The 144,179-nt window shown below is 46.7% G+C and overlaps 2 protein-coding genes and 2 long non-coding RNA genes across 11 annotated transcripts in view; 2 read left to right on the forward strand and 2 right to left on the reverse strand.

The window, feature by feature from the left end:
* The window catches only part of RUNX1 (RUNX family transcription factor 1), a 256,792-nt gene extending 248,799 nt beyond the window's left edge, over positions 1–7,993 (forward strand). For all 4 annotated transcript variants that reach the window (XM_034655825.1, XM_034655847.1, XM_034655831.1 and 1 more), the window contains one exon: positions 3,430–7,993. In XM_034655825.1, the coding sequence (XP_034511716.1) occupies positions 3,430–3,905 (476 nt within the window). In that variant the 3' untranslated portion in view covers positions 3,906–7,993. The remainder of the gene's footprint in view (positions 1–3,429) is intronic.
* A 55,514-nt stretch (positions 7,994–63,507) lies between these two features.
* LOC117801438 lies at positions 63,508–70,288 on the reverse strand. Its single transcript, XR_004623950.1, has 3 exons — positions 70,157–70,288; positions 66,807–67,023; positions 63,508–64,020 (listed from the first exon to the last, which is right to left on the reverse strand). It is a non-coding gene; the product is annotated as an uncharacterized LOC117801438 (long non-coding RNA).
* A 5,504-nt stretch (positions 70,289–75,792) lies between these two features.
* CLIC6 (chloride intracellular channel 6) lies at positions 75,793–120,379 on the reverse strand. 4 transcript variants are annotated; one of them, XM_034655872.1, is made up of 6 exons: positions 118,954–120,379; positions 84,467–84,576; positions 83,759–83,884; positions 83,019–83,125; positions 82,280–82,461; positions 75,793–76,558 (listed from the first exon to the last, which is right to left on the reverse strand). In XM_034655872.1, exons 1-6 carry the CDS (start codon positions 120,025–120,027, stop codon positions 76,397–76,399), a joined length of 1,761 nt encoding a protein of 586 aa, XP_034511763.1. In that variant the 5' UTR covers positions 120,028–120,379; the 3' UTR covers positions 75,793–76,396. The 4 variants fall into 4 exon arrangements, with proteins under 4 accessions (XP_034511763.1, XP_034511782.1, XP_034511772.1 ...); XM_034655891.1 differs by lacking the exon at positions 118,954–120,379 and adding an exon at positions 95,152–95,377; XM_034655875.1 differs by lacking the exon at positions 75,793–76,558 and adding an exon at positions 78,927–81,126.
* A 21,961-nt stretch (positions 120,380–142,340) lies between these two features.
* LOC117802377 overlaps positions 142,341–144,179 on the forward strand; it is a 4,468-nt gene continuing 2,629 nt past the window's right edge. For both annotated transcript variants that reach the window (XR_004625695.1, XR_004625700.1), the window contains exon 1: positions 142,341–142,509. This is a non-coding gene — a long non-coding RNA (uncharacterized LOC117802377). The remainder of the gene's footprint in view (positions 142,510–144,179) is intronic.

Consider the following 144,179-nt stretch of genomic DNA (forward strand, 5'->3'; position numbering starts at 1 on the left):
TTTAAAAAAAATTAATGTTTAGCTGCCAACCTGGGCGACAGACAGCATGCATTAATCTGAGTCATGCAAAAGATCCTTTTAAGGCGGCCATTATCTGCTCAGGCTGTTTAATCCTTTGGGGGTAGTGGGAGGGGCCGGAGTGGGACAGCTTTCATCCATGTCGAGCTGTAGAACGAACACTTGAGCTGTCATGGCAAATATTTAGCCCCATCGGTGGGGAAACATTTCCAACTAAAATACCTGAACCTCCTAATCCCCAGATTTCCTACCCTTTAAAAGCTCCCTGTGACTATCAAGGGTCCCCACACCCTCCTGCTATGGAATAAGGGGGCACCAGGCCAGCCCAAAGGTCCAATGGGCAACGGACAGGTGGGGTGAATGGTGCGTGACAGTGGGGCTTGGTAGGAAATGTCAGACGGGACATAAAAATGGAAACAAATATTTGAATAGATCATTTGAATCGGAACATATCTAGAGGGCCGAAGCTCTTTTATTATCAAAATGGGCGGGAAAAGCTATTTTGACCAAACGGCTGGTCTTTTGTCCAGTGGCACTGGTGCCATGTAGACAGAAGGAGAATCACGGGCAGTACTGAAGTTCTTTCAGATATTCTGCCTGCAAGTGAAAGAACTATTTTCCCCTGACAGCTGAGACCATAACATCATTCCATTACTTATGTCCGTGACCAGCCGCGGACTCACTCGGGATTACGGTAACTTGGTACCATCACCACATTACCACGTAGTCGTTGGAACAGACTGGCAGAGCGTGTCCAGACATCGCCATGAAACAGGGTGACCTTTCATTTATTTTCCAGTGGATTCACCTTTTTGTCTCAGGGCAAATGAAGCAAGAGGAGTAATGGGCGGAGTCATTAATTTGTGTCCAGAGTCTTGCATCAGATGCCAACAAATTGATTGTATTTGCCTAATGCTCTTCCTCCTACCTCGGCTTCTCCCGAGACTATAGAAATCTAACTGGAAAAATGGAGTCAAGCTTCCTGTCACAGCTCTCTGGGTGAGCAAAAACAAGTGACACAGAGCTTGCTCACAGACAGCCCCAGTAAGCGGGCAGGGATAAACCATGTGGAATGAGGTGCGGCCTGGCTTCAGGACGAGCTAGAGAGTGGCCGTGGAAGGGCAGCCCCAGACCCACTGTCCGTTTACAGTGTTTTCCCTGCCCACATGTCTGACTGGCTTTGAAAAGATTAACAGGAGTGTTTGTTTGAAAGTCAGACTCCTGGTTTCCTCATTAGCAGAGAGATTGGCTGCAGACTTTGGTTGTTTCTATAAACTTTAATTACCTCTCTGATGAGGAGTATATACCTCCTCATCACATTCACCCCAAATTTATAGAGGAGTTCGAAGAGAGGGAAAGAGGAGGAGGGAGGGGGAGAAGGGGGAAAGAGGGAGAGAGAGAGAGGGAGAGAGTGTGGGAGAGAGACGGAGAGAGAGAGACAGGCAGAAAGAGAATGAGAACACTAGCTCTCCCTGCTGGAATAATAGGCTTGAAATATGAGGAAGTTGATCAACCCCGGATGCCTTCCAAAAACAGATTAATCCACCTTGGTAGCTTTCCTTTCAGAGCAAACTCTTGGCTTTGTCAAGTTTCTCTATGGGCCTGAATACAGAAGGACACAGACCACATGCCATCCTGAGCTTGGAGTTATTTTGTATGTTGATTTGAGAACTTCCAGATTTTAAAATATTTAATTCTTGCCTCTGCTATCTTTTGGGTTTGCTGATGTGAAGACTACTACGGTCCTGGCCCAATCATTTGATGAATAATTCTGAGGAACAGTTGCCCCCAGGACACCGTCCTACATCTGCATGGTGGTTCTCAGTTGGGGCGGTTGCTTGCCCTCCCCCCACGGTACCCCAAGAACATTTGTCAGTGTCTGGAGACATTGTTAGTTGTCACAGTGGGGGGTGAGGGGGCACTACGGGCTTCTGGTGGGCAGAGGCCAAGGATGCAGCCAAACATCCTACAATGCATGGGACAGCCCCCCACTGCCCCGACAAATAACTCTCTGGCCCAAAATGTCAATACACTGCTGAGAAACTGAGCTACGGGACACAGGGAACGCTTCCTGGCACCCAAAGCCCCTAGTAGTTCCCAAGGGCAGCCTATGGTGAAGAAAAAGGCAGAAGGACGCAATGAAGGCCGAAGCCAGTTTCTGAACCAGAAATGCGTACTCCTAACAAAGTGAGTTTTACAGACAAAGCTTTGCCATTCCTGGTAAAACTGCAACACGTGCAAAAATGGCATGGATAAATCAAGGCCCTGCGGTCATTTGTGTTAACAAATCAGTGAAGCACATATGAGAGACTACCAGGTGAAACTGAGGCCGTATCCTTCTAAAAATGTGGAAGTAGTCTCAAGGCACGTGTAGGGAAGGAAGAATGGTATTGATACTCACTGACATCCACTCACAGTCACTACTACGCCATGCATTAGGTCAAATCATAAGAAGTTGCCAATTTTGAACTGTTTGAGACCTACAGAAACAGCAGTTTCCTATGATTCAACCTAAATATTATGTATAATGTATTATGTATTATATAATGTATATAATGTATATAATGTATATATATCATATATTAATATAACACAATAGCATATTATATATGATATATTCTATTAATCTATGGATGCATCCATTACATTAGTATTACATAATTTTGTAAGTTACATATTATAATTATATTAATATCACAGACTACATTTATCTTAATACACAGATTACATGTATATCAATATATTGATTATAGAGGGCTGGCAAACTTGTTTCCATAAAGGGCCAGATACTAAATATTTTAGGCTTCCCGGGTCCTACGGTCTGTCTGTGTCTTGATGACTTCGCTCTGCAGGGGTGACTCAACAGCACAATGATAGTAGCAAACAGAATGAGTGAGGTTCATTCCAGTGAAACTTTATGTATGTCCAATGATATGTGAATTTCACATAATTTTCACATCAGGAAACAGTATCCTTCTTTTCACTTTTGTCAACTGTTTAGAAAAGTAACTCATTCTCAGCTTGGGGGCCGTACAAAAATTGGTGGCGGCTAGAAGGTGGGTTTGCCAACCCTGTAATTACATCGATATTATACGTATTATATCTATGTATAGTATGTGTTATGCTACATTGTATTACATTCTATTACATTGTAATGACATTGTAGCCCACCCCACCTTACATTCCATGACGCCGCGAATTACCACCCTCTGTCACTGCGCACTGTCACACCACCTCCCTGCCCACTAGCATGCTGGGTAGGCGGCCCCCTGCGCTCCCGGAGCAGCAGCATTCTGGGTAATCCTCCTGTGGGCGGGCCGTGGGCGGGCCGTGGGCGGGCCGTGGGCGGGAGGGGCGTGGCCTCCCCGGCGCCCGCCTCACACTTTTTTTCTCGCCCGCTCCCCCCCGCAGCGGCCCCCGACCTGACGGCCTTCGGCGACCCGCGCCAGTTCCCCGCGCTGCCCTCCATCTCAGACCCTCGCATGCACTACCCCGGCGCCTTCACCTACTCCCCGACGCCCGTCACGTCGGGCATCGGCATCGGCATGTCGGCCATGAGCTCGGCCACGCGCTACCACACGTACCTGCCGCCGCCCTACCCCGGCTCGTCGCAGGCACAGGGCGGCCCCTTCCAGGCCAGCTCGCCCTCCTACCACCTGTACTACGGCGCCTCGGCCGGCTCCTACCAGTTCTCCATGGTGGGCGGCGAGCGATCGCCTCCGCGTATCCTGCCGCCCTGCACCAACGCCTCCACGGGCTCGGCACTGCTCAACCCCAGCCTCCCGAACCAGAGCGACGTGGTGGAGGCCGAGGGCAGCCACAGCAACTCGCCCACCAACATGGCGCCCGCCGCGCGCCTCGAGGAGGCCGTGTGGCGGCCCTACTGAGGGCCCTGTGGCGGCCGGGCGGGAGGAGCGCCCCGGCCCAGGCCCAGCCTTCGCCCCGGAGAGCCCGCGGGGGTGAGGTCTGCGGCCGGCGCCTTGGGGGTAGGGGGGGCGCCCCTGCGAACTGGGTCCTGGGATCTCGCTCCGTGCCCACCAGGCCCCCGGGGCCGCCTGGGCCCTCGAGGCCGTGCGGAGCGTCCGGAGCGCCGTGGCTGTGGGCCCCGCTCACCTTTTCTGAACCTGACCCAACCTGAGGGTGTCCGCTTCGCCAGCGCGCGGACGCGTCGTAAGGCAAACAGGAAGATTCCCAGAGGGAAACTGTGAATGCTTCTGATTTAGCGATGCTGTGAATAAAAGAAAGATTTTATACCCTTGACTTCACTTTTTAACCAAGTTGTTTATTCCGAAGAGTGGAATTTTGGTTGGGGTGGGGGCGGGGAATGCAACTCCTCTTGTTTGGTATCTAATTCATATTTTTTAATTTTCTTTTCCAGCACCTTATAAATTGCAAAATGCGTATTTGTATTTGGGGTGGTGTGTGTGTGTGTGTGTGTGTGTGTGTGTGTGTGTGTGTGTGTGTGTCTATATATATATATATATATATGTATATATATATATTTGAGCTTGCTTCTTGCTTTAACAATTGAAAGAAATATGATTCCTTTTTCTCTAAGTTTTATTTAACTTTTCTTTTGGACTTTCGTGTAGTTGTTCTTTTGAGAAACAGCTACAGCTTTGGGTCATTTTCAACTACTGTATTCCCACAAGGAATCCCTAGATATTTATGTATCTTGATGTTTAGACACTTACTTATGTGTTGATACTTTTTTTATTATTTAAATGTACTTATATTAAGAAGAAAAATATCAAGTACTACATTTTTGTTTTTGATAGTAGCCAAAGTTAAATGTATCACATTGAAGAAGGCTGGGAAAAAAGGGTGGGCAATGTGATGACTTGGTTATCTAAATATTGTTTACATTAAACTCCCTTTCATGTTAATCAAACGAGTTGGTAGCTAATGCAGCAATGTTTTTAATACGCTTTTTTAGATACTGAGGGTCACTTGAAGGATCTGAAGTATGGAATTTTCTGCCAAGCTCAACAAAGGGTCTCATATCTGACTCCCTCTCTTCAAACAGAGAAAGTCAAATCTGGTTCCAGGAGGTTCAGATAGATGCCAAAGATTGCACCTCTGGAGAGGATTTATTTTCTGCCTAGGGGTTTGTTCCCTCCACGGCTCTTGATAATTTCAGACATGCTTTGTAACCATTGAATCCGAAGTAAGCTATGCAGAAGAGCAGTATCCACATGGAAACTGAATGAATGGATTTATGGGTTCCTTAACTGCTCCCTTCTGGGGTGGTAAGGCGATCATCTGAATCCAGAATTCAGATTTTTTAGCTCCAAAAAAATACTCCTATTTGATACAGTACCTGTTCGTTGAAGCAGATAAAACTTGTGGCTGTCCCCCCAAGGCTGGGAGTGGAAGAAACCAGACCCGGTGCTTTTGATGCCTGAAGGTGTCCAGCTGAATTTTCATAGGGTGAGCTCAGAGGAGACCTGAACAGGACAGTTTTCCTTTGTGTGTCTCGATGGAGTCACATGGGAAAACATTGCCCCTTCCTGTGCCGGACTCCATCCCATGCTGCTGATTCAGCATCTGTCTTTGCATTGCTTTCCCCAGGCTGAGACCCTACCTAACAGGGTGTGTGCACTTCTATCCGTGCATCAGCATGACAGGAAAGTTTCATGTCACTGCTGCCCATGGCTACAATTCAAAAGTATCCAATGTCACTGTAAATTTTATGGCACTATTTTTATTGGAGAATTTGGTCAGAATGCAGTTGTTGTACAACTCATAAATACTAACTGCTGATTTTGACATACGTGTGCTCAAAATGATCTGGTTGTTATTTAATGTACCTCTTAAATTAGTTGAAATGATTTCAGGTCAACTCTGAAGAGTATTTGAAAGCAGGACTTCAGAACAGTGTTTGATTTTTATTTTATAAATTTAAGGATTCAAATTAGAAAGATCTTTGGCTGCAGGCAGCAAAACAGCTGGTCTTATTTAAAACAACTTGTTTTTGAGTTTTCTTATATATATATAGATAGATTATTTGTTTTACACAGATGCAGTAGCACTTTGGTAAGAATTAAAGAGTAAAGCAGTTTGTGTTGTCAGGTCATTCTTATCTAGAAAAGAGCTAAAACAGATCTTGGAGAAACTCAGAATATATTCATTTTCGTTTTCGATGGGATTTTCTGTCCGCGATTCAATTTGATGTTTTATTCTGTATTATATTTTTGCAGCAAAATTCCCCTTAAATGTCACTAAATTGAAAAATTTTATTTTTAAAAAGGACCTTTGGCCCCTTCACCCCAAATCAAACCTAAGTGTTCTTTTCAGCACATGTTGCCGTATCTGACCTGACAAAACATTGGGGGAAAATGAAGGAAAAAAAAATTTATATTTTTCAGTTCATTTCTGGTACCTGAAGATATTCCAACTCAAAACCAGCCTAATGCCCTAGAAGGGGATGGGTGAATCCTCACATTGAATCAATCAAAGGCATGTAGGAGGAGGGCATGTCACTTCGTTGGAGACCCATGGGTTTGCCCAGTCAAGAGTTTCACAGACCCTTAACCAGCATATGTAGTACTTAATCGTTCCAGAAAAAAATTAAATCAAACTTTAATTGTTTTGGAGATAGGCTTCACATCACACTTAATGCTTTTTCACCCCAGAGAAATTGCATTCATTGCCTTCAGGTAAATTAAGGTGGTCCTTTAATCAAGGACACCCTTAAGCCAATAATACAATAACTGGATGTATCTGGGAGCATTGGTCCAAGAGAAGAAAGATTAAGCCATTTCTACTCCTTGTTCATGCCTTTATTTATAATGTCAACATGGACATATATTTTCATTCTTTTTGGTTTTCTCACTATATTCCTTATATGACTTATATTTCTTACATGGCCTATATTTCTTTCTTTCTCTGGCCCCCTAATACCTCCGTTTCTCTTCCCCTCCCTCCGCCAAACCCCTTCTCCCTCCTCCATTCTCTCGCATACACACCCCCAACTTCATACCAAATGTCCAGAACACGAGGAGCTGCAGGTCTCCTCCCTTTACATAAAGGAACATGGTGAGTCAGCCTTTCTCCTGCTCGTCGCGGGTTTCTTCCAGCAGAACAGAGACATTGCCAACCATTTTGGATCTGCTTGCTGTCCAAGTGCAGCAACAGAAGCCTTCCTGGACAAATTACAATCAGCAAGTTAGTAGACGGGCTTTCTGCTGCCTTGCGTTTCTGTGCAGTAAACAGAAATGCTCTGATTGGAAAGGAAATGAATGGTTTCACTCAAATGTCCCGCAATTGAGGATTGCAGGTTTCTGTCTGAAAACCTGCTTCCTTAGGACATTCCGTCCTGGTGATTTTTGTTTTTGGTGGTTTTTGTTTTCTGGGGGTACAACATGTTTGGGGTCTTTTATACATGAAAAATCAGTTAACAATAATCTCAGAAAGCGTTTTTTACATCTGAACAAAATGCCTGTTTGTTTACCTACAGTATACAATCATTTGGGGTTTTTGTTTGTCTGTTTGTTTGGAGTTTTTCCCCTCCCTTTGGCCAGATCAGTATTGATGAAGCTGATCCTTTGGCCTTTTTTTTTCCTTCCAGAAGAGTTGCATCAACAAAGTTAATTGTATTTATGTATGTAAATAGATTTTAAGCTTCATTATAAAATATTGTTAATACCTGTAATAACTTTTTTTTTCAATTTTTTGTGTGTGTTTCTAAGGACTTTTTCTTATGTTTGCTAAATACTGTAGACGAAAAATGCTTCTTTCTACTCTGTTTATTTTAGACTTAAAAATGAGCTACTTTTTATTCACTTTTGTAAAGAGCTAATAGCATGGTTCCAATTTTTTTTTTAAGTTCACTTTTTGTTCTAGGGGAAATGAATGTGCAAAAAAAAAAAAAGAACTGTTGGTTATTTGTGCTATTGTGGATGTATAAAAATCAATGGAAAAAAATAAACTTCCAAATTGAAATGACAGTAAAACATATCTATTGAAAAAGTAACCATGGGAATTGCAGTCCTACTTGGACAGGCCCCACCTAGTATCTATCTGTGTAGCAGTTACTGGATCTGTTCACAAAGCATCCTGGAAATTTGTGTATGCTTTCTTTCTCCCTGGTACTGACATATTGAATACTTCCCCGAAAGGGAACTGTCAATCTCGAGGTTTAAACCGGATATGGTATGAGAGAATACCCTCCCCCCACCAAGCCCCTCTCCAAGGTGTTTCCAGACAGCTCAGGAGAGCAGGCACTCCATGGTGTGTGGTCTACTGCTCAGAGTCAGAGTGGCTGCCCCCCTCCGCCGGGAGCGTTCCCCGTGCCCAGCCTGTGCAGGGCAGCTGGACTGCTCCTGTCCAGGACCCACTGGAGCCTTACTTTCTTTGTATCACAGTTTCTCCTGTAAATCCAATAGTATCACTAGTGAATGGCAAATAAAGAGTTTGGCAAGCACATACACCCTATCACACTGGTGGTCTCTTTTTCTGAGCTGGAGGGGCTGGGAAGCCAAATGAAGCCACTGCAACACACAAGAGAACACCTTCAAGCGAGCTCTTCACGGGCTCACCAGGCTTCATGCTGACATCTGCACCTTCTCCTCCCCGTGCGTCCCACACCCCTTGGCTTCTGAGGCCCGGACGGCCCCGATAAAGCCCAGGGTCCTGGTGCTGCCTCTGTGGGTGTGAAGGAGCAATGAAGCATGCTTTCATGTCTGCATAAAACATAATAATGACAATAATAATTCAAAAGAACGACATGGGATTTGCAAACACAAAGCGGAAAGGGTAGATGTTCAATAGGAGGCCAGTCACCACCCCCAGCCTCTATTTCTTTAAATCATGGGACTTAGCCTTGAGCTGTGATGGGGAGTTTTTTACTTCCCTCACCACCCCCACTGTGCCAAGCATTATTCCTATCTTGGTCTCAAGACTATGTGAGCCAAGTTACTTCCCAGCCAAGAGCCACCAGCTAACCCTCCTTCCCAGTTTTTGTCACTGCCTTATGGTCTCCCATGGTCTGCTGGGTGGCCACAAAATGTCAGGAAACCACGAAAGTGAGATCAAAAGAAATGACTGACACGGGAAGTCATGGTTAATGAGCAGAGGCAGGAAATGGGTGGGAGGATCAGGTTATATGTGTCCAGAAAGGGAGCCTAGTGGAGGCACTGAGTGTGTCCTCAGGGGCCAGACTGCCCGGGTTTGAGTTCCAGTTCTGTCTCACGCTGGGCAACAAATTAAGCCAGTGGCCTCGCTCTTATCACCTATAAAAGAGAGACACTAATGCCATCAGTGAGGAGATCTAAATACTGAATGCACGCGAAACACTGTATACGGTGTTGGCACGTAATACGTGCTCAATAAATGGAAATACACAGAACAATACTCCTCATTATTAACAACATAAACAACATCAAATAAAAAGTTAAAATGCTTTCCACTTCTCCCAATCTATGCCTTGCTGTTGCTGCTAACTGGGCCGTGTTTGCCATTCCAGACTTTTCTCTATACCCATGATATACACCACCTATTTTATCGCGTCCATGCAAAAAGGCATCATACAATACGTATCATTGCTCAGCTTTTGCACTTAATACACAACGCGTGTCCTTCAGCACACTTAGATCTACTTCGTTCTTCTTAATGACTACACTGCAGAAAACTGCATGGGTGGACTCATTCATTTACTCCTTCCTTTACTGAGAGACAGCGAAGGTGCCCCCCGCGTCTTACTACACAACAGTTCTCTGCATATATCTTATGATCTCATGCTTGAATTTTTGTACATTTACAAGGAACTGCTAGTTCAAAATGATTTTGCATTTTGACAGATACCTCCAGAATGCTCTTTCAAAAGGTTTTATCGAATTAGATTTTCAGGGTCAAGGCCATGTGCTAGGAAGCAGAAAACAGCAACTTGCCAGGTAAATGCTTGATGACCACTGTCTGTAGCAGGTTTTTAAACCAGACCTTAGTGCCAGAGAGATTTTGTACCTTCAGGAGTGCTTAAAGCATTCCAGAGGAGGAGTGAATTAAAAATAACAATGCACATTTAAGTGCTTACTACAAGTGGGGCTCTGGTTTAAGCAGTTCACATACACTAGCTTACTCAGTTCTTACAGAGACCCTATACGAGGGGGATATCCCCTTTTTACCCCCGTTTTGCAGAGAAAGATACTGAAGTCCAGTGAGGTGAAGCAATCCGCCCACATCCCATGGCTGCGGGAGGAAGAGTCAGGATTTGAGCCTCGACAGTCTGGTGCATGACTCCTTGCCCTTCACCATTTTCCAGACTGAAGCTCTGAGCAACATTGACATTCACTGATGACAAAAGACTTGAGTAAACCTTCATGGGTGGCCTTTCCCTTCAAACAATGCTAGTCTGAAAAGCAGAAGGGAGAAATGAGTTCATGAGAGTTTCCAGAAAAGGGGGAGCCCAAAGGGCTTCCAAAGAAATTGTTCACCCTTGCTTGCTCAGTGCTCAAAATCATGGAGAGTTCCAAGTGAAAAGCCTCTTTCCTGCATGACAGAGTGTGTCAGGCAGACCCCGTGAGGTCTGAGTGGAAGCCTCGGCCCAGTCTTCCACGCCTTCTCGATTCGGCCGTTCATCTATTTATTTATTTTTAATTAAGAAACTGTGTTTTTTAAAGACCATTTTAGCTTCACAGAGAAGCTGAGCAGATATTAGTGAGAGTTTCCATCTCCCCCACACCCTCTGACAGCCCCTCCACCAGCAGCCAATTTCCCCTATGACTAACATCTTCAACATTGGTAAGGTGCATTTGCAACAACGAATGAGCCAATATGGATACCTGATTGTTCACTGAAGTCCACAGCTTATTCAGATTTCCTTAGTTTTCGCCTAATGTCCTTTCCCTGTTTCAAGATACCAGATTACATTTAGTTGTCATGTTTTCTTAGGCTCCTCTTGGCTGTGACATTTTCTGAGACTTCCCTTGTTTATGTGGATTTTTAAAGAGTACTAGTCGGGCATATTGTAGGATGTCCCTCTATGGGAATTTGTCTGCCTTTTTTTCCTCATGATGCGACTGGGGTTGTGGGTTTTGAGGAAGAACACCACAGAGGTAACATGCTATTTTTATCATGTCTTATCAAAGGTGCATACTGTCAACATGATTTATGACTGTTGGCATTGACTTTGATTAGCCAATGGAAGCATTTGTCAGGTTCTCTTCTGTAAAGTTATCCTTCAATCCCAGACCCCCTTTCCACACTGTGCTCTTTGGAAGGAAGTCACTACACACAGGCCATGTTTAAGAAATGAAGACTTATTCTCTCTTCCTTCAGGAGGCAGTAGTCCTTTCTGAGAGCACTAGGATAGCCCCGGCAGTAGCCAGCGGGCTCTAGGCAGAAACCATTCTCTCTGCTCCCCTCCTGCTAAGTGCAGGAGCACCCAGTCTCTGCCCCCTCCAGCCTAGACAATCCAAAGGTTCAGAGTTCTAGAAGCAGCTCTATGTTGCCCAGCCATTTGGGTCCACGGTCTCTTTTCAAAGCCAAGTTTTCCTTCACCATTTACCGCCAGGTGACGTTAATAAAGTCCTGACCCAAAAGTATCCAAATGTGTCTGAGGATGCCAAAAAGTCAAGTCAAAAGATTGGCCTCCCTTGCTTCTTGAGCGTTCTACTTGACGAGATCGGGCGCGGTCAGGGTGATATGGCCGTAGACTTGAGTGTTTACTTGAGAGCCACACACATGGTTTAATAAGCAAGTAGTATTCCATTTCCCAACAATATTCTGTGAACTAGATCTGACTCTTTGCAAAACTGGAGGGTGGGGTCAGCAGTGGAGGTGGGGGGCTTGAACTCTCCCCCTACCATGTTCTCCCATTCCTCAGGAGGAATCTCCCCTCCACGTGGCCTGATTGCCCATGGGCAGGCAAACCCAGAGCAAGGCCAAACTGTCGCCTTCACCTTCTCCCTACGCTGATCAGCCGGCATCTAAGGATGGAGGAGGATTTCACTAAGGCTGTGTGTGCCTTGATTTTGGTTGTCAGACAGAATGGCCTGCATGTTAAAACCTGCAAAACCAGCAGGATTCATACAGCTGAAATATGTGTACCTTCCTTTCATTAATGAATTTTAGAGAGCCAAAACCTGCCAGTTGCCTACCCCAATATCTGTTTTCCTTAGTAAAGATGCCCTTGGGCACATGACTGCCTGGAAGAAAGACCATACCTCCCAGCCTCCCTTACAGCTTGACATCCCATGTGACAAATTTTTGGCCAATGTGATCTAAATGGAGGCAGCTTCCAGAGAAACTACTTAACGGAGAGCGGGTATGCATCTGTTGCCCTTCTTCTTCATCATTCCCCAGCCTTGCTGCCTAGAATGAGGAGGTGATGGTCATTGGAAGAGAGCTAAAACCCAAGGGGTGGATGGCATTAAGAGCCTGGTCCAGTGTCTTCGTGGAGCCCCCATCCCACCTGAACTGCCTATGTCTGGGGGCATCTACATGAAAGAAAACTAAACATTTACCACTCACTTAAGCCACCTACATGTGGAGTTTTCTGTCACTGAAGACAAACTTAATCTTAAGTGGCATGCACACATAAATGGTCACCTTGGGCAGAAGCACTGACTGGAGGAAGAGGTGCTTTCTCTTCTCCCAAACTCTGATTCTTTCCAGTTTCTTAGGGGCCCTTCTGGGTGTTCAGGGACTGCAAAGTTATGAGGAAGTGAGAGGAGGTAGTGTGGCTGTCCCAGAATCTACTCGGATGAATGGCCCCGTGTGTCCACTGCTAGCTCATTCCTAACTCTGCCCTAACATTTGTAACAACCCCAAAATGCCTAGGTCAGTTTGTCAAAAACCACTTTGCCTGTGATCCATTTGCCTGATAGTCAAATTACCTTAAAATTTAATCCAACTACAGAGTTTTTGCTCTCCTTCCATGTCCCATCCTCGTCTGCCATCTTGTTTTGCTAACTGTTGAATATGTCTGAGGGCATTTCTGACTTTTTTTTAAAAGCCTTTGATAGGCAGTCATCAAATTTACAGTGTTTTGTGGATAATGTGGGTTTTTTAAAATCTGGGTATCCTTTTTCCTCTGTAAATAAATGGGGGACTTTTTAGCCACTTTTTCTAAAGATCCTTTTCTCAGGTTTTAACAAATATTGGTTACTATTTTTTATTTAATTTTATTTAGTTATATTGCTTGTATTTCGTTTCACATGAAGAGCTTCCCAAAAAATGCAAAACCTTCAAAAAAGTGGATTTGAAGAAAACCGGCCATTAGATGACTGGCCATTAAGTTGGTTTTCTATGAATTGGTTTTGAGTGGTAGGATCTCCTCCTTATATATAAGACACTTCCAGAATCTATGCTCCTTAAACCTAATTGAATGACTTGAAATTCCCAAGCCTCAACTTCCACACCTGTGAGGTACAAATAAAAATGTCCATTTCATCTAACTATTAGACATAATAAATATGTTTGACAAAAAATAAAAACAATAGAAAATGTCAGAGAGAATGAGCAACAACTACAACTCTCCTACTTTGCAGGTGGGAGTATAAACTGGCATAACCACTCTGGAAAATAATTTGACATTACCCTCAAAAAACTGAACACATGCTTACCCTTAGTCTCAGCGTGTCCACCACCAAAAAAATATTCAATAGATTCTTCATACGCACCAAGAGATGATTTCAAATGCTTACAGTAGCACAGCATTAATTGTCATAGCAAAAGCCAGAAACAACCCAAATGTCCACAGTAGAAGATGGATAAATAAGTAATAGTATAGTCTTACGATGGAATAGTGTATGAAGATGAAAGTGAATGGACTACAATTGCAGGTAGCAAAATAAACTATGGGGAGAAAAGTCAGAAGAATTTACAGGGCAAAATTCTATTTATATGAAGTTCAAAAGCACGGAAAATATTTTAAGGGATGCATACACAGGTGTTTTGAGAAAATTAAGGGAATGCTTAACACAAAATTCAGGATACTTGGTTACATTGGGTGGGCGAGGGAGAAACGATTAGAGATTCTGGGATATTGCCATATTGTAGTTAGCTCAGGGAGTACATGTAGGCATATTAATTAAAATTATACGTACAACTTGGTTCAAGTAGACTGCGAATGAGGTCAAACTCAATTTTGGATCAGTGGCTCTGGTCCCATGAACCAACCTGTCATATGACAAAAATATACCCGTGGTCATCATGGGAACCAAGAAAAAGAGTAAGGGGCAGTTGTTGGAACCGCAGCTCAGATCCCACATTCCAGTGCCTGTGATTCTTATATATCCAGATCATGTGGTCAGAAGAAGAAAAAATACTAACATGCTAATAGAACTGAGAGTATCCATGGGGGCAACTGGCATATGTATTTGACTTCCTTTGAATGTCTCTTAACAACAAACCATCCTCAAAGCCCTGATGATGTCCCTCAAGTTATTTATGAACCCTCTCTAGTTGCTCCATGAAACAGAGGAAATAGCTATGTTGTCCGTAGATTAACTCTCCACATGTGGTTAATGATTTCAATACTAAGGAAGGGGATATGTGCACGTGGTTTGCCCTGAGAGGCAGGAGATAGTAAAAGTAAAAGAAGGTGGCAATAACCACAAATTTAATTCAGAAACAAAACAGTCCTTCTTTTGGTTTCAATTGTCTTTTTCTTTCTTTACAAATACCTCATGTCTGTGTCATGATTGGTTCAAAACCCACTTAACAAACAAGCCCTTAGCAAGATCCCAGCTCATTGGTTAGCAAGGATGGAAGAAAACCTGCTTTATGCTGTAAAAGGTTTGATGTTATTGCCCTTCTCCCTGGCCTCTTTGTCTAACCACAAACTCCTGCAGTCCTGAGATTCTGCTTGGATTTTCTCCCAATATTTGAATACATAAATATAGGTCTGCAAGTACGCTGCCCCTGTTTATGAGCCTTTTAAAGATCAAAGAGTCATTTTCAGCTTTTGGGCTTGTCACTTTGAAACATACTGTACTTTACCATTTAACGGGTAGTTCTTTCAGAATAGCCTATTAGGCTCTTCCCGTCTTGTCTTAACAATGAGTCCTACAGTTTGTGTAAAGAAATGCCTTCAATGGAGGATTCACCTCTATTTCCAACGTGTTAAAAAGCTCAGTGCCTCCCTTTAATGGAGCTAAGTTTTAAAGGGTGCAGGTCTGAGTTTCCATATGTGTCAATTGGAAGATGCCATAACTGTGATTCGAAATCAGATGGTCACATTGACAAAAGAGAATATCACAAAGTAGGAAAAAAGTAAGAACTCACAGGATACCACTTCTCTAGGTGCTGCCTGAACTTGAAGGGTAAAGAATGGCTCAAAAAAAAAAAAAAAAACCAAACTTGTATCCAAAGTCAAGGACAGCCTGGGGACCAGGTCACATTGCTTAATAGTCATTGTCCCTACATGTTTACCTTGTATTTTCTTGGCAACATCGAGTGTAAGCACTTGACAGCTGGGTTTTATTCTGGGTTTTTTTATTGTAACACAAGTGCCCAACTTAAGTTTTTGATTACCAAGACATCCACTGCAAAGATGGCTACCATGAATAAACAAATTGCCAGTCACAGGACTGGATAAAGAGCCAGCTCTTTCCACCCCTGAAGTTTCTCTCTGTTTTGGAGATGTCTAGTAGACTCAGATAACTGGCCATTTGGTCACTTGTTTTCCCCTTCCTGTACTTCAATTCCCACTTTTATGTTTGAATCACCAATAAAGAGTGAACCTGCAAAACCCTAGCCCCCCATTCTTGACCCCAGTAAAAAACAATCCCAGGGCTGCTTCCCCCACCTGCCCTCTTTCTTCCCATGTCCTCACTGTGTGGCCCCAGGAGTGCCATGTGCCCTCCAAGACCTGTAAGTAATAAATCTTGTCTATTTTCTCAAAGTTTATAAATGGCTATTACTGAGGTCATCTTACAATCATAATAAGCACTACAAAGGCCAGTCTATCAACAACACTGGTTCCAAAAAAAAAAAAAAAGATGTCTGGGAGGAACTTGCCACAGGCCAAGGTGAGTGCCCCCAGGCATTTCTAGCCAATAGCATCACTATCGATAAACTGAGACCCACACAAAACAAACCAGAATAAAAGAATTTATAAGCAATAAATGTCTAACAGAGTAAAAGATTAATAAGAAATAATTACTCCAAATAAAGTATGAAATGTAGCAGCTTAAAGAAAACTTAGCAGCTAAAACAAAATAATATTCCACAGCTTCTGTGGGTCTGGAATTTGGAAGCAGCCTGGCCGGGTGGTGCTCAGAGCCTCTCATGGGGTTTCCATCAAGATGTCAGCCAGAGCTGCCGTCGTAGAAAGGCTTGACTGGGAGTAAAGAACCTACTTTTAAGATGACTCATTTATAAGACTATTGGCAAGAAGTCTCAGTTCTTCACTACATGTGAGTGGATGTTTGAGAATCCCAATAGCATCCTTTTTGTGATCTAGTATTTTAAATAATTCACTGTCACTTCTGCCTATTCTATTTGGTAGAAATGAGTCAGTAAGTAAGAGCCACATTCACAGGAAGGTAAAGCTGTACCTCTTGAAAAATGAAATATCAAAGAATCTGTGGACACATTTTAATGCCATGAAGAATGAAATTAAAGTAATTGTAGAAGGTGAGACAAAGAGAGAACAAAAGACAAAAGGTTGATTTAGACTACATATGTCAGAAACCATTCAGTATAAAAACCAAGTATTCCAATTAAATGGCAGAGACTATCAGACTGGATAAAAAATACGCTGCTTATATGAGGCACATCTTAAATGAGTATACAGAAAATTTTAAAATAAAAGAATAGAAATAGGTATACCCTCATGCAAACACTAACCAAAAGAAAGTGCACATAGCCATATTAATATCAAACAAAGTAGTCTTGCAGGCAAGGAGCGTTACTAGATAAAGAGGAACATATCATAATGATAATGACATTTTGTCATAAAAGGGTTAATCCACCAAGAAAATACACTACAGATATGAAATAGATAAAAGATATTAAGAACAAAATGCCAATTAATGTGAAACCTTAAATGAATGGAAAAATTCCTTTAAAAATACTTCCAAAACTGACACAAGAAGAAATGGAAACTCTAAAGAGATCTCATTTCTATTTAAGTAATTGGATCTATGATTATAGAGGTTATAGAGGTCAGGATAGTGATTACTTCCTCTGGGAAGGAAGAAGGGGATAGTGATTGGGAGTAAGCATAAGAGAGGCTTCTCGGGTATTGATAGTGTTCTAGCTCTGATATGGGTTACATAGAAGTATGTTCATTTTGTAGTAATTAATCAAGCTAATCACTAGTTTCCATTTGTGCTTTGTGTGTATATAAATGGATTTGAATATCAGAACTAAAAACTGAAGTTTAAACACCCGAGACCCAATAAACCAAATTATACCAAATAAAAATTGCATAGCAGTTTACAATTTCAAAAAGTGCATTTATACCCTATCTTTCTTGCTCTTCACTCCAGCCATCAGAGGCAGCATAGGGTGTGTGGGTGGATATTGTTATTAACCCTATAACACAAATGAAGCAACTGAAATATTGACAAGTTCAGTGACTCATCCAAGATGCTATAACTATTATCAAAATGCCAAGTCATCTAATAACAATAGAACATTCTAGGATGATTGAGCCATTGACCATATCATCCCCTTGGAGTCCAATTTAACAAAACTCATTTAAACCACAGTAGTGAAATCCGTGAACACGGCTATTCAGACTACATTTTCCCCATTGCTTTACAAAGCCAGATCACCCTATGCAGAATGGTGGATGGAGATGGATTTTGAAGTAAGATCAAATCTGGGAGGAAAAAAATCCAGACCTTGTCACAAATTAACTGTATAAATTCAGACATGATACTTCATCGCTTTCAGCATTGCTTTCCTCGTCTACAAAGTGAGACAAATAGCGTGCCTTTCAATAAGGTTGTGTGAAGAGTTAAATGACATGGGAAAATTGCCTGGCATGGTGCCTGAAAGCAACTGGTTCCCAGTTATGTTGATTCTACCCCTCCCTCCCAGGCGCAAGTTTCATAAAGGAAGTGAGTTGTCTGCCCTGTGGAGATCAACCCAAAAACCCTTCAAATAATTGTGAGAAAAGCATAGGGAGACACCTGGACTTATTCAGTCCTGCAGAGGTGCTTACAAATGAACTTTGTTTAAGGTCATTCCTTAGGCACAAGCTCGACTTAAAACCTGGGTCCAAAATCCACCTAGGCTCCACAAATGTGGGTAAATCCAATGCCACTACCACTACCAGCCTTTCTTTTCCTCTGGGGAGAGAGACTATTTCTGCTTGCAACCCAGCTGAAGGCAAGAGTGAAACATCCAGCCTTTATCGAAATCCCTTAAGATCAGGCTGTGCAAGTAGAGGGCTAACCCCGGACAGAAGTAATCTCTCCTTCCCCTTTCCTCCCATTACATTTTATATTTTATCTTTCTATAGCATATGTTCACGCTTCATTGTAACACTTTACTAGCTTACCCGTGGTCTTCTCTTGGGAACTCAGAGAGGACAGAGTCTGTGTATCATCTATTTTTACATGCCCAGTGCAAAGAACAAATATATTAAGGCTCAAAAAATCTGTATAGAAGGAAGGGAGAAAGAGAGGACGGGAGGGAGAAAAAAAGGAAATCAAATTAATTTGTGAGCAAAGGAAGCAAGGTTTCTCTTTAAATGCCCCAGCCTCTTTCTCTGTGCCCTTGTCCTCTCCCACTACCTCTCTCACCCCATCCAGGCTTCCAAATTGGTCAGTATTTTCTCCACCTTTCCAAAGTCCTCTTATTTCAGCCTACTCCCAGAAACAAGCCCCTAGGGCAATGATTTACATTGCTAATGTTATTAGGAATCACTATGTTGCTTTTTTTCCAAGTGAAAGATAAATTTCAAGAATCCCCTGGAATTACAGAGGCTTGGCTCCTTGTTAAGGGAAAGCAGGTGAGGAAGCCAAGGAGTTAGAACAGGGAGGCTGCTCAGTAGCCATGAAGCTGACCCTTGCTTCATTCATGAAGAAAAGTGGACCTGAGGCTGGGGACCTGAGGCTGTTCCTTAATCTCAGATTCCTTGGACTTCACTCCCTATTTGTCTTCTCAGACCTTACACCCAATTTCCCACAGAGCCACCTGTTCCTTGGAGACTCTGATCAGATGCCGCAGTCTCTTCCCACAGGTGTCAACATGAGTTGCATTAGCAGCCATGTCACCTGGGTTCTACTGCTAAACATGTCCATGTGGCCCAGCCGTCTCAAATATCACAGTTGAGTGAGTCCGGATGGTATGATGTAATAATTGCTGCTTTGTGTCCTCTCCAGGTTGCTTATGTAGGATTGTCCTCTGCCATAGCGCCTGGGCTTGAATACTTTCCTGTTATCTGGCTACTACTGAGCTTAATGATTACCTCTTCCGTCCCTTTGTGCATGCCTACATCCTTTCCCTTCAGCAAGAGGTGAATGTTTCTAGAGTGTGTCCAGGACCATCGTTCGGCATCCTACTGTTGGGAATAAGACTGGGGGCACCAGATGAGGCACAAAAGCAGCTGAAGTCAAGCTAGCCAAGGAAGGGGACAGCCCACAGACACAGACATAGTTAAGGTAGGAATCAAGGGTTCATTCGCTGTATTGAGAGACTCAGACAGATGCCCTCCAGACATGGGTCTACAAGGGAAGGATAAGAGGGAATTAGATCGCATTTTCCCTTTAAGACTCAAGTCTTCCTTGCCTGGTCCAAACATTCCTGCCACTAACAGCATGTGTGACCATGGGAACATTTTTTTTTAAAGATTTATTTATTTATTTATTCAACAGAGACAGAGACAGCCAGCGAGAGAGGGAACACAAGCAGGGGGAGTGGGAGAGGAAGAAGCAGACTCATAGCGGAAGAGCCTGATGTGGGGCTCGATCCCACAACGCCGGGATCACGCCCTGAGCCGAAGGCAGACGCTTAACCGCTGTGCCACCCAGGCGCCCCTGACCATGGGAACATTATTCGCAACTTTGCCATCAGTGAGAAAGAGGATTATAGTTCCTCACTTCTTAGGTTTTTGTGAAGCTCAACAAGTCAATAGATATGAAGCACTTGGCACAAAGTAAACTCTTCACAATGTTGTTGTAATTATCCTTAACAGCTTTTTATTTTCTGTGAAATTGACTCAAACATTCATATTTTTAGAATATTTAGAGAAACATAGATTAGTTTGGTCAATCTACCTCAAAAACCTATTGGTAAAATATACCTTGCCTTGACACATTCAATGTTAAAACACATGAAATATCATCTTCAACTTTCAAAAAGTTTGTCATAGATGTTTTTCCTTTATCATCACCTGAAATTACATAAAATACAGTCAATCAGTTTTTCTTAATTACTAACCACTAATGAAAAAAATTCCAATTTCCAAAAATAATAGGTGGCTTATAGCTTACCATGTATGTCCCTGTGCTATTTTCTCTGAGTCCTAATTGTTAATGCTAATAACTAACGCTGATGCTGATACATAATCCTAATGCCAATTATTCATCAACCTAAAGTTAAATTTCTTTCTTAAAAATAAACAAAAATAATTTGACAAAAAAAAAAAGACAAAAAAAAAAAAAAAACCCCAACAACTCAAGTCCACTTGGTAGACACTTCCTCCAATGGATGATTTAATTAAAGGAAACCACACACACCCCTTTGGTAAGGGAGATATGCACTCTCCAAAAAAGAGGCAACAAAATTTTTCTGCTAAAAGTGCAAGGACAGGGTCATATTCATCCATCCTACTAATTATGAGACCAAACACAATGATGGAGCTAGTAGCAATCATAATGATAAATAGTAAATGTATTGAGTGCTAACTCTGTGCTTAGCCCTTATGAAGTCTCTACCTGGATTACCTCATTTAATCTTTACAATAACCATATGACAGGCACATTATTATTCTCATATTAGAGATAAAGCACCTGAGTCTTAGAGAAGTTAAGCAACTTGCTCATGGTCACACAGCTAGTAAGTGGCAGAGCCAAGTTTCCAACCCAAGCAATCCTCTCCAGACCCCATGCTTTTGGTCTATGTACTATACTGTTTCCCTACAGATCATGGTATTGTTTATTGAGTGAATTAATGAATGAATAAGTGGGTGAAAGAATATATGGACTGAATGCTTACTACGCAACACAGAGCAAACTGGGGGTACTGCCAATTTTCTAATTTGCACAGCCAGGTAGATGTTGCCATTGGGCCTGGAGGTAAGAAACATGAAAGACTGGACATCTATGCAAAGAAAGGTAGTGGGTTGAGTTCGAGCCGTGTGGAGTTAGGATATCAATTTGGGACATCCTGGGAGGCTCTACATGATGATCTCCCTTCATACCTCCTGTCCCTAAGTTTCCTATCCATGCTGAGAAGGACAAGGGAAATTGCATTTCCCTGACATTGCTCATGTATCAGTCAATCGAGTGTGTCAGGATCTTCCTAATCAGCCTGGTAGCTCTCAGAGAATAGGGAGCTTCCTCATACATTTGCACATCCTATTTCACTACTCAGTGATTGATTCAACATGACTGTTCTCAAATTTGGGCCATAGATGGCTTGGGGGAGCTAAAGTTTCAAGAGTGCATTGAACAAACCTGCTTCCTAGTGACATGGTGATATGTCTTTTGTCCAAGAAGGAAGAATTCTGCTGGCTTTCTATGAGACACTATTGAGAGGTGGTCAAAGTTGAATTATGAGCTTTCAGTTAGTTGTTAATGGGCTTATTTCAGGTACAGCATCCTTCAAGCCTCGGTATAAATCCCATCCTCTCCATGAAGCACTCTCTGAGCATCTCGACCCACAGCAATCTCTCCATCCTCCAGAAAACCACCGAAACTCTTTGGACCACAGTTTGGCACTGGCCATTTATCGCTTTGTTTATACCAACTGTAAGTCCCATAAGAACAGAGACCATGTCTTCTACTTTGAGTAGCAAGACAAGATTTTTAGATATCTGTTAATTCCACAAATCTTTATTGCACATCGACAATATGCCCACCAGGAAGGCAACAGAGACGAAACAGATCAAAACCCCTTCCATAGTAGAGGAACTCTCCCCCATGCTGCCTTGTTCTTGCCACAACTCTCTTCCCCTAGTCCTATAGAAACACACATTCACTAATGTGTACAGAGTACACAGAGTACAGAGATCAGAGTCACATTCTGTGAGGTAATTGGCAAGCCCAGGTCAACCACAATGGGTTAAAAAGAGCACAAATGACAACTAGATGACCCTTTCCCTAGACTGGAGAAGAGCTGCCCAAACAAGGGGATGGAAAAAGTTGTGGGTGTCTAAAGAAGGCCCTTACTGCTCTATCCGAGGGGTGAGCTTGAAACCCACTCATGCTAGCAGCCATTTGTTAAATTTTCATGAATTTTATGAACTGGTTGAGGTTAGCAGCTTGAAACTGGCCATGGAGTAAGTTTTCACACTTTAGAAAAAAAGCAAAGCTACGTATGGGGGCCTTTCTGCACCCCTCCGCCTCCCTAGCCCCAGAAACAGTTGTTAGACATTTACCAGCACTGCTGACCCTGCAGTGTTCTCCCAGCCTCCACCTCAGAAACAGCTGGGTAGAAAAGGCAGAAAGACTAGAAGGGAGGACCTGAGAGAGCATCAGAGAGACTCAGAGAGCCTCAGAAATTTCCTTGCTCCCTGAGAGGGGTGTGCCCAGGGCCTCACAGTCAGAACAAGAAAGAAACAGGGTCACACGCTGATGACTGAACACTTTAGTGGGACACAAAGCATCTCAGAATTATTTTAATCATTATTAGAAATAACTAATGCAATAAAAGTGGGTGATGGTAAGAGTATGGCATAAAACAAGGGTTATGATTAATCCAATTCTGTGCTCCCAAGATCCACAGAAGAGAAAAAAGAAGAGGAGGGGAAAGACGTAGCCATGCACTGGTTGCCTGGAGACAGCCATGATGAGACCGTAGCGGAAGCCATAGACATGCTGTCATGATTGTGTACAGATGCTGGCCTGGAAGAAAAGAGGAGGCAACAACTCTTGAACTCACCAGGCTTGTTCGCAATGCAACTCCCCCACCCCCCCCAAAAAAAACACCAAAATGAGTAAGTTACCCTGAAATAAACATTATTTTTTCTACCCATATTAGTCTGTTCAGGCTGCCATAACAAAATACCATACACTGGGTGTCTTCAACAACAAGTATTTATTTCTTATACTTCCTGAGGCTGGAAGTCCAATCAAGGTCCATCAGGGTTCAGTTTCTGGTGAGGGCTGTCTGCCTGATTTGCGGATGGCCACTTTGTCCTCGCACGACCTCTTCTTGGTGCACATGTGGAAAGAGAGAGCGTGATCTCTCTCTTCCTCTTCTTAAAAGACTACCAGTCCTACCAGGTTGGAGCCCCGAACTTGAGACCTCACTCAACCTTAATTACCTCCTGCAAGTTTTATCTCCAAATGCAGTCACAGTGGGGCTTAGAACCTCAACATTTGAATTTGGGGGGATACAATTCAGTGCATGGCACTATCACTAGGTAGAAAGTGAACTCCCAACAAGGACTGAATTGTCGCTCTGTTGTTGGGTCTGTGGCCGGCAGGCACTGTCTCCAGGGCTGGTGCAAGTCTAAACTGGCACAACCCTGTGGAGAGGAGTTTGGAAATAGTCATTAAATTTACAAAGCATTTGCCCTGTATTCCAGTCACTCCACTTCTGGGAATTTTTCCTATTGACGTACATTCCTTTGTGCAAATTGACATATGCACACAGTTATTCACCATAGTTGAATCACTATATCGTACACCTGAAATGAATATTGCACTGTAAATTAACTGGAATTTAAATAAAAACTTAAAAAAAAAGATTGAAAGCACCCGAGTGTCCATCAATAGGAGATAGGTTAAATTAATAATGGAATATTCTATTACTAAAAAATAATGATAAAACTTTCCACATAATGATATGCAAAGGAAAGGATTACATATTCCATTTAATGTGAAAGGGGAAGAATAAGACTTTATGCTCTCATTTTGTTCTATTTTAAAAGAATTCTCAAGCAATAAAAGGGAAACAAGACAGCTTACGGTATAGCTTTTTAATACTATTTTGTTTTTATGTAATGATTGTGTGATCTATTGAAAAACAAACAAAAAAAGTGAAGTTGCATTCCTGCATACCTGACTTTGAGACTTGTAAAGAATTTCTACCTGCTCTCCCTGTTTCTACCACAATGAGATGTTCAAGGAGCGTTTTCTGATTGACTGCTTCTGATCCTGTTGAGTCATGAGTATGACATTCTTCAATCCAGGAAGAATGTGATGAGAATGGATGTTATGTCTGACCCTGCAAGAAAGAGGGGTTGAGTCTGTTGATCGGCACATGACTTTAGGCAGGTCACCATCCCTCTCATAGCTCCAATTCTTACATCGTAAGGAAAGGAATCAGCTCAGTTCAGCAAATAGTCATTGGGAGCCAACTCCCATCCTGGAGACTCAAAGCTGTATGAGATCCAGGTCCTACCCTCAAGCACTTTGCAGACTGGTTGGAAGAGGCAGTGGAGACAAGGACAAGGGCAACAGAAACGTGGCAGGGACCATGCCAGAGGTGTGTCTCCAGGGAGAGCTGATGCCTGGAAGAGGGCTATCTCTAATCTGTGTGCTCAGGGAGGACTTTCTGCAGGAGAAGGGCGAGGAGGGAAGGTGTCCCGGGCAAAGAGAAGAGCAAGAGCAAAGGCATAACCAGGACACAGGAGAGAAGCCCGAGCAGTGCGGATTATTGAAGCGTCAGCACGGACCAGGAAGGTGCGGCAGATGCCGCTGGACGGGAGCCCTTCCTGAGGTCCAGCCCGCCCTGATGCTTCAGGAGCTGTGCTCTAACTGTGATGCTCTGTGGGAGCCTGTGGAAGGAATCCTCAACCTCTGTGGCCAGAGCATGGGCCACACTGAAAGCAGCGAAAGCAAAAGGGGGCCCCACAGGGACCATAGCCAAAGAAAGGTCCCCTTGTACCTGCTGGAGGCCCAGACTAAGTAGACAAGAACACCTCCTCCAAGCCCCAGTTCTGCCAAGCTCTGTGGGAGCTGCCTCTATTGCTGCTGAGGACTTAGGGACATGGTCCCCAGCACTGGCAGCCCTCCACCCCCAGTACCTTGGTGCCTCTGGGACCTACAGCTTGTCCTGCTCTCAAAGAAATGGGCCCACCCTAGATCTCTCTCCCTCTCCCCACTCCAGGGTCAGTACTGCTTCTAGCTGCTGGCATGTGCAGCTGATCAGTGGCCTTGCAGGGCTGGACTCGAGCCTTGTGTTACATGCCATTATCCTCATTTTATTCGATTCTCACAGCAATCCTGCAGGGCTGTAATCCTATATTCATTGCACATATGGTACACTGAAGTTCAAAGGCGTTCATTGGCCCACGTTCTCAGGGACACTTGGGGTCAGAGCTAGGATTTGATTTCAGGTCCCTCCTTTCCAAGCCAGGAATCTAAGCCTAGAAGGGAAGGCCTGTTTCTTTCCTTGACCAACAGGTTGGCTGTTCCAAGCTTTGTCGCAACCATCTGGGTTGAGCTGCTCCCACGCCCCAGCCCACCCCACTCATCCCCCAAATCCAAGGCCAGGGCTTCCCCCTCCCCTGAGCATGGCTGGATCAGATTAGCAAAAGCAGCCGCGTTCCCAAGATTGCCCTACTTGGCTCCAGCAATTAATTAAGAGCCGTCTGAGAGCCTCCAAAGGGCCTGCAAGCTCCAGCAAGATACAGCACACATAGTTTAATCCAAAATATTTGCTGTGTTTTTCCCTTCACTGGAGAACCAGTCCTTACCTGTTACCTGAACCTGATTAAATTTTTAAGCCTCTCATTCTTGGTGCCAACCATGAGCCAACCTGTTGGTCATTGGAAGGCGGGGAGGTGGCTGGAAACTTGACAATGATAATAATTTATCAATACACACATGGTTGTTTGCTGGCTGGACCATGGAGCATCCAGAATCCACACCAGGCACTGCTTGTCCTGGTCAACAGTGCTGTGTGCCCACAGACACCTGCAGGCTCAGCCAGGGTATGGCAGGAGCCCAAAAGATCCAGCCTAGACTCCTCTGTGGACGGGTCTGCTTTGTGAAAGTGATGGAGGCCTCATGAGCCCAGAGGCTGTCGCCCATTGGCCCCTCACATTCTTAGGAGGGGTCTTAGGGATCAGATGTCTTACCACCCACCAGTCTCATAGTCTCCATTCTACCAGCATTAAACATCAAAGTCTTATTTCCTCTCCCACCAAAATGAATCAGAACCTACCCATCTTATCCACCTGAGTGCCAATAACTAGCCCTGGGGTCACCGAACTTTTTCCGTAAAGAGCCAGATAATACATATTTTAGGTATTGTGGGCAAAGGGGCAAAATCAAGGATATTATGCAGGTACTTATATAACCAAAGAGAAAACATACCCCACACATTTTTATGGATGAAATCGAAAATACAACAATATTAACTCTTGAGTACAATTTTAGATACAGATCAAGTCATGAGAATGGAATTCTCTTGTGGGGGAGTACTATTTCCCTTAATTGAGGTTCAGAGCTAGTGTCCTCTGTCATTGAATCAATTAAGAATGTTCACCAGTCTTACTTCTATAGGCCACACAAAAATAGGTGTCCAGCCAGATTTGGTCCATGAGCTGTAGTTAGAAGATCCCTGCCGTTTGCCAAAATATCTTCAAGGTACTGAAAAAACTTCCCTACAGAACTCTTGCCATGACCCTTGTTCCCAGAAAGTTTGTCCTCCACTTGGCACCAGGCAGACCTTGGTAAAGGTTATATTTGGTCTTTATTCCTCTGATCAAAACCTTCCACTGCCCTCCCATTCCAATGGTGTGGAATGCTGGAGTCCGATTCAGACATAGAGTCTCTTTAGCAAGCTCGCACACAGGGCAGAGGACAGGGAGGAGGACAGCCTCCCCCAGCAGGACTCCCCCTGCCTTCCAGAGGCTCAGATCAGGACTCAGAGGGCTAGGCCTGAGGAAGGCAAACAGGGAAGGGCTGGGAGGTGCAAGCCAGGGATCTCAGGCCCCCTGTGCAAAGGTCAGGGACCCTCTGAGGGCAGGAACCTAATCTGGTGAGCCAAATAAGCTCAAGACATAGCATCTTTAGAGCTTGGTTACGAGTCCAGGGTCAGCATGCTTTCTTGTCATCTGCACAGAGCCAGATCAGGGGATCAGGGTTCTGTTTTCAGCTTTGCCTCTAACCAACTGTGTGACCTTAGCCAAGTCACCAGATCTGGGGGCTTCTATAACGTCATGAATAAAAAGCAAGGGGGGGGATGGATCTGGGGGGCTCAGTCAGTTGGGCATCTGCCTTTGACTCAGGTCATGATACAAGGGTCCGAGGATCCAGTCCTGCATCAGGATCCCTGCTTAGAGGGGAGTCTGCTTCTCCCTCTGACCTCCCCCCCTCGCTCCCACTCTCTCTCTCGCCCAAATAAATAAAATCTAAAAAAAAAAAAAAAGCGAGGGAGTTGTCCCCCAAACTGCTGGTAATAAGAATTAATGTGTAACTTAAAAATAAAACAGATTCCTGGGTCCCACCCCAGAATTTACTAAATCAGAAGATGGGAGACTCTGTGTGTGTATATTATATAAATATAAATATAATATATAGATATATTATCCATATGCATAGACGCATACATATATACAATATACTATACACTTATGTATAGTATATATGTACATTTTATATAAATGTATGTATATGCATATGTGTATATGTATATATAGACATATTTAGATATGTATACATATATACCACATACTATATATTTCTGTATATTGTATAGATTCGCAAATATTCCTACATATTATATTATTGTACATTTATATGTATGTACACATACATACATTGGATATACATACGCACATTTATACATGCAGACACACATAAACCTACATACACACACATACACACACACACACACACACAAATCCCTTGGTGATTTCAAAATCCATTTTATTTCGGCATGAGGAGGGATGATGGCAGAAGAGTAGGGCACCCTCGTTTCACCTAGAATTCAGCTAGGTAACTATCAAATAATTCTAACACCTGTGAATTCAAACTGAGATCTAAGAAAAGAATTGTTCCAATTCTACAAATAGAGAAGCGACCACTTTCTGTAAGGTGGGAGGTGCGGAGAAGTGAATCTAAGACAACACGAGGGAAGCCAGACTGCAGGGGGAGGGAGCCTCCACAAGCCGACGATTGGAAAGTGATACAGAAACGGAGTGCAAAATCGGAACTTTTAGAAAATCTGCTCCAGGGAGGGCCTTCCCTCCCTGAAAGGCGTTCAGGTGGAGAAGCAGGGTGAAATCCTAGGTGGGACAGTGTGCTCTCAGGATCCCTGGGGTCGCAGAAATAACAGGGGCGCCTGGACGGGGCAGAGTTCCCAAGCATTGAAGCGGGGAAGCGGCTGCAATCACCGAGCCCTGGAGCGGCCTCTCAGCCAGGTGCTGCCCTAAACCAGGAACCACGGAGCTGTCACGTGACCACTGTCCCAGCAGAGCCCCCGCAAGCAGCAAAACTGGGGCGAGATCCTGCTCCTTCCCCCGGGGAGGAGCGGTGTGGGGGAGCCCACAATTGGGCAAGCCCTCCAGGAGCAGGAGCCAGCAAGCCCTGGGGCTGTGGTGAGCTCCCCCCCACCCCTGCTCCCCTGGGAGGATGGGTGCCAGTGGGCACCGCTGGAGTTCGCGGGGTTGGCACACACAAAAGGGATCCACTGCTTTTTCTTGAGGACACACTGAAGAGTGGGGGCCCTGATCCCTTAGCTCTGGGACTGGAGATTGGGACACCACCATTGTTTTTTTTCATCATCTAAAGCAGATGAAAAGCCTTCAGGGAACAAAAGCCACATAGAGCAACCTGAAGCAGCTTACACGGAGCCCAGACCCCGGGCAAGGGGTGGTGCAGCTCTGCCCAGGCAAAGACACCTGACAGTCCGCAGAGCACGCCCCTCCCCCGGAAGACCAGCTGGAGCAGCAGGCAAACACCATGTTTACGGAGCACACAGAACTGCAAAACTCCAGTAGTAGGGGGAAAAAGTACATAGAACTGGAGATTTTTTTCTCATGATTCTTTAGTCTTTCAGTTTAAAATTCTTTTTTTTTTAATTTTTTTTTTCCTTTTCAACTAGCTTCTCATTTTATTAAGTCTTTTTTTAATTTTCATTTTTACATTTATATTTTATATTCTTCATTTCTGGCTTCCTTTCAAGGTATTCAACTTCATTTTTGTATATATCTAAGTTTTTCTTTCGTTACGATTTTAGGATCAAGTGTGTTCTAAGAAACAGACCAAAATACACCCAGGACCAAGGGAATAACCCTGTTCTGTCTACCTGTTTCTTATATTCTCTCTTTTCTCCTTTTTTTTTTTTTCTTTTTTGGTTTCTGATCTCTCCTGATTTGCGTAGTGTATATTTTGCTGGGGTCGTGAGTGATATTTTTATTTTTATTTATTTATTTATTGTTCTCTCATTCTTCTTTCTTCTCTGGACAAAATGACCAGAAGGAAAAATTTCCAGAAAAAAAGAACAAGAGGCAGTAATCACTGCCAGGGACGTAATAAATATGGATATTGGTAAAATGTCAGAGCTAGAATTCAGAATAATGATTTTAAAGATACTATCTGGGCTTGAAAAAAGCATAGAAGACACTAGAGAATCCCTTTCTGGAGAAATAAAAGAACTAAGATCTATTCAGGTTGAAATCAAAAAGGGTATTGCTGAGATGCAATCAACAATGGAGGCTCTTACTGCTAGGATAAATGAGGCAGAAGAGAGAATAAGAGATATAGAAGATAAAGTTATGGAGAATAAAGAAACTGAGCAAAAGGGAGATAAACAATTACTGGACCATGAGGGGAGGATTTGAGAGATCAGTGATAACTATAAAGCAAAATAATATTAGAATTATTGGAGCTCCAGAAGAAGAAGAAAGAGAGAGAGGCAGGAGGTATATTTGAGCAAATAATAGCTGAGAACTTCCCTAATTTCCCAAAAGAAATAGGCATTTAAGTCCAGGAGGCACAGAGAACCCCCCTCAAAATCAATAAAACAGATCAACACTCCAACATGTTATAGTGAAGCTTGCAAATTCCAGAGTTAAAAAGAAAATCCTGAAAGCAGCTTGAGACAAGAGGTCCTTAACCTACAAGGGTAGGAACATTAGACTGGCAGGAGACCTATCCACAGAGACCTGGCAGGCGAGAAAGGGCTGGCATGATATATTCAGGGTACTAAATGTGAAAAACAAGCAGCCAAGAATACTTTATCCAGCAAGGCTTCATTCAGCATGGAAGGAGAGATAAAGAGCTTCCAGGACAACCAGAAACTAAAAGAATTTATGATCACTAAACCATCCCTGCAAGAAATATTAAAAGGGATCCTATCAGTGAAGAGAGAGCCCAAAATAACATAGACCAGAAAGGAACAGAGACAATACATAGAAACAGTGATTCTTACAGGTAATACAATGGAACTAAATTCATATCTTTCAATAGTTACTCTGAATGCAAATGGGCTAAATGCTCCAATCAAAAGACACAGGATATCAGATTGGATAAAAAAGCAAGACTCATCAATATGCTATCTACAAGAGACTCATTTTAGACCCAAAGACACTTCAGGACTGAAAATGAGGGGTGAAGAACCATTTATCATGCCAATGGACATCAAAAGAAAGCTGGGGTAGCAATTGTATCAGACAAATTAGATTTTAAACCGAAGACTGTAGCAATGGATGAAGAGGGACACTATATCATACTTAAAGGGTCTATTCAACAAGAAGATCTAACATTTGTAAATATTTATGCTCCTAACTTGGAAGTAACCAATTAAAAAAACAAAATTAGGGGAGCCTGGGTGGCTAAGTTGTTGGGCGTCTGTCTTTGGCTCAGGGCATGATCTCGGGGTCCTGGGATCGAGCCCTGCATCGGGCTCCCTGCTATGCTGGGAGCCTGCTTCTTCCTCTCCCACTCCCCCTGCTTGTGTTCCTTCTTTCACTGGCTGTCTCTCTCTCTGTCAAATAAATAAATAAAATCTTTTTTAAAAAATTAAAGAAACACACTGATAATAATACAATAATAGTAGGGGATTTTAACACCCCACTCACAGCAATGGAGAGATCATCTAAGCAGAAGATCAACAAGGAAACAGGGCTTTGAAAGAAACACTGGACCAGATGGACTTCACAGGTATATGAAAGAGCATTCCATCCTAAAGCAATAGAGCACACATTCTTCTTGAGTGCACATGGGACATTCTCCAGAATAGATCACATACTGGGTCACAAATCAGTTCTCAACCAGTACCAAAGGACTGGGATTATTCCCTGAATACTTTCAGACAATAATGCTTTGAAACCAGGGCTTGATCACAAGTGGAAATTTGGAAGGAACTCAAATACTTGGAGGTTAAAGAGCATCCTACAAAAGAATGAATGGGTCAACCAGGAAATAAAGAAGAATTTTAAAAATTAATGGAAACAAATGAAAATGAAGACACAACTGTTCAAAACCTTTGGGATGTAGCAAAAGGGGTCCTAAGAGGGAAGTACATAACATTACAAGTCTTTCTCAAGAGATTAGAAAAGTCTCAAATACACAAACTAAACTTACACCTAAAGAAGCTGGAGAAAGAACAGCAAATAGAGCCTAAACCAAGCAGGAGATGAGAAATAATGCAGATTAGAGCAGAAATCAATGAAATAGAAACCTGCAGCACCTGGGTGGCATAGTCATTAAGCGTCTGCCTTCGGCTCAGGGCATGATCCTGGAGATCTGGGATCCAGCCCCACGTTAGGCTTCTCTGCTAGGAGCCTGCTTCTTCCTCTCCCACTCCCCCTGCTTGTGTTCCCTCTCTCACTGGCTGGCTGTCTCTCTCTGTCAAATAAATAAATAAAATCTTTAAAAAAAAAAAGAAAGAAAGAAAAGAAACCCAAAAAACAGTAGAACAGATCAACAAAAGTAGAAGCTGGTTCTTTGAAAGAACTAAAAAGATCTATAAACCCCTAGCTAGACTTATCAAAAAGAAAAGAGAAAGAACCCAAATTAATAAAATCATGAATGAAAGAGGAGAGATCAGGACCAACACCAAGGAAATACAAATAATTTTAAGAACATATTATGAGTAACTACATGCCAACAAATTAGGCAGTCTGGAAGAATTGGATGCATTCCTAGAGACCTATGAATTACCAAATCTGAAACGGGAAGGAATAGAAAACCTGAACAGATCCATAACCAGATCTCCCAACAAACAAGAGTCCAGGGAAGGATGGCTTCCCAGGAGAATTCTACCAAACATTTAAAGAAGAACTAATACCTATTATTCTGAAGCTGCTTCAAAAAATAGAAATGGAAGGAAAACTTTCATACTTATTCTATGAGGCTAGCATTACCTTGATCCCAAAACTGGACAAAGACCCCACCAAAAAGAGAATTATAGACCAATATCCCTGATGAACATGGATGCCAAAATTCTCATTAAGATACCAGTCAATAGGATCCAACAGTACATTAAAAGGATTATTCACCATGACCAAGTGGGATTTATTCCTGGGCTGCAAGGGTGGTTCAACATTCCCAAATCAATCAACATGATACATCACATTAATAAAAGAAAGGACAAGAACTATATGATCCTCTCAATTGATGCAGAAAAAGCAGTTGACAAAATACATCAAACTTTCTTGATTAAAACTCTCCACAGTGTCAGGATAGAGGAAACATATCTCAACATCATAAAAGTCATCAACAAAAAGCCCACAGTGAATATTATTCTCAATGGGGAAAAACTGAGAGCTTTTCCCTAAGGTCAGGAATATGACAGGGATGCCCACTCTCACCACTGTTGTTCAACGTAGTACTAGGAGTCCTAGCCTCAGCAATCAGACAACAAAATCAAATAAAAGGCATTCGAATTGGCAAAGAAGAAGTCAAACTCTCACTCTTCATAGATGACATGATATTTTACATGGAAAACCCAAAAGACTCCACCCCAAAATTTCTAGAACTCATACAGGAATTCAGCAACATGGCAGGATATCAAATCTATGCCAGAAATCAGTTGCATTTCTGTACACTAACAATGAGACAGAACAAAGAGAAATTAAGGAATCAATCCATTTACAATTTCACCAAAAACCATAAGATACCTAGGAATAAACCTAACCAAAGAGGCAAAGGATCTGTAGTCTAAAAACTACAGAACACTCATAAAAGAAATTGAGGAAGACACAAAGAAATGGAAAAACGTTCCATGCTCGTAGATTGGAAGAACAAATATTGTTAAAATGTCTATGCTACCTAGAGCAATCTACACATTCAATGCAATCCCTATCAAAATACCACGACATTTTTCACAGAGCTGGAACAAATAATCCTAAAATTTGTACGGAACCAGAAAAGACCCCAGATAGCCAGAGGAATGTTGAAAAAGAAAACCAAAGGTGGTGGCATCACAATGTCAGACTTCACACTCTATTACAAAGCTGTAATCATCAAGACAGTATGGTACTGGCACAAAAACAGACACGTAGATCAATGGAACAGAATTGAGAACCTAGAAATGGACCCTCAACTCTATGGTCAACTAAACTTCGACAAAGCAGAAAAGACTATCCAATGGAAAAAGGACAGTCTCTTTAATAAATGGTGCTGGGAAAATTGGACAGCCACATACAGAAGAATGAAACTGGACCATTCTCTTACACCAACACAAAGATAATCTCAAAATGGATGAAAGACCTAAATGTGAGACAGGAATCCATCAAAATCTTAGAGGAGAACACAGGCAGCAACCTCTGTGACCTTGGCCCAGCAACCTCTTTGATCTCGGTTGCAGCAACTTCTTGCTAGACACGTTTCCAAAGGCAAGGGAAACAAAAGCAAAAATGAACTATGGGACCTCATCAAAATAAAAAGCTTCTGCACAGCAAAGGAAACAGTCAAGAAAACTAAAAGCCAACCTACGAAAGGGGAGAAAATATTTGCAAATGATGGATCAGATAAATTCCTAATAGCCAAGATCTATAAAGAATGTGTTAATCTTAACACCCAAAAAACAAACAATCCAGTCAAGAAATAGGCAGAAGACATGAACAGACATTTCTCCCAAGAAGACGCACAAATGGCCAACAGACACATGAAAAAATGCTCCACATCACGTGACATCAAGGAAATACGAATCAAAACCACAGCGAGATGCCACCTCACACCAGTCAGAATGGCTACAATTAACAAGTCAGGACACAACAGATGTTGGTGAGGATGTGGAGAAAGGGGAACCCTCTTATACTGTTGGTGGGAATGCAAACTGGGGAGCCACTCTGGAAAACAGTATGGAGGTTCCTTAAGATGTTAAAAATAGAGCTACCCTGCGGCCCAGCAATTGCACTATTAGGTAGTTACCCCAAAGATACAAAAGTAGTGATCCAAAGGGGCACCTGCACCCCAATGTTCATAGCAGCCATGTCCATGATATCCAAACTATGGAAAGAGCTGAGATGTCCATTGACAGTTGAATAGATAAAGAAGATGAGGTATATATATATATATATATACACACACACAGTGGAATAGTACTCAGCCATCAGAAAGGATGCATACTTAACATTTTCATCGACATGGATGGAACTGGAGGGTATTATGCTGAGTGAAATTAGTCAATCAGAGAAAGAATATCATATGGTTTTATTCATATGTGGAATATAAGAAACAGCACAGAGGATCATAGGGGTTGGAGAGAAAACTGAATGGGAAGTCATCAGAGAGGGAGACAAACCATGAAAGACTCTTAATTATATGAAACAAACTGAGGGTTGCTGGATGGGAGGTGGGTAGGGGGATGGGGTAATTGGGCGATGGGCATTAAGGAAGGCACGTGACGTGGTGAGCCCTGGGTGTTATATATAACAATGAATTATTGAACCCTACATCTGCAACTAATGATGTGCTCTCTGTTTGCCAATTGAATTTACATAAAAAATAAAAAATAAATAAATACATTTTATTTTATTTTATTAAATACATTTAGACACACTGTCCCCAGATTTTAAATGTCTATGTGATAGAGAAAGGTGGTGCCTATAGATTCTATATTTCATACCATCTAATGATAAACATATTTATAAACAATTGGTAAGCCCAGAATTCGGAGCCTCATGAAAGAATTTCGTGTCTCTTGAGTTTAAGAGAGCACTACTGAACAACTTGATTTAGACTATAAGAAAACTCTAACCAATTACAAAGCACTTCTGGTTGAAGCCTGACATGGGCCTAACTAAGGTAAAATTCAGGTATCAGCAGGGCTATTCCTTTCTAGAAGCTCTACGAGATAAGGAATTTTCTTGCCTTTTCCAGCCTCCAGAGACCACACGCATCCCAAGGCTCATGGCCCCTTCTTCCTCTTCAAATCTAGGACAGGCAGACCGAGTCTTCCTCACAATGACCTCTCCCTGGTTCTGGCTCTTCTGCTTTCCCACTTGAGGACCCCTGTGATGGTACCAGGATCACTGTGTAATCCAGGGTAATCTCTTCATCGTAAAGTCAGCTGATTGGCACCTGTGGTTCCATCTACAACCTTAATCCCCCCTTAATGCATAACATAACATAGTCACAGGGTCCAAAGCCTAGGACCTGGACATCTTTAAGGGCCCATTATGCCCACCTAATGCCCTAGTGAATTAATGACAAACTATTCTAAGGGCATAAATGGTGCTTTAAAACCTGTCTAAGCTGAAGAGGGAACTAAAAGAACTTATCACTAAATGGGGACCTATGTGTCATCCAAATAAATTAAGAGTAGGGACAGCCCACCTGACATCTGACCCACACATTCCTCACCAGCTCAGCTTGGATCAGTAAACAGATGTTTACTCTATTAGGTCAGCAAAGCTCTTTGTCCCACAGAAACACCTACCTGAGCCTTCTCCTTGGTCTACTTTGGTTTAGAGTTAAATATTTGTTTTGCTGTAAAATTTACATGCAAGGAAGTGTACAGTCCTTAAATGTATGTTTGCAAATTTTCAGCGTGTGTGCATGCACCCATGTAACCTAAACTCTTATCAAGATGCAGTCAATCCTTGAGGCACCTGGGTGGCTCAGTTAGTTGAGTGTCGACTCTTGGTTTTGGCTCAGGTCCTGAGCTCAGGGTCGTGATCTCTGGGTTCTGGGATCGAGCCCTGTGTGGGGCTTGCACTCTGCACGGTCTTCTTAAGATTCTTTCCCCTCCTCTCTCTCCCTCCGCCTCTGCTCTTCCCCACTCATGCACGCACGTGCTCTCTCTAAAATAAATAAATAAACTCTTAAAAAACAAAAGAAAAGATATAGTCAATCCCTGCCTCTGGAGCATTTCTCTTATTTATTTGAAATCAGTATTTCTGGTGGATGTCTAGTATGAAGCTTGAATGTATTTTATACTGTAGAAATGTATGGAATAAAATTGAATACATATACCAGATGCAACATTCTAGGCCTCTTTGTTCATTGAGTGGGAGGTCGATCAAATGGGGTCTTTGCTGTTTTGTTGTTGTAATTAAGGTGAAATACACATACCATAAAATTTACCATCTTAACCATTTCTAAATATGCAGGTCAGAGGTGTTAAATGCACCCACAATGTTGGCAAGCATCTCCCTAATCCTTTCATGTTGCAAAATTGCAGCTCTATCCCCCTCGGTCCCTTTCTGTCTAGGATGGGCATTCCAACTCTACATTTCCTCTCCATGTCCTCCCCTAAGTCAGCTTCTCTGCTCTTTTCCACCGGAAAATGGTTCCTGGTCGGATGAGTGGAACTTTTTCTTTTTTCTTTCTCTCTTCTTTTTGTTTTACCTTCCCTTTTCTCTCCTGATTTTCCTGTCCTCACTTTCTTTCTCCACTTTCACTTTCCTCCTGTTTATTCCTCTGTTCCCCCACCCTCTGTCTGTGTTCCTTTCTTCATTTCTGTCCCTTGGGGCTCCTCCATTGGCTTCCTTCTCCTCCCCATCAGTTCCCACTCCCTTCATCAGCTCTCTCTTTGTTCTCTCTGGCCTGTCAAGTACCCCATAAAGTCTTCCAAATGACAGACAGGAGGGACCCGCTCCCTCTGGGTCAAACTGAGATGAGGACAGAGCTGAGGCGGCTGGGTGCCCGGAGCAGGCGGAGTGGGGTGCAGGTAGGGGTATCCCCAACGGGTGGTCACGAAGACAGCTCACCCAGCACAAGACACCATGTCAGCTCTGCAGTAAGTGGAGGGAGGCTGGGGACACAGTGCTCGTGCTCCAAGGCTGGGCACCGAGTTAGGAAGAGGCGCCCACACGGAAGGGCGGCGGGACCGGGCAGTGCAAGAGGTAGGTGCTCAACCACAGGACAGTCAGAGCTCCAAAGTTGTGGTGGGTTGGTGGTTTAAAACTGTACACGATATAATGCATTTTCTGTAAAAATGATACTCTGAGAAGAGGGTAGGTTGTTTGGCTAACTCATAAAAGACAAGGTAACCAGAAATCATGTAAGCAGGGCCCTCCAAACACCTTTCCAGGTGCACCTGCCTATCGAGTGTTGAAACCTCAGCAGGAAAATGGCTTCCCATTCCAACTGGCTACAAGAACATTCCTGTTTCCTCACCACCACCACGGGCAGCCCAAGGGCAGGGGCTTGGGCAGAGGAGGGGCTGGGTATTCAGGGCCCCAGTAACTTGCTGAAGAGCTAGGTGTCCTGCTCCTGGCCAAGCATCTCCCTGATGGTTGGAACTGGGAAACAACCCAGACGCGGTGGGTTGTTCATAAATTAAGCGTTTTGAAAGCAGAGTTCGCCCTCTTGATCTAGACGCCAGATGGGTGGGTAGGAAACGAGAGAGGGGGCTCCCGGTCGGGATGCTTCAGAAAGGAGGCAGGGATTGAACGGGGCCCACGGGACAAGCAGGGTGAGGTAGAGAGAGGCACGAAGCAGGACAGGCAGCAATGAGCATCGAACCTCAGGAACGGCGGACGGTGGGGCACGTTGGGGAAATAAAACCAGGAGTTCCTACACAGAGTCCTGAATAAAAGGCTGAAGGGACAGTGGGGGCAACTGGCAGGGACAGGGAGCCTGGGGGTGGCAGCTTGGCCAGAACCTTGAGAACAAGGCCAAAGATTTCAAACGTCCCCTCTGAATCCGTGTGGCTATAAGCCATTAAGGGGTACAGTAGCATCAATCTTAATGACGTGGGATCAAATCAGATGGAATGGAACGGAATAAAATAGGGTGCAATGAAAGGGACTAGCAAATGTCAGAGAGGGCCCCATACAGGAAAAGTAAACATTATGTTGTGCATCTTGTCTTGTGGGGATGTTTGGGGGGGGGATATGTGTGTATGCATACAAGCATGTACATATACGCACATGCTTACACACACAGTGGGCTGTAGGCCAAAATGCATTTCTTTACTGTGGGCTTTTGAGTAATGACTGTCGACATGTGGTTTTTCAGGTGAATCTAGGAGGGATTTGGGAGATTGGTTTCAGGGGAGAGGACTCGGCAGGGAGGGGCAGTTAGAATAGTTGAGGGGCCAGTGTGGAAGCCTCAGATCAGGGTGGAACCAGGAGGAATGGGACAAGGGGCCACCAGCCCCTGAGGGGAAGAGAAGCCGAGGCACAGGGTCTGGAGAATGAGAGACAAGGGCTCTCTAACTGCCATGGATTCAGGGGTAATGCCCAGGCTGGGCAGGTCCTCACCTGCCAGGGTCAGGAGTCACCTGCAGGCTGCTCTGGTTCCCAGGATGGGCACACGTGTGTGTGTGTGTATGTGTGTGTGTGTGTGTGTGTTTTGCCAAAAGACCTTATTTTTTCCAAACTCCCATTGTTCTGTATTTCATCTTAATTCCTTTTTCCAGATGTTTGAACTTTCAGTTCAAAAATGCTTAAATTTTAAATCTATACTTCAATCATTAATGTTGTGGGTGCCGGAGTGGCTCAGTTGGTGAAGCGTCTACCTTCAGCTCAGGTCGTGATCTGGGTCCTGGGATCGAGTCCCGCATCAGGCTCTCTGCTCAGTGGGATGTCAGCTTCTCCTTCTCCCTTTGCCTCTCCACCCACTTGTGCTCAATCTCTAATAAATAAAAATCTTTAAAAAAAATAATAATTAACATTGTGACTTTCTATCACCGTGCACAGGCACGTATGATACCCACGGTATGTCTACCACATATGGCAGAGAACTGAGCCCCTTAGAAGCCATTTGTAATCTGCATTAAAGAACAAATGCAAACCCAGACTAAGACTGGATAAACAATGCCACATCTGTCACCTGTTCTAGCTTCTTTATTCATTCAAGGGAGGCAGAAAGAAAGCACAGATGACATTTTTTCAAACACATGGTAACTTATTGACAACCACCTAGAGATCTGGTTCTTATGTTAAATAGCTTAAGGGGCGCCTGGGTGGCACAGTGGTTAAGCGTCTGCCTTCAGCTCGGGGCATGATCCCGGCGTTATGGGATTGAGCCCCGCATCAGGCTCCTCCGCTATGAGCCTGCTTCTTCCTCTCCCACTCCCACTCCCGCTGCTTGTGTTCCCTCTCTCGCTGGCTGTCTCTATCTCTGTCGAATAAATAAATAAAATCTTTTTTAAAAATAAATAAATAGCTTAAAACTCACATCCACACCTATTTCTTGTTATCATTGTGTCATCTTGCTAAATACTGTCCCAAAATTAAAGACATGCATGTACTCAAATAGATGCTCTCTGTTTGTAAGACGCCCCCCGGCAGGAGTGGCTGATTATAGTTTATTAAGTTTATGTACCAACAACACGTGCAAGAATCTGCACCAGCTGTAGACCAAGATAGGTCACAGGGGACAAGAAGGTGGAGTGCTTCCTGCTTCCCACTTGCTGATGTCTGAGAGAACAAAGATAACCTCTGTACTTTGAGGGAAGGTCAAATGGGCGGGCTTACCTTCAGCAGGTAAGCTATTCCTGGGAAGTAAATCCGGTGACAATGAGTATCCTGGGATGAGCGGTGGCCCCCCAAAATTAATGTCCAAGTCCTAACCCCCCGCACCTGTGAAAGTGACATTATCTAGGCACACACAGCCTCTGGAGTGGTGGAAATGTTCTAGATCCCGATCAGGGTGGTGGCCACATGGGCACCTCTATACATACAAATTCACTGAGTTGTGCACTCAGGATCTGTGTGTTTGTAGGTTACACCTCAATTCAAAAGTATTTTAAAAAACTAAAAAAATGTTGAGACACCAATGAGATGTCACTGTAAAATAGGAAAACATCCTGTAAATGAATAATTACCAGTGTTGGCGTCTCATTTAGCACGGTGGGGAGGATGCTTGGGACAACATTTCAGAAGAGTATTTGATCTGGCTTACCCCAAAACCTGAACAGGGCCCACCTTTAACCCAATATTTTCACTTGCAGAAATTTATCCTAAGGAAATAACCACACAGATGTACAAAAGTACTTATTCCAGGATGTTGATCACTTCATTGCCTATGACAGCAAAAAGCAATTTTAAGCACCTCATTGCCCAACAACGGAGGACCGAGTAAGTATGTTTTCTCACATGTGTCAGACAGACGATGTCAAGAGCCCATTAAAAATGATGGGATATTTAATGGAATAGGAAATTCAGCAAATGAAGAGAAAGATCACAAAGCAATGTGCTCATTATAATCATATTTTTATTAAAAGTAGAGATATACTTTATGTATAGTATCTACCTGCCTGTCTGTCTGTCTGTCTGGTGGATATGACCCAAATGTGATCTTTGTTCTCCCTGAATGGTGGGATTACAGACAATGTGAATTTTGTTCTTTGTACTTTTCCTCTATTTTTAAACTTTCTATGAACAGAAAACCTGGTAACCCTTAAGGAAAGTATGCTGTTCTGGTAGGAAATAGGTACTTAGCTGAAGAAATCCCCAAGAGCGGTGCTCTTTCCTGCTGGATTTAGCATTCATGTGAACCAAACGGTGGCCCCCTGGCAGGGCCGTGGTAGGGTTCCACAGATGATGTATGCAAATATATGACACGAAATGGCCAACTAGAGAACCTGGAGAAGCTGTTGGTTCTCTAACATTACACACACATACACGCTTGTGCTCTGACCCCCTGGCCACATCCCATTGACCTAATCAGATCTGGGCTCCTGGGGATTTGAGGTTGGCCCTGCAAGACCCAGACCCTGGGAGTTGAGGCCAGGCCACCTGAAGGGTAGCTGTCCTGTGACAGCGACATCTCCCTACGGAGGGGCCAACTTAGCATGGCATGCCCCCCTGAGCCAGTAAAACTCCCATCTCTTTCCAGTACCTTCCCAGCTTCAATTACATTTTGATTCAACCAATAAGCTGGAATCTGTGTCTGTGGTTTGTAACCAGAAGGACCCCACCGACCACACAGCTGTTTGGACGAACGGAGGCCCCTTTCCTCCTTCCTCCCATCCCTTCACCTGCACGTCCTCGCTCCAGGATGCGGAAGGCAGGCCACAGGCCGACCGTGGTGCTCCATGCTTTTCGGACTTCAGGGCGGTGTGAGTCAAGGACTCGCACTCGAGGTCATGAAAATCCAGCTCAGAGAGTTGTACAGGCTCTCAAACCACTAAACAGGACTGCTTCCCCAGCCACGTCAGGCGCTGGGCTCCCAGTGAGGGAAAGGAAGGAAACACGTGCCAAGCACAGGAAAGGAAAAGTCGCACTGGGTTTGGGGGCTTCTGGTGTTCCCTCCCAGCCTTTTATGGGACGTCTAGACTTTTTAGCTTCTTAAATGATTTATCTTGCCGTTCGCTTCAGATGCAAGGGAAAATGAGTTATCCATCTCCAAGCATTACTTCACCAAGAGCAGCAGAGTGTGTCCAACACCCCACTTTATAGGGATTAATTTTAATATTCTATTAACACGAAGGCTAATATCTTAGGTCACTGTTGTAGGAAACTTGCCTTTAGGATTTTGCCTGCTAACCACTTCAGCACTGCCGTGTAATGGGAAGGAGAGAGGGGAGGACAGGAGGGAGGGACACAGCAGCTTTTAGGGAAACCCTGCCCTCTGGGTCCACTGCCAGCCCTGCAGCCCCTCTTCCTCCTCCTGCTCACTCCCCCACCTCCTCAGCTGAGGCTTCTGTGAGATAATGTCGGTGTGAAAGTTCTTCGTTAACTAGAGCATTAATGCCACATTCCAGAACTTTCTATGACTTTGTTCCATTGGTGCAGGAGACCCCCTCATCTTCCCTCTTGTTCCCCCATCCCGGTGGATGAGGCTGCAGGCACTCCTCACCCTGGAGCTGGCCTGGCCCTTGAAGGTGCTGCTCGGTGATGAGATCGGTACCCTCTGCCCTGGGGAAGGGCCACGAAGCCACCAGGGCACCCATGTCAGTCTATCTCAGCTAAACAGAATCCTTAATGGACCAGCACCCCCTGCGGATTCTCAGGCACTATGGGGGGGGGCAGGGGGCTGTGACTAGATCCGGGTAAGAGGGACGCATGCTGAGTGTGACCAGCCCCTTCACGGAGACGCTGTGGGCAGCCTGGTGGGGCTTGAGATCGAGGAAGTATTGGCAAGTGGGTTCACCTACGAGACACTTCCTTGACCTACAGGGTTGGCCTGGGTGGTCCGTGTCACCAGACAAGGTCACCAGAGTGGGCCTGATGACCTGGAGAGACACTCAGAAGAGCCCCAGGAAAGAGCCTTCTCAGTCTGGAAGCAACAGCACTCTCCACTCACACACACTTTTCATCTTCAAAGCCCAGAACCTCAATTAAGTAATTAATAGGTCTGGTCATGTTTTCAGCTCTCTAAAACTGAGACTGGGGAAGTTCTGGCTTTCACTGAAGGAGAAGTGCTTTCGTGTCAAGCCCAGAGAAACTCCTGAGAAGGCAAGCAATAATCCAATCATCATTCCCCCTCTGAAAGCAAGTTCCCAAGCGGCTCTGCCACCCCAGGGGCAGCCCCAGAATCGCGGCCCTCGTTGTGGTTTGCTGCCCCCTTGAGGAGATTCTGAGCGTAGCAGGCAAAGGGGGCGCACTAACAATGCATCCAGTAACGGGAAGAAAACAGCCGGTTTTGTCTGAAAAGGAGTGCCTGGCGTGCCCAAGACTTCTCAAAGAGAGGAAAATATTAACCCGGGGCATAATAAATCTTCCCTCCTTTTAGTCAAAACCTAGACGGACTGTGTTGATATTCCATGGGCTAATACCTTCCGAATGAAAGGAGAGGTTTCTTGAATTAATGGATGAAAACTCCCCTTTGCACATCAGAGGACTAAAGGAAGGTAATTGCCCTCAATATTTATTTTCGATTTGGAAAGTCCAAAGCAAGAAAGCTTTGAAGAAGTCAAGATCTGATTATAATTCTAGGCTTGGTGCCAACGGGATAAATTGTCTGGCAACTTTTCGTAGAGTTATCGACGCTGTTTGTATCTGACACCAGTGGCCCAGCATGCTACAAGCCTCGTAGAACACTCAGAAGACGGTGTCCTTCCTGCATCCCCAACGAGATGCAGAGTGCCGGGGCTTCGGGACTGCCCCCCACGGATCATAACCCAGTCACCCCAGGAGGCTGCGGGGCCTCAGTCCACCAGAAAACCCATAGACTGGACTCTCCCAGAAGGACCCTTCCGTCTCTGCACACCTTACCAGCCGTCCAGCCCCCATGTTCTCATGATTTAGTGTTCTGGTTTGGCGTATCTAGTGACTTCTTGCCCCAGACAAAAAATTTTACATAAATAAACAAATAAAAAGGGCCCCCAACACACACACACACACACACACACACACACACACAAGCGTGCAGTGTGTGCCCCAAGCTAAACTCTCTCCACTCAAGCTTTAGAGTCACGGAATTTTCGATCTGGGCTGGGCTGCTGTCCTGGGAACTGGCCTGCAGTGGTTCCTGGGGGGCATGGAGAGACAGGTCACAGTCAGCACGCTTGAGGAGAGCAGGGGAGTGGCCGAGGATGGGCACACCAGGAGAGCTAACTGAATCCCAGCCTGGGAAGGAGACGTCGTGGTTGAGGTCAGCAGGACACATGGCTGGACAGGGACATGTCAGGCTGGGGTGCCCCACCTCTGCCTCCCCCAACCCAGAGCTCAGGTTGGGGGGGTGTCAGAAGGGCAGAGAAGGGGCCATGGCCAGGGAAAGCACAGAGATGATCTCAAAGGAGCACCCCAGGCCTGCTGCGGACACAGAAATTCCAGTAGCCTCGCAATGGAGCGACAGCCCTTGGAGCTGGGTGTCACCCAGACTTTGATGGGCTCAGGAGCTGCAGGTCAGAAGGAGCAGCCCCCAGTACGGGCCGGTGACCTCGTCCAAGAGCAGCCCTTTCCAACTGACGCCTGGAGTGACCCGAACGCTCTCCCGGAAAGTCCAGCCTTAAGACGACACAGCTGCCTGTCACGGAGAGGCTGCCCAAAACCGCAGGGGGGGAAAATATCCAATAACCAAATCCCGGTGACCCCACCCTGTCTGCAGTTACTCAGAGCTGGCTGGCCGGGGCCCAGGGAGCAGACCTAGTCAGGCTGAAGTCTATCCAAATTTAATTTTCAATTGAAAATGGAAACAAGTCAAGCCAAGACAAACCCAGGACCTGACAGCAGCACAGAACCGCCATGGCAGACACTGTCATCTGGGGGCCAAAGAGCGGCCTCCCCCGCCCCGGGGGTGTTGTCTGCAACTGCATCCAGACACCGCTGAGGCATCTTTCACACAGAAACTCATTTACTACATAACCATTCTGTGACATAATCACTGTTAAGGGCCTCATGTTGTAGGTGGGGACACAGAAGTGCTTGGCTGACCAGCCTCAGCCCTTACGGTGGATGGGAGGCAGGCCCGAACCCACGAGTCTAGCTCTAGACCGGCATCCCGGGCTGGGGTCCCTGCTCCAGCCCCCCACCCTCCCCAGCTGCAGAGCCCAGGGGGTCAGGTGGGGAATTGGTGCCAGAGGGGGCTCCAAGTTCCCACGTCCCCCTCGATCCCATTTGGTTGTAGCCGATGTGGTCTTGGGAATGAGGCCTCGTGTCTGAAGTCCAGTGTCCTGAAGACATGAGGTGACATCCTGAGGGAGAGCCTTGGACCCCCAATGCCCATGCCAGCTCCCCCCAACGTGGGCCCCATGAAGCCCCACACCACAGGGGGCTCCCAGTGGCAGGTCGGCACACAGCATGGGCATGTGGAAGCCCCTCAGCCATAGAACCTTCTCTGGGCATTTATTTCCTCTTCTAGAAGACGGCCGTCATGAGGCTGATTGCCTGTGTTGGCTGTGATTTTTGATAGACTGATCTAGAAAAAAGTATAATAGCAAATAATATCTCTGTGGGAGTTCCCAGCCTTTGATGTCCAGAGAGTATGTATCTACTATTATCTATCTATCCATCTTTCTATCCAACATCACCTGTCATGTACCTACCTACCTATATACACACGTCGCAGACATTCGGGCTGCTGTGTGGAATTTTGATTACACGCTCTCAATACACCTGGGTTAGAGTCCAAGTTCTGAAAACCATCAGCTCGGTGACCTTGAATAAGTTACATAACACTTCTGTGCCTTCTTTTGGGTTTTTTTTTTTTTTATCTGTAAAATGGGAAGTGTCAGAGTGCTTATCTAATTGGACGGTTGCAAGAACTAAATGAGGAAATCTGTGTAAAAGGTTAGCCTGTCCGGAGCTTGCGAGCTCTTGGTAAATAGAAGGGAAGCTACTCCAGGATGGGGCAGGGCCCTGACTTAACTGTGCCCCAAAAGAGGGAGCAAAGTGATATTGAAAGCCTTCAGAGCAATGTTTTTGGGAAGAGTCCCGGCCTGGGCCAGCTGACCTGAGCTCATTTTTACAGTTTTCCTGGAGATAAGGCCTGGAGAAAAATCGGATTTGGCTACCAGACAAGAGAAATTCAAAGGGGCCAACACCATGGAGGTCAATGGGAAGTTCTGCACAACAACTAAGGCCCATAAATGGGGCACGGGGAGGATGCCAAGACCCTCCAGAGAACCAGTCATAAAGATGACTTCAAGGCTGGTCAGCTCTGTGTGTGTGTGTGTGTGTGCGTGTGTGCGTGTGTGCATGTGTGTAAGACCTGACACATACCCTGAGGCTAGTCTTGCTTGGCCCCAGGTCACTATGAGGAGCCCCTCCATGTGACTTACAGACCCTGCCCCATGCAGGACAATGAGGCCCAAGTTTGGAGCATGTCTGGAAAGAATATGCAGAAGTCATAGACATCCTTGAGGACTAGGGCACCTTGGGACCCTCCGGCTCCCCCCGGAGCCCTGGACATACCATCTGCCACTGATCGCTGATGGACAGACTGGGCACCATGTCTGTGGCCCTGACTTGGGGCAGCTCTTCGGGTTGGCTCCAGGTTTGCAGGGAGAGGCTGACATTTGGGGAATATGTCACTTGTCGGGCATTAGAAGGGCACAGCAGGCAGAGCCCAGCTGCCCTGAAGGGTCGGGAGGTTCCCCCGAAGTCTGCACCACAGTACAAAGCAGGCAAAGGTGAGGGCAGCTTCTGCCCCTCAGGGACCCCCCCCCCAGGAGCCAGTGCTCACGGTGTTTGCTGAACCACCTCACAGAAGTTTCCAGGTCAGACCCAGTGAGAAGTGAGCAATGGTCGCAGGTCACACAGACCATTACCCCAGTGGGAAGCCCCGCCTGGCCGCGTACCAGCCATGAACCTTCTAACAAATTCCCTCACTTCCCATCTGCAAAGTGGGGGCAAGATTCCGAATCTCGGCCTCAGAAGAGTCGGACAGGAACAAATGAGAGAATGTATAAAATGCCTGGCACACAGTTCATGTCTCCCACTATCTGCTGCCCGTTTCTCCTTGGCTCTTCCCTCTTCTGGAGAGTGCTGGGGCCTGGAACCCGGGAGGAAGAGGCCCCACAGCGTCCCACGCCACCCACGCCGGAAGGGTGCAAGACCCTGGGGGTCCCTTCTGAGACTGTGGAGAATCCTTCGTGGCCTCTTGCTAGCTTCTGGGGGTGCCTGGCTGGGCCTCCCTCGTCTCGCAGCTACCCCTCGCAGTCTCTGCCTGTCGTTACGTGGCCTTCTCCCCGGGTGTCTCTGTGTCACCACTCAGCCATCGTGCCTGTGGGTGTCTCCTCTCTTCTTATGAGGACACCCGTCCTATTGCAGTAGGGCCCCACTCCACTCCGGCAGGATCTCTGCTTCACGGACTACGTCTGCAAATCGGCCACGTCCGGAAGCCCCGGGGGTTAGGACTTCAACGTATCTGTTTGAGGGACACAATTCAACCCATAACACCCACCAAGAAAAACAGATTCCTGGTTCTCACCCCCAGAATCCATGTCTTCCACAAGGCCCCATCCCACCCCCAAAAGTGGTTCTGGTAAGTTCTGAGAAGTCCAGAGACAACCCTGAGGAAGCCTCACTTGGCAGGTAGAAATGCCCAGGGGACATGGGCCACATCTCTCCATTCCCCCCACCCAGCGCCGCCCCAGAGCAGACACCTTCTGGGTCTTTGAGGCAAGAAGAAGCTTGTAAGTACTCTGCAAACAGACCCGGTCCAAGGAAACTTAGACAAGACAGAAGCTACTACCCATTCAACCAGTGATATGCAAAGCTGATGCTATGGGTTGCATTGTGTCCCCCCAAAAAAGATATGTTGCCATCCTAACCCCCAGTACCTCCAGTGTGACCCTGTTTGGAAGTAAGTTTGCTGCCGATGTAATCATGAAGATGAGGCAATGCTGGAGTAGGGAGGGCCCCTAATCCAATATGACAGACTTCTTTATAAAAAGAACGTCATGTGAGACATTCACATGATGAGACAGAGACACAGGGAGCCCATGTGAAGACAGGGGCAGAGACTGGAGTATCACTGCTACCAGCTAAGAAACGCCAAGGATTACTGGCCGTCAGCAGAAGTTAGGACAGAGGCCTGGGACAGATTCTCCTGGGACAGATCCCTCCTCAGAGGGAAGCAACCCTGCTGACACCTTGATTTAGGACCTCTGGCCGTCAGAACTGTGAGACAATACATTTCTGTTGTTTCCAGACACCCAGTTTGTAGTACTGTTATTGCAGTCCCAGCAAACTAAGAGAGCTGGTGACTGATTTGTCACAGACACCCAGAGCTGGAGAGACGCCCGAGGCCTCCCAGGTCTCACACTTGGGCATGGGGCCCTCAGGGAAATCCCAAGGGTGGGGTGTGCATGCTGCCTGTGCTCAGGGTGCCAGAGCCCTCATGTGTCCCTTATGTAAGCCTCAGGGATGCAGTGGGTGGCAGGGTGACCGTGGGGATGAATGTGGCACGAGCTGTTCTCTCTGGGGAACAAGCCAGCAGCACAGGCTCTGTGGGCTTTTCCCAGAGCTCTGTCCTGCATCCAATAGATCCAGGGGAGCCATGGTTCAGAGCTGGGCAAGGACCACGCAGCCTGGGTTCAAATTCTGACCATGCCACCTCCTAGTTGTGCCACTGGGAGAAGTTCCTTTCCGGTTTCTTCCTCAGTAAGCCAAGGATTCACACAGTACCACTTCCGTGGGTGTGAAGGGGACCAGATGAGAGCAGGCATGGGACTGGCTTAAAGTGACGCCGGGCGTGCAGAAGTGTTCATGACGCACCTACTCTGTGTCAGTGACAAGGGCTCTTTCAGGGCTGGGACTGTCTTCTATGTGGACCCGCAGGGAGGCCCTGGGCACCCTCCGTTCCAAGAGTGGAGCCCTGGAAATCACCCTCTTTAAAGGTTCCTGTCCCTCTCAAGTTGCCCTAACAATAGCCCATCTTTGTCAAAATAATGTGCGAGAAGCTGTTAATGAATCACCTTCACAAAAATGGCCTCGTGTCATCGTCATACGTACCCTGTGAGGTCCACGTGATTATGACTCCACTTCTCAAATTTGAAAACTGAGACTCCTGGAGATAAGTGATTTGCCAAGATCACAAGATGAATGTCAGCTGTAACCATGGTTTTGGAAGGTTCGGGAAAAGATTGAGAGGGAAAATGGATGGTGGGAGCAGAGAGCCTCTAGATGTCTCTGGCTCCTGCAGGTAGGGCTCGGGGCTCCAGCCTGCTGCTCTGCCTGGCTCCCAACCTAGACTCCAAGTTAGTGTGAAGTCCAGAATCTCCCCGAGGTCCCTGGCACGCCGGAGCACGACCACCACTGGAAGGAGACCACTGGCACAAGGACACTGGCACTTTGGCACAAAGACCCAAGACCTTGCTTGGCACACGTCCGCTGCAAATGCACCAGAGCGCACAGCATCTCTTTGCTCAGGGGGTTGCAGGTGCAGGGGTACAAAATGGTAGCTGCCTATCTTGGTCACCATGCTTTACAGCCATAGAGGAAACCCCAGTGCTCAGACACTGGAGCAGCTGTCTTCCCAGCACGTGATGAATACCATCAGATCATCAGCGGGTTTGCTCCCACCCGAAAGACAAGCAGTGTCCTGAGGTCACGAAGCAGGACTAGGGCAAAGCTGCAGGGTGGGCCCAAGGGACCGTTGCCTTTATCAGCAGCAACAGCACAGAGATGACCGTTCTCATTCATGGGGGTGGGGGGATGGGGTAACTGTAAGGAGGGCACGTGATGTGATGAGCATTGGGTGTTATAGAAGACTGATGAATCCTGACCTCTACCTCTGAAACCAATAACACATTCTATGTTGATTAATTTAATTGAATTTAAATTTTAAAAAAATAAAATTTAAAAAAAAAGAAAAAAGAAAAGAACTTGATGTCTCACAGCTGAGGATTGGGAAAGCTGTATGCACGCATGAGGAAAAAAGAAAGAGATGGAAAAAAAAAAACATGATAAACTCAAGCCACGTTGTCATGTTTTCTCTGTTAATCCTCCACCCACAGCCCGTGCTGGGCCAGAGTCAACAGACGTGCGAGGCCTCCCCGGGTCTCTCTTCTCTGCTTCAAACAAAAGCAATCAAAACATGGTCCTGCCACCAGCTCATGGTCCCAAGCCTTTTTTTTTTCACCTTTCAACCACAGACTGGGACCTCTACAAACTTGAAATCAGAGGTAGCCCCCAAATCTTGAAAAGTCTGGGCCCCACAGCTTGGGACAGCCAGAACCCTGAGGCACCAGCTTGACTTAGGGACCAAATCCCATCGCAGCTACCCTGGAAAGTTTCTAAGGCTGTGCCTTTCCCACTAAGACAGACGTTCTTACCTGGGTCCCTGGCAACACTTTCAGGGTTCCATGTGTGTTCAAGTGTGTGTGTGTGTGTGTGTGTGTGTGTGTGTGTGTGTGTGTGTGCTTGCGTGTGTGTGTGTGTGTGCATGTGTGTATGTGTTTAGGAGAGCTTCTCAGGGGGGTTGAAGCCTGAAGACGGGTTCAGAGCCACTGTTCTGACAGCAGCTCATCCTGAAAAGCACCACAAGCTGGGGGTGTTGACTCTGTTCTGGTTCTTGAGGCCGTGGTGTCTGCGGCAGCATTCCAACACGCCAAGTAGGGCAACCTTCACGGGTCACGTGCCTAGCCTGCTACAGGTCTTCCTGCACAAGAGAGCCCCCAATGCCTGGGTGGCGAAGATATTTTTATTAATCCTTATTTTGCTGGTAAAGGTCCTGACATTCAGGAGCTTTTGTGGCCTAAGATTGTTCTGCTGATAGCCTGGTGACCAGTTACTCACAACGTGCCTCTGCTTTCAGATGACACTGGGATCCATGAGCGTGGTGATGGGACGGCTCTGTGACTCACTCAGCTGACGGGAGTGGCAGAGCGGAGTCCTTGACAAGATGCTCTGGCCTCCCTCCGCCAACATGGCTGGGGGAGCTTCTGGTTTCTTCCAGATGCTTCACTATTTATTCTCTTGCCTTTCTTTTAGGCCAGATACTGGTATGAGAGACCTATTTAAAAGTTTCTTCTTTTAAATGGACATTCTGGACCCCTGGCCCTCTAGAAGGCAAACAGTAAAACTTGGTAATGGCTCAAGTACCTGCCATCCTCCCTCCATCCCTGAGCCCCCACACCACACGCCAGAGCCTCTTCTATACAAACAGGGATAACAGAAGGTAATGAGTTTGCTGCAAGAGAGAAAGGGTCTCTGATGTGAAGGACAATGGGACAAGGAGGACCATAAATGGAACCCATCTGTGGATGGCCCCAACGCTAACCTGCATACGGGAGCAAGATGGAGAAAGGTGAGTTACCAGGGCAATGGGGTGGGGGTAAGACAAGGGAGGAGAGTGGAGAGAGGCAGAGCTTTAAAAGAGGGTTCTCTCTTCTGGGAGAGCAAGCCAAGCCTGGAGGCACCTGCTCCCCGCTGCCTAGACTCTGAACGTACGAGTGCCTTCCTCTCGGAAGCAGTGGACAGGCGTGTGTTGCGGATCTTGCTCTCTGTGACCTGCATACCCGCAAGCAAAGTGTTGCTGATGGAAAATGAAAGGCTTCCACTGCAAGAGGCTGAGTGATGGATGACACAGTTAGGCTATTTCAGGGACTAGGTTGAATTGAGCCTTTTTAAGGAATGGAATCTAGGCAGTGCTGAACTAGGAGAGCCTCAGTGGAGAGATATCACATTGTATTCTTCTCTGTATTCTCAGAGCCTGGCCCTGGTATGTGGATGGACAGATGGATGGATGGATAGATGGATAGATGGATGGACGGATGGATGGATGGACAGACAGATGGATGGATAGATGGATGGATGGACAGATGGATAGTTGGATGGGTGGATGGTTGGATGGATAGATGGATGGGAAGACAGATGGATGGATGGACAGATGGATGGATGGGTGGGTGAATGAATGGATGGATTGGTAGGTGAATGTGTGAGTGAATGGATGGGTGGTTGGAAGTCAAGGGAAATACAAAAGAAATACAATTCCTACTATACCCTAGGCCGTCTTCCTCACCTAGAAAATGAGGTGGGTCAGTTTAGTAATCTCTAAAACCCCTCCATACTCTGTCACCCCATGTTTTTATGGTGTCATTATTCTGAATTTCCCAGGACCATCGGGCTAATCTGTGAAGTGAAAGGGGTGATTTGTAAGGGTTCAAGGGTTTCTAACCACTATCAGCACCAAGAAGCTAAGATTCCTGGAAAAATCAGATAAAGCAAAGTCAGAGGAAAGGAGTACTGCCTGCTGAGACCAGAAAGAGACCGGAAGTGATTCCACGCACACGCACAGAGGTTTCCACGCCTGAGGTGATCCTCCTACCCACTCTAGCCCTTGGGTGGAGAGAAACTGGCTTTGGGGAGCACAGCTCTCATAGAGGTGGGAACACTCCTGTCTTACCTTCATGTAGGAAAAAGACACATTTTAAAATACCTAGTCCCTCGTCAACAAGAGAAGAAGACCCTGAGACTTCTGTCTGTCTGCACGAGAAGCAGCTCCCCAAATTCTGATGCTCCAAGAAGTCCCAGGAGTCACAATCTCAGAGGTACTTACAGGAATTTCCTCCTGATTGAGAGAAAATAATCTAAAAACAAATAATTAACGTATATCATTGTCCCTTTAAATGATTTCTGGATATGAAATGGTTAAACATGGCCTTAAAGTTATATATTTGGCAAAGAGGAGACGGAACTAAAATGTGCTGGGTGTCATCCTAGTTTGGGGTCTCAAAGAAGCTGAGAGCAAGATGGATATCGACACCACTGTGCTGGAAAAAGGGGAAGAGCCAAGAGTAGGAAAGCCATCAGATTAGAGGCAGGTCTGATGGTGTGAAGGAGGGAGCGGGGAGCGGGTAGCCAAAGTCTCTCTGTAGCACAGCTCTAAGAAAGTTCCAGTCAAGCCCATAGAGAGTCCTTGAGCCAAAGCTATCCGACGGAAGAACCACACATCCCTCCAGGAATGCACCTGTCGTAATACCCCTGTCCCACCCAGTCACTGCCGGAGCAGCCCAGGGCAAGTGTGGTTCTACACAAACTCATGGTGGGTTGAAAGGAGCAGCAAATGGGGGCATCACCAACCATGAGTGGACCATCTCACAGCAGCCACAAGTGCTTTCCATGGGTCCAGTCACTTTCTAAATGTCTCCTTCAGTCCTTACCCTTTACTGTTAGATATCACTATTACTTGCCCATTTTACAGATGAAGAAATTGAATTTTGGAAAGGTTAAAGTACTCCCAGACTGTAAAGGACCAAGCCAAGGCTTGACCCCCTGTAATTGTCTCCCAAGTCCTCCCTGGTCACCAGAGCCCCGTGCCGGAATCGGAGACTGGAGTTCACTTTGGGAGGATGGCAGAGTGAGGTCAGTGGAGTATATTTAAGCCAGAAGAAGCAGACGAAGGGCAGGAAACGCTCTCCAAATGAGGGGATGTATGTGACACAGCCGAAGATGCAGGGAACCAAGGCATCCCGGCCTCACAGCCATCTGGTATAAAACCTCCATCCCACTTCTGATTCGACCCTGAAGTAGGGCCATTGAGGCACAGTGAGAAATGTGGCCTGTGGTGGGAAGGAGTGCAGGCTCTCACCTGCACTGTTTGCAGAGAACACGGCCCCCGGAGGACTCACCTTCTGCTTGGCCTTTGGCCTGCCTGAGGGCTGAATTTATTTCCCTGACTTTGAAATGATGGATGGAAGTTAACTGCCCATTCAGCTGTCCCTCCAGGATAATCAGGTGCCCGACATGGCAGCTGACCAACGTACGCGCTCCCAGTTCTGGCTGCCAGTGCCTGGGAAGGCAGAGAAAGAACTCCGTGCCTTGAGGAGGAGATGGGACATGGAGCAGGGAGCAGAGCTGGCCGCTGCGTCCCCACCAAGCGGACAGAGCAAGAGCCACACAAAAGCCATGACAGCAAACTCGAAGCATGATTTTTCCACGGATTCTGTCACTCCTCATTAAGGAGAGAGATAAGATTCTTCAAAGACTAAAGCAAATTGAAGGTCACTTTTTCCAGATACCTTTAAAAAATTTTTTATAGAAACAGTCAAAGGGCACGAGTGCCATTATTCCTGCTATTTGCTGTCATGTGGGCCCCAAGGATTAAACTTGGAGGTGGCCAGCAACCACCCCCCCACAGACACACAATCTAATGAGATGGGGAAGAGCCAAGAAGGGGCCCCTTCACCCCAAGCCCTGCCCTGAACTCCATGTGGCTTATATCTCCATAATTACAGTTCTGTCCATGCTTTCCAACAAAGGACTGGAGCCCTGGCTCGGCGCTCTGGGAGCAGCTGACTGGCAGGGAGTGGAGCCCATAGGGAGGGAGTGTCGATGGGCTGGACTGCACAGCCTTTGCCTGGGAATGCGGGAAGCATGCTCAGGTTGGAACTGGAAGACATCTATTCTGAAAATAACAGATCACTTTGTAACCAGGAGGGTCTCAGATGACCTATGGGCCAGGGAAGCAGAGACCTCCCCCAGGGGAGGGGGGTGTAGGCTTCCGTGGATTCACTGGAGATGACAAACAGGCCACATTCCTTTTCTTTGAGGAGACAAAAAGAGAATAATTGTTCTTTAAATCCTATTTCTTGGGGCACCTGCGTGGCTCATGGGTTAAGTGTCTGCCTTCGGCTCAGATCATGAGCCCAGATTCGTGGGATCGAGCCCTGCATCGGGCTCCCTGCTTGGTGGGGAGCCTGTTTCTCCCTCTCCCTCTGCGGCTCCCCCTCCTTGTGCTCTCTCTCTCTCTCTCAAATATACAAATAAAATCTTTAAAAAAAAAAAAAAGAAATCCTATTTCTTAAACATATGAATAGATACTCAAATGAAAACTACGCTGGGGCTGGAAAAATTACGGTGGAGGCGGGGAGGCGTGTTGCCAGGGAGAGCGTGAATCCGCACACCACCTACGGAGGCCCATTTAGCAAGAGTTAACAAAATTGCAATCCACATGTCCTCTGGCCCAGCCACTAGGCTTCCGAGAATTTGTGCTGTGGGGACACTTTTGAGATGACATGTGTACAAGATGATTCATTGCAGCTTCGTTGGCGATGGCAAACAACTAGAAACAAACCCAGATGTCCATCAAGAAAGGCTTCGTTAAAAAAAGCAGGGACCCTCCAAGCTCCCGTGCAGCAGGGCAGGCAATAAGAAGCTCTCTGTGGGGGCGCCTGGGTGGCTCAGTCGTTGGGCTTCTGTCTTCAGCTCAGGGCGTGATCCTGACATTCTGGGATCGAGCCCCACATCAGGCTCCTCTGCTGGGGGCCTGCTTCTTCCTCTCCCACTCCCCCAGCTTGTCTCTCTCTCACTGGCTATCTCTCTCACTGGCTGTCTCTGTGTCAAATAAATAAATAAAATCTTCAAAAAAAAAAAGAAAAGAAAAAGAAGAAGCAGCTCTCTGTGTGCTGCCAGGCACAGAGTCCGGGGACATTTTTGTAAGTGGCTAAAAAACAAGGCCCAGAATAGTGTGTATGGGATATTACCTTTTGTGGGATGAAGGCGGCAGGTGGTAAGATGTTGGCTTATACTGGGCTACGTGGATTCTTCCAGAATACATATGAATCGACAAAGACATAGAAGAGAGGAGAAGGGACGTGGACTGATGGGGGTTGGGATGCAAGAAAGGAGGCCCCTTTAGACATCTCTATATATATTTCCAAACATCCTACTCATTCTAGGAAACGGGAGTGCAAACGTTTGTTTCTGCTGCTGGCGTAAAGCTTTTTCATGAAACCTTGAGAGACACAGGCTCATGGGAAGCCCTATTTCACAAATTTATCCAGAGCTAAGATTCAGTGGAGCGCCTGGGTGGCTCAGTCGGTTAAGCATCTGGACCTCAGGGTTGTGAGTTCAAGCCCTATGTTGGCCTCCATGCTGGGTATGGAGCCTACTTTAAAAAAGGCGGGGGGGCTAAAATTCAGCAAGTGAGGATAGCAGTGAGGGGGGTGGGAGGTCAGGGGGTTCGGTCAGAGGGTACCTGAAACACTGCATGCTGGAGAGAGAATGGATGTGAAGCCCTATGTGCCCCTGGGCGCCTAAACCACCAGCGACAGGGCCAGCCAGAGGAAGCACAGGAAGAGATAACTTCCCCAGGGTGGAAGAGTGCCCAGGCGACCGAACACAGAGACCCAAAGACAAGACATCTTTATTTTTAGGGATGCTGGCATCCATCTGTCAGAGTGCTGAGCGGGTCCAAGTCTGTGTCAGCATTCCTGGCTCTCCCAAAAGGTCCATGTGAAACCCACAGATAATCGACTACTGACAAAGCTCACCTGGCCAGACAGATGGTGATGCCGGGTTAGAGACGGACTGGGACCGTTTGAGTTGGGATAAGAGAGTTGGGTCAGGAGATCCTGAGGCTGGATCTACGTCATGACCTTCCAGAAAAACCTAACTTTTGGATCTAGTGGCAGAAAAAAAGGATGTGGAAGGGGGATCGTTTATCGAGCAGAACTTTTCAACATATTATCTCATTTTTTCCCTTCACAACAAAGCTGTGAGGAAGGGATTCCATGTCAGCAAACAGGTAACCAGAACTCTAAGAGTTAAAAGTGGCTTCTCCAAGCTGCTCAGCCTGTCAGGACTCAACTACCACACATTTGCTTGAACCCCTATCTGTCTCTAAGATGTGATACCATCTCCCACAGGGATTATGAGTGTGGGGTGTCTATGGTGTGTATGTGCATGTGAATCCGTTAACCACAGAACCTTGAAGATAGCCCATCTTCTCTGTGACTCAGTTTGCTCACTCGTAAGCTGGAGACGGTAATAATGCTTACTCCCTAGCGTAAGTGTGAGTGTGGCACAAAATAATGAATTTAAAACAGCCATACGATGACTGAGCCGATACTGAATCGATGTTGGCTAGGGTTATCTTCAAAAATAAGAGTAGTCGTAACTGCAATAAATTCTCTATTATCGAGCATGGTTGGTAATAAAATTTTCTGATCAATGAAAAAATCTGATAACTAGATTTATTATATATATATTATTTATATATGTGTGTGTGAGTATATATATATATATATATATATATATCACCAATGGATTACTATGTTTTCAAAACACAATAAAATGCCCTGAAGCTGGATACTCAACTAGACATTTTTCTGGAATGATCCAGAAAGCCTTTGGGAACTCCGTAGCCCCTCTTTATGAATACCAATTTAATTTCCATGCAGATGTGCAGCCATACAGGTATGTAGACTGATCCAGGGAATGGCAGTGGACCACAGAGAATCCACTGCTGCACTTTGAAAACACAGATGAATGAAGAACCCTAGTCCAGCTCTGTCGTCTGCTCCACGTTTGGAAGGCGAGACCGGTCTTGATGAGGCACGCACTCGTGACTCGACCTTCTGTGTCCACTTGCTGTTTGCTGGACTCTCTTCCAAGTTCAGAAGCAGCCCCAAGCTCTTTCTTAAAAAGAACAGCTCAGATGAAGGAGACTGCTCAAGTGACATGTCAGGCTGTCCTGGGAGCAGGGTTGTTCCCCAACCACCCAAGTCATGCCAAATTGTTTGAGGCTTGTACCGTAGAGAAGCCTGGAAATACCTCCCTACCACATAGAAGGTTTCAGAATCAATCGCTGAGCAATGCACCGAAGGCCAACCACCCAGCCGCCTCAGTCGTTGAGACAAGCACTTTTGGGGTCCTCAACTGAATGGAGAAATGCAATCATATAACTTTCAGCACAAGCTCTTTCCTCTAACCTGACCATTCTCAGATTGCTGTTACTATTTCCAGAACTCATTAGGCCCGTTTCCACCATATGACTGCTAATTCTCTCTCCCCATTGACATTTCCAGCCTAACCCCTGCAGCTCAAGGAGTTCCCAAACTCATAGGACTGCCTTGATGTCTGTAGCATTCAGGGATTCAATCATAATCTGCCTTACATTTCAATAGAAAAGTTCCCCTTGTCTATGCCATGACTCCTCGTCAGCTTCCTGAAGGAAGGATGTATGCCCACTATGTCCTGATCTCTGTGGTTCCTGATGTGGGAATGGGCACTCAAAAATGAATGTATGTATGAACCGCATTTTCTTTACCCATTCATCTGTTGAAGGGCATCTCGGCTCCTTCCGCAGTTTGGCTGTCGTGGACACTGTTGCTATGAACTTTGGGGTGCGTGCGCTCCTTCTTTTCACTACGTCTGTATCTTTGGGGTAAACATCCAGTAGTGCGATTGCTGGGTTGTATTTTTAATGTCCTGAGGAACCTCCACACTGTTTTCCAGAGTGGCTGCACCAGCTTGCTTTCCCACCAACAGTGCAAGAGGGATCCCCTTTCTCCACATTCTCACTAACATTTGTTGTTTCCTGCCTTGTTAACTTTAGCCATTCTGACTGGTGTAAGGTAGATGGAACTGGAGGGTATTATGCTAAGTAAAATAAGTCAATCAGAGAAATACAATTATCATATGATTTCATTCATATGTGAAACATAAGAAATAATGCAGAGGACAATAGGGGTGGGTGGGGGAAAACCGAATGGGAAGAAATCAGAGAGGGAGAAAGACCATATGAGACTGATGACTCCGGGAAACAAACTGAGGGTTGTGGAAGGGGAGGTGGGTGGGGAGGGGGCAACTGGGTGATGGGCATTAAGGAGTTCATGTTATGTGATGAACACGGAGTGTTATACACAACTAATGAATCATTGAACACTGTATCAAAAACCAATGATGTACTATACCTTGGCTAATTGAATTTAAATTGGAAAAAGAAAAGAAGTGAATGTAAGGATGAATAAAAGAAAGTATGACAAAAATCACTGTTCAGCACTCATCTCTTCTACCCATGATGAAAAATATTGAGTTGACACCCCCCCGCCCCCCGCAAAAAAAGGTTTGCATTGGCACACCATGGAAAGTGCTTCTCAAACTCCAGGGAGCATCAGAATTCCCTAGAGGACTGGTCAACATTCTGATGGCAGAACTTCGCTTCAGGAGGCCCAGGGTGGGGCTCAAGCAGGGGCGTTTCTAACAAATTCCCAAATAATGCAGATGCTACCGATCTGAGAGGCTCACACTTCGAGAAATACTGCCTTGGATGTGTGGCCCTCAGCTATGACAGAGGTTTGGACACTAGTGCAACTCCACCATAGGTGGGCACAGAACCTGGGGCAAGTAATTCAACAAGGAAATGAAATTTTCCTTGTATGATTGCTAATGTTACTTTTAGCTCTAAAATTATCTGAGTACAATAGGTCTAAAATACCCCTCCTTGGGTCGTTCACAATGCTATGATCTTCATGAAATTGAGGCAACAAAGATACTAGTCAAAACAATGACCACATTTCAGATCTTGGACTCACAAGAGTTCGGTCCTAAGTGACACTGGGTTTCACTGAAAGGCTGACCAAGGAGGAAACTGAGGCCAGCCAACACAAGGACTTGGAGCCTGATGGGGCAAGAGCCAGTCCTGGAGAAAACCCAATCAGATTCTCCTGTGGAATTAGAGCCTGACCTGAGTTTGGTTGCTCTCATGAGCTTTGGGCCCCAAAGGATGATGGCTTTCCTTAGGTAGGAGGAGAGGCACCTTCCACAGAGCTCAGTATTGGCTCAGTGGCCAAGGTCTCTAGAGAGAATGACCAGATGTCACAGCCAAGTGATTCTTCCCCGCCTTCAAGATAGTGGTGTTTACTTTGATTTTTGGCATGTCCAAGTAGGGGGGGGTCTCTCTCAATAAGATCTTCACTGACGAATGCATATAAAGAGGTATCAGTCCTTGGGGGATCTTCAAAGGTAGAGAATGACCAAGATTGGTTTCATATCCTCAAAGAGAAGGGCAAATGCAGAATATTGACCTACAGAGATATTGATGAAAAGTCATGTTCCCCATGGCTATCTTCAGGAGATGATAATGTGAAAATTAAGACACTTACATAATCATGGACACTCAATGCATTTCATGCAAGATCCATTCTTCACTTTTGTGTTGAGTCAGAATATCCAGGGTTTCAGCTACTGCCTGTCCTCTAGCCATGCCAGTGGCTGGGACCAAGCCTCAGCCATCCCCTAGACGTTGGCCATTGAGGAACCTGCCACTCTTGCCTCATAAATAAAGGCAGCACCCTTCAGGACTGGAACTCCTAACACACTGTGGAGCAGCTCCTTTTTTCAAATAACCACCCCTGGGACGTGAGTGTGGTTTAGTTCTCAACTATAAGTGAGCAGGTTAGGGGTGCCTGGGTGGCTCAGTCAGTTGGGGTGTCTGAATCTTGGTTTTGGCTCAGGTCGTGATCTCGGGGTCATCAGGTCAAGCCGCACATCAGGCTCCATGCTGAGCTCCACGCTGGGCGTGGAGCCTGCCTGCGATTCTCCCTCCCTCTCTTTCTGCTCTTCCCCTGCCTCCCCTCTACCCTGCACATGCTCTCTCTCTCTCTCAAAGTAAATAAATAAACAAACGAATAAACAAATAAATGAGCAAGTTAAAGTAGCGTTGTTCACTTGTCGTCAACATTCTCTCTTAGGCCCTGCTCGCCTCTCCTCTGGTACTTTAAAAAGTGTCGCAATTAAAGTAATTTAGAAAGTGGCTAACCAAATAACTATCAATATAATGAGCATCTGTGTTGCACCTGGCCGTTTTCAAAGTGCCTTCCTATGAGTTCTCTCGTGGAATCCCGGCTGCTCTGTGATGACCGGGTTTCTCTAAAGATGTGTGGTCATGCCTAATGGTAGCTCAGAATCTAGATGACAAAATGGGAACAGCTAGAAGCAGGAAGCCTGAAACAAGGTTTACGCCTTGCAAGGTGCTTTGCGTGCTGTCTCGACCAGAGGAAGTGAATCAGACTGGATGTGGGTGCCCTATGCTCGGTTATGGCTTCAGAAGCGGCCTGGACCCGGAGGGGAGCTCCTCCCAGGATCGCATGTCACAGTCTTCTTGAGGAGGTTTCAGGGACAAAGGGAACCTGGGACCGAGGTAGGAAGTTAACAAGAAACATATTTTGGAGTGATACAGCTCCCCTTACCACCATTTTTTTTAAGACAAGTTCAGACTGCTTTCACTGCCATTTCCTCTTGTAGCCTCAAAAAGGCAGGTGTGACTTTCATTGGCCTTGGTGGGGAAAGGCACTTGTTCAAGGTCTTCTGACCAACAAGTGACTGGACGTCTGGCCCAGCTACCTGGCCACCAGGCTGCTCTAACTTCTGAGGCCCAGCCCAATAGCCAGGAAGAAAGGACAAGAATCTTTTTTTTTTTAAAGATTTTATTTATTTATTCAACAGAGTTAGAGACAGCCAGTGAGAGAGGGAACACAAGCAGGGGGAGTGGGAGAGGAAGAAGCAGGCTCATAGCAGTGGAGCCTGATGTGGGGCTCGATCCCGTAACACCGGGATCACGCCCTGAGCCGAAGGCAGACGCTCAACCGCTGTGCCACCAAGGTGCCCCAGGACAAGAATCTTTGATGTTACCTAGCTTTTCATATTTTCAGGCACTGTCCTATACTTTCTCATAACTTTTCCAAGAGCTGGGAGGAAAAAAAAAAAAGGCCCTTCACAGATGAGCAATGTAAGACTCAGGAAAGTCAGAAGACTCGCCCAAGGCCATACAACAATTTACTCAGTCACCTGAAGTCCTAGTTAAACAAGGAAGAAGGGCTGGCATAGGAAGAAACTACGGACCGAGGATAGGCTGACACGGAACGGTGTGAGACTGGTCTCACGGAAACATCTACACCCGCTTGGTCATCTCAGTGCCCCACCCCCCCACCCACCCTGGTCACATTTATGCCCCTCATCCAAGGACACAGAGTCATTTCTGAAAGCATTTTTAAAGGGGGAACGCTTTGTCCCTGAAAAATATTTTCTATCTTCTTAAAAGTTCATTGAAAACATGAATACTGCCTGCGATAATTAATTGTCCAAATTACCCCAAAGTTTCTAGCACTGGCTCCTGGGCTAACCTAAGACAATGCCAAGGGAGACCAACCCAGAGCCGGCTCCGAAGCACATCTCTGCAGGGTTCGTGGTTGTGACAAAATCCTCCTGAAAGCACCCTATTGATAGCTCTGTTTATTAAATCTCCACTGGCTTCTGTTTCACATTTTTATTTTCTGCCCAACAAAGGATATACTGTTCTTTACTAAGATCCCTTGATTAAAAACTCAAGTGTTGAGTAATCTTGCTGCTCCCACCCATTCTAAGCCCTCGCCCTGTTCCTTGATTCCGTTCACTTGCACTTCCTTCTCTATGCCTCGGACGGAGATGGTCCGCGGAGGTCTGCGTTCGCGTGACCTGGCCGCACGCACAGGAGTCTGGCCAAACGGTAGCCCGGGAGGCCTCGGCATGGGCTCTGGGGGGAGGCGTGCCAGGGAGCTGGGAATTGCCTTTCTCCTGCTATTACTTGGAATATTCCACAGAAAGGAGCCTCGGGCATTAACCATTAATCAGGCTCTGGTTCTAGATGCAAACTTCCTTTATTAGCTGTTGCCCAGGGTGCCAGACGGCCCGGGCTGGCCGACCTCCGTGGAGCAAACTGGGGAAGGCCTCTTTTGACTCCGGCCGAGAAGGACAGAATTTCCTGGGGGGTGGTGGGGAGAGGGGCAAATCACTGCTTCGCTGCCGGCCCCTCATCAGCAGGCAAACATCACAGGGCCTGGGGGGACAGTTCTTCCAGGGCTGAAGGTCCCCACAGGGGTGTTGTTACAGGGGTCATGGCCGCAAAGCAGCACACAAATGTCACCTGTGAATGTCACTGCATTTCAAAATGTCTCCTCTTTCAAAATGGAAATTCATCTTCGGACTTCTCAGAAATACCAAGCAGAAGCTTTCTCATGGAAAAGTAACATTGTTGAATATTACTCAGCCGTCAGAAAGGATGATTACCCACCATGTGCATCGACATGGAGGGAACTGGAGGGGATTATGCTAAGCAAAAGTAGTCAAGCACAGAAAGACAAGTATCAGATGGTTTCACTCATATGTGGAACATGAGGAAGAGCACAGAAGAGCACAGGGGAAGGGAAGGAAAACTGAAGGGGAAGAAATCAGAGAGGGAGACAAACCAGGAGAGACTCTGGACTCCGGGAAGCAAACTGAGGGTTACAGAAGGGAGGGGGTGGGGGAGGGGGTAACTGGGTGATGGGCATTAAGGAGGGCACGTGATGGGATGAGCACTGGGCGTTACACGAAACTAATGAATCATTGAACACTACATCGAAAACTAATGATGTACTATATGTTGGCTAACTAAACATAATAAAAAAACTTAAAAAGAAAAAGGAACATTGCTGAAATCTGGGGTACTCTGATAGATGAGCTAGCCTGCTTCCCAGCCGCCAGATGGGGCCACCCAAAGATGTCTCCCAGAGAAGAGGAGTTTCCTTTGTCAAGATCTCCTGGGAAGGAGATGTCCTGTCTCCTGCAGCCACTTGCATTTCTGGAGATTGTCACTCTACAGAAAGTTTTACAGAGCAAGATCAAATCCCTCCTGGGTGCATGGATGGTATTCACGGGGTCCAGTCCTGAGGACAAGGAGGGAACATGCTTCTCCCTGAAGATCACATCCTCAGGGAAGCCCAGGGCCCTCAGAAAATGTGCTTCTTAATAAAGATAGAGATCGTCTCATCTGTGAAGAGGCATTGCGGTTGAAACTGTATATTCATTTCTTACCAGGGAAACTGCTTTTATCTCATTTAACATGAGTGAAGAAAGTAGCAGCCGAGGGCAAAATCAGCATGCAGTGCTAGTATCTGCTGTTCCAAAAAAAAAGAAGAAGAAAAATGTTTGCTCTTAGAACAGAAAAACATGAGACTAAAAAGAGCAAAAAATACTTTTTGAATTTTAATTTAATTGTTAAAATACAGCAACCTTACATCATTTAAGAGACACGAGGAGATCTCCCAGGGAAAACCAACCAACCAGCCCCAAAGGGCTGAGATCTCCGTGATTTATTTGGAGGTGGTCTCTTGTCAAAGCTGGGAAGTCAGGTCAGAGCTACCAGGCTACATGAAGGACTGCATGTTGAACAGAATGAGAGCATTTTCCTGCTAAAAACCACGTTGCAGATTACACAGGCCAAATTCGTCTCTTGGCAATAAGCACCCCAGGGCCTGGGGACCAGCGTTGCAGCCACTTGACGTTTGCTCTGGTGACCTTCCATTGAGCCAGGAGGCCTGCCTGCTTCTCCCGTGCACACAAGCTCGGAGCGCCATTCTTGCCTCCTCTCCCCCACTCGGCGTTCCTGTTTCGGCAGAGAGCTCCCCTTCCCACTCGAGTCCACAGACTTAGGACTCCCAAGGACCCTGCAACACAAGCAAGAGAAAGCAAATCCGTTCTCCCGAAAGTCTTGTCCCTTGAAAGACTGCCTGGTTTGGACAGAGAAGCCAGGAGCACCCCTGGAAACAGACAATACACCTGCATTGTGACGTGTAACCATCAGACATTGACAAACAGCACAGCATGAAACTCAAAAAGAGAATAGAAGAGAATTGGGTGAAAAAAAAGAGAGAGAGAGAGAATTGGGTGTTTTCTGTTTTGTTTTTCCAAACTGCATGCAACTGCTCTTAGATTATTTGTTTCTTTCTTTTATTTTTTTTAAGTAGGCTACATGCTGAGCATGGAACCCAACGTGGGGCTTGAACTCATGACCCTGAGATTAAGACCTGAGCTGAGATCAAGGGTCAGACCCTTAACCGACTGAGCCACCCAGGAACCCCTATTTGTTTCTTTCTAAAGATAGCTTTTTCTAACACAGGAGAAACCCGGGTCTGCCCGTGTTTCTTTTTCTTTTTCTTTCTTTCTTTCTTTCTTTCTTTCTTTCTTTCTTTCTTTCTTTGCTATTATAAGACCAAGACCATCCACCTTGGGAGACCACACATCATGGCCCACTACATGGCCCTCTCTTTAATGTGGCTGTTTGTTTGTTTCTTTCTTTCTTTCTTTCTTTCTTTCTTTCTTTCTTTCTTCTTTCTTTTTTTTTTATCTTTACAACTGGCTTTGGAGCTGCATGCAGGGAAGGCCACGGAGGAGAAATTTGTCTGCCTGGTATGTGGGACACTTGGCCACCTGTGCAACATGGAGCAAAATCATAACAAAGCACAGTATTGACCAACTGCAAAGACTCCTTCCTTCACCCTCTCTCCCCACCCTTTGGCAAAAGCCTGAGTAAATAGGTACATTTGGTGCCAGGACTTGAGGGTCAACAAACCCCTGCTTTGTCAGAGGAACCTGGAAATCAAGTCAGTGGACTTCACAGAAATGCCCTACCTTCTCCCTCCATGGCTGTTTGAGTTTGGGGATTAGGAATAAAAGTATCTCAGGGAAGCCTGCCAAGAACATATGCAGCAAATATTTAACACTATGGTGTGTCCTGGGGCCACCTAAGCTGTTTGCCAGTATCAGGTCAGCTGACCTCAACCCATGGGCTTTGTACAATGAGGTAGACATCCTTTGGAATGGCCATCATAGGTTCTCCAACTCTTCGGTGACAGGAGAACCCTGAGATAGTCCCCAAGATCCCCAGACCCCGTGTGCCCTGCATAATTCTCCCACCCTCAAGGAGGGCAGGACCTGTGAATACAGTGGAATGTCACTCCCCTGATTAGGCTACGTTATACAGCAAAGATGAAGGGGTTTTGCATACCTCATTAGAGGCCTTGCTCAGTTGACTTTACTTAAGGACATTAGCCTGGTTGGGCCTGACTTCCTCAGTTACCTTGAAACCTAAAGAAGAGTATCCTAGGTGGGCCTGACCTAATCAGATGAGCCCCTTTAGAGAGGGACTAGAGGTCAGGGTTGGAAGAAGTCAGAGGGATCTCAAGCAGCAGCGACATTCTTCTGTTGGCCTTGCAGAAGCAAACAGCCACATTAAAGAGAGGGCCATGTAGTGGGCCATGATGGGTGGTCTCCCAAGGTGGATGGTCTTGGTCTTACAATAGCAAAGAACTGAATTCTGCCAACAACCAGTGAGTTTAGAAGTGGACCCCAGCCTCAGATAAGAATCACAGCCCTGCCTGACACCTTGATTTCTGCCTGTGAGACCTGAGCAAAGGACCCCCCCCCATAGCACACCTGGTCTCCTGACCCCCAGACCCTGTGACATGGTAACTGGGTGCTGCGTTAAGCTACTGAGTTTGGGGTAATTTGCTGGCAGCAGAGAAAATGAGCACATTACCCTAGAATCACAGAGAGGAAATGGGACCACATTTTCTCCATTGTTTCTCCATCCCCATGTTTTCTGTGCTCACTTTTCCCTGTCAAGATGAATGTTCAAAGTCAAGCCTTGCTGTATGTACAGCATGGATGGGGGAGGGGAATCAGAAATGCTCCCGAGACCTCTGCCCTTGGCAGTTTGGTTTCTAGAAAGTCTGGTTGATGGCATAGGATGTGTTCTGAGAAGAGGTAGCTCATTAGACCATTGTGGGTGATGAATCCTTCCTTCATCTTACCTGATCAGATGATTAAATATTGCTGGTTTGGTCTCAGACTGCAGGATCTTTCTAGATGGGGCGAGTGGCTCTACCAGAAAGCAAAACATCTGACAAAAATCCCCAAAGCAGGCAGCTCAAAGGGTCTGAACTTAGAACCAGCCCCTGGGCGAGGGCTGCTGCGGGTACGGTGCTCATCAGCACACCAGGGTGGGGGTAGGGGGGTCCCCCGAATTGTTACTGGTGCTTAACTGCAGTGGGAAATGACCCAGAATTACCTTTCATCCCATCCCCACCTTGGACAGATGAGGAAACCGAGGCCAGGAAGGTTAGCTGTCTTTCCCGAGACCCCAGCCAGAAGCAGCAGGGAGGGGCAAGCCCAACAGCCGGGCTCTCAACTCCATCCCATCTGGTCCCCTGTCCTCTAGCACAGAATGACCCAAGCGTTGCCTATTGGCTAGACCACCAGCTCCCTCAAATCGATCCTGGCTCAGTCTGCACCTGACTAGCTGCCAGTGCTCTGCTGGAAGCATGAAGCCAGCTCTGCTGAGGCCGTCTTGCCTCACCCCTGCTTAACCTCACCCAGCGAAGTTTCCGGGAGCTGCAATAACACAGGACCCACAGAGGAGGGGGCTTCAAACCACAGAAATGTATTCTCTTACTCTTCGGGAGGTGGGAAGTGTGAAGTCAACGTGTGGGCAGAACCACGCTCCCTCTGAAGGCTTCACGGAGGACCCTTCCTCGCTCCCCCTCCCAGCCTCTGCTGGCTGCGGACCAGCCTGGGCAGCCTCTGGCCTGTGACTTCACTGCTTCTGTCTCTGCCTTCGTCCTCATGCAGCCCCTTCCCTCTGGGCGTGTACGTCTCCATGTCTTCTGTTCCTAGAAAGGCCATAGTCAGATTGCATTTGGGGTCCACACTAATCCAATAAGACCTCATCTTAATGTAACTGATTACATCTGCAAAGACTGCGTTTCCAAGTACCCTCATCCTCTGAGACTGAGTGGGCACGAATTTAGGGGGACACTCTTCAACCTGGTACGCTGATGTCACAGGTGTGCCCATGGTTGGCTCCACCAACTGCCCTAAGAGTAGAGATAGATTGTAAGGGGCAACCTTCTCCGTCACTCATCTCCTTCACTCCCCCCCACCAGGACTCATCACCCAGACCCAGAAATGAGAGTTTATGCTGGAAATAGTTCGATGAGCATCTTGCCACGGGCTGTTAATCCTGGCTGCATAAGAGATTTGCCTGGGAAGTTGTTTTGTTTGATTGTTGGTTGGTTGGTTGGTTTTGAGAGAGAGAGAAAGAGAGTGGGGAAGGGGCAGAGGGAGAGAGAGAATCCCAAGCAGACTCTAAGCTCAGCATGGAATCCCACGCAGGGCTCGATCTCACGACCCTGAGATCATGACCTGAGCCAAAATCAAGAGTCAGACGCTCAACTGACTGAGCCACCCAGGTGTCCCATTGCCTGGGAATATTTTTAAAATACCAAAGTCCAAGCCTAACTCCAAAGATTCCAGTTCAGTTGATCTGAGGTGTGGCTTGCATGTTGAAAATTTTTAAAGTTGCCCAGATGATGCTGATATGCAATCAAGATTGAAAGCCCCCCAACCTAGCCCAACTGCTTAGTTTTTGGGTGAAGACATGGAACAGGCAAACAATGCCCCTCCCCTCCATTTATTGCTATCTCCAAACCCGGAAGCTGCCAGTTCTCTGACTGGAATGTCCCGCCCCCTCTAGATGGTACAAGGCCCCGAAGTTGACAGAACAAGGTCTCTGGGGTGGTCCGCACCCTCCACTCATGAGAGAGAAGCAAGTAAGTCTCCCCCAGAACCACAAGGCAAGATGGCAGCCACTGCTGTCTCAGCGGACACCCATGGCCTATGGGACCACATACACTTGTGTAGACTTTGTAAACTGTGAAGTGATCTATAAATGTGCTTTATCATTTCCATCACTTCATTTGTGGACGCATCCCCTCAGCAACACTGTAAAAATCTTTAAGTGTATCCCCTTGCCCACTTACCCACTTGGTTTCCATTACACAGATTCTTGGGTGTCTTTCTGGCCATGCTTCTATTTTCTTATTGTAACTACACATTTTTTAAAAGCAAGAACCTTTTTTTTAATTTCTTTTTAATCTTTGTGTATTCCAGTATCACAGTCAATACAACCAATTCTTTCCCCTGCATGAGCTAGCAAAAACCACCAAAGTATGCACCAGCGTCCTCCCAACACCTGAACCACTGCCAGATGACCTTAAGATTTTCTTTCAAACAAGATTCACTTTCAGGACCAGTGAGTCATTTGTGAGCTGTACAAAATGCATATATACGTACATGCACGCACGCATAAAATAAAATAGAAATGGAAAGATTCAGATGGAAGCAAGACCAGCCCTGCAGCAGTCTCTTTTAGAATCCTGCTGCCTCCCTAACCCATTTTCTCCTTCGTCTTGGCTCCAAAGTGGGGAGAACCCCAGATCACAAGGAAAGGGAAACCCCACGACCTGATGTGACCAGGCCTCAACACCTCAGCCTTGTACAGACTTAAGAACCAAGAGGCAAAGATCCTTGTTAAAATAACCTACATTTTTCTTTTACTTCTTTTAGTTCAGTCCACACTGTGGGGAAAGTGTGCACATGTTTAAGACGACCGCAAATGTGTATGTTTCAAAAACTCTGGTACCTGATGTGACTGGAGAGGGCCTGGCGGCAGCCACTGCTCAAAATTCCCAGGCTACACAGTGTCCCTGACCCCCGCCACCCACCACCCACCATCCGCCAACCTCAACTCCAGGCAATTTGTAGCTGCGGCTAAACTCGACTTTTGTCTACTCCGTGGGCTTCCGGAGAGGCCCCTCAGGCACCAGAAAGTCCTTGCATACCTGTGGTGTAAGCCACTGTCACCTCCACCCCTGCGGGAGTCCCCCACCCCTCCTCTGTCCCCCTCTCCCTCCTCCTCCTCCCTCCCCTCTTCCTCTTCCTCCTGCCCCTCCCCTTCCCCCCTCCTTCTCCTCTCCACCTCCCTTTCTTTGAGGCCTCTTCCAGGGAAATCCAAGGTCTATCTCTATTTTGGCTTTTTTATTTTTTTTCTGAGCAGAAAGATGTCGATAGAATCTTCCTGGTCCACTTTCTGCGGGGTTGTGAGGAAGCTGCCTTCTGGTTTGATGAAAGGCTGTTCTTCCTTTACTAATGTTCAAAAAGTCAGCACTCCAGGGTGCCAAAAAAAAAAAAAAAAAAAGAGCCAGCAAAGAGGTGGGCTTCGGTCAGGGTCGAAGGTGAGTACCACATGGTAATAATACAGTCACCGAACAGTCTTCTCAGGCAGCACAGCAGCTGAGCCCGGGATTTGGACGGCAGTCTGAGGACTGGGGACTAGTCCGTGGGACCCCATGTCCAGATCGCCTGGCTGCTTTTTTTTTTTTTTTTTAAGATTTTATTTATTTGACAGAGATAGAGACAGCCAGCGAGAGAGGGAACACAAGCAGGGGGAGTGGGAGAGGAAGAAGCGCTCATAGTGGAGGAGCCTGATGTGGGGCTCGATCCCACAACGCCGGGATCACACCCTGAGCCGAAGGCAGAGGCTTAACCGCTGTACTGCCCAGGCGCCCCCGCCTGGCTGCTTTTTGATCTAGCTCTATGGCGAAATCAATGGATGGATTTATCGATTGCTTGACCACTGATTGGGGAACAATTTAGTAGGTTGCCAGACTCCGGCCCAGCCCTGCAGACGTCCAGCAGTGACCTCACAGGAGCAGGACCTTCTTCTGCTTTCCTCTGACCCCACGGTGAGCAGCCCCTTCCACCCTCCCGGGCAGGCAAGGGGCCAAAAGGAGGTTTGCGGGGACAGAGCCACAAGACGGAGGAGAGACAATGCCTCCCCACCGGCCGCGACCACCTTCCTCCAGGCCCAGGGCTGTGAGCAGAGCACAGGGCGGCTCGGGGAAATGGTGGGAAGAGGAAGCAGAAATCTCAGATGCTCCAGGTTTCTCAGGATCCAGAACTCACCCCTTCCAGGAACCCCTCATGCCTCTCCCAGCCGTCACTGTGTTGGGCTCCAGGAGGGAGCGCTGGGCTCATGGGCTCCGAGGGGAAGAGGCCAAGGTGTGGACCAAGGGCTCTTAGCTCCTGAAGTCCACGAGGCAATGCCCGCCATACCCCCGTCTGGGTTCACAAACAGGAAGTGGCTGAGTTATGCTAGAGGCAGGCTTGACCAGGAGCTTCCTGTCCATGAGAGCACTTCCTGTGGTGGGACAGAAAGCCACAGGAGAGAGCGGGAGCCCCAGCATGGACATCAGAAAATACAGCCCCACTTGGGTGGGGACCTTCTGGAAGCTGGGCTGAGACCAGTGGGAGCATTTTATGCTTTGTGTCTCTGGCCCAGAAAAGCCACCCTCTGACCAGTGGGCTGACCTTGAATGACACCTTGACATCTGGCCTGGGTTTGTATGAAGCTCTTTAGCGAATCAGTGTCAGGCCCAGAGGGGGAGCGGGGAGGGGTGTCAGGCCAACTACTACCTGCCGGAAGCCCAGTTCCCGCAGAAGGTGGGGTGATGCCCCCCACCTCTGGGAACGGAAGGAAGGGAGAAGTGCGAAGAAGGACAGCTGGGCCCGGGTGGGTCTCGGGCTCTGGCTCGAACACCACTCACCTCGAGGTATCTGCTTATCCAAGTCTCCGAGGCTCAAGGACATGTTACACTGCTGAAGACTGTGTCTCCAAGTCAGATGGGAGGGGTCCTGATGGAGCCATCAGTTCATTGTGGAGCCTGTCTGTTGACAGGATGCGGGACAGATTACTGGCCCCGCCCACAGTGACCCACTAGAGGGGACAGCGGAGCAGCCCCACCCAAGCCGGGCTATATTTTCTGATGCCCATGGTGGGGCTCCCACACTCTCCTGTGGCTTTTTGTCCTGCCCCAGGAAGTGCTCTCAAGGACAGGAAGCTCCCAGTCAAGCCTGCTTCTAGTTAGTTCCCTTCATGGCAGGGAAACAGGAGGTCAGGGCATAACTGCCTTCCACTTGCGCTGAAAAGTTCAGGGTCATGCAAACCTGTCCATTTTGGCATGACCCATATCAGAGGAGCAAATACAGGGAAAAAATCACGTGTGTGCAGCCAGCCACAGAGAGCCCCCGAGTACACCGATTTCTACCTGACCGTGAGATGTTCCCATTTTCCAGACGAGAAGAGCAAGTCTCAGAGAGATTAAAGGATTATTCAGACATGTCAGAGGCATCGAGAGCAGGCTTAGGACCCAACGTCTGCTGTTGTTTGGTTTTGGGTTTTTTAAAACATCACCACTGCTTCAAGGGTCCTCACAGGGAAGAGGCTAGTAATAGGTTTAACTTGTTAGCACTTAATGCCAGATCAGGGAAAAGCAAGCAAGCAAGCAAAAACCCCAATGCTATTTGAACCCCCTTTTACAAAGCCCAGGAGTGTTCTGAGCAATGGCCATTACCCTCTTCCTGGTTTGATTATCCTGGACCCTGAGGGGATCTGCACCATTTAACAGCTTCCCAGGATTCTGTGCGGTGTCGGTGACGTATGTACTAGTAAAAGGTTGGGGCTTCAGAAAGGGGCCTCAGTCAGGTTCACAAGCATTAGGCCCTGAAAAGGCAGCTTTGCAGGGGACAGAGCCCAGCAGGTCAGCGGACTCATGGGTGACCCCGGGCCCATCACTGATGGCCACTGTCTTTGTCCACTCACCCAAGAGGCAGCTGGGAACCCCTTACAGAAGGGATGGAGGGAAGAGATGGGAGTAGAGTGTCATCAAGAAACTGGCCTCTCTTCCTGAGGGTTGTTAGGACCACTGAAATGCTTAGGAGCCACAGGAGAGGCAATGACACAGGACAGTGTGGACAGCAGTGCCTGAAAGGGGAGGAATGAGCAGCAGGTTGAATAAGACCCCCATCCCCAATCACTGGGCCATTGGTGGCCCAATCCCAGGCGTGACTTCCTAAATAGATGCCTTTCACCCCCAAATCTGCAGCTCCCTGCTTTGGAACACAATTTCCCCTGGACAGTGACGGGGACCCCAAAACGGCAGCTCTGGGCTCGCTCCCTAACTCAACGGCCTTCTCCAGGGCAAGGGTCATCAGATACTCAGCACAAACCCTCCGTAATGGGGAGAATGACATTGTCAGAGCACAGGCTGCAATGGCCAGCAGCCGCCCTATTGGGTCCCTGAGCACACAGGCAGGCAGCAGCTGGGTCCCCCTGACCTGCAAACACCACCGAGAGTCACAGTGAAGGACAGTCCCTCTAGGAGCAGGGGCCACACGAGTGCATCAGATCTTATCAAGTGGTTGTGCCCTGATGGGAAACTGACATATCGAAAAATTCAGAATTAAAGCTCTGTGTGGACAGAGAAATTATTTTGGAATGCAAACAAATGTATCCCAATGTATCCATTGAATGCATCCAGGGTTCTGTGAATTACATATTCTTGGGATGATGCAACCCTTGGTTCTCTTAACTATAAAATAAATGTTGGACTTTTCTTATTAAAAAAAAAAGACATTCTTTTAAAATTCTTTCAAAGCCTAATTAGGAAGCACTGGAGGTGGGGACTGAGGTATAGGTGCGAAGACATGTTACGGTCACTGGCTGGAGGACACATGCAAGGGAGCAAGGCTGACCTCACTCACAATGTGTGTGTGTCGGGGGATGTGTGCACACGTGTGTGTATGTGAGTGTGTGCCTCTGCATGAGCGTATGGCGTTATATGTGTGTGTGTGTGAAAGTACGCTTGTGACAGTACGCTTGTGACAGCGTTATATGTGAACATGTTTGTGTGGGTGTGACTGTGTGAGGGTCTGTATGTGCGTCCGTGAGTGTGTGTGTGTCTAACTGTCTGGAGGGGGAGGGGGAAGCTTGGGCATACATTCAATGCCAGGGGATGGAAGTGTAGATCAGAATTTACCTCTTGAGACCCCTGGTCTCTAGAATTCCTTTCTTGGACTGAATTCCCTCATTTCACCCCCAATCCCTGGGCAGCATCCAGAAATTATAACTTTGTGACACTCCTGTATCCTTCCCAGCTTACATGTGGAAATTTGTGTTCAGAAGAAAAGCTGATTTTTTTGTTGCTGCTGTTTTCTAATTGTAGGGCCTCCTGGGCAACCAGAAGTGAGAATGGAATCTTCTCCACCTGGAGAAAGCTTCTCAGTCAGCCTCAAGGCTGGGATTCATTCATTGAGTGTCCGTATTTGCAAGAATGTTTTGAATGAAACATACAGTATGTTTTTTGAAGAACAAAAACATTTTGCTTCAAGACCCACACTGTAATAAAGACTTCAAGCCAGCAAACAGCCCCGGAATATGTCTCACTTTCCCCAAAGGAATAGCCTTTTAGGGACCCGTGAACAGGATGTGGGGGTGGGACCCCAGGGTGGGGCTGGCCAGGGACCACCCACTTTCCTACAACGGCACTGAAAACTGGAACAGTCTAAGGACCTCTACTGTAGCCACCTGGACAAGGACAGGTCACACAAGGAGAGGTCCTTTCTGACCTCTTTAAGTCTCCGTTAAAATGTCTTCGTGGCTCACAATTCAAATTCAGATTATTTCTAATTCAATTACCAATCATCTCTGCTTCGACGTTGCTCTCATTGTTTTAAAGGAAGCCATTTCTGTTCATTTTATTCCTTTATATCTAAGTGAGGAAGACAACATAGGGAAAAAAATTAAAGATCTTGGTTTCATGTAAACATTTTTATATGTTTAATTTTTAAGGCACACAGAGTTTATGTAGATCGTGTCAACATCTACAAATACAAAATTTGTGCTAGTAACAAGGGGTAGTCTATTCATTGACCACGTTTAGATATACCATTATAACACTAGACTTGAAAATCTGACTCCAAAACAGATGTGAAACATGCGTGATGGGAAATACTAGACACAACCTCCAAAAATGTAAAGGGTTAACAAAGAAAGCCCACTGCTGGGTGGGCAGCCCCTGCATGCAACTGTAGCCTCCAGTAAGAGGGAATACAAAGTAGCCACCATATTACGGACTTTGTTTCTCTTACTGGACCTTTCTCACTAAATCCCAGAAGAGTTGCTGTTAATGCATTGTACTCCTTTTTTTTTTTAAGATTTACTTATTTATTTTAGAGAGAGAGAGAGCACAAGCATGAGGGGCAGAGGGAGAAGAAGAGAGAATCTCAAGCAGACTCCGCCCTGAGCACAGAACCCGATGGGGGGCTCCATCTCACGACCTTGAGATCAGGACCCGAGCAGAAATCGAGTCCGACGCTCAACAGATTGAGTCACCCAGGTGCCCCCGTATCTTATTCTTTTCCAAATAAATCACCCATAGAGCAAATGCATATTTTTTTAAATAAGAATTTTCCATCAACCACAGGCTACAACCAAATGGACAAGACGGTTTCTATAAGATGTATGTAAACGTCAAAGGAACACAGCCCGAGAATGATCGAGAATGCTCAAACCCGGAGGGGTTGTGATGCGACCTCCACAGCCTTCTACGTGGTCTCCCGAGCCTTCAGAGGGAGCCTGGCAGCCCAGCCCAGCCCAACGATACACGAGAGGCTGGCTGCAGGGCAGGGTGGCAGGGAAGCCACAGACAAACCAGAAAACTCTCGAGCCTAGAGTTTCCATTTCCTCCCCAACTTGACTGGTTCCCAGAACTGCCCAAGAGTAGTCACCACAAATTCAGTCTCCCTGGATTTTCCCTGCCTGGCCTCAAAATGATACGGTAAAGGGCAGAGAAGCATCAAGAACCAGGCTAGCCCCACAGCCTATCGCCGCTGGAGAAGCTCAGCACTGGGTCTGACAGAGGGCAACCCTTAGAAGGAAGTGAAGTGGGCTTGGTTCACATTTCACCACAGGGCGGGAGGCTCCTCCGATGTGTCCCTGGTGTTGAGCGTCCTCAGGAAGGAAGGCATGGTCTCATGAGAGGGGAGGGAGCAAGAGAAGGCATCCAAAAGGAAGCTGGAACAAAAGACCATGTGCGCTCTCCTCCATTGCCCGCCCCGGGACAGAGACAGCTGGCATCGCCAAGGTGGTAACAAGGCAGAGAGGGCACCTCCCATGGCTCCCAGCCCCTGTGGTCCCTGCGGATCCCTGCGGATCTGTGAACTCCAATTCTGCACCTGTGAACCCTGATTGCAAGCATCCTCTAGCTCCGCAGTGCCAAATATTTTGCCTGTTTTAGATCCTCTAAGCATGATGGTCAAGGCATCACCCACAGGTCCCCACACCAATTTCATATGACTGGAGTTGTGTGCAGTGTGAACGTCTGTGAGAGACTAAGGAAGGGGAAGATGTTCCCCAGTAAGTTATCAATTATCTAGGTGGAGTGAAATTTTAGGTGGGTTTTTTTTTCCTTCCTTATACTCTCTGCCATTGTTTTAATTTTTTAAAAGATTTTATTTATTTATTTGACAGAGACAGCCAGTGAGAGAGGGAACACAAGCAGGGGGAGTGGGCCAGTAAGTTATCAATTATCTAGGTGGAGTGAAATTTTAGGTGGGTTTTTTTTCCTTCCTTATACTCTCTGCCATTGTTTTAATTTTTTTAAAGATTTTATTTATTTATTTGACAGAGAGACAGCCAGTGAGAGAGGGAACACAAGCAGGGGGAGTGGGAGAGGAAGAAGCAGGCTCCCAGCAAAGCAGGGAGCCTGATGCGGGGCTCGATCCCAGGACTCCGGGATCACACCATGAGCCAAAGGCAGACGCTTAACAACTGAGCCACCCAGGCGCCCCATCTCTGCCATTGTTTTAAAATATTAAAATAGACATGTAATCATCTCACGATGACAAAAACAGTATTTTCGTTCCGTGAAAAACAAACTACTCTTTTAGAGGAGAAAAATAAGCTGTATATGAAGACTAGGAAAATTATCAGAGACAGATGAATTTTTTTAAAAATTGAAGAAGGAATCGAACCCAAATCTAATTAGCTTCGAAACTTACACTGCAAAACACAAGCCCTAATATGGTTTATAGGGTCCGTGGATGCCAACACAGTAAATTAAGAAGTCAACTGGACAACCGGTGTGTGTCACAGTAGATACCAGCATTATTCAGATACACAAGTGAGTTGACAAATCACGAGGCCGTGGGCCATTTGGTGTTGAGTGGGCTCACTATGATACAGTATTATTAAAATATGGACATTATGGTTACTGGAAGGGATACAAAGGACACACTGACAAAGAACACACTCTCAGCAGAGCCTAGCTCATACAGCCAAGAAAGAAGACAGAAAACACTCTGGCTTCACTTCATTCTTTTCGCAACATCTGAATACGCGTGTTCAATCTCCTGGTCAGCTGGGCATGTATTCGTGAACTCATCCCTAGCATAAGCATTGTTCAAGTATCTCCAGATGCCAGTCATTTCAGAAGGAAATTCAAAATCTCTGTATCTCTTGGCCACGATCTGAAAATCAAGAAGAAATAATCAGCAAAGGAAAAGTCCAGTAATGTAGACAATTAGATCAGACTATCCACTCTTTTGAGGTGTGTAATACATTCTCTCTCTCAAGTCCTGATGTAGTCTTCCTACAGCCAGTCAGGCTACCCCAAATTGCACTTACTTTGAGACAGGAAAGTTCATGAAAGTACAGAGCTCGAAACAGTGGCTCCACACAATCCTGCCCCCCGGTTTATCCCAGATAGTCCTTGGGACACACCTGCATGAATCTGGTCTCTACTCTGGGGGACTTCTCCTTGTGTTGCCAGCAGTTTGGGCTTTGTGTGTTCTGCTGCTGTGTTATTTGGTGCCTAAAGATTCATGAGGATCTTCAGTTGAGGTTGTGGCAGATTCACTGTGAAGTGCTCTTTTTCCTACTTGCTGAGCCTCCTGAAATCCCAGGAATCTGTGTATATTATTCCTACAGGTTTCCATCATTCTATCACTGAAGAGATCATCTCGTTGTCAACAAAGGAACACAAATCCTTATCCTCGTGGAAATGGTGGATGTGAGGACAGGGCAATTGAGAGTGAACATCATGGGAAACACAACAGTGTGAGTGAGATGTTTCCTTTGGCCGGAGGGGAATTTGTCAGAAAGGAGGGTATATTCTGTTGGGGACTCTATCGGGTTCCTGGGGCTGCTGTAACAAAGTACTATAGCCTGGGTGGCTTAGAACAACAGAAGTTTATTCTTTCACAGTCCTGGAGGCCAGAATTCCAAGATCAAGGTGTCGGCAGGGCACATGCCCTCTGGGAGCTCTAGGGAAAGATCTGTTCTCTCCCCAGTTTCTGGGAGTTTCTTGACTTTTGGCAGCATGACAGCTCTCCTCACATGGCATTCTCCCTACGTGAGTCTCTGTGTCCAAATTTCTTTTTCTTATAAGGGCACCAGTCCTATTGGATTGGGGGCCCACCCTAGTCCATTTTAACTAATTACATCTGCAAAGATCCTGTTTCCAAATAAGGTCATGTTCTGATGTACTGGAGATTTGGACATCAACATATGAATTTGGGAGGGATGCAATTCATCCCCTAACAGGGACCCAGGGCTACAAAGGTAAGTTCTGCTTTGTTGCCTCCTATTGCATTGTTTCTGGGATGTCTGGATGAAGTGAACACGGGACAACACAAATTAGAAGGTCTTTGGGAACCATTACTCAGGTTTGCAGACCAGAAGCCATTGATGCAGCGAAACAAGACAATATAACTGTCAGAAACCCTCCGAAATTATTGAACATCTTTTACCTGAATTCAACCTTACTGCTATTAACGTTAAGAATTCTGCTTTCCTTTCGTTTACAAATTTTCTATTTTAACATTTTTTTAAAGATTTTATTTATTTATTTGACAGAGAGAAAGACAGCCAGTGAGAGAGGGAACACAAGCAGGGGGAGTGGGAGAGGGAGAAGCAGGCTCCCAGTGGAGCAGGGAGCCCATGTGGGGCTCGATCCCAGGACTTCACGCCCTGAGCCAAAGGCAGACGCTTAACGACTGAGCCACCAACATTTTTTTTTAATTTAAAATTTTTTTTTAATCTTGAATTTTTTTCTAAACTTTAACATTTCTGAGCAAATTTATTAAGTGCATGTCTCCTATAGATGTAATCTTGTTTTTATGGTAACACATTCTGAATTTAATACTTACTCTGTTTTCTGTCTTTCTGTGTATATTAATGTGTGTGTGTGTGTGTGTGTGTGTGTGTGTGTGTGTGTGCTTCTTTCTGCTAACTTAGAAGCTAATTTCCCATGGTTTCTGATATAACCTTATATAATAGAGATTCTCTATTTCTTGATTTGTCAAGTTTGGATGATATCTATTAACTCCTGATTATAACAAATGAGGAAATTAATACAACTACACTTTTTTTTCCCATTTCTTCTCCCTTATCCCCCTTCCACTGGTTGTAAAAACATTGGAGTTTACCCTGTTCTGATTCTGTTCTGTAACTGTAAGTCTGAACATTATTTAATCTTTAGTTCTGTCTTTAGATTTAAATAGGTTTTATATTTATATTTATCACCAACCTTTTATATTACACAACTCCTCTGTTCCTGGATTCTTATTTTGATGATCATTTTATTATTTCATCACAGAAAAGTTTTTATTTTTTAAAAAAAGTCTCAGGAGCACTTATTTTAGTAAGACCAGAAGTCCAGGTAAAAATAACAATACTCACATCACACAATCTTTCCTCTGATTCTCTGTAATTATTAAACCACTGTTTTCTGGTTTGTTTTTAAGATTTATTTATTTATTTTAGAAAGAGAGCAAAAGAGAGCATGCAGTGGGGAGTAGGGACAGGGAGAGAGACAGTCTCCAGCAGACTCCCTGCTGGGCACACAGCCCGATGCAGGGCTCGATCCCATGACCGATGAGACCGTGGCCTGAGCCAAAATCAAGAGTTGGGCACTTAACCAACTGAGCCACCCCAGCGCCGCTGTTTTCTGGGTTTTAATGTGGTCGTGGTACGTATGAGGCCAGTCTGAATTTCTTCCCTCTGTAGGTGGTTTTAGTATTTATTATATCATTATTGTTGTTGTTGTTGTTATTGTTATTATTACTCTTACTGTCTGAACACCCGAAGTGTTCTTTTGATCCTCAAAGTTCAGTAATTTATCAAGTGTGTGGTAGTGTGTTGAATATTTTGGACTATTTCCAATCTGACTTTTCCAATCATGGCATGTTGTTTAAACTGAAAGTTCAGATCATCCTTGAGTTCAAAATAATTTTCCCTCCTTCCTCTCTTTTCTTTTTCCTCTCCTGCTCTCTGGTTCCTAATTATGTACATCAAGGAAATCTCTAATCACTTTTATCCCTTGCTGCTTCTCCATTTGATTTTGGATGATGCTCTCAGGCCTGTCCTCTAGGTCCCTGATGAATTTCTGCAGTGTTTTTTCCTAGGCCTTGTTATTTGTAATGTAACTTTCATTTCTGAAATTATTTTATTTGTCTCTCAGTTTTTGCCTTGAGTTCTGCCAACCTGATTTTCATCTTCCTTGTAATATTATATATTTTTTTGATATCTTGTTCCTGTATGTGAGCTTTTTCTCAAAAGTTCCTTGTTCTCGTTCATATCTTGGAGGCCGTAGAGAAGAATCGGACTAGAATGTATGTTCATTTACTGGAGCAATTCCTCATCAGATATGTGTTTCTCATTTACCTTTTCCTCTTCAGATCCTTCTCTTTCCCTTTTCTTCCCCTCTCCTTCTTGATCACCTCTATCCACATAGAGGTCCCACTTAGATTCTTCCTGGTTATTAACCATCTTTTAATGAGACAGATCTGTTGGACTTACCACTTCTTAAAAGTAGTGTGGAGGGCTAAAGGAGTGAGGCCCGGCAGCTGGGAGACCAATTTGGATGTTTATCCTCATACACTCATCAAACGCTGCTCTACACTCTGCCCCACAGACACAGCAGGATTAAGGTCAGGGTCAGAGTCAAGGTTAGGGTTAGAGCATCCTCCACTCTGAAGCTCACAGATTAGGCAGGAGGTCACCAGGGCTACAAATGAAGCTCAAGCAATTTACAGTCTCTCTCGACTGGTTCAAAGATGGTTTCTTTTCTCTACTCAGCAACCACAAAGCAGAATGCCACATCCCTTCTCTCCAACTCGCCTCCCTGTTCCTTCATATTTAGTGGACAGGCGGCAGAATACAAAGATGGCGCCTCTGTTTGGTTCCTCCTTCAACTCTCCGTCTCCAGAGACCTCAGCTTGAAAGTGATCCATGTGAGGCGGTTCCCTGCTTCTCCTCTCACGGCCCTAGTCCTCCAAGAAGTTTGGGTTGGCCGTTTTAGGACTGTGCTATCTACTTTAAGAGAAATCTGAACTTTGCTAAAGATACAGGGAAGCATGCATTGGCTCTGTGACCCCTGACCCTGGACAAAGTTCCTTAGTCTTTGAATTGATACACTGTCCTTTTCTGGTTTTATGAAAGATGAAGCTTTACTCTATTTTTTCATATTGTTTTTGCTGGGTTTCAGGAAGGAGAATAGATTATAAATTCCTTTACTCTCTCATCTTTTATCATAAATTCCTTTAGACTGAATCTCAGTTCCCTTCCGAAGGCTCTCCACCCTAAAGGATCATGAAGCTGTTTGGTATTTTGAATGCTCAGTGGCTTTGAAGAATGTGCTCTCAGGTCTTACACTGGAGCCAGGGACTGCTTTACTCTGCTCTGAAGTTTACTCCATCTACTTAAATTTTAAAAAACTCTTTCCTTATAGGAGCTAAACAAGTAGAAATCGATGGTGTACGGCTGGGGTATTTCACCTGCTCTTCCCCAACCTCCATGTACCTCTGTGATGCTTCACTTGTCATGGCGATGATGACAACACATCCACCCAAGGGACCAAACCACACACAAGTATGTAAATGTCTTCTTGGAAAACGGCTCCCAAACATAGGAGGTTTTGATGAGTTAAGATGCTTTCATTACATTTTAGATGTTGGGGAACTGGCAAAGCTATTGAAAACAACATTTGCTTGAGGGCTCAGACGCATCTGCAAGGCTTGGATTTCAAGTCGGTATCCTTCGAGTACACCGGGGAAGAGAGAAGAGAAATGGGGCAAGGGTTAGGAAAGGAATCAGGAAGGAAGAAGAAATGCAGGAGTGAAAGGCAAGGCAATGACAGGGGGCAACCAGGGGTAGCTGGAAGCCTGCAGGGGCATTAGCAACAGATTAGGGGAGCTTAATTTGTAAATTTCTAAATGCCAATGACATGCTTTATAGATCACCAGGCCCTTGATTTGGACTTCCCTGTGTCTTCTTGCCCATCTTCCCTGTCCTTCCACCAAGGACCTCGGTTTGGACTTGGTGGGATTTTAACCATCAAGGTGCCCCAGAACAAGGTTTGGGCTTCTTTCTGGGGCCTCCAAGGTTACTGAAGACCAAGAACACTGCAGCTGTAATAATAACAGTTATCACCTGTAAGTGACACAAAGGCTGGGGGCACTATTGAGAGACAACCATAACTCCAGAGGCCGAGTATAGGGCCATCTACTTTGGAATCCCCCGGGGTCACCCCCAGAAGTTCTGATTTAGCAGACCAGAAGCTGGATCAGGGGATTTACAATTCTAAAAAGCTCCCCCAAATAATGCTTATGCATACTAATGCTGGAGAACCCCTGGTCTAGGGAGACTTTAAACCCTAAAATATATGACCCATGATGCCGACTTCCTGTTCAACTAGCTGGGAAGACAGGATGCCAAATCTGGCAGAAGCCCAGCCGAGGAGCTGCTCCCTAGCTGTAGGGGGTTGATATTAAGGGCTGAGAAGACACACGTCTGCCATGTCTATGCAGAACCATTTCCCCCGCCAATCACCCACAACTGACTGAGTTCACACTGCAGTACTCCCAGGTTCAGCACATCATCTCAAAGCCTCAAGCATTGAATGCTGGGTATAGTCAATGTTGCCCTCAAGGGGTCTTCACATAACTTTTCTTTAGGCTGTGAGGGTAAGACTTGGAACAAGGAGCAGTGGGGATGGAGAGAGGGAAGCCAAGCTCCCAGATGTTTCTTGAGACCTCCAGAAGAATACCTGGGAATATCCATGGATCTGAGACTTGGGATTTGAATGGCCTTGAACAGAAACAAACTAATTTTTTAATTCAAGAGTCTGGCCAAAATAAAACAAAGCCCCATTCGTGCATTCAGCACCTGCGGTAAGAGGAACATCGTACCTTTATAATGTGGAGCTTGGGTAAAAGGTTACAGTCGGCTAACGTGAGCTCGTCCCCATCCAGGAACTTCCTTCCAGAAACAGTGATGTCCTCGGTGCTGTAGGCATCGATTTCGTCAGGCAGAGGGCTATTTAAGTAATTATCCAGCTTCTTCAGGGCCTTCAACAGGTTCTTTTCATAAACTGGAACACAAAGGCAAAAAAATGACTAAGATAAGCCATGCGAGTTAGTGTCAACTTTCTCTAGATACCAAAGAAGGAGTCAATCGCCTCTCCCTCCTGACAGGCGGCTGGGCAGCACAGCGGAATTGGATGAAGGATGTAGATTTCTCAGATCTGAATAAAGGACTGGAAAATAATTCTCCTGTCTACACAACACTGCTCCTTCTTGAACTCACCCACTTATTCAAACTCTTTAGGGGAAGCCCGTAATGAAGCCAGCACTAGCGGGAGCATCATGAAAATGGATTCCCATGGTGCAGCAGGGAATTCCTGTGGGAATTCTTTCCCCCTGAAAATGTTCTTTTCTGGGCTCCCAACCTCCAGAAACTCTTGATCTCCTGAAACCCACGTGCGGCTGGATCCAACACTAGAGGCACTTTTTCCTTATTTCTAGATATAGGTCCCTACCCCCAGGGACATTAGTCAGAACTCCCAGGATCTTAGAAGAAGCCACACCAGAGGCTGACAAGGGGCCATCTGCGTGGAGAACCCTGGGCAGTAGGACCACAGATACTCACTCTCGTTCGTATCCTTCTTGGTGTTTTTAATAAATGCGGAGAATTTGGCAAACACATCATTTCCCGCAGAGTTAGATTCAGGGTGCTGGGTCCCCAGCTTCGGGTACCTTGGAAAATTCAGAATTGAAGCATCACAGGTAAGCAGTGTTTGAGCAGGGCTTATACAAGGCGGGGGGGTGGGGCGGGGAGACAGGTCTTTCTCTGAGTGGCTGTGAACGAGAACACTTCCTCCTGGAATGTTTCCCTGCTCTTTTTGTCTCCAAGCTTTGGAAGCAACAGTCTAGGGACAAAGCACTTTCTGTTCTCGTCCTGGCACACCTCAGACCCTGCTGATCATAGCTCCCTTCCGAGTAAGTTGAAGACGGTGCTCTAGAAGGTTCCAGAAGGTTCTCTTCCGGGTCCAGCGCTCTGGGGACATCGCATGCTAACATGCACGCCTTACCTTGCAGCATTGGACCTAAGAAATGGCCGACCCATGCGACATCGACCCACCTCCTCCCCACTTCCTGCCATCAAACCCTAATTGCCATCTTGCAGGTGTGAAGCCGAGGGACCCAGGCCTCCCGGCATTCAAGGCTTCTGATCTCGCTCTGTGTCTTCTGTGGCACACCGCAGCACAGCTAAGGAAGTTAAGTACTGTGGCCACAGAAAACCAAATACACGAAGCCGGGAGCTTTCAAACTGTCTGTGAAGGGGGAAAAGTGACAATCGGGTTGTGAGTGCTGCTTTCTGAGGCCTACCTCGGGGGAGCTAATTTCTCCTCTAAGAACTCCTCGATCTTATTCACATCCGTCTTGACTTCGCCATCAAAAGTCATAAAGGGAGGGTTTGTTCCAGGAGCCAGATTTTGTAGGTCCGCGGGTTTCCTGGGCGGGGTGGGGTGGGGGGAGGGAACAGCAGCTTTTGTAAACAGCGGCCAAGGTGTAGACTCATTTCCACAGCTTAGCCGGGTCCTCCCCTGTTTACGAGGAGCCACCCTTGAGAATGTCAGAGGTGACTGTGGGTTTACAAACTGTCCCCTGACGATGAAAGTTGGATGCAGAGGTGAGAAAGCCAACCGTCCCCAGCGTCATCTCTGGACAGCTGCTCAGGAGACTTTGAGAGGTTCTCTGCTGACCAGTAACTGGGGGAGCAAGTTCCTTATGGTGCCCCCAACTCGTCCCCGATCACGTCTGATCCGATCCTGTCATGACTGATGAGCCCAGACTCGGGCTTCAGTTTGGGGCCCTGACCAAGGCCGGGGGTGCTGTGATAGCGCCCGTGGGTCCTAGGAGTGTGTGAGTGTGAGCATGTGTGCGTGCGTGCGTGTGCCTGAGTTTTGAATGTGTAAGTGCGTGGTATGTGGGTGTGTTGTGTGAGTGTTGGGGGGGTGTGAGTGTGGGTGTGAGTTGGGTGTGAGTGTGCATGGGTGTGCCAGTCATTTCAATCATGCAGAAAGCCCATCTTACCTCTTCAGGTCCACTGTTGTCACGTTAAATATAACGCCCTTCAGCCAGAGAATCATAAAGAGGCGCTGGGAAAACGGGCAATTCCCAATACTCTCACCATCATAACCAGCCTAAGTGGAAAAAGGAATCTTTATGAGAGCCAGTCTCGAAGTGCCAGATTCCACAACGCACGGGCGCAAAGCCGTTACACATTTGTGTTAATGGTCATGATGCTGTAAATACCCTTCCGGGGCCACTGCACTGAGCCACCGAGCCCTGCTGGGGTGAGGGCGGGGGGAGCACAGGGACGGGCTGCACCGAGCAGCCTTCTTCCTTCCACCACTCACCGCTTCCTGCCGCGCTGGGCCTCCGTGCGGCTCCTCGAACCGGGAGCCAGCGGCAAGTGGGAACTCCCTTTGTCACCAAAGGTGCCCAAGAAAGACCTGCTCTTTCCCTCCGTCTGTGCTGCCATCCTCTCCAGAAGCAGCACACCTCTTTCCAGGATGAGCAAGCTCAGAAACGCACCCGCAGACTCTCCCACCGGGACACCAGCCCTCACCGTCTCTGCGGTGCCCGTCTGCAGAACGAGAGGGTCACATTACAGGCGTTCTAGATCCCCAGATGCTATATAACTTGGGTGTCCCCTCATCTGATTCTTGGGGTGGCAGAGAGATGGGGAGCATTTGTGCCCAGAAGGTGGATTATTACAGTCGGTGTTGAAGGGGGGTGACTCTGGCGACCCAAAGCAGGTCACATCCACACACACCTCCCCTAGACATCCACACACATGCACTACACACGTCTTTCTCACGGGCTCCTGGCAGAAGGGAAAAGCGGGTGATGGGGAAGAGAGGAGAGGGCTACACACCCCCTGGGAAATGGAGCAGCAGAATCAAGGCCAGCAAAGGAAGCTCCCAGATGGTTCTTTCTCCTGCCATCTTTCCCCCAAGCCACACGTCTCTGACGAGCTCGTGGCGCTCATAAGATGCTGCTGGAAAGGCAAGAAGGTGGCTTGGACATGCCCCTCACATCTCCAGACTGCAAGCACCACAGCCACCCAGACCTCAGTGACAGAAAGAGCCACAGTTAATCCCACTGCACGTAGTTAAAGAAGCTGGAGAGGAAAGCACTGTGTCTGTAACCTGTCTCACAGGTCACGGGGCAAGAGGCGAGCTGCTGGCTTGGGAACTAAACAAAAGCGAACAGAGATGCCAAGAAAACTGGGCCTTCAGAAAACTGGTGTCCTTAAGTCTCCTGGAGGGATTGTTAATAATAAGATGTCCCTAGAAATTAAGAGGGTAAGAGACCACCAGTTTTTTAAAAGACTTGATCAGCATTTTTTTTTTTTTTTTTTTTTTTTTTTTACAAATGACACATCCGAATGGCCAAAAAGCACATGAAAATGTTCCTAATATCATTAGGCAGCAGGGCATGCAAATTAAGGCCACACAGAGATCCCACGACACACTTCCCAGAACGGCTGAAACGAAAAGGTCTGATGATACCAAGCGTGGGCAAGAATGCAGAGCGACCGACCTGCCGTTCGCTGCTGGTCAGAGTGCAAACGGCACAGCTACTCTGGGAAGCGTCTGGCAGTCACCTACCGAAGTTAATTCCCTACAGCCCAGCAATCCCACACCCGACAGGACGGAGTCCTGAGGGGCACGAGAGACGCTCACAGCCTCAGAGAACTCAGAGTTCTGGTATAACAGTCAAGACCTGGAAACAGCCCAGGTACCATCGAGAGTAGAACGAGGAGGTAAGTGGTGTCAATTCATACAATAGGACACTCCACCACGATGGGAGGAACTGAGCCATTCCTATAAGCCACAGTGTGGATGAATCCCCTCTACACAGTTGTTGAGCGAGAGAAACCAGACTCGGGTTCAGACACAGGGAAGCTTCTCTGGGTGATGGGAGCCGAAGAACAGTTGTCCCTGGAAAGTCAGGCATTATCTGGGAAGGGTGGGAGGGAGGCTTCTCGGTGGCAGAAATGTTCTAGGTCTTGAACTCCACACACAGGTGTATTCCAGTGACAGAGTCTTACATTTGGGTTACTTTCCTACATGACTTACTTTTTTTTTTTAAAGGTTTTTTTTTTTTATTTATTCATTTGACAGAGATAGAGACAGCCAGTGAGAGAGGGAACACAAGCAGGGGGAGTGGCAGAGGGAGAAGCAGGCTTCCAGCGGAGGAGCCTGATGTGGGGCTCTATCCCAGAACGCCGAGATCATGCCCTGAGCAGAAGGCAGGCACTTAACGACTGAGCCACCCAGGCGCCCCTACGTGACTTACTTTTTAAATAAAAAAAAGTAAAACTATGAATTAGAACATCGCAGAGAGTTGGATTCAGTAATTCTTGCCTGGGGCCCAGGAATATGAATTTTTAACAAGCTCCTCCAAGGTGACGTCACGCGAGACCCATGAAGGAGGGCTTCCCGCATGTAGAGAGGCCCCGACAGACTTGGAGGACTGGCTTCAGAGTCCTGGAAGCTCCAGACCTCGCTGCACACCATCTACCCCCTCCAGCCCTAACCCCCACCCCCCGCAGGTGCTGGCCAGTGGACCTAGGAGGGGGAAGGGGCTGAGGATTCCCCCAGCTTGGGGTCTAAATCTTCAGGGGACTGGAGGCTTGGGGAGGTGGGCAAGCAGGACCCACCCCACAGAGGGGTCATCACAGCTCCCCTGCAGATGGGCCCTGAAACAGCACCCCACTTGGCCACTTGAGGCCATTCCCTGCCTCCGGGCCCACCCCCTCCTGGCCCTTCTGAAGGCCGCCCGGGCTCCTCCTCACTCCCTTCCCGAGCAAGAAGGGCAGAGCGACTTACATAAAACTCCGGGCTGCAAGGACACCCCTGAAGTCACGGTGCTTTCTTTTTTTTTTTTTTTTAATTTTATTATTATATTATGTTAGTCACCATACAGTACATCCCCGGATTCTGATGCAAAGTTCGATGCTTCATTAGTTGCGTATAACACCCAGTGCACCATGCAATACGTGCCCTCCTTACTACCCATCACCAGTCTATCCCATTCCCCCACCCCCCTCCCCTCTGAAGTCTTCAGTTTGCTTCTCATAGTCCATAGTCTCTCATGTTTCATTCCCCCTTCTGATTACCCCCCTTTTCTTTATCCCTTTCTTCCCCTACTGTTCATCCTAGTTCTTATGTTCCATAGATGAGAGAAATCATATGATAATTGTCTTTCTCTGCTTGACTTATTTCACTTAGCATTATCTCCTCCAGTGCCGTCCATGTTGCAGCAAATGTTGAGAATTCGTTCTTTCTGATAGCTGAGTAATATTCCATTGTATATATGGACCACAGCTTCTTAATCCAGTCATCTGTTGAAGGGCATCTCGGCTCCTTCCACGATTTAGCTACTGGGGACAATGCTGCTATGAACATTGGGGTGCATATGGCCCTTCTCTTCACTACGTCTGTATCTTTGGGGTAAACACGGTGCTTTCTTAAACCGCTGCAGGTTGGGGCAGAAGAGGCCAAGAAGAGGGGGCGGGGCTCCGAAAGCACGGGGACAGAAAGCCACATATTTTGGCCAGTCCTGACTTGCTCGCAGCTTCTAAACCTCTTATTTTTATCATGGTTATGCTAAGCACAGTCAAGTCTATGATAAGTTCTGCGGAGTGGGGCAAGTGTTTTCTTTCTCTTTCTCCCTTGTCTCTGCAGCCTTGGGAATCCTGTCCTAACTCATTCCGAATGTGGCCAAATCCCCGCTGAGGCCGTGTGTGTCTGCCCTCTCTGGGGCGTGTACAGAAGCTCATCTTGACAAAGAACTCCGGGTCTGGGAAGGGGCCTGTCCCCCGCCCCCGCTCCCCGATTGTCCTTCGGGCCCCCTCCAGAACCCTGGAAAGCTACTTCTCGGGGAAGAATGAAGGGGTTAGGAGCAACATGTTCTTTCAAAGTCAAAGCTGCCTTTGCAACCCTGCTCTGCAGACACGGACAGCTGGCAACAGGCTCCTTTCTGGAACAGGGACCAGGGACAGACAGGTGGCCGGAGTTTGGGGCAGAGGCCTGCAGGCCACGGTGCCCAGAACTTCGAAGGCAGTGAGGAAAGTCACAACTGCCCTCTGCACCCACCCCCCGCGTGGCCCCCAAACAGGACTGTTGCAGCCAGCAGGGAAAGCGGGCTGGAGGCTGTCCGGCATTTTAGAGAATGAGTTCGTTTTCCAGAACTTGCCAGCTGCCCCGGTTGCCAATTAGCAGGATTTCCATATGAGGTGTTGCCTCATCTTAAATGGCTCTGAAAACACTCTCCCTTCTAAGTCTGGTGTAAATGAGGGGGTCGGGGAACATGGGGGGGGGCGTTGAGGATGCCTTGCTGCCCGACTTGATTACTTTAATGTGCTTCAGGGCTAGGACATGCCAGCGAAAAGCAGGGCAGAGCTAGGCCGTGCGCACAGCCCGGTATTGAGCAACCCTGGGAGGGGATGGTCTCGGTCATGTTCATGACCCAGACGAGATGATGGGATAAATACGCACACGGTAGGAGCGAACTAACTGACACCGTCGCCATAATTGAGACGTTTTCTGGTACAAAGTTTTATTTTCCATTGCTGATAATTCTCCTGGGCTAATTACACTCTGGGCTAAAACTTCCCAGCAGAGTTTCTCAGCCCACGGGGGGAAATTTTTGTATGTACACATTTCTGATAAAATCAGATGAAGCCGTTTGAGAGATCAGAGTGTCTTGTTTCCAGCGAAGACCCAGACGCTTGGATAACCCAGAATTGCGTGTCTGCCTTTCAAATGTAACTGTTCCGAGGGCCTGTGATGGTAAGTCTCAAAAGGAAAACATGAATGCCTCTGACAGGTTCCCAGCCATTCCTTGTGCCGCGGAGAGCAGCTGCGGCCTGGAGAATGACAGCATTCACCCACCTCCCCCGCACAGAGCCCCCCAGGCCCGAGGCGGAAGGGACCCCATGTCTCTGCAGAGGTTGACGTCCCTCCTCACATCAGGCCTCTTCCAGCTAGAGCCTCTCCCACTTACCCTCTGCACACTCACGCCATTCGGAATTTGTGGGGAAAATACATTTATTTTTCCAAATTTCCTTTTACTGCTTTTTGCTTCAGGCAAATGACCTCTCCAGTGCTGTGTTGGGGTTACAGGGAAGGGGCACCACCCACACCCCCAGCTTCCACTAACATGTCACTGCCTTTGAGGGACCCAATGGACTCCTGGCATCCCGGTCCAGACCTGACACTGGGGTAACGGCCCCCATCAAGGTATTGTTGGCAGCTCCTCGGCACCCCTCCCTCTCCTTCCCGCCAGAGCAGGCCACATACCCACCACCTTGATTCTTGAACTATTTGGCTCTACCTTCTTTCTAGAAAATTCTATGCGGGCCTAAAGGTTAAACACATTCTGTAAAGCAAGGACTTTTTCCCTCTTCTACCCAAATGTAAAATGAAAGACAACGGGGGCGGGCAGAGGGAAGATAAAGGAAGAGGCAATAAATTAGTAATATTCTTATTGTCCCTTTTCTGATAGCTGGCTTTCATCCAAGGGGGCAGGACAGCATCCCGCGTGCAGGGAAGGATTCCGTCCCTGCAGGAAACCAGCAGGGACGCGGGGGCGAACAGCTCATTTGGCTCCGTCACAGGGCCTGGGAGAAAATCCGTGAGTAATGATGGGCTGTCCTGTTTCCAGCGTGCTGGAGGCACTTAGGCTAAACACAAACAGTAGCGACCAGGGGAGGCGGGAGGCAGAAGGCAGAGTGTGACGCGGGAGGCCGCGCGCAGCCAGCAGAGCCCGTTCTCCTTTGAGAAGGCCAGTGTGGTCGACGGGAGGGGCCAGGACTCTCCTCTGTTGGCAGCTGACCCCATGAAGGCTGGACATGGCACCGCCAGAAAGAAAGAGTCAGAGCCACCCAGACAGGCGATGACTCCCGCCCTCAAGTCCCACCTACGAACTTCCCTGAATTCCTCCTGTGTCCTTTGCCGGAAGCACGATGGCCTCACACACTTGGGAAGTGGCCATCTGACATGCACAGGAAGGCTAAGCACAGAGCCCTTAGCCTTCAGGCCATGTGCTTAGCCCGTGCTGGGTTCAGTGTGTCTACAGTGACTGGACATCTCCACAGAGGCTGGGGCTCCCTTCCGTCCGCACACGCAGGCTCAGCGTACCCTGTCTCTGCACCTGCCACTTGGAGCAGGTCAGGGCTGGGGAGACTGTTCCATCCCGAGGAGAAGGCTTTGTGGGGAGCAGTAGAAAGGTGGGGGCACTCCTCTGAGTCTCTTCCGGCTCCCACTGAGAAGCAGGTGGGAGAACTAGGATCGCTCTAACCCTTAAAATGTGGGTGTCTGGAGGCAGGGACCCATCTTCATTCGTCGGGGCCACTCCCACCGGCCCGGGCAGAGTTTCTGGCACAAAGGAAAATGACTGGAGGCCTGAGTCCAGTGGCTTCCATACACCTGGAGCCTGGTTGGCTTCAGAAAGTACCTCCCAGCCCCTCCCCGCTCTTTCATTTCTGGGCCAACTTCCATGAACTTTTCCCTTTCAGAAGCTCCAAATTCTCCCTACTAAGATATCACCCGTGGAGAGTGAGAGCTAACAGGAGGGAAGAGAATAGAAGGGGGCTGGAGGGAGGGAGGGAGGGGGAGAGGGAGACGGGTGGGGGGAAGGCCTGAGTTACAGGCTGTAAAATCTTCCCCCAAGCCTCTTGATCTAATGGTTTGACCGAAAATGTGATATTTAAGTAGATCTGAGACTTCCTGCTTTTGAATAATTCTGTAAATTTTTTTAAAATGTATAATTCTTTCCATTTGCCTGATAAATTGAACTTTCTGGTTTTGTTTTTTAATTTTATTTATTTATTTGACAGAGAGACACAGCCAGCGAGAGAGGGAACATAAGCAGGGGGAGTGGCAGAGAGAGAAGAAGGCTCCCCACTGAGCAGAGAGCCCAATGTGGGGCTCGATCCCAGCACGCTGGGATCACGCCCAGGGCCAAAGGCAGACGCTGAACGACTGAGCCACCCAGGTACACCTGAACTTTCTGTTTTAAGGCAGCATGGTCAAGGGGAATGAGCGCAGGCCTTGGAGCCAGGGAGAGCCGGTGTGAACTCTGGCCCCAGTACGGACTAGTGTGTGACCTTGGGCAATTCACCTGCTCCCCTGAGCATCAGTTTCTCCATTTTAAAAGCAGGGATAAGGAGACCTACGCCTTGCAGGATCTCGGTGTGATACACCTGGGTCTCCCGGGCACCCAATAAAAGGTTATTATTGTCATTATCGTCAGCAGCAACAATATCATTACTCCCCCAAACGGGAGCACGCCAGAACGGACAATTATGGAATTGAGGGAACTTTTTAACAAGGCTTGATTAGTGTGATTTTCATGCCAAACTGTATAGTCCTTAAAAAGCCACAGATTCCCCCCCCCCCGCCAAAAAGTAACACCCCCTGTACCTATTCCAAGTGAAAATTAACAACTGAGGTCGTTTTCTTAATTGCAAAAGCAAACACGTCTTCAGCCAGGAGGCAAAAAGGGCAGGGCCTGGGCTGGCTTTCATGTCTGGGAAAGGTCCAGAGGAAGGAACATCTGGGTAGCTGTGCACACCTCGACCGACGGCAGGGCTGACAAGCCCCAGGGGACTGCTTTCTTCTCAAGAAATGGCACCAAAGGCCTCTGCTTGTTAAAGTTGAAGCGGATCTCCTCTCTGACTTTTGCCGTTGGCGCTAAGGGACCCTGACCGGTGGTGGGCTGTCTTGTGTCCACCGTCACTGAGAGAGGGTGAATTCCACGTTCCGGAAGAGTCCCCACCAGGATTTGAACGTCTACACACCCGAACTGCGGATCCGCATGAAGAAAGGTTATTATAACCAAGGAGGAGAGAAAGAGATTAGCCAATCCTTTTCTTATCAAATGAGAATGTTTTTGAAAGAAATGCCTCCAAAACCGGTGATTTTTCATAACTGGGAAGAGCAAAGAGTCATTGAATACCCGATCTGATTTTAAATACAGTTCTAAACCATTGACAGCCGTTATGGGATTTAATCCTCTCGAACTCTTGTAGGATGCGTTAGAACTACTCCCATTTCACAGATGGAGAAAACTGAGGCTTGGGGAGGCTAAGTAACTTGCCTTGTTTTGTTTTCAAGGTTGACACTTTCCACTGTCTAACATAGGCCAGTTAACCCAGTTACTCTCCTCGAATGCTGTTCTCTCGCCAGCCAACTGCTGTGTCCTTAATTATCCCAGGCCACCCTCCCACAAGACCTTTTGTCCCCCTTGCTACCATCTAACTGGGGCCTCCAGACTGGTAAGTGAGCCCCCCCATCCCTTTCTGTGACTGTCCACTAGGCATTGCTTTTGCCCTTTGCTCAATTCTGCTCGCAAATGCAGACGGCTCTGCCTGGCTTAGCACCAAATTGTTTACTAATTGTTTCCTGTGGTTGCATTCTTTTCTGGCAGACCATGTCAGTCTTCTGCAGGACAGGGGGTTGACAGCTCCCTTGTAGTGTCTGTAACCCATTCATCTCCTGCCTGACTCCCCTGACAGCACTGAGCCAGGCCCACGGAAGTCACTTTACAAAAACTCATAAGGTGGAGCAAATGGCCACTGTCCTGCAACGTTCTAGCAATTCCTCATCACCTCCAGTTCCTTTAAAGCCAGTGAAACCACACCTTCTCCCTGAGGAGAACGTCCAGCACGCCCAGCCGTGCAGCCGGCCTCATCCGTCCTCCAGCGTCTCCCCAGCCTGCCTGTCCCGGGGCTCCTTTCCCCACCCACCCAAAATGATCATCTCTCAATAACAAACTCATCCTGGTCTGCCCAGGACTGTCCTGATTTTACAACTGGAAATTCTGCACCCCCCTCCCCCAGGCCCTAGGCAAACGGGAACAGCTGGTCACCATACTGTCTGCCCAGATGAGAGCTTTATTTTTTTTAGGTGAGGAAAAACAGTAAAAATGTCCTCCCAGATTACCTAGAAGCCGGGCTTTGCTCCGCCCTAACCAGAGCATCAGCGTAGACTAGTGTAATCGGCCCATCAGATTCGGTAGCTGATACCTTGACTGCTCAGAACTACCAGCCGGCTGGGAGAGCGAACAGATAAACAGAGGGTGAGGTCTGCGGGGCTCCAGGAAGGAGGTGGGAATTACGACTCGCCTGGCAAACTCCCCAGTTTATGCAGAGCCAACTAATAAAAGAACAGCCTCTCCCCTCCCAGCTGTTAGGGGAGCCTCTGGGAAAGAGAAGCGGTTAAAAATCAGTGGTGGGGTTCGGGAGGCAAACCTACCCCAGAATCACCCAGCTCTGGGGTGTGATGGACCCCCTAGAACGAACGGTACACAGAAATGGGCTGGAAACCAGGATCTCCTCGTTTGTAAATCTTCAGATCCCGCTCAACAAAGGCCACGATTTCTCTCGGATCCTCCCTATGACCCCTGGGATTAAAAGGAACAACAAGAACCTCCATCCCAGGGACGCCTGGGTGGCACAGCGGTTGAGCGTCTGCCTTCGGCTCTGGGCGTGATCCTGACATTATGGGATCGAGCCCCACATCAGGCTCCTCCACTGGGAGCCTGCTTCTTCCTCTCCCACTCCCCCTGCTTGTGTTCCCTCTCTCGCTGGCTGTCTCTATCTCTGTCAAATAAATAAATAAAATCTTTTTTAAAAAATTTTAAAAAAAAAGAACCTCCATCCCAGTCAGGTAGGGAAACCTTCCCAGTATCCCCTGCCTCAGAAGCCGCTGGGGAGAGAGTCTGACGGCCCGGAGTGTCTGCATCACGGGAATTGGGAATTTCGAGTTGATCTGTACTGATTAGGAGGTGTTACCCTAGAATGTATCTCCCACCTGTCAATCCCACAAGAAGACACATAATTAGATGCACCTTCTCGAAACAGTCCACCTGAGTCCTTCAGAGGATCACAGATCCCAGTTCTTTTACAAGCGTAGTTGCGAACAGAAGAGCTATGTCGTAAAACAGCGCTAGCGACGATAGCTAAGACTAGCATTTACACTCTCCCACTCGCTGTTCCAAACACTTCCCTTAGATCATCAGCTCATTCCTGACAGCAGCCCTGTGAGACGTAGGTACTCTTACCAGCTCCATTTACGGGTGAGAAAACGAAGACACAAAGAGGTAGAGTAACTTGCCCAGAGTCACCCAGCAGGATTTGAACCCAGGCCCCGGCCAGAATCCATCCTCTTCGCCCCTCTCTGGACACCGGCCTAGGTTTATATGGAACTCCAGCAAGGTCATTCCTCAGAGTGAAGGTCTGGCTCTTGGTTTTACCCCCACCTCTTTTCAGTAAGGGCTGGAGGTGGCTTGGGGAATCCATAATAATAAGAAAACGCATAGGAGAAGCAGGTGCAAAGGACAAACAGTGGTTGGGATAGAAAATGGAGCTGGGTGAAGGCTACCAAAAATGCATGCCCTCTGCGCTGGGGCAGGGACGGGGGCAGTGGGGAGAAGACATCTGACAACCCTGGGAACATCTTTGGTGGCCAAGTGGGCTGGGGGGGGGGTGTCTCTGGCCATGTGCCATACATTCTGCTCCCTGTCTAAGAAATTTTTGCTAGAACTCGAGGTGACAATGAGTTTGACACTATACCCCCCCATCCCCACAGCTGGAACACAAACAATCCTTCTGCCCAATTAACACCAGAACCCCCCTACCCTCATCCCAGGCAGAAACTAGGGAGTCCTGCAAAGCCATGCGTCCTAGCAGACAGTCTCACCTCATCCTCCAGCCGAGCAGGCAAGGCCAAAGTGCTCCTTGAAAGAGCCTGTTGATTCGGCTGGAATCCCCTCCATCACAGACCATCTAGCATGTCCCAAGCCGTGTGGCCGACACAGTTTGGATCTGGAATTTTCTTAAGGCTGATAACAACCAAATGCCTGCTCTTGGCCATAAACAGCCTTCGTTAAAAGCCCGCAGAGAGCCCCAAGCACAGAGCAAGACCATTTCCTGCTGCGGCACAAGGCCGTTCAGACTTGCTCTTCTCACTTGTGAGGCTGGGAAGGCGTTGGCTAAAGACAGGAGGGCCCCCTCAGAAGCAGACAGGAGCGTACCCACCAACCAACTTTCCAAGTAGGTCTACTCTTGACCACAAGTCGCTCTGGCTGTGGCCTGGGGCGACAATGACAGAGGGTGAGTGAAGCACAAGGTCAAAGACGACTTACTGGTGTGCAGAGACAAACAATGGCTCCTCGGGGACACCCACGTGTTGTGTTACCTTCCGCGGCAGAAAGAGCTCTGCCCGTGTGATCAAGGCTGTGGGTTCAAGGTGGACAAGGGATCCTGGGTTACCAGGTGGGCCCAATCTGATCACATGGGTCCTTGCGAGATATGGTATTGACTGGTCAGCAAAGATGTAAGGAAGGAACTGATGGTCAGAGAGATGGATTTCGCTGGCTTGGAAGATGGAGGAAAGGGGCCACAAGCCAAGGATGCACGTGGTCTCCAACCGCAGGGAAAGGCCGAGACATGGATTCTTCCAAGAGTCTCCAGAAAGAGACAGAGGCCTGCTCGTGCCTTAGTTTTGGCCCAGGGAGACTCAGGTCAAACTCCTGACCAATAAAACAACACGACAATAAATTTGAGTTGTTTTAGACCACCAAGTTTGGGGTAATTGTTCACAACACCAATAGGAACGAATACAGTTAGTGGCTCCCTCGGAGAATGCTACACCTCTTCTCAAGACAGCTGATCAGCCATGGAGAAGGACAAATCCTGAAGCAAGTGGCCCTCGGCCTATTCCTGGGAACTTCCTGCATGGAGCCACCCCTTTCATCTGCCCAGGATTTGCGTGAGGGCCAAGGGCACCAGGGAGGGTAAGTAAGGCTACCATCTGAAGAAGGCCCATGCTGAACCCACTAACCGCCAAGCCAGGACCACAGCTCCTCTGTATGGACTTCTGAGACAACAGTGCTCTGACCAGATGCAGGGGGGTCTTGCTTGTTCCTTCATGTCACCTTTGGGGTCATGGCCTGCGACGGACAAGTCCCAAAGGTAACTTTCCACTAGGACTCACCTGGTTATAGTTTTTGCCCAATTTTTTATCTGGTAAGACCCAATTTGAGGATTCATCCAGCCAAAAATCTGGTCACAGTCACAGATCACCACATTTAGAGGATGACGCGTCCCCCTCAGGGACATTTTGCCCCTTACACTCTTGGTTCCTTGCTGTAATTTTCAGAACCTGCCTTTTCAAAAGGCCCTTGGAGAGTCAGGCTGTGGAACAACTTCAAGAAGCTGAGGCGCCCCCTAGTGGTCCTGAGATGCACATTCAGACTTCCCATCTTCACTTTTATCAGGTCCATCCCTAACTAGGTTCTGGGGGAAAGTCACAAGTTTGTTTTTTAGCCCCTACGGGGGCTTTACCTTCCCGATTTGCCAGGGACTCAGGGGTTTCCTGCTACCTAGATTTTCGGTTTGAAAACCAGTAAAGTCCTGGATAAACTACAGTGCACTGGTCTCCCTACCCTTGGGCTCCCTCTTAGACCCCACATTAAAACCACCTTAGAGGGGGGCGCCTGGGTGGTGCAGTCGTTAAGCATCTGCCTTCGGCTCAGGGCGTGATCCCAGCGTTATGGGATCGAGCCCCACATCAGGCTCCTCCGCTGTGAGCCTGCTTCTTCCTCTCCCACTCCTCCTGCTTGTGTTCCCTCTCTCGCTGGCTGTCTCTCTCTCTGTCAAATAAATAAATAAAATCTTTAAAAAAAAAAAAAAAAAAAAAAAAACACCGAAGAGGGCATTTTCTCTCTGTCCTAGGCCCTGCAACAGCCAGGTCCCAAACGCAACTGGAACCTGAAGAGTAGGGCTTTAAAAAGTCATCCTGATTTGAGATCAGCAGCTGAATTGTGGGTACTTTGCTCATGTTTGGAAAATAGTACTTTATGACTTGTAAATTATTTCTCCATTCTCACTGAAGAACAATGGAAAGAGGAGGGAGGAAGCACAGTGGGTGGGAGAGCAGGGTCACCCCTTGCTGGGCAGAACAGAACATGAAAAAAAAAAATCTAATTATCCCTAGAAGTGTCCAAATTCAGTTTTCTAAATTCACTCAGAATTCTGCAGCCCTTTTGCAAAAGTCGTTAGAAACCTGTAGCTTCCTGAAAAACAAAAGAGGTACTTGCTTTCTCTTTATTTTTCTGCATAATGTTTTTAAGTTGTAAGGAAGCCAAAGGCCTAGAACTATCTATTTACAAAGAAGAAAGTCTAGTGCCTCAAAGACACTCAGGCTGGTTTCAATGAGCAACAGATGAAAGTCCTATTGATCAGGACAGGGAAGGGGACTAGGAATTCTAGAGTCCTTTTTGTTCAGACTGAACTAGCTAATTGATCAGAAATATCTTAAGGGTTACCGAGGGAGTTCTTGAAAGACAGTTTTGAATGAATGTGGATTTTAGGATGCTTTCCTTTTAATATTTGGCAGAAAACAGAAGCTTTGTGGTTACCTTTTCAGGTAGAAGGCAAAGATCACCTGGGCAGTATGATTGGTGAGATCTGGAAGAGTCCACTGGGCTGAAGACGCCCATACCAGCCTTCTAAGAAAGCCTACATCTCAGAGAATCTTCTAGAAAGAAAGCCACAGTCTGTGAAGATAACTGGTCGCCGTTACTCTTCTCTTCCCCGGGAGGACGCGGAACCCAGCAACTGCCAACCTTCCCACAAATCGACCCTGTCCATTTCCTCGTACACAACATGAAAATGGCCCCTTGGATGGCCCTTTCTGCGCCTTCCTACAGGCGTTTGCTCAAGTGTCAAAGCCAGATCAACACTCTTGTCTCATCTTAGTCAATGTCGTGTTGTAAAGTTATGCTTGTCAGATCTCCTTCCAAAAGGTTCGAGGCACTTTTGAGAAGCCGTATTAATTACTACAGCTGTAGCTATAGTAAGATACTCAAAATAAATACATAAATAAATAGACTGAAATAAAATAAAACATGAAATTAAACTAAAAACAAATTCAAATCAAATCATTTGGTATACCATCCTGGGATATTACTCGGCCATAAAAGAGCGAAATCTTTGTCATTTGCAACAACGTGGATGGAACTAGAGGGTATGATGCTAAGTGAAATAAGTCAGACAGAGAAAGGCAAATACCACATGATTTCATTTATGGGTAGAATTTAAAAAACAAAACACATGAACAAACAAAACTGTTACATACAGAGAACTAGTGGGTGAGATAGGTGAAGGGGATTAAGAGGCACAAACTTCCAGTTATGAAATAAATAAGCCACCGAGATGAAAAGCCCAGCATAGGGAAGACAGTCAATAATATTGTCATAAGGTATGGGGACACATGGTGACTACACTCAGTGTGGCGAGCACAGCAAAATGTATAGACTTGTCCCCTCACGATGTTGTGCACCTGAAACGAATATAACATTGGATGTCAATTATACTTAAATATTTTTTTTTTAATCTGGTATACCGAAAAACAGCAACGGAGGGTACCCAGTAGGATAAACAGAAAGGAGCCATCTCTCATCCGTTAGGTAATCAACGTCTCCTGCAGTTGTCTTGCCTAAAGGAATAATGGATTATCCCTGAATGGCTTTTGCACTTCAACAAGAATAGCAAACAAACAAACAGCTCCCAGGACACAACCCAAGTTCTTGTAGAGAAGTGATGGCATAAGGCACGATGGGACCGCAGGCCAGATCAGTGGTATAACAGGATGGTATTTTTTTATTTAAATGCAAATTTAGTAAACTTTGTCCTGTATCTTCCTGGTTAACAAGAAACCTGAGCCACATCAACTTGCTAATTTTCCCACTCGGCCTGTTTTCCCACTGAGATGGGAAGGTAAGCCTGCATTACTAACTGAAATCTCAGGCTTCACAAGCTTTGCCCTCAAAGCAGCCTATCATTTTGCATCGGTGAAAGGAAAGAGAAGAATCAACCAGGAGGACCCAAAATCCTATCAGGTATAAATTAGGAAGGGTTGGCCTTAAGCTTCAAAAGCAAGAAAATCAGAGTCAGAATAAAAAAACAAAACAAAAACAAAATGTGCAGAGTCTAGTAAAATGACAAAAGGCTAGTGGAACTACGCTTGGGAAGGTAACGCCCCCAAGTGTAACAATTAGATTTTATTTTGCATTGCCTTGCAGGCTCAGATGAGCTCCCTACAAGTTCAAGGGTTCCTAGGTCACGGATAATAAATGTGCTGAACGTTGAAGTTCTTTGTCAGTGAGCAGAGACACGCAGTACCGATCTGCAGATGTTCACAATTTAAAAGGCGAGGTTTGGGGGCTTCAGACATTACAGAATTATCTGGAGGCTTTATTAGTCCCTAGGACTATAGTCTATGCCCCGGCCTGACCCACACAACAGGGAAGGCAGGTGGCCTGAGGCCAAGGGGATCAGCTGCTCTCCAGACACCGAGCAACAGCAAACAGGCCGGCCAAGGCTGATGCTGACGCCCTGGCTTTATTATAAGGAAGTCTTTTCTGTGCCACATGCTTTTTTTGGCAAATATTGTAACTCCCTCCCCACCCTCACCCCTGGGAAAAGAGAAGGAGGGGCCTATACTATTTCAGGATTCCCTGACCCTGACTCTTCAGCTCAAAAAAGACAGTGAGCCAGAGATCAGCCTCACAGAGTTGCCCACAAACCAGTCGAGGAGCAAACCCTTCCAAGGCTCCTGTTTTTAAAAGGGGCCGTGATGATGAGCAGCCAGGAAACCAATGTCCCTAATTTGTTGCAAATCATACTGTGGCCGCAGAAATCCAATGTCGGGGTGATGAGTCACTTCATCTGCCCCATGGAGACAGACATGCCGACGCAAGAGGGGAGGCTGGGGTTTTCGAAAGATGTTCATTTATTGTCCTAAATCCAAACTAGGCAAGTCCAGTTCCTGCAGAATTGCTGTATTTTAGGGCGCCTGGGTGGCTCAGTCGGTTAACTGTCTGCCTTCGGCTCAGGTCATGATCTCAGGGCCCTGGGATCGAGCCCTGAGTCGGGCTCTCAGCAGGGAGTCTGCTTCTCCTTCTCCCCTCTCCCCCAGCTCATGTTCTCTCAATCTCTCTCTCTCTCTCTCTCAAATAAATAAATACAATCTTTAAAAACAATTGCTGTATTTTGGTTTTATGTTGAGGGCCAAAGTAAGGCTTGGGAAGCTGGAATTCAGAAAGGGAGGCCACAAAAATACTCTTATTTGCATAGACGAACTTGAAAATATTGCCCACTAGGGTGCCGTAGCTAATTAATAACACGGGAAAAGACAAGCACTCTCCCTTTCAGGAAGAATACAGAAAGGGAAGGGGATCTGGCTGTGAGATGGGGGATGCTAGACGTCAACCAGAGGTCGCTCCTGGGCACCTGGATATCCAGGCACGTCCTGCCCTCATCCACTGTAAGCCTGAGTAAGAGCAGAGAAGGCCCTCGCCCTGGTCCAGCCCCCAGGTCTGGGAGTTTGGGAGGAAACAAGGGTCCAGGTACCCCCGCCGGAACCCCAAACAAGCTCCCGTGATCCATTTTAGGAAAGAAGGGGACAGTCCTCTGTAGGAAGAAGGAGGCAGAAGCTTGTCTCGCCCCAGACCGCAGAGCCAGAATTAGGGTGACTGCTCAAAAGGGAGACACGCATCTGTTCAGAGGGTGGGGGGAGACCAAGGAGCATCATTTTATGCTGCACGAAGGTGAGTCAAAAATCAAAAAGCACCAGGGAAACATCACAGCCAACAAATGGACCGGTCTGAAAGCTTTTGCCAAACCCAGGGAAGTGAACCCAAAAGAAAAATCTCCAGTAGCCACAAGCCCCAGAGAAGGCTGCAGACAGCCACATAGCACAGAGCCACAGACAAGTTCATCCTCCAGTCTACACTAGGGGTTTAGCGCCCCCGGAGTGGTGCCAAGCAACTCTGGGGGACACCAACATCAATCCCCCCAACCCAGACAGTTCTCAGAAAAAGGAAGAACTTCAGACCCCTCAATGCACCAAATGAGAAGCTTGCAAGAGCACCTTCCATAGAAGAAAATTAGCCAGAAATGAGGATTGGCAGAAAATGATCGTAAAAAATAATACTCAGAATGGATGGTGTAATGCAAGCCATGTGCTTTGAAACGTAAAGACCTTGGAAGCGCTCTCTGGTTTTATTTTGTACCCACTTCCCCATCCCCAAAGGAAAACCATTCCTCTTCAGTGAAATCCCTGCTAATACCGATTAACTCAGCCTTCTCTGCGGATCGCCGCCTTCCCCACGACACACCTCTGTTGGGTTGTGCATGCAGTACTGACAACTTCTTCCCAAGAGTGGGTCTGACCGTGACCACTAGAGGGGCGGGAAACCAAAGCAGAGGTGAAAAATCCAGAAATGGAGTCTGTTCTCTCGACTATCCACTCTCCCACATGGAAGAAACAAGGAGGACAAGGGCTTTAGAGATGGGAGTACAGGCAAGTTGTCCCTCGGGCAAGGGAGGGGCAACAGAGGGAGCCCTTTGGTCTCCCTGTGAACCACCAGGGAGCTGTCCCTCCCCTGCCCTGTACTGACGGCAACTTTATAAAAGTGGCCCAAGGAAAATTGGACAACCACATGCAGAAGAATGAAGCTGGACCATTTTCCTACACCATACACAAAAATAGACTCGAAATGGATGAAAGACCTACATGTGAGGCAAGTATCCAACAAAATCCTAGAGGAGAACATAGGCCGCAAACTCTGTGACCTCGGCCACAGCAACTTCCTCCTAGACATGTCTCCAAAGACAAGGGAAGCAAAGGCAAAAATGAACTATTGGGACTTCACAAGATAAAGCACTTCTGCTCAGCAAAGGAAACAGTCGACAAAACCAAACGATGACCTGCGTAATGTGAGAAGATACTTGCAAATGTCCTGTCAGAGAAAGGGCTAGTATCCAAAATCTATAAAGACCTTACAAAACTCAACACCCAAAGAACAAATAATCCAGTCAAGAAATGGGCAGAAGACATGAACAGACGTTTCTCCAAAGAAGATGTACAGATGGCCAACAGACACATGTAAAAATGCTCCACATCACGTGGCATCAGGGAAATACGAATCAAAACCACAATGAGCTACCACCTCACACCAGTCAGAATGGCTAAATTAACAAGTCAGGACACAACAGATGTTGGTGAGGATGTGGAGAAAGAGGAGCCCTCCTACACTGTTGGTGGGAATGCAAGCTGCTGCAGCCATACATAATGGAATATTACTCAGCCATCAAAAAGAATGCAATCCTGCCATTTGCAATGACATGGCTGGAACTAGAGGGTATTATGCTAAGCAAAATAAGTCAATCCAAGAAATACAATTATCATACGATCTCACTCACGTGTGGAATTTAAGAAACAAAAGAGAGGAGCATAGGGGAAGGGAGGGGAAAATAAAATAAGGCAAAATCACAGAGGAAGACAAACCATGAGAGACTCCTAACTCTAGGAAACAAACTGAGGGTTGCTGGTGGGGAGGTGGGTGGGCAAATGGGGTAACTGGGTGACGGGCAGTAAGGAGGGCACATGAGTAATATAATGAGCACTGGGTATTATATATTATTGATGAATCACTGAACTCTACCTCTGAAACTAATAATACAGTATATGTTAATTAATTGAATTTAAATTAAAAAACAAAAATTAAAATACATGCATACATACATACATAAAAGTGCCCCCAAGTTATTAGAAAGACAAGTTCTATAGGAATAAAAACCGATGTTCTATTTTTGGGCCCCTGGGTCGGCTCTCACTTGTTGCTGAAATAAAGGCATCTACACAGATACAAACAAAAGAGCATTCGAGGGATTAAAGGTGGGGAAGGATTTGCTGGGTCTTAGATACGGGACCCGAAGCGGCCTACATGCCTCAGCTTGTCCAGCTCCCCCTTGAGCACCATCTGAACCAGACCTGCTCTGGTTCCCTGGACTCCATTTCTGTCCCAGTCCACACTAAGTGCCCAGGGCCCTGGACACAAGAACCCTCCAACTATTGGCAGGAGAAGAGGGAGCTGCGAGGGGAGTGGTGTCACGCTGGCTTGCCCATGAGTTTGTTCAGTAAAGGAAAGATCTACTCGACAAAATAAGGCTCAAGGGTATAAATGACACCAAACACTGTGTGCCCTCAACCAGAAAACACAAAACCCCCTTCCGAAAGGAAAAGTTGCAGGAAAAGAATAGAGGAAGATTTTTTTTAATGGAATTTGGGATGCTTAATGCTTGCTGAGCCAATGAGTGAACACAGGCGCTGATCCACAGATCAGTGATCCCCCAAACACACTGATGGTTAGCACCCCACCACAGTGCGAACGGAAGCATTACTGAATGCTTTAACTTGCCAACATAGTCTCAAGGTCTAGGGGACAGCAACAATGGGGCAAGAAGAGAGACCCAACCAGGGTAGGGTCAACTTCTGGAATGCTGCTTGCTTGACTCTACTCCTGACCTAGTTTTGGATACCCATTGTGTGGAGAACATTCTGGAATTCCACCTACGATGGATAGTGTGGGAGGAATCCAGAGCTCTACACTCACTTCACACATCGTTCTCGAGGTGTAAGTTGAATAATTTCGGGGGATTTTTCACTCTTTCCATTTTTATTCAGATGCTATCAGTGCAGGAAGTCACAACTTAATAATACTCTACAAACCTTGAATGGCTTATCAACCTAATTCATCAGAATCAGGTATGCCCACAGGTTTGTAGTTCTGAAAATCTGGACTTCACGTTTAAAAAACAAATTCATTACTGAAATATGACTCACTGATACCTGTTAGGGGGAAGGACATTCTTTAAAAGGAAACTTCACTCCTGGGAAAGACGATGTGAGTTGAATTGATATATTGACTGATTTTCCCGTGGAAACAATGGCACAACAGAAGATTATTTTCTTTGCCAAGAACTAATGGAACAACTTTTACAGAAATGTCCAAAAAACACAAAATTGGGGAAGGAGCATCCTATGAAAAATAAAGTGTTCTAAAAGCTATATAAACCCCTTCAGCTGGCGACAGAGACAACAGGCGGGGAAAACCAACAGAAAGTGACAGAGTCCCAGTCCCTAATGCACTAAGCTCTGGCCTCATTTCCCCATTTCTGTAAGGTGCAAGGGAACCAGGAAAGCTGCTTCATCGGGGGCAATTCTGACCCTGCAGCCCTCAGAATCTGATACCCAGGCTCCGTTGCTGGAATTTCTACTCTCGAGCTTCCCTTAAACTGTGGGAAACCAGTCTTACTGTGACTTAGTCAAAAGTCAAGCCCTTTGCGGAGGCCCGATGGTTTTGCTGCCTGCACATTAGGCTTTTCTCAGCTCGGCATCACCACCTCCCATCTTCCTATATGGCCTGTGCCAGCGAAGGAGAAGCCGCACTGGTCCTTCCCCCACCTCTTGGTGCAGGATGGAGCCAGGCAGTGTGGGGCGGGGGAGCAGGCCACCTGCAGATGGGAGGGAGGAGGGCCCGCGGGGAGAGGAGCAGAAAGCCGGACCGTGCCCTGCTGGACTCCTGTTATCACCCCCGATTACAGTGCCAAGGTGACTGCCAAGGTCAATAGAAAGGGCTGCATCAGCTGCTTGCAGGCAAGAGGCCAACGACCGCAATGATTCCAGCTGTACCGTTGCCAAGACTACTGTGCAGTAGAGATCATCTGCAAGGCTTCTGGTCTTTAACTTTTCCCAAGGCTGAGGGAACGCTAACTGGACGGGAAAACGCCCCTCCTGCCCATTGTCTCCTCTCGTGCCTTCCCTCTTCTGCCACCTAGCGGAGCAGCGATCAGCGAAGACGGCGACAACCCACAAGCCCTGGGACAGAAGGAAGGTTCCTCGCAGAATGGGAGTCGAACGGAGAGATCCTCTCTTTCCCCACATCTCTGACCACTGAAGAGAAAGGCCATTTATGCCCTTCATTTTCTGATCTTTTTTGGTAGTTTATTTTTATTCTAGCATATGCCATGACACAAAGATTACCCGTCCCGCTTCTTGTAAGCCTATCAAGGAAAAATGTATCATAAGTGCAGCAAGGCCTCATTTAGAAAAGAAAACGTGAGTATTCTCTTTTCTTAAATAAATACAAGCTTGTACTACCGATAACGCTTTCAAAATTGACTTTGCCCGTCCAACCAATGGTTTAGGCTGTCCATGCCCAGTGGGATGGAGAGATGGGCCCATTGTCTGCACTTGATTAATATATTGTGTTTATGAAGTCCCTCGCTCCAGGTCACCAAAAAAAAAATTATGCTCTATTTTGAAACATGCTTCTCGCTCTTCCATAGACTTAGAACTTAAGAACTGAAGTCATCATTCTACTTAGAGCCTGAGAAATATATTTTAGATATTAAAACTTTGAAACATACATCTGAGCCTTTCAAAAAGCCTGTTCATCCTGAATACATTCCCAAGTATGTATAGCATTTATTCTTTTCAACCGTCATGACAATCAATGTATTATTAGATGGATTAGGGGGTTGGCCACCCCCGACCCACATAGCTTAGTCACTGAATCAAACTCCTCTTAGCTTTAAATTCTGGCCAAAGGCTTAGTTGTGTTAGCAGTCATTGTCACAGTAGGTGGAACTGTCATAAGAAGTACTCAGACAAACAAAATAGAACTTACTACTTATCCTCATATATGAATTATGCTTTAAAAACGCCAGGGCTATTGTTAATCCTTATTTAATAATATGGCCTGATACCAACTGAAGCTTTTACACGGACATGAAAAGCTTATTTCCTTGTAAAATTCTCACAAGGAATTATTACAACAAAAGAACATCTTGTTCCAGAAAGCCTGCTTAATAATGCAGCCTGTTTTTATATACCCTGGTGGTTTGCGTTCTTGAATGGCTGAGAATATTCCAGTCCCTATAGTGACCGCAGAGGGAAAAAATGCACGCAGCAAACAGACAAACTGGCCAAGGGGCGCCTTCCTTTCGTTTGCACTGACCACTCCTGGACTTAGACTTGCCTTAAACCCCTCTGTCCCTCTCACCATGGCCCTGGCTTTTGACCCACCCAGATTTCACCAGCTTAGAAGAGACATACGCCATACCTCCCAGTTACCCACAGCCAAGGAACAAATTACCCCAAATGCAGCAGGGAGTGCTGCTTTGCTGTGTCTCATGATTTCATCCGTCAGGAATCAGGACAAGGCCTCCTCCCACCAGGTGACCTTTCTGTTCCACGTGGCATTGACAAAGGTCATTCAGTGGTGTCCAGCTGGTGGGTGGCCCCATCTCAGGGGTCCAAGGCAGCCTCACGCACTTGTCTAGGGTCTCAGCAGCGTGGCTGGAAGGCTGGGCTCAGCCGCGATTGCCAGATGGAGCACCTACGCATAGCGCCTCCAGCAGGTGGCCGCAAGAGGGTCAGCGAACAAGGCAAAAGCTGCAGAAGCCTTTTCTAGTGAAAACCACACAGCCTCACTCGCTCCCACCGTATTCTGCTGGTGACCAGGCAGTCACGGGGGTCTGGCCAGATTCAGAGGGAAAACAGACTCAGACCCCATTTCTCAATGGGAGGAGGGTCAAAGAACTTGCAGCCCCCTTTAACCCAGCCCGCGATGATGGGATTTCAGGGTGTGCCAAAACGCTCAAATCCTGTGTTTATAGATCCAGCTCTTTACTACCTTGACCTGGTTTAAGGAAATTTCAGCAGTGTCTCAGGGCAGCGGAGTTAGGCTTTTTACACCCAGTGATGGGCAGAGCGACGTCCCTGCTGCATGTACCACACAGCAAATGTCGATACCGCATAATTACCGTAATTACAACACACGGGCAAGAAGGGCCTCGGGCTGAGATCTGGGCCAGTCCATGTACCCTTTCTGGAGTCATTTCTCTGCCATCTTACAAAGCAGCCATTTATTCTTATAAAGGAGAAGGGACATCTTGCCAATTAAGTACAGACTCGCTGAGTGTGGGGATCCTGAGCGGTCACAGAGTCACAAGAGGCTTGGGTCCCCTGTCACAGAGCTGTGAGATTCTGCCTTCTAGCCAGCAGGTCTCTTCCCTGGAGGGGCGGCCAGCCGCTGCGGGAGGAGGAAACCCAGACCCACTCTGCGCAAGGCTTTATCTTTGTGTTTTTCTAACTTTCCTGGGGGCTTAGGACACTGCGATCCAGTAGGAAGAGCCCCCTTATTCACCCCCAGCAGCGCCCCCTGGGTACCCCAGGCCCACCCCTGGCCACAGTGGGTGGGGCAAGAGGAATCAGGGCGGGAGGTCATGGTTCCCTTACCCGAGTGGGGGCACACGAAGGGTTCTGGTGGGGCCCTTCGGACCCACAGCCGCAGATGCGTCTGACACACTCCGCACATCACCGACATCACGTGCCCCAAAGGCTACACAGAATAAAAGCGTTATTGGTTTGGAGATCCGGGGACACAGGGCTTTCTTCCTAAATGAGGGAAATTAACACTTTTTTGGTGACTTTGGGGTCAGGGAGGCGGTGAGTTTGAAGACTCTTGGACCTCTTGGACCGACTTAATCTCCACCCCAACTTTGTTCCCTTTGTTTGAGCTCCAGGCTGCAATGCCTTTGACTCTCTTCCCATAAACGGGCAGACTAGACGAAGTTTTGGGTTGCAACTCAATGGCTTCTTTGTGTCATTTGACTCTACAGAGAATTCGATGCTTAAGAAAATTCAGAGGTATTAACACATCAGATATGAGGGGCACAATTTTTTTTGTTACCTGCCCCTTTAAGCAATATCGTATGACTGCATCTTGAACAGCAGCAATAGAGTACGATTGCTGTGTCTCTCTAGTTGCTGCAGGAAATGCAGCAGGGACGTTGCTCTGCCCATCACTGGGTGTAAAAAACCTAACTCCGCTGCCCTGAGGCACTGCTGAAATTTCCTTAAACCAGGTCAAGGTAGTAAAGAGCTGGATCTATAAACACAGGATTTGAGCGTTTCGGCACACCCTGAAATCCCATCATCGCGGGCTGGGTTAAAGGGGGCTGCAAGTTCTTTGACCCTCCTCCCATTGAGAAATGGGGTCTGAGTGTCTGTCTTCCCTCTGAATCTGGCCAGACCCCCGTGACTGCCTGGTTACCTGCAGAATACGGTGGGAGCGAGCAAGGCTGTGTGGTTTTCACTAGAAAAGGCTTCTGCAGCTTTTGCCTTGTTCGCTGACCCTCTTGCAGCCACCTGCTGGAGGCGCTATGCGTAGGTGCTCCATCTGGCAATCGCGGCTGAGCCCAGCCTTCCAGCCACGCTGCTGAGACCCTAGACAAGCGAGTGAGGCTGCCTTGGACCCCTGAGATGGGGCCATCCACCGGCTGGACACCACTCAGTGACCTCTGTCTCTCTCCCTCATTTTTTGTTCTTCTGCTGTCTTCTTTACTACAGTCTCCGCCATAGAAACAGAAAGCCAAAGACGATTTGCAACATGCTCAGAACTTTAACAGCTGTTCAATTACGGTGCTCAGACACAAGCCAAGGTCTGTGAATGCAATGTGATGATGCGTAAGGCATTGCTAACTTAGATGGAAAGAATTTATGAGATTATAAAATTTACATTCTGCAAAATACATCATTAAAAACTGACCACCCAATTCTTTTTACCTGATGCAGTAGGCATGCTTGTACATTGCTCATGCACTTTCCCATTCATGGTGCACAGCACAATCTTCCAAAGAGAAGGGACAGCCAGCTGCAGAAGGGAAGAGCTCAGGCTGTCAGAAATCTAGAGGCCAACCCCCCCCCCTTTAAAGCTCACTGTGCAACCTGCCATCCTGCATCTCCCACCTGTTCCAGCACACTCCCCCCGCCCCGTGGTCCCCTTCCTCACACTGCACTCTAGCCATTTCCTTCTGGATCACTCTGTAGGCTGAAAGCTCTAGAAAAGCGAGGGCTCTGTTCATCACTGTTTGTGGCTGCTGTACCCCAGCCCCAAGCACAATGTCCGATACTTAGCAGGCACTCAATAAATATTTGCTTTAAACAGCCACTTGGGTCCAAAACACCGCCAAGCCCAAAAGAGAGAAGACACAGTGAGTTGGGTGTAGAGTCCATAAACCTAGTAAAAACCTGGAATTAGAGGATATTTCTAATCTAACGATTTCTTACACACACATATCAAATTAGACTTACCCTTGTGGGCTGAGTAAGTATATATCAACCATTATCCATAGGGCTATCCCCTGAGAAGCTACCAAAGTATCTCTCCGAAGGATCTTTGATATTTGAGTATTTCAGTTTCCCCCTCCCACTAATTAACATAAGCTCTGAGTCGTCTTCCACAATTCACTGGATCTCTGCGAATAGGATTTGCCATCATCATTCTCTATAAATTTTGGTTGGTTCTTTCAACAGATGGGGACACAAACAGAACATCTGACTAGGAGACAACCTCAGAAACAATATTTCGATATCACTTTACCACAGGTGATTACTTTTCACCCTGGTTTTTATTTGTGGGGCTCAAATTCATCCCAATAGATGGCATGCCAAGATCAAAGTGACATATCTTACCTGTTCAGATGGAGCAGTGTGGCATGAAATGATCCTGCTATCTATATATTTTAAACCTTGTTTTGAGTATGAATTCTTACCACGTGAGAAAGAATGTAATTCTGCAAGGGCACGCACTTGATAAAATGTAAACTTCTAATTAAAAAGAAAAGGAGAAAGGCAGGACTTGAAATACCTAATCCCTCAGGACTCAGAAGTTATAGAATATAAAGTAAAACAGAGAATTTAAAGAGCCTAGTAACTAATGAATTGTTGAACACTACATCAAAAACTAATGAGGGATTATATGTTGGCTAACTGAACATAATAATAAAAGTAAATAAATAAACAAATGCAAAAAAAAAAAGATTCTAGTAAACGAAGTTGGAGATTCTAAGAGCTTGGTCACAACCTATGCTTTGTTTTTCTGTGTATCAATTCCAAGAAGTTACTAAGACTAAGAGGATAAATTACTCCAGTAGAAATAGTCAAAACAGTCCCATAAAAATATATGAAACCCACATGACAGACAATGGTCTAATTTCCTTAATGTAAAAATCAGGAAGAATAAGGCCGAATGTAGATTTAAAAAATGGGCAAAGGACATAAGCAAGCTGCTCACGGAAAAAAAGATATCAACAGTTTCAGATACATAAAAGCATACTCAGTCTCGCACACACTAAAAAAGATGTGAATTAAATGACAATGGGCATCATTTTTCACCTCTCAGCTTCAAAAAGCTTAAGAAAACTCTGAGTGGGGAAGGCTGGGGAAATCAATATGGCCCTCACAGAGTGTCAGAGGGACATTATGTGGTCGAACCCCCGAAGAGGAAATTTGGTAAAGGTTATCAAAATCTTAAACAGGCATGTCCTTTCCCATAGCAATGTCATTTCTAAGAATTGTGCTTCCATATGTGATTTCACTGTGAAGAGACATTCACTACAGCATGGCTTAACACCCAAAAGAGGAAACCACCTAAACATCCACCTGTGGGAGACTGACTATAGCGTATACCAATCACTAGAACACTATGAAATTTTTAACAAGAATTTGATAAAGCTACAGGTACCAACAGGGAATGATTTCTAAGATACACTATTAAGTAAAGAAAGCAAGATGTAATTCAAATGTATTTCCAGTGTACTTCTTTTTATGAAAAAAAAAAAAGGTGGATGCAATATTTTCTTAAAAATATGCCCACAAATCCTCAACTTTCCCTTTAAAAGGTGGAGTTTAATTTCAATCTCCTTGAGAATTGGACTTAGTGAATAAAATAAGACAGAAGTGACAGTGTGTGGTTTCTTCTCTCTTGGATCCATGCTCTGGGGAAAGCCAGATGTCATGTTGTGTGCACACCAAAGAAGTCCATGGAGAGAGCCCCAAGTGGTGAGGAACTGTACCTCTTGCTAACAGACGTGTGAGTCAATCATGTTGGAAGTGAATCCACCCCCCCCCGCTACCCCAAGCAATCCTTCAGATGAGACCACAGCCCTGCCAATATCTTGACAGCAACCTCATGAGCCAGAACTACCCAACCAAGTTGATCCCAAATTCCCGACACAGAGAAGCTGTGAATAACAAATGTTTGTTGTTTAGAGTGCTAAATCTTAGAGTAATTTATTACACAGTGTTAGACAACTAATACAGTGAGAATATTTCCATGTAAGCTTGCATGTGCACAGAATACCTCTGGAAAGATATTCAGCGGCTGTTTCCAGGAAGAAAAACTGAGAGGCTGGACCTTGGGGAAAGAAAAAGACTTCCTGGGTATTACCTGGGTATTTACCGCAAAGATACAAACGTAGTGAAGAGAAGGGCCATATGCACCCCAATGTTCATAGCAGCATTGTCCACAATAGCTAAATCGTGGAAGGAGCCGAGATGCCCTTCAACAGATGACTGGATTAAGAAGATGTGGTCCATATATACAATGGAATATTACTCAGCTATCAGAAAGAACAATTTCTCAACATTTGCTGCAACATGGACGGGACTGGAGGAGATAATGCTAAGTGAAATAAGTCAAGCAGAGAAAGACAATTATCATATGGTTTCACTCATTTATGGAACATAAGAAGATCGGTAGGAGAAGAAAGGGAAGAAGAAAGGGGAGGTAAACAGAAGGGGGAAGGAACCATGAGAGACTATGGACTCTGAGAAACAAACGGAGGGCTTCAGAGGGGAGGGGGGTGGGGGACTGGGATAGGCCGGTGATGGGTATTAAGGAGGGCACATATTGCATGGTGCACTGGGTGTTATACACAAGTAATAAATCATGAAACTTTTAAAAAATAAATAAATTTTTAAAAAAGGAAAAAAAAGACTTCCTTTTCATTTCATTACATTGCATTGCATTGTATGTTTTTATATTTATGATCTGCTTTATTTCAATCTCACCTAAATCAAGATTAGGGATTTCATAGAAAAATAACATTTCCAACAATATGCATAAGATGTTTAGTGTCTTAAAGATTTTTCACTGGGATCGACACTGCTGATTTCTTTACTCGACAGTCATTCCCTTTCTTCCTTGCTAAACAGAACCCGATTTTGTGCCAGAGGCGATGTATCTAGTCCCAGGTCATGAATCAAAGGAGGTTGAAGCTATGGGTCAGCAAACCTTGTCTTAAAGGGCCCGACAATAAATATTTTAGGCTTTGCAGACTCCAGATGAAAATGGAATTGGATACCATCTCCCTATGGGGAGGAGAATGGGTTGCCGGAAGACACGTTGATGTCTTTAGAAGTTGTCTATATTGTGGAGAAAGAATCTTCCCCCACCCCCAACTATGCCCAAATACAAAGCCCAGTTTATGAATCAGCATTCTGTCAGGAAAAAAAGCAGAAGAAATTAATGATGGAAAAGGAGTTTAGGAGATTTGGACATCCAACTCCCCAACTCTCAGAGAAACTTTTCTTTGCTGAATCTCATAGGAGCTCTGCCTAGAGACTGCCTAGAGCAAAGACAGCCTAGTTTCAAAAATCTTGAAGAACATGCACTAGGGACTATCATAGGGTCCCACTCTCTGTGTCTCCCTAAATATAATCAAATTGATAACAACTTAATGACTACCCCTGTATCCACGGGTCCTTCGGCTGTATACTCCTATGCCTCCTACTCATTTTTGCGCCCTCCTCCCCGTCCTGCCAGCATTAACTTGATGCCTACCCTGTGTCAGACCCTAGGCTGGGGGTTGGGAGGCCAACAGTAGGCAAATCGATGTGGTCCCTGCTACCACACACTTTCTGTCCTCTGTGCTAAATGGTAAACTCTATGAGGGCAGGGACCCTGTTTGTCTTGCTTGACATTGGGTCCCCAAACTCCAGCATAGTGCCTAACATATAGGAGGTGATAAATCCACATGAGCTAAGTTGACAGTTTCATCTACAGCCCTGGGACCCACCTGACACTAAACCACGGCTCAGAGCTTTGCACTTTATACATTCCTTCAAACCCTAGGTTTCATTCTTCTATGTATATGAGACTAACGGGTAAATTTACCTGCTTAAAGGATCCAGTGTGGTGTTTCTTAGAGATCTCCAGAGACTCAGGGAGGTAGGATATCTGAGAGGCCTCCTGGAGAACAGATGACCTTGAGAAACCAAGGCTATAAAGGAGACCCACTGTGAGGAGGAAGAGGAGCTCATGCTGGGGGTGAAGCATGATGGCTCATTTACTTCAATGAGTCCAGAGCACACGGCCCGTCAGCCCCGGGAGGGCCAGGAGCTGTGGCATGTATGCATCCAGCCAAGCAGAGCCACCAATTCCGAGAGCCCTGGGGGAATTCCAGCATCTAGCAGCCCTGCTGCCAAGATGTCTTCATGGAGGAGAGTGGCTCTGGCCCTTTGAGATGGGATGCTGGACTGGGATGGTGGGAAACAGGTTTGTGTCCAGTTTCTCATTAGCTGAGTCACCTTGGACTGATTATGCATCCATCTGGCTATTGACCTATCATTACCAAAACGCACTGACTGAGAGCTTAGAACAAGCCCACTGCCATGCCAGGTAGGAGGACACGATGTGGAGAAGCAATTACGACATGGATCTCACTCAGTATGGGGAGAGGGACCACGACCCCCAGTGTGCATGTGTGTACGTGTGTATGTCAGAGGTTAGCAGAACATGGTGGTCGACCTCAGTTTCCACCCCAACTAACTCTACTGATTTCATAAATGTGTTTGTAAGCTCAGCCATCAGAAATAATGAACACATACCATTTTCATCGACATGGATGGAACTGGAGGGTATTATGCTGAGCGAAATCAGTCAATCAGAGAAAGACAATTATTATATGGTTTCACTCATATGTGGAATATAAGAAACAGCACAGAGGATCATAGAGGAAGAGAGGGAAAACTGAATGGGAAGTCAACAGAGAGGGAGACAAACCATGGGAGACTCTTAACTCTAGGAAACAAACTGAGGGTTGCTGGAGGGGAGGTGGGGGGGAGGGATGGGGTAATTAGGCGATGGGCATTAAGGAGGGCACGTGATGTGATGAGCACTGGGTGTTAAATGCAACTGATGAATTATTGAACACGACATCTGAAAATAATGATGTCAGCTAATTGAATTTAAATTTAAAAAAAGTGTTTGTAAGCAGATTGTATAAGATACTCAGAAACCAAATAACAAAAAATGTTATTTTGGGGGGAGGGGTAAAGTCACGGAAGTGCATCTTTGCTCATTTCCCTTCAGAGCACATGGTCATAGTCTACACAGTTATGAAACTACCACCTCCTTTTCAAGCTCCTCAGACACCAAGCCCTCACAGAACGGTCTCAATGTGCTGTCTCCTGGAGAAAGGTACGTGGATTGCTGCAGCCAACTGGTCTACCAGGTCTACTCAGCTGTTGCTCCTGGACATACAGTGACCCCCCCCCATCCTGCCGTGGCCACGTGGTGTGGCGCTGCTTGGCTGGCTCCATTTATGTACTCATTTGTGTTGCGGGGCAGTTCTCAGTGACAGTGCCTAATCAGAGGTCAAGTCTTTCTTGAGTTGGGCTTTGTTCCGTCACCAATTCCACCTGCCTCGAGACCCGAATGTGACGGCAAATGCAAGTTTTTGAGTTCCACAGTAGCTGCGTATTAATAGTTAAATATATGGTGTCCAAAACCTAGTTTAAGAAACTCTTGGGGGGCGCCTGGGTGGCACAGCAGTTAAGCGTCTGCCTTAGGCTCAGGGTGTGATCCCGGCATTATGGGATTGAGCCCCACATGAGGCTCCTCCGCTATTGAGCCTGCTTCTTCCTCTCCCACTCCCCCGATTGTGTTCCCTCTCTCGCTGGCTGTCTCTATCTCTGTCAAATAAATAAATAAAATCTTTAAAAAAAAAAAAAAAAGAAAGAAAGAAAAGAAACTCTTGGACTCTGGCCCAGGATTATTCATTGGTCACATTGAGGTTTTTTAGGTCACGTGAAATTTACCAGGAAACCCGTATCTTAGACTGTCCTGCCCCTAGACCTTACATTAAAGTATACACAATCACCAGGTGCTGTGGGATTAGAAGCACCAAATCTGTAAGCAAGACTTCCTTAGGGACTAAATCCCCACAGCTGGTGAAGCCCCTACCTTATCCTTTGTTGTCAGTATTTTGTTTGTCTTGCGTTATTGTTATGTTGGTATGTTATTATGTTGTTACCCTTTGTTATGAGTAAAGGAGAAAAGAATCTTTCTTACTAAATATACTGCAGGGTTACCCTATAATTTGATGACAAATAATTAAGACTTCTTTGTAAAAAAAAAAAAAAAGTAAGAATAAGCATGATCAGCTATTAATTTGCCATACAGTAATTCAGGGAAGCTTTGCTCGGCCTGTTCTGTATGTCCTTGACTCTTTTACAAGAAGACATTTCTTGCGTACTTACAGAATAAAGCAAAATGGCAAATTAGTATGATGCCAGTTTCCACAAAGACAGGGAATATAAATGACCAGGTGGCTAAAAGCAGAGGCAGATTTGATTTGCACCTGTTACCGGGTCATAATGTCATCACTTTGTGGTATATTTGCAACCGATATATTTATTTTAAAAAATGGGGGGAAAACGTAAAAGTTAAAAATTGACAAATAAAAATACGGGCTAATTCATTACAATTGTGTTTACGAGGCTGTCAGATGAAGGCGAGGGGAATGTTTGGAAGGTGTGAGGTACTTCTCCTTAAAGAACAAACCTGTGAATTCTGCACTCCAGTGATGGCACGGAAAAATCTGACGTTTCAAGAAAGCTAAATCTGGCAAAGAAATCCTATTGTAAACGAATTTAAGGATTTTAAATCAAGTATTAGAAACTCAAAAGATGGAAGCACCTAAAGAGTTTTTGCCTGATTTCTACACTGGGGTCTTCTTTGTTCTTAAGGGGAATGATTTGTAGGATAAAAAGAAAGTGAGATGCCTTAACAATCCTAAGAGGCACATCTTAAGTGATCCTCAGACGTTATATCAAGCAGTAGTTGTTTAAAAACCAATCTCCCTGTTTGGAGATCTGTTTTCTTAAAGAAAAAAAAAAGGTGGGGTGGGAGCAGGCAACTGAGCTCCAAGCTGATCGCGTCAGAATAAAACATTCTGGATAAGCCGTCCAGGACAAGCCCCTTGCCTCTGCCCACACAAGCTACTCCTGGGCAGGATCTGCGAAAAAAACTTATGTTTACTTTTCATAACATTCTTACCCCCAGAGAATGGAGGTAATTAGGTACCTAGAGAGACTTTCCCTTAAAAAAAAAAAAAAAAAAAAAAAGGGAAGCCTGGGTGGCTCGGTTGTTAGGCATTTGCCTTGGGCTCAGGTCATGATTCCAGGGTCCTGGGATCGAGTCCCACATCGGGCTCCCTGCTCAGTAAGCCTACTTCTCCCTCTGCCTGCTGCTCCCTCTGCTTGTGCTTTCTTTCTGTCTGACAAATAAATAAAATCTTTAAAAAAAGAGGCAAGAATGGAAAGGGCAGGGATTGCTTCTGTGCAAAATCAATGGACGTTTGTGGGAGTTGACCAGATAGAATGACATGAATGTACATTTACATTATGCTTATTTCAAGCCAGGTACTATTCTAAGTGCTTTATGTAATCTAATTCTTGAATCCCCACAACAACCTCTTTGGGTACTATGATTATCATCATTTTATCCATATGCAACAAAAGCACAGAAAGGTTATGTAGCTTCCCCGAGGTCACACTGCAAGAAAGTAGCAGAGCCAGGATTTGATCCCACTGGCTCTAATGTCCCTGCTATTGATCACCACGGTATACACCACCGCGTGCCGGCAGCCGCCCATTCAAACGTTCATCATGTTCCGAGCCTGTGCTCCACATGGAGGCTAGATGATGAATTTCACACCGTCAAGGGAAGAAGTAAAACACGCAATGTGTAAGTGGACCTTCAACAGAGGGACACCCGACCCAGACGGGGGTTGGCCAAGGCTCCCCAGAGGAGATGATGCCCGTGGTGAATGTCAACACTCAGCAGATAACCAGGCAGGAGGCACGGAGTGGGGTGAGGGGGGAAGAAGCTTGATTTGGGCAGAGCGCACAGCACCTGCACAATTTCCAGGCCGGCAAGAATGTGGTTCTCTCAAGGAATGGTAACTAATTCAATACGGCTGGCATGGCGGTACCATGGATGACGGAGTGGGGGGACACCCAGGCAACACCGCAGAGGCAGGAATGCCATCGTGAGCGGCCTGTGGCCTGGCTAAGGAGTATGGACTCATCTGAAAGTCTACAATAAACAACTGGAGAATTTTTCTTTCAGAAACAAACTGATCGGATCTCATTTCCTAGCTCACTGGCTGTCACCAGAGCCTAGACTGGAGAGCTGGGAAATGGAAGCAAGAAGACGAGGTAGGAAGATGTTACTGTCTTTCAAAACCGTAACAAGAAACTGCAAAGATGTGCTGGAAGCAGGTGGCCATGAGACGGAGCAATGAGGAATTTCTTAAATCCAGGGCAGATTTGGGGTACACACAGCAGCACTGTGTTCAGCTCTCCCCCTCCTCCTCCCCTCCCACTCCCCTTCCCTGCAGACCTCCAGCTACCAGGGGCGTCCCTGAGGCTGTGCCCTTAGATTATATCTCAACACTTAACCTTAAAATGCTCCAGGGTCTTTAAACATGCTCAGAACAGCACCTTCCCACTAGTGAAGAACCCCATGCCCTCTCTTAACTAACCCCTTTGCCCCCCAAACAATTCTTGATATTCTGATGTTAATCGCTTTGGAAACATTTCTCTTTTTGCTTATTAGAATTTGCTTACATTCCCATCAAGGAGCTTTAGGTCCTAACTGGCTTCTACAAGCCTGAAAGTATTTTGAAAGGATTATGATTCAACAGGCAATGCACATTCTTGACCTTATTATCTGCTGCTTTCCTGGTCTGGCCGAAGGTCCTCAGAAACGGTTTTTTTTTTTTTTTTTTTTTTACAAAGATCCCCGTCTGTGTGAGAGTTACAGCTGGACCTTGCCCTTCATTTTTGATGCCTTGTAAAAAGGCCTCTTTAAACTCAAAACTTCCTCAGTCGAGTCCTACAGATTCGTTAACAAATTCATTGCTTTCTTCCCATTTAAAGCAAGGTTGAAATAGGACACAAAGGCAGATGATGTTCAAGTCACCCAGTGTCTTGTTCTTCCAAAATCCATGTTAAAATGCTCAACAAATATTATAATATTTAAATAAATTTCCACTTTCCTTCCAAATATACCTCATTGATTCTACCCACTGAAAACACTGGTCAGCTCTGGGGCTCTGAAATTTGAGTCCTGGGCATACTTCTCACATTACAACCTGTTTGCATTTTTTTTTCACTTCAAGTATTAGAGTTTCCTTTGGCATGAATTGCTTTGAACATCAATAGGGCGCGTCACTTTTTTTTTTTAATTGATTCTTCAATAATCTCCAGACTAGAAGGGCCAGTTAGGATTTTCAGAACAAAGGACAGTAGGATGCTGGACCCGCACCGCCACTTCCCCGACTCCCCCTACCCAACCTCTTTGTTTCCAAACCATCCTGTCTCCCCAAAAGGTTCCTGAAACTCTCCGTGACACCCAGGCCGTCCCGCCTCCGTCAGGTAACAGAAGCGACAATCAGAACACCTGGAAGACCAAGGCTCTAAACGCGCTAAGAGTTGGGGGAAAGCTCAATTTACCTTCACGAAGAGGGTGATGTCGTGCTCCTGCCGCGGGGCCCCGTCCTCCGACGCCTCTCCGTCCTCCCCGCGGCCGTTCACCCGCGCGGTCTCGTCCCCGCCTTCCACTCTGCCCTCCTCCGCCAGGTGGTTGCCGAGCTTGGCCTCGGGCTCCGCGGCCCCGGAGGGCGCGGCCGCCTCTGCGGGCGCGCTGCTCTCTGGGGGCTCCTCCTCGCCCCCCGCTGCCGCCTGCTCACCTGGCCCCTCCGCGCCGCGCTCTCGCCTCTCCTCCTCTGCCTCCTTCAGCTCCTCCTGGGGCCCACCCTTGTCCCCGTCCTCCACAGCTTCCGCCCTCGCGTCCCCGGGGTCCACGTCCTCCGACTCCTCTGTCCCCGGGGCCCCCGCCTCGTCGGGCTCCCCTGCCGGCTCCCCGGGGCCGCACCCCCCAATCTCCGCCGCTGCGGCCTCCGTGGCCTCGGCCTGGGGCTGGGGGCTGAGGTCCGCTCCGTCCCAGGGTTCACCCTCGGCCCCCTGCGCCTCTCCCACCGGCCCCGCAGCTTCCATGCTGGCCCCCTGGGCCCCCAACGGGCCGCCTCCCGGTTCCTCCGGCCCTTGCTCCGCTTTCTCCTTCGCCCCGGGGGCCTCGGCCTCCCCGGGCTCCCCCTGAACCTCCCTCGAGGCCTCGACCTGCACGCCGCGGTCGGGGCTCGCCTCCTCCACCTGCTCGGCGCCCCTCGCCTCGTCTCCCTGGGGGACCTCGGCGCACCCCGGGGCGCCCTCCTCGGCCTCCGCCTCGCCCTGCCCTGCCCTCGCGCCTTGCGTCGCAACCCCCGGGCCACTGTCCACGCCCGGTTCCGGCTCGTCCGCGCGCCCTCCGTCCGGATCCGCGCCTTCTGCCGGGTTCACCGCGGCCGTCGCGGCTGCGCCCGCCCCCTCGCCCCTCGGCGCCTCCGCGGCGCCCTGGCTGGCCTCCTCCCGCTCCGCCTCCCGGCCCGCGGTCCCCAGCTCTCCAGGTTTCTCCGCCAGAGGCGGCGGGGCCTCAGGCGGCCCCTGGGGACCTGGGGGGGCGCCCTCCAGCTCCGCGGCCTCGGCCATGGCCGCAGATCCCTGTCCTCCACCGGACACCCTTCCTTGACACTGCTGATGGAGCAAGTGGCCCTGGGCGAGGAGCTCGGTGCCAGGGGGGACCCTGCGCCCCCTCCAAGAGGACGCCCGGCTCCTGGGCTCAGGGGGGCGCCCGACTGGGCGGAGCGCGGGGCCTGCGGGGCAAAATGGGCTCCACCCCAGGACCCTGCGCCCGTTCTCCCGGTTTAAGCTCTCTGGTATCTTCCTCCACCGTAACTGCGTCTCTCCGGTTCCACGTCTGCTTCCCACCCAGACTCGAATTCTGACCCGGGTTTCCTGGAGGCGCGGGCCACGGAGGAGCAGAGCGAGGCTGGGGAAGGCCTCTTAGCTCCTGCACCCTTTGAAATGCCTGGCCTGGGGTCCTGGGGCTGACCAGAAGTCATCAGTGCCAACTCCATCCCCCTGGGGCTTGGGCGGGGTTTGCACCCCATCCTCTCCTCCTGTTCCGGTGGCCTGGGAGCCTGGCCAATGACAGCCTTTCTCACGGCCCTTGTACATTTCAGTGAAAAGATTCTGGTTCTACTGGCAGCTTGGGTGTTTTCTGAAACAGCATCAAGTTCCAGAGCCATTTAAGTTACTCCCCCCCAACACCCCACACTGGACACCCAAATACCTAATCTCCACTTTCCCCCAGGGACCCACACGTTAAGCTTCTCAGCTGGTACGCAATGCAGATGTCCATGTCCTACCTCAATGTCCAAGAGCAAGGGGGGTAAATCCTGGAAGAGAGGGGAAGGGGAGACCACCTTCCAATTTCTGCAGGCCCTTCCTGAGAAGTTCCTGAGGCCCGCATATAGAAGCAAGAGCAGTCCAATTGAGCTGCTCTGACCAGAGATGGGCTCTGCTGTGCGGGAGGGGCCCCCTCCTCGAGATGTGACAAATGTGGGGGCCTCACGGTGGGGAAAGGCTAGAGCCTTCATCTCCCTTTTCCCTGAAGACTCCAAGAGTCTATCTTTCAGATTCTCCTAGATTTTCTAAACCCATGGCCAGCGCTTTAGCCTGAGTCGTGTGTGAAGGGCTTAGGGAGGTGGGGGTAGGGAGGTGAAAATACAAAATTTGAAGAAGGGAAGCTGTGGAATTCACTGGGTTAGGAACCTCCTGGAATCCCAGACTGGACACCTTTTCCCCAGAAAAGAAAGTTACAATGAAAATGACGTAGTAAGTTTATTATGAGGTAGGCGGAATTGTGTGGGTTAGAGAGAGGAGTCTGCTACCCAGACTGGCCCAGTCTACGTGTGGTAAAGCAGGGAGCCCAACCCAAGACTGATTTGAGTCACCAGGCTCCTAATGGCTTTGACACTTGGTATGGCTTGGGGTCAGCCAATTAGCCAATCACCAGGACGTCTCCTTCTAATACTCATTGTCCATCACTGACAGGTGACCAGAGAGGAGCCCAATGTCACCTATATTCATGCTACCTTTCTCCAAGGTTGTGCCCTATCGGGAAAGGAAGGGGCCAGAAGCTTCGTCACCACAAAGCATGGCACTCACCCATGGGAGCTAGACAGAAATGTCAGACACAGACCCTGCTCTCCACAATCTCTGGTCACTGGGAAAATCCTGCAGCATTTGCAAGACAAGACAGCCCTCAGCCTTGTTTCTCAAGGAAGGACAAAGCCAGCACCCTCAGCCCCAGACAGCAAACACAGTCCAGGATGATGCAAAGCCCGTGAGGCCAGATGTGTTTCAGAAAACAGAATTCTTAGCAATAGAAAGATGGCTGGGTGTTGCCAGGGTAGATAATGTAACACGGTACGGTCGCCCTGTGACCAGACACGTGATTATTTCCACAGTGGCACCATCGAACATTCACATTAGAGGGAATATGTAAAAACCACACATAGCTTCAGGGACCCCAGTTCAAGTTCACCACCAAATCCGTTCTGGTCAGTCTGGCTTTGCTTCCAGATGAGGTCCCCCCAAAAGCTCACAGTTTCCAGAGTTTTTTGGGTTTCGGAATGTACACAGGCATTATGGTCCTGTGACCCACTGCAGGGCTCTAGGTGTATTTGCTCTCCTTGGAAACATCCGACATTAGTTACACCGATACATTTCTTCTTAATAGCAGACCAACTGTCTCCAGTGCTCTGTTTTCACAAAGAACCAAATTAAAGGCACATACGTATGGGAGTAACTATACTCCATGAGCCTTAATTCAGGCAAAGTTTATAGAAATCCTGGTTATAGGAAGGTTGGCATCGCTAAAAAAAAAAAACACCCTCCTTTTGAATCAAGCCAAGAGATGATTAACTCATGAAGGCAAACTCAGTGCAGTTGACTGGCTGGCGGACAGTTAGCCCCCGGTAGTAACACGAAAAACGTCTCTTCTGTCCCAGCGGCTGATCCTGCCTATCCAACAAGGCTGTTTCATCCTATAGGATTAGGATTTATTTTTATATACTGTTTGGATTCATTTACTCACATTGACATTGGCTTTCAAAATAACGCCAGGCCATCTGTAGAATGTAGACACTCACATTTTAACCATAGTCTTAATAAACAATCATTAAATGTTTACATCACATAATTCTGAAAATTTCTTTTATTTTCTATAATTAAACAAATATATTATTTTTAAATGAATACAAGCTCCAAGCTAAAAATTGAGAAGACAGAGAATAACAGAGCTCTTTACAATTTTTCTGTAATCCCATTCTCATAATAAGCACTTTCTTCATTTTTGAGAGAGAGAGACTGTTCTAGACTCTGGGCATACAGCAAGGAATAAAATTGAGAAGTTCCCTTCCCTTGCAGGGCTTTGGGATGGAGCAAAAGTAAATAAGCAAGCAATTAAGCCAAATACGTTTGGATAATATCCAGCTTTATATAGACTTACACTCTTACACTCACACAGGCACATTCTGAAAACCTTAACTCCTTTCGCTCACACCCTTCATCCAACCTGCCAATAAATCCTATTATCTCGGCTTTTTAAAACATATCCAAAATCCAACCTCTTCTTTCTACCCCCACTGCTCCCCTCTGGACCAAGCCACCATTCCCTCCCAACTGGTCCTCCTGGTTTCCCCTTGCTTTTCTGCAGTCTGTTCTCCACCCTACAGCCAGATGACCCCCTTGAAATCACGAGTCCACCAGGCCACTTTTATGCTGGAATCCTTTCTTTCTTTATTTTTTCTTTTTTTAAAGATTTTGCTTTGAAGTAATCTCTACACCCAACGTGGGGCTCAAACTCACAACCTTGAGATCAGGAGTCACATGTTCCACCAGCTGAGCCAGCCGGCATCCCTTTGCTTGGAACCTTTCCAAGACTTCCTGTCTCACCCAAGAAAATGTCAAGTCCTTATACATCAAGTATGTGTCCTATAAAGTCAGGCACCCCAATCCCTTTCTGACCTCATTGGCTTCTTACACATCAGCCTTTCTGCTGTTGCCAGAATTTGCTGGACATCCATCTGCCTGGCTGCTCCCTACATCCTTGTAGCTCGCCCGGTACCTTGTTGAGATTTTCATAAGCTGTTTTCTCTAAGCACCCTATTTCATTTTCTTATCTTAGTTTTGTGGTGATAACACTTAGGATCTACCCTCTTAGCAATAAACAATATGATATTGTTAACTACGGTGACGTTGTGGTTCCTTAGATCTCCAGAACGTGTTCATCGCGCGTCACTGCAACTCTGTGCCCTTGACCATCATCTCCCTATTCCCCCTCCCATCCCCCCCCAGCCTTTAGTAACCACCTTTCTACTCTCTGTTTATGCGAGTTTGACTATTTAGATGCCACATATAAGTGAGATCATGCAGTATTTGTCTTTCTGCATCTGGCTTATTTCACTTAACAGAATGTCCTGTAGGTTTCTCCCTGTTGTCACAAATGGCAGGTTTCCCTTCTTTTTAAAGACTGAATAATATTCCACTGGGTGTATATACCGCATTTTCTTTATCCTTCCATCCATCCAAGGATATGTACATTGTTTCCATAACCTGACTCTTTTTTTTTAAAGATTTTATTTATTTATTTATTCGACAGAGATAGAGACAGCCAGCGAGAGAGGGAACACAAGCAGGGGGAGTGGGAGAGGAAGAAGCAGGCTCATAGCGGAGGAGCCTGATGTGGGGCTCGATCCCGTAACGCCGGGATCACGCCCTGAGCTGAAGGCAGACGCCCAACCGCTGTGCCACCCAGGCGCCCCCCATAACCTGACTCTTGTGAGTAATGCTGCAGCGAACATAAGCACCTATGTCAAAGCTCAATTCCTACCCTCTGTCAGCCTTTTCGGCCTTATTCTTCCCATAGCAGTTATCTCTATGTGACGGATAATGTCTTTTGCTTCTTTATTACCTGTCTTCCCCATCCCACCCCACTAGGATGCTGGTGCATGAACCCAGGGGTTTTTGTCGTCACTGCCTAGAACAGGACTGGGTGTATCACAGTAGAAGCTTCATACATACTGAGCAAATGGATACACGCATGCTTTCAAATACGTACGTATACCTCGAAGCAGTTTTCAAAAATACTTACCTCTGTTGCCTTGATACTTTGGGGGACAAGCTAAAGTCACAGACACACTGTTCACAGAAATTCTTATCTACTGACTTTGGTGAATACTTCAGCGAATACTTTTAATTATTAGCAAAGGCCAAGTCAGTGCATACACAGAAACACAAAAGGAAATACCAAAGAAACAGAATCGTGAAGGTCCAGGTGAAGGTGCTTAGAGGTTAGCACATCGTTAACTCGAGGCCAGCACCAGATTACCTATTTAAATACCAAGGAGGGTTAGACAGAGGTGACGGATTCAAGGCTGGGAGGCAAGAGGCAAATGTGCAGGTAATTAAGTAGCTCTTAGTAATTACAGGGCTTGCCTACTGTATATTACAAGGAATCACGAAGCAGAATAACTCAGGGCTCATAACTAAACAAGGTAAAGATTTGTCGTTTTGCTGTTTTTCCAGAAGGTATGGACTCACTTCCACAGGGATCGCCTCTTTCTCTAACAGATATCTATTCCTTTCAGAAGGGCCCCTGGGATTTCGATGTATGTATAACATTCAGATCCCAGGATGCACTATGACTGAGCCAAAGTCCCCCTTGCACTGATTTCTCTTCAAACAACTGTTCCTCCTCACCTTACAATGGCCCCAAACCTGCCTTACTTTCCCTGGCTTTACCCAGTTAATTGTAATGGTAAATTTCAGTTAAAAGAAGGTTATAACCAGGGCGCCTCGTTGGGTCAGTCGGAAGAGCGTGTGACTCTTGATCTTGGGGCTGTGAGTTCAAGCCCCATATTGGGTGTAGAGATTACTTTAAAAAATAAAATCTTAAAGAAGAAGAAGGAGGAAGGGGAAGAGGAGGAGATGGCGGCTATTGCTGAAGAATCAGCCTAAACCAGCAGGCAGGGATTGGAGCAGAGATATACCATCTTGGAAGTCAGTGAGGACATTACACAAATCAACACGAATAATGCCACCGTGAAATGGATTGGTTTTCTGGTCACATTGTTGCCTGATTTAAGTCCCACTTTATCTTATGTTAACCTTGGGGTCTTTTTTTTTTAATTTTTTTCTTTTAAGATTTTATTTATTTATTTGACAGAGAGAGAGACAACCAGCGAGAGAGGGAACACAAGCAGGGGGAGTGGGAGAGGAAGAAGCAGGCTCCCAGCAGAGGAGCCTGATGTGGGGCTCAATCCTAGAACGCTGGGATCATGCCCTGAGCCGAAGGCAGACGCTTAACGACTGAGCCACCCAGGCGCCCCTAACTGTGGGGTCTTGACTAAGTTTTTCACTTAGAACAAAAGACATTGTATGGGACCAAGGCCACTGTAAGTCAGGCAATGCACGTATCATACTCAGCATAGCACCTGTTGTTGACGTTGTGACCTCATTGTTAATATCATCCCAGAGGACAGATCTTGACAGAACAGTGTATTAAAGTGTCGCAAAAGCCAGGACACTTCATCCCACTTAGCCCATGACAATCCTGGGGTATCCTGTTGACTCAGGAGCATAATCATAAAAGCACTCCCTGTCACTCACAAACGTGGCTTAGTTTGGACAATGAATTGTCTGGTCATCCTACCATGAACTCATCGAGCTAGGGAAGATTTTTTCTGTTTTCTTTTCACATGATCTTGCACTGTTCTCAAAACAAACGAGATTTGGAACAAATACCTGTTGGATGAGAGAAGAGATTTTTGACAAAGAAGAGGGGGAGAAAAAGGGGAAGGAGGAGGAGAAGGGAGGAGGGGAGGAGGGGAGGAGGAGAGAATCCTCCAAAATTGTATTACAAATCACTTGCTGAAAGCCTTTCTGGAAAGGCAGCCTACAGGCCGGAAAGGAAAAGATGAAGGCGTGTGGCAGGCCTCATGGTCAGTCCAGGGAGAAGGGGAGGAGTGGAGGGGTGTGGACCCCCGTGCCAAGCTGGCTCCTGGGGCCCCAGAGACAGTGGTTCCAGCCTCTTATTTTCATAACACCTTCCCTTCTGACCCCATCCTGCTGCAGATAAAAACAATACTAAAACTCAAGACTAACAGCCAGTTTTAAACCTTCCACTTTTTTCCATAAAGCTTTTTTCTAAGCATTTGGGCATTTTCTCAAAGTGTCGTGTCTTCTGTATTTGCTCTCTACATGTTGTAGAAACTCACTTTTCTTTTAATTCTAAACTCCCAAGTTTTCTCTCTCCTCCCTCCCGTCCTCCAGAGCCCTGAAATCTGCAGCAATGGATGGAGGTGTGTGTGAACACTGGGCTTCATACAGGGGCCATTATGCCCCTCGTGGGACATCAGGTAAGGTCTGGACACACTTTCGGGTAGTTGTGGTTGGAGGCTTTACTGGCTTCTAGGGAGAAGAGGCCAGGATGCCCCTAAACTTCCTCCCGGGCACAGGACAGCCCCCACCACCAAGAATTAACCAGCCCATAACGCCAAATGTTGGGTGAGAGGCAGACCAGCCTCCCTCAGGCCTCCTAATTATAGGGTTTTCAATAAAAAATGCCTTAATCTCATATATTGACTCTACCAGGAGCTTGGGGTAGTAGATGAAGGGGTGCCGTGTTGTGTCGGGGGGTTGTTCACTCTTCAAAACATCTCCTTACAGATTACTAATGAATCCTAATGAGAAGCTCTTTGAAAGGATAGAGAGATTATGAGATTTACATCTAGAAGTCTAGGCTCAACTCCTAATTCTGCTGCTAACTGGCTGTGTTGTATTGTGTAAGCCACTTCTTGGTGATAACCCTACCACCCTTCGTTCCCCTGAGCGTTGAAAGCGATAATATGTAAAGCATTTTGCAAACTTGGATGTTTCTTCACAATCACCAAGTGATATTCATTTGCCTTCGGGTGGTGGTCCAATGGCTGGTCTGATTGTTTTGCACTGTCCAGATATTGGAATGGAGCCCTTCTACAGCACAGGACATTTATCTAAAATATTAGTCCCTTGATACTTGTCAAAAAGCCAGCTTTCATGGCCCTGGGCATCCACTGACACATAAGGGCTTAGAACATTCAGTTTCCTAAATTTCCATTCCTTATAGGAAACACTGGGGGAAAAAAAGTTATCTGTCAGAATGAAAAAAGATGGCGGTAAAGAGAGAAGATGGTACTAGAGTATGCCTTGTTCCCACATATCCGGAAAATACCTTTCATCTGCCAGAGCCAGGTAAGCTCTGAGTGGCCCAGCGAAGCACAAGCTGGCCATTGTGAGACTTTCAGATCTTTTGTTTTTATCATTTTACCTAACTACTGGTTCATGAAAAAGTAAGCACCACATCACAAAATTAAGTTATCATCTCTGTATAATATAGTCATAAAATTGTCCTTTAGAAAAACCATTTCCATTCTATTCATAGCATTGAGAAGACCTACTCATCCATCCATCATTCAATCCATCCATCCATCGTCCTTCCACCCATCCATCCATCCATCATCCTTCCATCCATCCATCATCCGTCCATCCTCCATCCATCCATCCATCCACCCATCATCCTTCCATCCATCATCCAATCCTTCCATCCATCATCCAATCCATCCATCCATCATCCAATCCATCCATCCATCATCCTTCCATCCATCCATCATCCTTCTATCCTCCCATCCATCCATCCATGCATCCATCCATCATCCACCACACCACAAATTTTTTCTGAGGACCTTTCTGTGGCACAGACTCAGCTAGTGTTGGAGAAATAAACACAAATGGAACAAGGGTCCCACCCCAATGTGGAAAAACCTTACTACACTGTAAATCTGTGATGTTTATGCTTGCTCTTTGCTGGTGTTTCATGCTACGCTTCATCAATAACTTTGATTACATTTGTTTATTTTGAAGATCTTTAACCACACCCTGTAAACTCAAATATGCCAAGGCCATGCTTTGTAAAAATATTTTTGCTGCTCATATTTTGAAACACATTTCAATATGCCAATGTTTGAAATGTATTTTTCTTCATTTTTAGAGCACACTTAGAATGAAATCATTTAGTTCATGACTTGTACACCCCCAAAATCTTACTAAGATTTGAGCTTTCCTTTTTAATTTGGTTGAGTTTAATCTGATTGGACCAGAAAGAGAGAAAGTCTGCGAAGGCGGGTCTACCTGAGCCTCAGCTCCATGGGCACACTCTCCCTGGACGTGCATGGGTGTGATCAGGAGAGGGGTGAATTCAGTGACCTTGGGAAGTCCCTTTCACATTCAGGACATCACCCTGAATGAGGACCTTGAATCAGATGATTGTGGGGTACCTTCAGCACTCCAATCCCAACATCTCACTTATTTGGAAATCACTAATCAGAGCAGAAAAAAACTTAGAATCAGGAAGTGAGCAGAAAAGGTCTCCCAGAGCCAAAAACAATATAATTGAGTTTGCCTCTTAAAGTGTGAGTGTTTTCCCCAGGGATGAGCAACTGAGCTCTCATTCCAAGCCCATGACTCTAAATTCAATCTAACCTATTTTCTTGTGTCTTGATCCAGAACAGATCAGAAACAGTAAAATAGGAAGGTTGAAACAGTAATCTTCATGAAAACAAAATGCTTAAATTAAAAGCAAAAGAATGCCGGCAGTTTAAAGTTTTAGTGATGAGGTTTACTTCCTTTTTTCAAATGAACCAAGAAAATGACTTATTGATTGAAAGAAAAAAAGGAGGAACCCAAGGAAGGGGGGTGGGGGGAGGAAGGAGGGAGGAAGGGAGGGAGGGAGGAAGAAAAGAAGGAAGGGAGGAAAGGAAGGAAGAGTCCTATATGCCTGGCACGTAGTATGGAATAATAAACCAAAATCTCAAAAGCAGATTGGTGGTTGTTCTTGTTGGGGAAAAACAATATGGATATTTGGTTCTATTTTATTATATTTATTTATGAAATGACCCAGTATTATTGGGACAAAACCCCACATGTAAATATTTAAAGTACAGTGATTTAATATAAATAAATTATATATAACTACTTATTATATTTTATAATTTTCTATCTTACAAATAAAGCATTAGAGTACCCATTGGAAATTTAACTAGACATTTACATGGCACGTAATTTCTGCCCTTTATACTTCCTCCGTGACAGTCTAAATTAGGTTTAAAATTCTTCCGTAATTCTACTGCAGGTATGGTTACTGAGAGAAAGATCAAAGACCTCAAAAGTTGTTCTGTCTAGTTTCCTCTTCTAAATAGATTGTTATGCATTCTGCCACTATGCAGAGCATTCTTTATACACGATATATTATTTTAAATCATTTAATAATCTCAACAACCCTGGGAGGTGGTCACTATCCTGGAGTGGAAATAGGGAATGTCACAGAGTGAAATGCGTTGGCATGGAGCTGGATTAAATTGTGAGCTGTGAATTTGACTCTTTAATATGACTTTTTTCCTGAAATATTTCCCCTGAGGATAGCTTGATCACTTTCAGGCCCTTGTATTAAAAAAAAAAAAACCAATCATAATAATCATCCGGGGCAGTCATGAAATAAGATGTTGTGCTCCGCTTTTCCCCCAGCTTTATTGAGATGCAATTGACGCATCACATTATGTAAGATTTAAGGAGTACGGGGTGATGATTTGATGCACACGTATATGGCGAAAGGATCACCTCAACAAGATAACTTAATACCTCCACCACCACACATAATTACCATTTTTTGGTGTGGCAAGCAACCTTGAAGATCTAATCTCTTAGCAAGTTTCAAGTATACTTCAAGTATATCTTCAAGTCTATTTCAGTCTTGTTAAGTGTAATCACGCTGTATGTTAGCTCTGCAGAACTTACTGATCTCATCACTTTGTACCCTTTGATCAGGATCTCCCCACTTCCCCACCCCCAGCCCCTGGAAAGCACCAATGTATTTTCCGTCTCTATGAATTCAGCTTTGCAAACTCTACACATCCATGAGGTTGTGCTCTGCCTTAATGTGGAACTCTGTTTGGGGATCCTGCCTCCCTCTCCGTGCAGGTGTCTGGCTTCAGCCCACAGCCTCCACCTTGCCGCTCACCATGAAGGCTGCTGCCCAAATCCCACCCTTATTCCTGCCAGCATTCCCAACACTGCTGCTAAGTCTTGTTTCTCTTTTCTCTTGTTTATTTCTTCTTGAAAACAGGGCCAGTTAGTGCCCGGGAATCTCAGGTCCTTCCTGTTCTTTAGCTTGTAAACAATTGCTCCACCAGAAGTAGTGATGAGAAGCACAAGGGCCTTCCTCAGACCCTGTACAGTAGCCCTAAAAACCATAAAACATTCTGGAAAGATCCCAGTGCCAAAGGTGTTCTTGGTGGAGTGGAGGTCTCCGTGGCGCCTGGCACTCTTAACATGTCCAAAGGCAGCGGGTGGGGCTCTGGGGAGCCCTGGCTGCAGGTGTACGGTCCTGGCTTTCTTCTTACTAGCTGTCTGACTTGGGGCAAGCTACTTAACCCCTGTGTGCCTTGGTCTCCTCTTCCATGGCATGGATCCTTCTACTAGGGATGTTATGAGTCAATCTGTACAAAGTATAGCTGATCCTCATTATTTGAGGATTCAAATACTTCGTAAAGTTTTTTTTCTTTATTTGTATACATATGCAACCCTATTTATACATGTCAATATTTGTAACGCAAAAATCAAGAGGGTCCAAAATACTTGACAGGCCCTTTCTCTACTGAGACTGGGATGGCAACTTTCTTGCCAAGAAAAGTAAAGAAAAGAAAAGAAGAAAAGAAAAGAAAGAAAAGAAAAGAAAAGAAAAGGAAAGAAAGAAAGAAGAAAGAAAGAAAGAAAGAAAGAAAGAAAGAAAGAAAGAAAGAAAGAAAGAAAAAGAAAGAAAGAAAAAGAAATACATCTTTACCCTCCAGCTGTAAGATTCCCTCTGGTGGGCTCCGGACTCCATCTGCAAATGGAAGTCAGCTTTTCTTAAAAGCCCATTTTGTATTTAAGCCCCTGATTTCTCAGATGACACTCACAGCATTTATTAACATACAGGATTGTCTTTAAACAAAATTTCAAAATAAGCCAAGGGAAGACCAGCTAGACCTTCTTCCTCTTTTACTTGCACTTGGTTTCTGGGTGTCTTTGGACAACTTGCCCAGCTTTACTATGAGGGAGTGGTCCCTGCCCTGCCCTTACAAGGTTATTTGGGACCAAACAAGAAGTCTGTGTGGACAAAACCCAGAAACTGCGGACACAGCAAAGGTAAGGTGTCGGCATCAGACTGTCAGGGCTCAAAGGCAGTGGCATCCAACCCCAGCCATGCATCACGACGACAGGGGTACAGGGGGCATGTCACAATGAAAGGCCTCCTGGCCGTGTCTCCAGAAACAATTTATCTAACTGGTCAGACTGGAAGCCCTGGTGTCTGTTTCATTCGTTCTACAGGAATGTCTCACGTTCTTCCAGGTTTAGGAAGACCGCCTTGAGGATCACATCTATACCTTCGTGTGAACTTGGGTCAACTACCACTCCAAAGACCATTTACACTCTAAGTCCCTACCTCTATTTGGGGAATAAAAGCTTCACACCCCTGAACATGTTAAAGCACCCAAGAGCAGGTGAGAAACTATTTTTCAGGAGAAAGTCTTTGACAGTTCCCTGAAGTTATCCCACCTGGGACCTTTGATGAAATATCTGTTGACGATATGGATGTTTATAGCGGAGGAATGAATAAGGAACTTGGTGGGTGTGAAAGCAATGTAGACACAGGGTGGTCAGAGGGGGAGGAAATTCCAGATTGTTTGGAGGAGTGAGAAAAAGGGTGAACAGCTAGATTTCAAAGCAACCCTATTTGGAGAAGATTTCATATTTTGGGGATATAATTATTCTTGCTTGTAAATCTCAGTGGTTTCTAAGGCATTATTGGTCTCCATCTGTCTGGTGCACCTATGTGCATTACATCTGAACAAATCCAGTTGGCTGAGTGCAGGGGCATTTGATATACACAAAACTTGAAAGCTGTTTTATAAGCCTGTCTTTACACCAGGAAGTTGAATTTTCCCAGAATCATACTGGCTCACGTTTCAATAGAAACTCAGAGCTCACAAAATACGGGTTACAGGTTGCATTTTTCTACCCCTGGCTAACTGATTCTTGCCTTTTTTTTTTTTTTTTTTTTTTTTTTTTGCTTTTGCTTTAAGCGTGTGTACACTGCTATAAATTCAGGTGGCAGGTCTCCTAGGTCAAGATAAAGAGCTGTTTCACCTCCCCGAGGACTTTGGGGGCTTTTTTTTTTTTTCCAGTTTTCTTTCATGGGATTTGAAGGCATAATGATTACACTGCTGTAAGCTGAGCAGTTTCTGAAGTCACAGAACGCAGCTCGCGACCAGGCACCTGCCTGGAATAGGAGCTTACGCACTAGTCAACAGCTGGGAGTCAGCGGAGAGAAAGACCCGGGCTCCGTCTCTGGGAATATGGAATGTGCAAGTCAGCCAAAAAAAAGTTGATCCGCCATCCCCCTTTTAGGGTTGTAGCAATAAGACGAGCTAGCTGGATGTTTTAATTATGACAAGGCACCATAATCGCAGTCCCCAAAAGGCACGTGGTTAGAATCCAGGAGATTCCTGGGGAAAAAATCGTATTTTTATATTCATGAAACTCAAATTTGGCAATTTCTCAGTAATGAATGTAAGGAACAAACTATTGCAATAATTGTAGCTGGGGCTTTATCCCCACCAAAAATCAGAGGCATTTTTTTATCTTGTTTCACAGGTGATTTAACTTAAAAAAGGTCATTTCCATTTATCGCTACTTGGAAATTTCAGTAGTTATCAGACCTGCCTTTGGAGTTTATGTCATGGGCTCATAAAGAAATACATACATTGTTCCTTCATTTCTTCTTAATCACACATTTCTTCTTCTTGTCTGCTAATTGCATTTCGGTATAATTGGCTTGCCTTGAGATTCTATGCATTTTATCTTAGGCATTGAGAGTGTTCAGAGAGGGCTCACCAAGCTATCAAAGGAATCCATAGCTCAGAAAAGGTCAAGAACCCTTAAGCTAGAATTTGTTTCTTGGTGGCATTATATTTATCTATTTTTTTAAGATTTCATTTGTTTCACAGAGAGAGCACAGGTAGGGGGAGCAGCAGACAGAGGGAGAGGGAGAAGGAGGCCCCCGGATGAGCAGGGAGCCAGCTGCGGGTCTCGATACCAGGACCCTGGGATCATGACCCGAGCTGAACACAGCCACTTCACCAACTGAGCCATGCAGGCACCCGTCTGAGTGGTACTTTAAATGAAACCTATACGTGTATCTTAAGAGGGGTACAGTTACACAGGTAGGTTGATCTGTCAAAATAACACCCTTAATAAAAACAAGCTAAATGTCCTCACACCGAGACATGGAGAGACAAACTGTGTTGTACCCATACAAAGGAATATGCCTCAAAAAAGTTGGGCTATCGATACGTGCAACCACATGGATGAGTCTCAAATGCATTATGAAAAATGGAGGACGCTAGACTCAGAAAGCTCCGGAACATATCAGTCCATTTATCTGGCGCTATTTCCAAGCCAAAACCATACAGGCAGAAAACAAACCAATGGTTGGCTGGGGGCAGGGAGTGGGGGTGTTGCTGGCACAGGGGCAAGGGGATTTCTGGAGATGATGGAATTTTTGTATTTCAATGTACGTAGATTTACCTTCAAAATACTACAAACACGACCCATACGCTAGTTGCCTGAATATCCCCTATCTCCCAGCTCTCCCTAAAGATGCAAGTGTCTGGCAGCCCCATCCTGAGCACGGAGGGCAGCCCCGCATCTTTCCCGTTCCTCCTTCTATGGCAGGCTCCCCTGCCCGCTCTGACCCCCAGCTCCCATGTCTGCCCTGCCCCTCGCCCATCTCCACCTGCTGGATCTCCTTTTCCTCATCTTCGCCTCTTTTCCTTCATTTCCAAACACATCATCACACAGAAGGTAGTTGGCTATGTAATTTATAGCCCAAACTTGTACACTTTTAAAAGTGAAGGTGATTGTGCTCAGGCTACAGGTGTAAACCACGAGACTAACCCAGGAAACAAGGGCCCACAGCTTCATGGCATGGGAGATGTTTACTTAAGAATCAGGGCTAATGATGGGCACTGGGTTACGGGGTTGGTGACATCAGAGCCATACAGGACCAAAAAAAAAAAAAAATTGAAATCTCGCTCCTTAAAGGCATTAGGTCATTGCTGGCCCCAGAAGATGTCGCTGGGTACACCTGCTATTTGTAGCAGGACTGACATGCTCCCTCTCCACCTCGCCCTGAATTCTCCCCCTTAGTTTTCTCACATTCATCCCTAAAATGTCCAGCAACAGGCTTCGGTGGCTCAGCTCTTTTTCCTGATAGGAGCCTTCTCTCTGCTCCCGAGCTCCAAAATACAGGCGGTCACACTAATGCCTGACACACCATGAGAGTGGACCATCTCGTTTCAACCTTTGAGACCTCCATGAGGTTCCTGAAATGACTATCCCCATTTTAAAGCTGAGCAGGTTGAGATTGAGGTGTCAAATACCCTGGGTAAGTGGCAGAACCAGGAGTCCGAACCAGGTCTCTCAGGCAACACAGGCGACCTACAAACTCCTACATCTGGCCATACTTCGGCTTGCCTCACCCAAGGGCACCTAGGGCCAATGTCAGGCACGTGCTTGCATGTGTCTGCCTACCGCCTGCCTGATTTAATTGTTTAAACAACCAAATTAACTCAGCAGCTGACAAATAACCTGGTGATTTCCATTGCATTCAAACCTCAGGAGCTTAAATAATCAGTAAAGTTCCGTATGAGCTCATGAACATAGGCTCAGGGATCAAGAAAACATTCCCGCTCTTGGCTTCTCAAGTCATGATGACCTTGTTCTGAAGTTCAAAGTCATTTTCCGTCTAGATTTTAAAACTCAGTCTTGACACCACACCAGGTTACTTCTCTATGACTCCAGACCTGTGAATGCAAACTGAAAAAGGTGGATGGAAGATTCATGTTTTCATTTCCTAGCCAGTGGGCATAGGTTGGAGAGTTAGAAATGCCTCTGAGGCAGGTTTAAATTTTTCCATTTTATCCAAATGCTTGAGAACAGGAAGAAACCATCGTGGTTTTATGGAACCGCCAGTCCCCCCTTTTCTAGAGGATGTGTTGACTGGCTGGAAGGGAGGAACATGAAATGTATTTTTCCATGGAAATGATTTGATAAATGGAGAGTAAATATCCAAAGAGCTCCTTCGTGTGAGTCCTGGGGAAAGAGAGCCAAAGAAGCAGGGAAGGAAGAAAGAGAGTTCCCTTCTCCTTTCCCAGATCAGAATTAACCTACCACAAATTCTGAGAAAATGAATGAGTTTCTAGAATCTTCCCACACTCTCCTGCACTCTTCTCCAAGATCCCAGTGTTATTCTTGGGAAGTCCTAGGCTCTTGGTTTTCTCCTACACCATGAGGCCTCCCAGCCCACCCTGTCTCCCTTTCCCTCTTGATCCCAACCACCCACCATCCCCCTCACACCTCAACTCTTATCCTTTTAGTGGTGGGTAAGTTCTATCAGGCGCTTGGAAGCAGGAACAGCCAACCCATAGTGCTAGCCGAGCGCCAAGCACTGTCTTAAGTACGGAACATACATTAACTCGTGCAATTCTTACAATAACCTTCCAGGGGAATGCTGTTATTACCATTTCACACTGAAGATGAAGAGACTGGAACAGAGAGAGCAAGAGATTTGCCCAAGGGCACCCCATTGCAAAGCAGCAGAGCCCAGCCACAGACCCAGACAGCCTGGCTCCAGAGTCTGTGAACTTAACCCTATGAACTTAACCCTTCCTAGAATTCGGGAAGCATGTGCCTAGTGCCAGGCACTGGGCAGTGTGGGTGCGTCTTTAGCCCTGCGATATGCCCTGAGACCTACGCTGTACCAGTCACTTTGCTGGAGCTGGGGACACAGGGGTGGCCCATGCCCAAATGGATCCACACTCTTGGAAGGCCTCAGACAATTAGCCAAGCCATGACAACACAGAGGAAATAAATGTTCTGTTAGAACCGTGCAGGGAGGGGTGCCCAACCCTGACCTGGGGCTGGGTAGGTGTGGAGTGAAGCTTGGTCACGTCTAGGGTACACCTGAAAGAGGAATAGAAATTTCGCTGGTCAAAAAAAAAAAAGAAAGAAAGAAAGAAAAAGAAAAGGTAGGAGATAGCATTCCGGGCAGAGGAGTGAGCATGAAAAAACTCAGGGCAAGAAGTACATCAGGAAAAAAAATCGTCTAAGTGAGGCTGGAGCTGAGCATGGATGGGTGGAGGTGGGGCGCCCATACAGTGAAGGGCAGAGAACCCCGCAGAGGTAGGCAAAGAGCGGGCACTGAAGGGCCCTGCGAGCTCCATTGGGAAGTCTGGGCTTTATCCAAAGAGCACTGCGGCGTCCGGAAGGGGTGTCTGCTGGGGGCAACATGAACTGAGTGCGCGTAGAGAGAGCGCTTGCAGGAACGGGTTGGAAGGATGTGGCCATGGTCCAGGATAGGGTCCACTCTCTGCAGATCTAATGTAACGGCTTCCTGGCACATGGAGAGCTCCAAGCTGGAAGTCTGGGGCCCTAACAGTGGTTCTGGGCTCAACATCGAAGGGTGACAGAATCGACGATATTTGAAAAGGGCTCACCCAGCTGTAGGGCTGTGATTTTCCAACACTAGTTCCCAATGGAGGCTATTGTGTCCCCCCGCAGGGGACATTTGGCAAAATCTGGAGGGATTTTTGATTGTCAGAGCTTGGGGGAGTATCCTGGATAGAGATAGGGGTTGAGTGCTTCAAGGCACAACATTGGCCCCCCGCACAAAGAACGATCCAGCCCAAGACGCCAGTAGTGCCCACGTTTAGAAAGCCCGCACTGCCACACAGACGACTCAAATGAAGCAACCTATAAACGGTTCAGAACAAGCTTCCCATGGGACAAAGGAGGAACAGTATCCTCCCAAGAGGCTAAATTCAAAAAGTAAAAAAAGGTAATACAATTCTCTAAAAATATTGCAAGCAGAAAAATAAACAACATCGTATAAATGAGCCTGCCCCCGTGCTGGACCCCAAGTCCAGTCTTCAGCTTCCTGACTTCTGGAACAAGCCAGCCATGGGGGTTCCTTCCTGCTCCCTCCTGTGGGGGCTGCACGGCAGGCCCCCCCCCCACCTGGGAGCCTCAGGTGTTCGCCTGATAAATGCAAACAGGACAAAATGAGTTGATGGCGTGCTGGTCTATCACAGACACTCAGTAAACACCCGTCTCCTTTCCACTCCCCTCCTCCCTATAGTCTGGAACATGAGATGAAGGAGTGTCTAGGAAGGTGAACTTTCAGCCAATCTAGAACTCACCTCTGGGATCTGGGCAGAGGGGGACAGTGCTCCCCAAGGGAGTAGGTGTCCACGCCCCAAGGGTGAAGGAAGTAAATACAAGAACATAGTGAGACATTTTTTTATTATCAACACTCTTTCATACGTATTTTTGCATATGTTATACAGTATAACCTTCTCTTACTAATATATGAAATCTATGAATAAAATATTTATATATATTGTTTTAAAGATTTATTTTTAAGTAATCTCTACACCCAACGTGGGGCTCAAACTTACAACCCCAAGATTAAAAGTCACACGCTCTACCCACTGAGCCAGCCAGGTGCCCCTGAATAAAATATTTATATATATAAATGTGTGGTTAACATTTATTAATTAATATATTTACATATATTGGGATAATGGAAGTTTACCTTCAAAAATTGTTTTTGCTAATGGGGTGCTCAGTCAAAAACTGTTGGCACTGATGGTAGACCATTAGCATGGGCTCTAGATTGGGGTGATTCAGGGAGGAATTGACTTATCCCAATGCCTTAAAAAAGTATTTTTAGACCAAAGGTTTCTACCCTCCCCAAATTCAACTCCTTTTCTTCAGGAACTTTCTCAGCTTCTGGCAAATAGAGACTTGAAATAATTGTGCAGATGATCTGGATTCTCAGCACTCTGCCGGGTCCATTTCTAGCACAATCCTGGGGCCTCACTCCCCTTTGCCAGGAGAGACGCTCCACCCTTCACTGCAAGGAGGGTCACCCTTCTGCCCCCTTAGGTTGAGAGGAGCCTGCATTAAAGGTGCTGCCTCCTGGCCAGAGCCGGAAAGGAATGTTGTATTTATCAAGCCCTTCTCTCCCCTTTCCCACATTCCCAAAGAGGCGGTAGGTACCGCTCTGCTCGCCAGGGCGGCTGGATGACTCCACACAGAGATAATATCAATACACAGTTACAAGGGGAGTGGGTGAGGGTGGGAGTGGGTCATCTCTGCAAATGCCTTTCTAGTGTAGCTTTGACTTTTGGATCCTGTACATTTCATTTATTATATTAAAATGTTTTAAATATTAAAATTGAAAAATTATTTTGCCAATACGAAAATAATAGTTTTTGAAAGAGGTTAGCAATTCAGATTTCCAAATCTTTGTCCCTCCTGAACTTTACTTGTAAACTCTGGATTTTTCTGATGACCTTTCTTCTTCATAAATCAATGGCATCTCTATCACAACACCATACTGGCTGGTAGCCCCTTCTTGTGAAATTTACACAGCTGATATGCACCCTAGTTCTTTAAAAAGGCTCAGTCTCCCCCTTTAATCTTTCCTGAGGCCAGCCGTGATCTGGTTTCAGTGAACCTTGTTTTGTTCCAGAACTCACCTGTGCAATGCATTTATTCTACAGGGAAGCTTTTCAATGGACCCACCACCTGATCCTTCCCTGGTATCCATAGGCTCTGAGAGGTCAGAATCCTGTTTTCTTCCACTGTGGCGACTCTCCCTTCAGAAGTCTTTCTGAAGGCCGGCTGGCTCATTAGGAGAGAGGATCGTATATCCAAGGTGTGTAACCCCTCCTTTCAGGACATGTCCACCTGTAAAGGGGTTTTGGCAGGTGACCAACTTCCAGGAATTTGCTACCTTGATCATGGGGCCCAAACTCCCCGGTCTTGGGGTCAGCCCATGGAATTTATGACGCACCTCGCTGTATCAGGCAGGCTGGCAGGACTCCACTGGGCCCAGATAAATGGAATCAAACCCCTCCCCGTACTTCCAGGGGCTGGCCCTCAGCCAGCTCGCTTGGGAGGTGATATGAGGCAAAGAGGGTCCAGAGTCCTGGCTGGATCCATGGGAGTGAGCAAAGAGGGGACTCGGTGCAGAAGGAAATTCAACATCGTGTTCAGGAGGGAGATCTCCTTCTCTATAGGACTTGAGTGACATGTAATGTCATCAAGGGACACGTGAGCACCAGAAGTCTTCCCCTGGGGACAGCATGAATTTTTTTCATTGAAATAATTTCAAAGTGCAATAGTTTTACTGATGTCAAAGCAGCTGGCCATTAGCACTGGAAATACGGCATAAGGGCACCTTTGTAAGTTCCTAATAATGAAGTAACCAAATTGGCTTGTTCTCATGCACGAATGAAGACTGTTTTATGGACACATTGAATAAAGCTTGTGATGGGAACCAAAATTTTAGTCTGTCAACAGGTTTTTCTCTTGAGTAGGGGTGAGATTATAAAAAAACGTATGTTGGCCTCTGCCCACGGTTCCCTGCACAGAGCTCCTGAAACCCTTGTAAATCCCTAAGTGATGAGGGAACTAGGAGCATCCTTTGTTCTAAGATTTGGTCTTTGACCCCAGTTCCTGACACAGGGTCCTGAAACACTTGTAATTTCCTGGGTGATCAGAGTGTCTTTTGTTCTAATGAGGTGACTCTGGGAGGGCTCCTGCCTGGGCTCCTGGATGGGGGCTGGTGACCAGAAGGAAGGAGTCATGATTAGAAGTTTGGAATTTCCAGCCCACCCCTCACTCTCTTGAGAAAGGAGAAGGGCTGAAAATGGAATTAATGATTGCCCATACCTACATGAGGAAGCCTCCATAAAAATCCCAATGGTACGGGGTTCAGAGAGCTTCCGGGTTGGCGACCATGTAACGCACCTGAAGAGGGCATGGAAACTCAGCCCCCTTCCAACATACCTTGCCCTGTGCGTCGCTTCTGCCTGGATGTTCACCTGTGCCATTTATCATATCCCTTTATGATAAACTGGTATGAATAAGGAAGCTGTTTCCTTTTCTGTGAGCCACTCTAGCAAATTAATCAAACGTAAAGAGGAGGCTATAGGAACCTCTGATTTATAGCCCGTGGGTCAGAAGCACGGGTGACCACCTAGACTTGAAATTGGCATCTGGAGTGAGGAGCCATCTCATGGCACCGAGCCCTTAACCTGTGGGATCTGACGCTGTCTCCAGGTAGACGGTGTCAGGATTGGGTTACATTGGAGGGCACCCAAGCTGCTGTTGCAGAACTGCTCGGTGTGAGGAAAACCCTCACAGGTTTGGTGACCAGAAGTGTCCGAATTGAAGTTTTCTGAGTGAAAGTAAAGTAAACACACAGTGAGAGAAATGGTTTGTTTCTGTTTTCTGACTCAATGGGACACTGTAAATAAGTTAGACATAAGCTCTGGTTTAACAACCTAGAAGACGTAGACGTAAAAGCTTGGGATGTGAGTGGTATAATACCATAGAGGAGGATCTGACATCTAGCAAATTTATCTATGCATTCACCCTCTGACCCAGCAATCCCACTTCTAGAAATCTCTCCTAAAGATACACTGGCGAAATGCAATGGGGCTGTACACACGAGGCCTTACAGGAGAGCTGTTTCTAATAGCAAAGGGCAGGAAACAGCCCAAATGTCCATCAACAGGGAATGGCTGGACAAACTAGAAACGGGTTGAATTAACTCAGGCCTAGGTACACAGTGGAATGTAGACATGAATGAGGAATAGTTCCCTATACTACTCTGGAGTGATTTCCAGGAAATAGCATTGACCAAAAAAAGCAAGATACAGAAAATAATAACAGGCACCCATATTAATAATGTTACACTTAAAACTGTCCCTTATTTCACCAGAAAATAAAGCCGGGGGGGGGCGGTTATCCCAGAATACCAAAGGATCGCAATTCAGGACAGGAAACCTATAGCAAAACCACTGGCAAGTCTACAGAACAAGGAGAAGACCGCTCTTTTAATAACGAAAAGGGACTGAGGAGAGGGGCTGTTATCAGCAAAAAGTCCATGGGAGCAAACTGGGGGTTTGAAGTATAGCAGCTTCTCATTGGCTGAGCTGTGACTGTCTCTCATTGGCTGGGCTGTTGCCGAGGGAGAAGAAAACCTTCCTTCCTCCCTCTGGGGTAGTAAAGTAGTAAGGCACCTCTCTTCCTGCTGGAGTCAGTGACACGCAAGTGGTAGGGCGCGAGTGCTCCCCCTGCTGGCCTCACAACGCCATTGTCGTGAGATTAGTGGTAGTCTACTGTAACCATCATTTCCAGGCTCTGGCCCCTAGAGCAACCATCTAGTTATTTCTTTTGTGGCGACATGATGCTTTCTTTGAGTATTATTCAACTACCCAGGAGAGCTCTTCAGAGGAAAGGTTATAAAGAGACTGATAGTGTCTTATTACCCAGGCTTGTTCACCTGGGGCATTTCATGAGACCCTAAATGGCAAGGGACTAGGAGGATGAAAGAAGTGAATATATGTGCAATTCTTTAGTTACAACATTTGCAGCCTAAAATCGATCTGAACCCCTTACCTTGCATCTGGAAAGAAGTGCAGTGTGCTCACTGGTGTTTCAGTAAATTTCCAGGAGTAAGAGTCGTTCCTATGGTTACTGTGGCCCCCACCCCCAGTCTGAGTCTCATCCATCTAAACTGGTTTAGTCCCATTCCCCTACCCCGAGTCAGGCTGGATTCCAGAACTCACACCTGAGTCAATCAACAGGTGGTATCTTCCCACCAGAGATTAGTTCAGCAATGGCCCTGTTGGGTGATAGCTGTGAAAGGAGGTTGGGGTGCGGAGGGGGTAGTTCTGGGGAAAAAACTTTTCTTTTTAGAGAAAACCACAGAAGGAAATGCTCTTCTCTTCCTTAGGATTTTGTCCTGCCTTGAGGTGAGACCTAGAACACAGCACCGATCTCATTAAAGGGCAGAAAGAAGAGAACCATGGGACGTGGAGAGGAAGTCTGACCTGCCCCGAGACTTACAGTTAGGTGAGTCAGTAAATAAGCCACTTGTTTGAGCCAGTCGGAGTTGGGTTTTCTGTTATTTACCGCCAACTGTGTCCTGATACAGGGACCTCTGCTTCATAACCCCACTCCCCATGAAGTCTTGGACTCATTCATATCTCCCCATCAGTGGCTCTTCTCCACTGACGCACATGGGGCAGGCATGGAGCACCCCTCTAACACCCTTCACCCCAAACAAGCGAGTGTCTCCATGGACTACAGGTTTGGTCCATGAAGCCATACTGCACTGAAAAAAAGCCCAAAAGGAACACTTTATTTATTTATTTATTTATTTATTTATTTATTTGCCCTGGGAAGTTCTTTATCTATATTTGCACCCACCTTCTACCATCTTGTCTGGCCCCCTACCCCTTTTCTACGCCATGCAAACAGTGATTAACTCTGGGATGGGGAAGTGGGTGTGAGCAGGGAAGGCACACTGGAGCTCTACATGACTGGAAAGATCTGTTTCTTAATTTGAGTAGTGAATACATCGATATTTATTTTATAACTCGTGAACTCATAAGGATATATTTTATACTCTCTTAGATCTAATATGTAGCTCACAACAAAAAGAATTTAAGAAGCAGCTGGGGGATAAGGTGGGGAGAAAGTGGTAGCTCATCCTCCTTAAAACAAGCCCAGCGAAACGCTGTGGTTCACAGACGGATGAATCGCACTCAGCCCCGCCCCCTTGGGGATGGTGTCCAGCTCCCGTCAGCCCACAGAACAATTCCCAAAGTCCTCAGCCTCAGCCTCCTGTTGTCCAACCCACTGTCTTCTGTTACTGGTGCTTTTCCTGAAACTCCTTTAGCCCCCCAGCACTGCAAGTCCCAGCCCAGAATGGGTGTGACAGTCCTGTGCTCTCTATCTGCCTTCCCGTTCTCTGAACTTGGGTTGGGATGTCATTGCACCATGTGTGTTCCCATAGGCCACAACCACGCTCATGTCCCACTGGGTGCCAGCACCCAGCACCAGGCAGGTCTCGCCCTTGGCGCTCTCCCTTTCCCCCAACTGGGGATCAACCTGGGAGGCAGTAGGTTTGAGAACCCCCTCTGGTCTGCCAAGGACCCTGCACCCCCATGGCACAACAAGGGGCAGCCATGGCTGGGCAGTGAGGGAGTGAGAACGGGGCAAGATCCAAGGCCAGCGTCCAGCCCTATGCTGTGCCTCTAGTGACCACCCTGGACTCCAAGGACTGAGAGCTGAGCCACATTTTTGACTCTGTGGCTTTCATAGGAAGCTCAGTTTTGTGAGTCTTCGGATTCAGTCCAGATTCAGGCCAAGGTTTTGAGACCCTTGGACACCAGGAGGAAACGCAGGGCAAGTGGGACTCAAGTGTGTGTGTCAAGGGAAGGAAGCCTTCCCTGAAAGGCATCACCATGCAGATGATACTGGCTGAGCAGACAGGTAGCTGATGACTCCGGGTTCCCATCAAGAGCTCTGCCCATGGTGGGCAGACTGTGCTGTCTTGTGAGTCCTGTATCTGCCCTCTGGCCCCCCAGAGTGCCTGTCATCTCTAACAGCGATCCAGCAATGGACTTTTGTCACAGCGTCGTGGGGTACTCCGGGCTACCATCCAAGGCACTGCTTTTCTGCCGTGCAACTATTTGGGACACCAATCAGTTATCAGTAGGTTGCTTTTTGAGCGTGGA

The sequence above is a fragment of the Ailuropoda melanoleuca genome, chromosome 1 (genome assembly GCF_002007445.2).
Source record: "Ailuropoda melanoleuca isolate Jingjing chromosome 1, ASM200744v2, whole genome shotgun sequence".
Taxonomy (NCBI): domain Eukaryota; kingdom Metazoa; phylum Chordata; class Mammalia; order Carnivora; family Ursidae; genus Ailuropoda; species Ailuropoda melanoleuca.

What these genes read in the sequence shown, in the direction of transcription:
- CLIC6 (XM_034655872.1), bottom strand. Translation starts at nt 120,027, where the DNA reads ATGGCCGAGGCCGCGGAGCTGGAGGGCGCCCCCCCAGGTCCCCAGGGG. An exon ending in ACAACAGTGGACCTGAAGAG is followed by an intron (nt 83,885 to 84,466) that starts GTAAGATGGGCT and finishes CACCCCGCCCAG; the next exon opens with GAAACCCGCGGACCTACAAA. An exon ending in GAGAAATTAGCTCCCCCGAG is followed by an intron (nt 83,126 to 83,758) that starts GTAGGCCTCAGA and finishes GAATTTTCCAAG; the next exon opens with GTACCCGAAGCTGGGGACCC.